General features: G+C 37.7%; 1 pseudogene; it reads right to left on the bottom strand.

The window, feature by feature from the left end:
- Window positions 1–30,808: 30,808 nt before the first annotated feature.
- On the bottom strand, window positions 30,809–119,327 carry LOC149200880 (iron-sulfur cluster assembly SufBD family protein ycf24-like; annotated as a pseudogene).
- Window positions 119,328–144,179: the final 24,852 nt, after the last annotated feature.

The following is a 144,179-nucleotide window of genomic DNA, read 5'->3' as shown; positions in this document are numbered from 1 at the left end:
CACTCGGCTCCACATCGACCGACCGTTACAAAATTTTCGTTGCCACTTCCTCTGGCTACCACTTCTTTCCGTTGCAAAGTAATTACTCCCCTAAACAACCATTTAATCTAACATTCCCGCTCAATTGCAAATTTATATATCCCTGCACTCCCCCTCGATAATTTTCTTTCCTAATTCTCACATTCCCTCAACAATATTAATTTGAGCTTTGTTTTCCCTCATCCATAATCCATTGCTGACAAAGTAATAACCTGTAAGTTGTTTTTCCCAGGAAATCAGCATTCTCATCCTTTGCAATTCTCAACCCTCTTATCACAATGGTTCCCAAAACCAAAACTGGTGCTACTGTGATAAACCCTATGCTTTCTCCCTCTATGGATTTATACCACATTCCCTTAGCTGACATAGACTACATAATTTCTGAAACACAGTGTGAATTAGACCTCTTTGAATTGCAGCGTTGGTTTTGAGATAACCATGTAGAGCAATTAGATGAAATTAGGCTTTGGCAATCTAGCTTAACCCTATTCATTTTTCCTCAATCCTATTATTTCCCAAATTTTTTCCTGAAATGCCAAGCCTCTTACCTTCTAAGTAAAACAACCATTCTATCCCCTAATGGTGAAATCCTTTTAAGACACTACAATAAAAATAAATGCTAAGATTGCTGGTTTTAAATGACAAATTGATGACCTTGTCAGATTATAAGCTGAAACTATCAGAGAAGGCTAAAGGCACTGCGAAATTTGCATCCATACATGGAAATCTTACAAGTAAAGTGTTGATGGAAGCATTAGGACATGATATGGAGATTCAACATGAGGTGAAACACCTTTTCCTCACCAAACCTACCTTTGCTAAGTATACCGAGGTAGATGAGGTTTACAAGAAAATGTTAGAAGTTTCTATCCCATGCAAAGAAAGATGGGATTAGTTATTCGATTTAGTAGTGTAACAAGGTGCTTCATTTTACATCTCAGCATCAACAACGCAATAGGATTCCAAGGGCTAGATGTTCAGAATTTCCACAAAGACAGTGCCAACACTTTAAGCAGTTTCAATTTTCCTAAATTATTGTAATAGTTAGATTCTGTTTAGTAATTCCTTAAATTTATCTTGGTCAGTTATGACATGATTTTTTGTAAATATTTTTATAAATACCCCTCATTTCGAATGAGAAGGGGTTAGTAGTTGTTGATTATTATTGCTTTGTATTCATACAAAAAGTGATTGTAGTTTCTGGAACATCGGTGGACCTATTCAATAATAAAGGAAGCTATTCACAAGATTCTTGCGTTCAGTTGATTGGTGAAGTACATCTATTGTTCTTTGCTTATTTTTTTTGTCTATCATGCTTGTGTTTTCTTTATTCTTAATTGTTAAACATAAAGTATAAGTACATAAAATTTCTCTGTGCACTATGTACTCAGTGTTAACAATTCTTAACGTATCTCAGCTGGTATTAAGTAAAGGAATTCTTCACTGCTCTTTTTCTTAATTGAATCTTTTCTTTTCTTCTTTCGATCTCATTCAGATTAAAGAATCCAACAGGTGGGATACCTTGCCCTGTGAAAACTTCCCTTAAAGGCTATCTAGATTCATGATCAAACAAATGATTCCATAGCCCAATGGTGATTTGATCAATTTATCAACCAAACCCTCATTTAAAACAACCAAGTTTGTAAATTAATAACTAGCCTAAAATCCTTAATCAAAACAAAGTTAAATTTGATAGAGAGAGCCCTATCTGAAGCTGGTAGGGATAGATCCCAGCTTCCAAAGTGGTTGGTAGTTACCTCTGTGGTTTTCTTTTGCAACCTTGGAAATTACAAAATGATAACATAGTGGCGAACATACTGGGGAACTATGAACATTTCTTGATTAAAAAAGTATCCTCCCTAGTAAAAGAAACATTATTTCAAAATTTAAAGACTTATATTCATGAAATGAATGTTTCAAGGTCGTAGGTTTGTAAATATTTCTTTGCGTTTTTGGTTTGTAATCATATTAGTTTGGTCTAAATATTTTCTTTAGCTTTGGATTGAAATTATATTAGTTTTGTGTGATATAAGAGCTAGCTCCTAAATGAGCTTTTACTAGAGCACACCCAAATCCTAATCCTACTGAGTTTATAGATAACCCAGAAAGGTTAGTGAGAAAGATAATTTTTGTAGAAAGTTAAGGTAGTAACAACCCCTTACTTAGGGCTAATTCACTCCCTGAGAGATTTATCACTATACAGGACATTGAATTTGATATACCTTTTGAACATAGTTTTTTCAGGACAAAATCTGAAAGTTTTACAGATGAAACTATAATTGACCACTCTATCTTACAACCATATATTCCTGAAACTCAGTGTGCTGAACCTGGCCTTGATCAACAAACTCTCCTAAATTTTGAAATATTACAAGGCTTAGTATCAGTACTTGATCAAGATATTAGTGAATCTTATGTTCAACCATTAGTAGAACTCTCTACTTTGACTATTGTCGCCTCATCAATATCTTCTCAATTTGTTCCTCTTGAATCTACCAACCCTACTATTTCTGTAGTTTCCACCACCTCTCCCATCACTTCGCAAACAATCATCCAACCTATTCAAGGATTCCTACATCCACATCTCTTATAACTTCTTCTATTATACAACCTCCCAAACAAATAATGGGAGGTCGATATTCTCCTTTGGTTTTACCAGGTTAGTTAAATGTTATGCCCCAAGACATCAAAATAAAATTCCTCAATTTGATGCCACTGGTGCAATTACTGCCCAGCATCATGTAGATAGAATGAATTGTATTTTTTATGTGCAAGAAGTAGATGACATCGATGTTAAAATGAGACTTTTTTCCCAAAGTTTAGGTGGTGAGGTTAAAAAATGGTTTAAATATTTAACTATATGAAGTATAGCTGATCTTGATGCCTTTCATCAAACTTTTATAAACAGATGGGAAATTCAAAAAAATCCCCTTCAACTTTTGAATGAATACAAAAGAATGAAAAGAAAACCTAATGAAACTGTTGAGGAATACTGTGAGAGGTTTAACAAGGTCTACAATGAAATTCCCAATGCTATTAGACCTTCACCTGGTCTAGCCCTTATCGATTTCCCTGAAGGATTTTATGTGGATATGGAATATCAATTGAGAGAGAGAGATCCAACCACCTTAGAAGAAATGCAAGCCATTGACATCAAGGTTGAAGCTAATTTATTAGCCAAAAAGGAAAAACTTAAATTTGAACGAAGACTCACTATCATAGAAGAACCTTCTTCCTCTTCATTTGACCATAAAATTGACAATTTAGTCATAACAATGGAAAGAATGATGGAAACGGTGAGCATATCTGACAAAACTCCTCCAAGAGATAATCAACCTGGTCCACAAATCAGAAATCCAAACTTTAGAAGATATAAACCTCAAATTAAAAAGAGAGAACAAAGGGGTACAGACCAAGAAATCAGACCTCCTTTTCAAGAAAATTACACAGATGGTGAAGGAGAAATACTTGGAGACCATGATGAAGCCTAGATTAATTTGATGGGAATAAATGATAATGATTCTTTGTTTTTCACTCAAGAGGAACAAGACTATTTTCAATTTCCTGAGCATGAAGTAGATCTAGATGAATCAGAAGAATACAAGTTAGGTTTTGAAAATCCAATCATGGAAATCCATAAGAAGTACAACTTGAGAAATATAAAATCCAATAATAGTACTGCTAAAAAGCCCACTGAAATTTTAAATAGAAAAGTAACTGATATTTCTGCTAGAGAAAAGTCTGGAATTCCTTGAAAAAGAATGTAGAAACCCAGACACAAAAAATACCACCCATTGTTTCTAGAGTAACTCAAACTGATACTCCTACTACTAGCCAATAAAGGGATCCTTTTCAAAGGGATACATCTGAAAAACAATATTTAAACAAAACTCCAACATCATTTAATCTTGAACATGAATTGAAAAAATTGAAGGTATCCATACATCTAACAAAATTAATGAATAAGGATTCATATAGATCATAAGTACTAAAGTTTTTTAATGTAGGAGACGGTTCAGACACAGTTAATGTTTTAGTCTTTAGATGATCAACCAAAAATATTGTTTGGGCCTGAATTTGATGGGAAACCTCAACAAGGAGTTGTTCCTCCCTTCTACGTTAGCATAAACATACTTGTTAAAGTTTTACACAATGTAATGCTTGACTCAGGGGCTTCCCACAATTTTATGCCTAGAGTTATTATGGAGAGACTAGGGTTGGACATCACTAGGGCATACAAAGATTTGTATTCTTTTGACTCCAACGTAGTAAGATGCTTAGGTCTCATCAAAGACTTGTGTGTCAATCTAGCACAAATACCAACCAAGAGTGTGGTAATGGATATAGTGGTTGTTGGCATACCTCCCAAATACAACATGTTACTTTCTCGTTCATGGGGATAAAAACTGCAAGGAACTCTTCAATTGGATATGACCTATGCTACCATCCCACTTTTTGGTCAACCAAGAAGATTATATAGGGAACCCCTCATAAAATACATGGTCAACAGTCAGGATAAACCACACATTTATCCTCTGTATACAACACATTCAGATCTAGTTTCTTCCATCTTGTATAATGATGGAGACATAAATGAAAAAACAACAGGTTCACAAACTAATTTATGAAAAATTGAGGAATCTAATTTAGAGAATATGGAAGATAAAAAATTACATGAGCCCTTATGGAACTTAGATTTTGATGGAGCTGTCAGTAAAGAAGGTTCTGGAGCAAGTGTCTAGATTTTAAACTTCAACACCAATCATTCAGAGGGTCATTCATATAAACTTAATTTTCAGTGCACAAACAACATAGCTGAATATGAAGCCCTCCTCCGAAGCTTGCAACTTTTGAAGAAGTTAGGTGCTCAAATAATTTTCATTCGTGGAGATGTAGAATTAATAATAAAACAGATTAAAGGGGAATACTAAGCTAAACACCCCAAATTAAGGGCTTACAAAAATGATGTCCTTGATTTCCTACAGTGTTTTCCTGAGTATGACTTGTATGTGATCTCTAAAGGGAAGAATATCCTAGTTGATGGTCTAGCTACTTCGGCCAACACCTGCAAAATGGCTTATCATCCTAGACATCAATACACTATGGAGAAAAAAAATAAGCCAGTTGTTCCAGATAATATTAGATACTGGCATGTTTTTGGAAACAATAAATAGATTGAAAAGTTTCTTCAATTAAAAGAGGAATTTGAGTGTGCAAACATAGAAGTAGATAATAATGTAGAGAAAAATGTAGATAAGCTTGTAAATAAGAGTGAATTAGATCATGAACTAGATGAACTAGAAATATTGCAATTAAAAGACAATGTTTTTCTTAGAAGAATTGTTTGATTTCAATGATGTAGCCAAAAAACCAAAAATAGGACCCACTGGAGCTGCGGTTGAAGATTGTAATATAGGAAATGAGAAAGAACCAAGAATTGTAAAACTGTCCAAATATTTTCCTCCCGCTGAAAAGTAGAAATATATAGACTTGTTCAGATAATTTAGTGATGTGTTTGCATGGAGTTGTGTTAGGGAGGAGGAAGTTTTTGACATTCTCCTGACCTGTCATGACGGGCCTTGTGGAGGCCATTTTGCAGCAAAGAGGGCTACCTTCAAAATTCTGCAAGCACATTACAATTGGCCCTCTCTTCATCAATATGTGAAGAGATATATCAGCCAATGTGATCGGTGCCAAAGGATGGGGAAACCTACACCAAAGGATGAGATTCCCCTACAACCTCAAGTGACTTTTGAGCCATTTGAGAAGTGGGGCATGGACTTTGTGGGTCCTATCAACCCTCCTTCAAACCAGAAACAATACATCATTGTGTGCACTGATTATCTGACAAAATGGGCAGAGACAAAGGCAATCAAGGCAGCAACAGAAGAAAAAGTCGTTTATTTTTTAAGAGAGAACTTATTTTATAAGTTCAGGTATCCAAGAGAACTGGTTACAGATCAAGGATGTCATTTCACCTCCAATTTGATTGAAGACCTGCTCGCACATCATAAAATCAAGCACAGGAATTCCACCCCTTACCATCCACAAGCCAATGGGCAGGTGGAAGTCACTAACAGATCTTTGTAAGGGATTCTGACCAAGGTAGTGAGTAGCAACAGAAAATATTGGGCAGATAGACTGGTCGAGGCCACCTGGGCCTACAACATTACATGGAAGACCACCACTAGGTTCACACCCTATGAACTAGTCCATGAGAAGAAGGCTTTACTGTCAATAGAATTTGAATACAATACACTAAGGATGGTAGCACAGCTGGACCTAGATATCAGCCATGCATAAAAGGAAGTGCTACTCTAGCTTAATGGATTGGATGAATAGAGATTGCAAGCCCTTCTCCACACAAAAGTAATCCAGCTTCAGAGGAAGATATGGCATGACAAAAACATCAAGGAGAAGCAATTCCAAGAAGGAGATTGGGCGTTGTTGTATGACTCAATGTATAAATATTTCAAGGGCAAGCTGAGGACAAGATGTTCGGGACCCTACATAGTAGAAAAATGCAATGACAATGGTTCAGTTTTGATCAGGACCATTGATGAGGAATCCATCCCCATGCTTTTCAATGGGCATAGGTTGAAAATCTACAAGAAGCCCCTCTCAAAGAAATAATTTCTTGAAGATCTAAGTAAAACAGTGTTGGTAGTGGAGCAAGTCTCTGCCTTCACTCCACCCACTCAACAAAAATTTAAAAATAAAAAAAAAAAGGACTCCAGTGAAAACCTCTATGAGGCGCTTGAGTCCCATCATTAAGCTAAAAACCTCTTTGGAGGCAGCCCAGTGATGACTAAAACAAAAACAAAAAAGGGAAATCAAATAAGATCCCTGGGTTAAAGCCTCCATTAGAGGTGCCCAGGGTAGGCAAGTAGGGTGAAAACCTCTTGGAGGCACCTTGGTTGTCTTTAAAAAAAAAAACAGAGAAAAAAGAAAGGAGAAAATTGACTTTTTCAAATGCATTGCAGGTTACAGATGGACCACAGGAAACAAGGGCACATGCCACAAACCCTATTACACATCCTCTATACTCTTCTCCATCATTTCTGATTCTTTTTTCCACCCCCAGTGTCTTTTTCTGAAGACTGTGCATCCTACAGGAAGCCTTGTGTTTTCTATAGGAGGCTCCTATATAAATCACAGAGAGCTTGAAATGAAGCTAAAAAAATGATTGAAGAGCTGGAAATTTTCACAGAGAGCCTGTAGACCATCCTACAGCCATCCACCATCCTAACCCTCCATCCCACACCTGCACCACCTCATTTCCAATTATTTCTTTCCTTCCTGCAAATAAAACACAGAACCCTATTTTTCAAAAAAAAACCCAAGGAAATCAAAAAACAGCACCCCTACAACTCACCTACAGCCTACCAAATACTTCTCCATTGCCATCAGATTCTTCAAGTAGCCTCCTCACAGCCCCTTCATAAACCTCAGCTAAAACTTTTAGAGGGATAAGCAGCTATAGGAGCTCCTATAGGACTCCAGTAGCAGCTGATCCCCTTAAAATCAAACTCCAGCAGCAGAATAGGTGCAACCACAGGTATGCAAAAGATGTCTGAAGCAAGATCCAGCTAGAGAGCACCTATAAAAAGCAACTGAGCCACATATCAAGAAGCCATAAGCATATGGAAACAAGAATATAGGTATGCAACACCAGAGTCTGAGCATGCAGCAGCAACAAAGCTTAGCGGCACTGTAGCACGAACATTTCGACTTGCAGGTAAGTGTCTAAACCTGTTCCTCTAATTGCATCTGTATAATTCGAAACTGCATAAACAAATGGAATGGTTGAAGATTAAACCTGAAAGGTGGCCAGTTAACTAGCCACCCTCATCCAGTTCAACCGCGCTCATCTGGAGATCACATTGCGCGTGTGTCCAGTCAACTCACGAAAAATCCAAAAAGACAGGTAGTGGCGGATGTTGAACTCCAATGCAAATGATAGGAAGTGATTGTGGGCAGAAAGCATAAAGTCTCATGATGATATTGTAGTGGGGACCAACAGTCTAAATAATGGTAATGTACCCTTTCTTCCACCTCACCTCGGCACCGGAAACCTCTCCAATAAGCATAAGTACGCTCTCTCGAGCTTATTCACCACCTTTGTATCCATTTTTATCGTCATTTCCTCGACTGCAGTGAGCTCCATACTACCTCCAGAGCCTCGAAACCATCACTCTCGATCGTTTTCAGAAATCTTCCTCTTATTGGGTTCTACAGGAGCATTAACGGGTTCTACAGGAGCAGTAACAGTTCTACAGGAGTAGTAACAGTTCTACAGGAGAACCTCCAGCCATTTCTACAACAGGGCCAATGAGTAGTCTTGCAGAAGAAAAATTGGATTTTCATTCAAATTCGGGCTCGAAGAGGTAGGCTCAGTGCAAACCCACTTTGCATTTTCATATATATAAGGGGGGATGTGGTTGTAAGAAAGAATTGAGCTTGAAAAGGAAGAGGAATTGCATTCAAAAGTTCTACCTGCTTCTTAAGAAAAAAACACAGTTTTTATCTGTTCTCTGTTTCTAAAGTATTGTCTCCTTCTCCACCATGGTTTTCACATATATGAGGAGTGATGCACTTTTAGGAAGAATTAAGCCTGAAAGAAAGAGAAATTGCATTAAAAAGTCTGCCTGTTTCTTAAACAAAAACACAATTTTTCCTCTGTTTCCTGGTTTTTGAAAATTGATGTCTCCTTCTCCACTTCAGGCATTCCAAAGATTCTAAACATCATGACAGGGGGATTTATGCGGAAGGAACCTCTAAACTCAGCCAGGCTACATGAAAACCACAAGGTAGAAGCCCTTTTTACCAGAGCCAATTGGATGCCATTCTTTGAAACACTTCGTGGGTATGATGAAGAAGTAAAGCAGGAGTTTGCCCTATCCTTGATACCTCACTCAAAAACCCATTCCATTGTTAGTTTCAGGGGTCTCACCATGGAAATCACCCCAGAGTTCATCAGTAGGGTTACTAGTCTCCCACTTGGACTACCCTTAAGAAGGAAAAACTATTGGGTCAAGTTGCCAAGAAAACCTTCTTCCAGCCAAATGAGCATCCTATAGAGGACAAAAATGGCATCAGGATAACAAGCATACCTTACCCTTGGGATGACGTCAATTATCAGATTATCAAATACATCTCCTGTGAAGGAAGGTACAACATAGTTTATGGGTACCATTTTAGACTTTTACATGAGTTAAGATATGGCATGGATCTTCTTGCACCCCAAAAACTCAGTATTCCCTATTTTCTCATCCAATCCCTAATAGATTCCAGCAGTAAATTGAAGGCAATAGTTCCAGGCCAATTGGCTCACCATGGGCTAATTAAACTGTTGGTGGAAGAGGCCCTCCACACCTTCACAATACCCATAGCCTGGGAGATTTTTAGAAATATGACAAGGGAAGATGATATAAAATCCCTCACATATGACCTCAGTCCATCTGAAAGTGAGGGAAAAGAACAAAAAGGGAAAGATGAGGAGGAAACCAAAAAAAAAGGAAGAGAAACCACAAATAGAGAAAGAGGAACCTGAAATAGGGAAGGAAGAAACCCAAACAGAGAAAGAAAAACATGAAACAAAGGAGGAAGAGACCAAAGTAGAGAAGAAGAAGGAACATAGAACAAAAGAGAAAAAGACTAAAACAGAAAGGAAAAAGACTAAATATGAGAAGAACAAGGCTAAAGCAGAGAGGGTAGAAACTAAACAAGATGAGGAGGAAATTAAAACAGGGGTAGAAGAAACAAATCTAGCAGAGGCAGAGAAGACAAAAGAAGAGGAAAAAGGGGAAAAGAAGATAGAAGTGTCTCCTAAGACACTAGAAAGGGAAGCAACATTTGTTCTTGCTATCCTCAACACCCCAGTTAAATCCAAACAAAAGAGGAAAAGGCCACCATCCATGTATTTTAGGGCTCGAAAAAGCACCAAGATAAAAATAGAGAAGCCACAGCCACCCTCAAAAGAGCCTATCACCATTGAAGATTCTCATACTGCCAAAAAGGAGGAATCTCCATCCAAAACTCCCATTACATATGAAAGAGGAAGCCCTAGATCTTCCAGTTGGAAGGAAAGGATAAAACTATAGGACTCTAAAATCGTCCTTCAGGAGGCGCAAACTGCTCTACAGGAGACCTTGACAAAGCTACAGGAGACTAAGAAACTTGAGAACAAGGCAAAAGAGCAGACCCATAAGAAGGATGAGGCAGCAGAGATACCAGAACTTGACCCCCAGCCTAGTTTAGGCTCTTATTACAACCCTCTTAACAGAGGAAAAATTATTCCACAGAAATTTGCAGTCCCACTTTTCTTTGAACTGGAAAAAGAAAGGATAAGGAGCCATTGATGGATGCAAATCGCCAATTCCAAAGGGGTGGAAGACATTGGCCACATGGAAAACAAGTTGAGAGAAATGGGTAAGGAGTTGAGCACTGTAAGACATGAAGAAGCAAGCAGAAGATATCACTTGGAGGTAGAAAATTAAATGTTAAACAAATAGCTGCAAGAGAAGGACAACAATTGGCATGCATGGGCAGCTGGTCTATGGAGGCACTACAGTGCGGGAAACCAGCCAAATCATATCGAGTATACCTCAAAGACCAGTGGCTACAGTTTCAAATCAAGACTCTAGCATAGAGAGGCAGCATGCCCTTTCAGGATTATAGACAGTTCATGGATCTATGTGATCACAGTTCAGTAGAGGACAAGGCAAAGTTGGCAAAGTTTTATTTGCATAACATGGCCCTTACTAATATGAACCTATGGGACCCCAATGCTAGGCTAGGGGAATTGCAGCTGATGGCCAAGGAATCTTGGATGAGTCATGAGGAGAAAAGGGCCACAAAAATCAAGAAGTTGATGGCAAAAGAAAAAAAAATGAGCCCCTGATGATTAGAGCAAAGCCATCAGACCCTATGGCTCTCATTAGCACACACCAACAACTTACATCTGATCCTGAAAGTGCCCCTAAATATGTTAATGATCAAGCTCAGGCAATTTCACACTTTGAGGACATGGAGAGATTGCTGGGAGATGACTGCATTCATGCCTGTATAAGAAGGTGGAACACACTGCCATGCAGCCTACAGATCAAGGAGTATCACTCCCCAAACAGGATGAAGGAAGCATTAAGGAGAGTGCCACTGTACAAGAAGTCTATTCAAAGTTTGAAGGCCCATTGGATTGGCCTCAAGTTGAGTCCCACACTATTGCTAGGACTCCTAGAGGGTACAAAGGAGGAAGAAGAAAGACAACAGTGGGAGGAGGTGGACAGAAAGGTTGGATTCCATGATAGGGAAGAGGATCTCACATCAGAGGCATGGGATGTTAGGGAGGCCATCAAGGCCATCAAAGATGAAGAGATGGACTAGTTGCTCAGAGGATGAGCAACACATTCAGTAGGGGGTGATGATGAGCCCCATAAATGGGTAATTATATGGGCTCATTTGGCCTCCTAACTCAGCTTAATCCACCATTATCATTAGTTTATTGCATGTTTTTTATTATATTTATGCTAATAGAGTGAATTGGGTTAGTCATTATGCCATGAAGTCTAATGTGTGCTTTATGCAGATTTTTGGCCAATTTTGAGACAAAGTCAAAGGTTTAATGAGAATTTGGCAGCCAATATTTGAGGAAAACAAGGGAGAGGGTTTGTAGGATGGTGTCCCCCTCATTTATGATCCCCTACCTCGAATCCTCCCTCAGAAAGCTTGGAGCACAAGTAGCCACATCAATGCATCAAAGGGATAACCGAGCATGTGAAGAAGAACTATTGTCTATCTCTAGTCTTGGGAGCCAAGCCTCCTTGATTTTAGGAGAGCTATTGGAGGCTCCAGTTGTATAAATAGAAGGGCTTAGGTGATCAGTAGTTTAGTTGGATGTTAGTCAAATTTTCACACTTTTTTTGCAGTTCTTGCTCAGCTCATTTCGAGCTTACTTCGGTGAACAGTTTTATGTAATGTGACTATTATTTTGATAATGGAGATGAAATATTTTCTGAGGCAGCACTAACTTATTTTAAAGGGCTGAAGCTCTTGGGTTAGGGCCCAACCCAAGCTACCCTACACCGCTTTCTTTGTACTCATATGTTTTTGCTTTAATTCATGAATTAATTTCTGTTAGATAGATTCATTTTCCCTTGGTTAGAATAGGTTGCTTTTGGTGGTCTACATAGTTGTTTCCATTGTAGTTGCTGAAGTAGGTTAAATAGTGGTAAGAGAAGATACAAAAAGGCCATTAATAGAGCCTGATCTCCCTTTCTCCCTTGGGGACCATGAATTGAGGTCAAGATCTACTTGCTACCATAAAAACATAGTTTTGCTTTCCCCATGCAATTTCTAGTGTTTTAGTTGGATTCAGAGGTTAATGCTTTGATTCAGATCTAGTTTGTCATACTCATTTATGTTTTTACAATAAATCTCTTTACATACTTTCCTTTCCATATAGCATTATTTAGCATTTTATGTTCCTAGGTCAGAATTTAGGTTAACTTGAGACAATTCTATTTTTTTGTTGCAGCTAGCTCTTTTCTTGCTTAGTTTTAGTGTTTTGACTTGCAACTCTATTACAGTACATCTTTGATCATAATAAATCAATACATCAGCCTTCACCATCTCTTTTTCTACATGTTTCACAGTTCATTGACATCCCTTCACAAATCTACCCTAATTTCTGCATTTTCCTCATAAGCTTTCCTCTTGCCTCTTGAACAAATCCAACCATCATCTTCTTTCCTAATCACCCTTGATGAGCTTCAGACACCTTAACACATCCCTCTAGGCCTCATCTCCCTTTTCCCATGGTTTTTCCACCTTTGAACCCTCTAAAACAGCTCTCGGCATCCTCCTATGTATCCTCCTGTAAATCCTGCTATAGATCCCCTGCAGCCTCCTATAGAATTTCTTGAAAGTGACTTTTTGAAGTCTGATTGCAGAGAAAGTCTCCAGAAGGCTACTAGAGGCTTCTTAGGACCCCTCCACACCTTCCTACACCTTTGAAAACCCCAAGGTCATCTTCCATCACCACCTAATCGCTACCACATCCACAAACAGTTAAATTACATGCATAGAAACTTCACATAAAATACAAAAAATCCAAAAAAATATGTTTTTTTCTTATTTCCTTCTAGAAACAGCTTGAATAGGTGTAGTTTACTATGGCACTCTTCTTCTAGATTTTCACCTCTCTTCTTGCAAAAGTAGGGTTAATCAGTAAATTAGGGTTTGCTAGGTTTATTACACATTCCAATCTTCTTTCTCTTTCTGCAAGTAGGATAGCCTCTATAGAGTTAGCTTTCTTCAATCACAGTAAAAAACTTCTTCTGGAAACTCATAGAAGTTGGCTTGAGCTCTTAGTGATCTTGCGTCAGCTGACCAAGTGACAACCTGCAGTAAGAACTAGTACTTGTGCATACAGCATCGTCGCTTCCAAGTTTGTTACGAACTACCAGGTTGATAAAAGTAAAGTAGGAAGCCCCAGAAGTTGCAGCATTGTTGCTGTAATACTGGTGCTCAACAAAAGGAGTAGAAACGCTTCAAGCAGTGATGATCCAAGTGGATATTGGTGGCCACCAGCCAATTCCACTTGGACCACCACTATTGTTTCTTCCAGTTTTTTAGTTTCCTTAATTGTAGCACAATTTACTATTTTTAGCATTATTTCAGGTCCTAAACTTCCAGAGCCATATTGTGGCCCTAAACGACTTTTTTTTGGCAATCTACCACCAACAATGTTTTGATAAAATTGTCTTTTCTGTCATAGTCCTCAGAGAGATCTTTCCAATGGGGTATCATGCGCGCCAAACAGAGATAATATGACCAAGTCACGACCCTGGGAAGTTGGATGTCCAACTAACCCCAATGGGGCCCATAAACTCTTGGTTTTACATCTCCTTAGGTTAGGGTTTTGGTTGTTTAGGTTTGCTCTTATTGTTCGATAATAAAATCCCTTGAGCCTCATTGTAATGCAGTTCAGACGCATGTAGACACCACATCTCTTCTCAGGCATAAAATAACATTGCCAAGCTAGTCTCATTTCCATATTATTTGTAAACATATTTCATTATTTGATATTAATCAAAGGAAGTGTTATTTTTGTTGCGCCTCTATATTTATGGTTATATCTGTAATTTGTTGTGTTCTTGTTTAAATTTGGATCAAGTGAATAGCATCCCCTCATGCAGTCCATGATTATTTCCTACATATTTATAGAGGACTACAAAGTTCATGGGAGGTGTGCAACCTCAAGGGGATTGTTTGGTATCTTGATGAGTTCGAGTTATTGCAGTAGCATATGATGAGTTCATTTGAGCCTGATGCACATTCAAGTCCACAATATCTACATGTTTTTTGGAGGTATATTGAGCTCAAGGGGAGCTATGCATGCTATGAGTTTTAAATGAGTTATTTGAAATTTCTCTCATAGTTGGTTGAAAAGATGTGCAGTCATGCATAGAATGTGATCATTGCTTCATCCATGTATAGAAATGAATTGAGACATAGACTTGTCATGTATGGGTTGTTGTATGCAGTTTATTATAGCCATGTATATACCATTGTTTCATCATTTCACTTTGGTATTAGGTCCAGCCAATAGTATGTTGAGTCATGTTGACGATAGGCATGTTTTCGAGGAATCCTATGGAGTCTTTTTGCATCCACATGTATGGGCTAATGATGATGTATCATGTTTTTTATTCATTGGTCCATATGCGATAATGATAGCAACAATGTAATTCATTGAAAATCCATGTATAATGCTCATGAAGCCATGTACTTTTATTTTATGTGTCTTTGGGTCATTTAATCATGAGTCATGAGGTCATGATAGTCATATGCGATTCATGAACGGGGTCTTATGTTGTTTCTATAGCCATGTAATTTTAATGTATATTTCATTAGTCATGGTCATCTGGAAACTTGGCCCACCTCATGCTTCTTTCCTATAGAAAGGAAGAAAATGTTGCAGTGAAAGCAGTCACTACAACTTGGAGATGGCATGTATTCATGGGAGAATTATTTTCTCTTGTTACTTCAGCCATACACCATTGGCATTTTGATCCACTTGGAGGTGTCATGATGTGCCTCATGTTATGTTTTGACTGTTGGGGTTTTTGGCCTCATGTTATGAGTAGAGAGTTTGGTAATGCATTCAGAGATGGTTTGTGGCTATTGATGTTGTTGATATCTAGTTGTGGTGGAGATTATGTGTGGTTGCCTCATGTGGATGTTGCTACATATTATATGATGTTTCTAATTGATGTGGACACTATTTTTTGGAGTAGAGAGCATGTTTGTGGTATTTTTAATTATTGATGAGAATTCCTTGTTGTTAGAGGTCGTATTGCAGATTTGAATCGAGTTGAGAAGAAAGTATTTGGATCCAATATGAAAATAGATGAAACTAGGTCCGCATAGAGTATAGGAGCAGTGACTTCATGGATGTGGAGCTGTGATTGTGAAGTTTCTATGAAAGGAATTGTTTCTCAATCCAATGGTAGTTGGATAGTCCAATCAGAATTGGGTCAGGATCGATTGATCATGGTGTCTTTGAGCAAATGGTAGTCCATAGATCCATGTGAGAATGTAGTCTTCTAAGCTAATCAGTAGAATCGAGTCTCTGAGATGATGGGAGTCAGCTGATTGTATATGAGGACGAGTCTCCTAGCTGATCGAAGTCATCAATCTATGTAAAAAGACTATATTTTCTTAATATAAGATTCAGAGTATTGCAGCAGTAGAAAGGGTTGTTTTTTACCTGGTGAATGGTTTTCCACTAGATATCTTGTGTCTCATGTGTTGATTCTTTCTTGTGTTCTTTTTCATGGTTATGTTGCTCATATGGTTTATTTGTTGCTTATGATTTATGTATAGATATGAAAATGTTTAATGGTTTGTTGCTACTTAGTGTGTATGATTCATTAAATTCAATAAAAGGAAAAATTTGGTAATAAGTCACACCACTGATTCACCCTCCCCCCTAGTAGTGCTCAAAGGTTTCCAATAGTTTTTGGGTTTTCTCCCTATGGAAGGGTTTTGCACTGGCCTAGAGCCTATTTCTAGTGTTCCTGTTTGCATTGTGATCTTAATTATTGGCATTGTCTTAATGATGAACACAAAATAATAATGATGATGACAAACTAACATTATATCACAATAATTGTTAATATAACAAGAGAAAACATTATAAAATAAACCCTAATTCTGTTTGCCCTAGTTTTTCTCAACATTTATCGTCTTGGAAGATTTGCAATGTAGAAATAAAAAAAATCCTTGAAATCGAATGAAACGAAAAACTAAATCACACACCTGGTAACCAAGCACTTCATGGGATAAAGTTGAGCAGTACCTAGATAAGTTTTTTTTGCGTATATGGCTCCAACCGCAATTAATCTTTCAAATCCAAATATGAAAATGGAAATACCAGCAAAACAAAGGAATGAGGAGAAGTTATATGCAATAAATAATTAATAAAATAGAAGAAACTTCTTATTAGTTCCTTATGCTCAATTAATAGAGTAAGATTTTCTCCTATTGCCCTACATGAAAAATGACAATTTATGATCTTTCACTCAAATAAAAACACAATTGTCAAAGAGACAAATACTACATGATTTTTTTCATAGAATTTTTTTTTTATTTCCTATAAAACTTTACGTAACTATCACTCAGCCAAGACATACAAGACAACTATGAAGAAAAAAAAAATTGTCTCACTTCAATCCTTGCCATTTTGAGCTCTTTGCTTAAGATAGTTATTCTACTTCTACATTCGAATTGAAACTAGTTGTCCTACACATATTCATGAGACCAATGAGGCTAACTTAGATTAAATTTGACCAAATATTAAAATTTATTTCTTGAATAAATAATAATTAAAAATACTTTTGTGCATGAATACCTGAATGAGCTCCTCTTGGTTTTGAGAATAAATTGTTGGAGTAGTTTAATATTGGAGCGAACCTCCCTCTGCTCTAGGAAGCAGAAACAAATTCAACATTGAATTTGTTGTTACTATGTTGGATTAGGGTGCTTTTCTCCAAGATTATCCAAATCCTCATTTATTCTCCACTAAACAGGGCCAACGATGTGAGATGGAAGCTCTCATGCCCCCACAAAACCCCCCCCCCCCCCCCCCTCCATCACTCTCAATTCCCCAGTACCCAATATATATATACTATATAGGAAATAGTTGAAAGAAATACATTAAGATACATAAAAAACAAATAGAAAGCATTCATCCATTCATTAATTCGTAAATCCAAAAAATATTTCATCTCAATAAATTTTATCATAAAAATATGTTTACATAATATGAAACATTGTCATGTACGTAAAGAGACATATAAGAATTATTCAATAACATATAACATTCACTCATTCATTCATTAATCATAGACACAAAATACTTCATCTCAAAAAATTTAACATCAAAAATATGTTTTCATAATATGGTATGTGATGTTTCTAATGATATAACTATTACAATCATTTCTCTTTATTTTTCTTTATTTTTGATGGTCTGGTTGTGTACTCATGACGTTGTCGAGGCTATCACAAGAGGGGTGGATCATCAGTTGTAACAAAAACGAAATGTTAATTTGATATTTTGTTTTGTTATTCATTAATAAAAATAGCATTAGAGTTTTCTTTACCTCATGCACTATTGGAAACTTTAATTTAAGAAAGGAAACAATTACCACAATACCAAAACATAAAAGTGTAATTTTGTAGATACTTCTCATAGAGAGTGTCGATACTAGCCAAGAAAACCAATATTTCCTCACATATTGTTTCAAGTGAAAGCACCCTAGGGATTTGGGTTAGAACCCCAATAGAGCAGAAGAAAACTAAATACTCATACAGCTCAGGCAAGATGCTTATATTATCAAACTATGTAAGAGTGACCGTACCCAAATTTCCTTCATTCGAGTAGGTCCCACAGGGTTCAGACCCTCTGCAACTCCCGATGTTTTTCAAACCTAAAAATAATTCAATACAAACATACATAACAGTATAGAAGTAAAGCATATTCATGAAATTGACTTTATATCATATAAACAAATGATTGATCATACATCAAAACGACATTCATATATGAATTAAGACATAATTTGATGCATAAACATAGTTAATTTCAGAAACAAGACAACATTTCTTTTATTGCAGTAAGCTATAAATAACATGGAGAGAATTCACCTGAGTCTTTCTCTGTCTCCAAGCAGAACCGTCCTCCAGATTCATCATATCCTAGCCTTCAACAATCTTCTTCCATCACCAACACCATGATATCTCAAACAAAAGGAAGGATATTTATAATCAAGGAAACAAGGGTTTCCTGAAGCTTGGGGAAGTGCATGAGGCACAAGGATTCATCAAACTCAGCCAGGGATAATCTTGGTATAATAACTTTATCTCTTCTCCTCCTTAAGGCCTTCCCATAGAGGTTTATTTATACCTCTCCCAATTAGTTTTTTAGTCGGGAAATAGTTGGGCTACAGGCAATAGGAAGTAATCAACAGGTAAAACCCGTGAACTCCACCCAAAATTAAGGAAAATTAATTTTTTTAAGTGTTTTAATACATATACATGGATTGGGTATTGACTGACTATTGGCTTATATGGGCCTGACCCAGGTTCGGAAGAATTATTTAGCCAAACAAATCTCGCAGCTACCAGCCCTTTTGGCAACAATCCGTGGAGCGCGGATTGAGGTCTCAGCCGAGGTAGCAGGGGAGGGTGCTGTAACCAGGTTTCCACACCCTTGGGATGTGTAGATGTGAGATGGAGGGTTCACGCACCATTTCGCAGCGTCGCGCTAGCCTGTTTCACACAGATCCAAACCCAGAACAATCTTTACTAGTTATTAGCGCGTTGTTTACAGATCTAATCTATGTGATGAAGTATTACTTAGAAAGGTATTTAAGCAAACATTTATTAGCTTTACTCAGTTCACATACTTAGATTAACCACAAATTCACATGTATTCAAAATGTAAGCATATGTGCATAGATCAAACATTGATATCAACCATACAAAAAGCTAGATCTGCAATACTTCAGATTAACACAGAATTATCAAACCAACTTATCTTTATTTACTTTCAATACATCCAGATATACCCTACAAACTCAGTTGCATGGGTCCGCACACACAGCTGTGGACTCTTCCAGGCCTCTGTGCACACAGCTGCAGAGCCTCTATCCACCACACTCTCGACTCGGACTTACAGACGCTTAAAGATCGTTCTCCTCAAAAGCCCATTACAGTAAGATCATATCCAAAACTTAGCTACCTCTACCCATAGAGCCTCGCTCTATTTATACTTTTCCATGGACCGTGATCCACGGGCGGGCCAACTCAACTTACATTTATTTACATTATTTTTGGGCAGACTACCCTTTGACTTTGACCTACTACAAATCGCGCTTCTCGTGGAATCTTTACCTTCGCCTTTCCCAAACTTGTAGGCTTCGCGCCCCATGACCATTATGCAGGGCTTCCACTACCCAATATTCCCCCAACACAATCATCGTGACTTGTCTTGAGTCACTCAGCTGGTGTTGCCCACTTTGCACAAAGATCGGTTAACAGCCTCTGTGCGTCACTGGTGCTAGCAGCAAATTCTTTCGTCATTCACTGCATTTGTTCCACATGTGTCACCGACACCTCGGTTTTTGTCTCTGTTGTCTCCATGGTGGCATAATCGGCCTGCATGTGGGATACCTTGTGCTCGATAATGGTTGAAATAGAAAATGCCTCATCCAACCAAGGCCGGAGACAGGCTTTAATCACTGCTTCCTTTTGTCTGGCGGCATCAGCTTTGATTTTCAGATCCTAAGCCTCTCGTATCTTAGCCAAGCACTGCATAATCGCAACGGTCTGTGTGGTTCCTCGAATCTGATCATAAGCTTGTTGAAGTTCTCGGGCCTTGGTTTCCAATCGACAAAGTGTTGGATCCTCCTGAAGGGATGTGAGCGTGATAATCGACTAAGTGAACAACTCAGTACATTCTTCCATTGAATGTGTAAGCATCACACGCCCCATAGTAATAATGTTCTTGCATTTCTCTAGGATCTCTGGTGGCGGTGTCGGTGGAACCTGTAGTTTTAAGTCCACAGTCTGCATATTGATTTCACACTGGATCCACGTGGCCTCCTCCTTTGCGTGTCAGAACCCCGTAGCAAATTTCTGGATTTGTGTCTCAATAGGTAATTCCACCGCAATCTCTAGTTCATGGGAACTTGAACAAGCTTCTGCTATGACCTTCTCCACCTGTTGCTTCTGTGTAACTGCTTCTTCTTGTTGGAGGTGCAGTTGTTCGATATTAGTTTTATGTTCATAGAGTACTTGTTCGGCACGGTCAGCCCTAGCGCGGAGCTCCATGGTGGCACTGTCCTGGAGCTGCTACAAACTTTCTCACAATAGATCGGCCACGTTTAATCCCATCCCTTTATGCCGTCCTAGCACAGCGCAGCCCTCCACATTTGTAGTGATTAGTGCTCCTGCCGAAATCGTGTTGGAATGAGCCATTTGTGCCTTCAACAATGGTTCAGCAACTATCATACTAGGAACCCCCTGCATAGCGCTGGTGCTCATTGCCGCAATCCTTGTTCCAAGTTCCTATAGCTGCGTATGGCACTCCCCCAACACAATCTATTGCTCGGACATGGCTTCGTCAACAACATCCTGAGCGATGTCCCGCATAGTGTTTTCTATATCATTTAGGTCCCCCTCAGTTAGGGTGGTCACTCTGTTGTCCGTCTTGGACGTCTTTACCTTTTCTCGTGGCTTCAACCTTTCTTGTTGTGTTGGCTACTTCAAAGGCGAAGTCATTCCAATTGTTGGTGGTGTGTCCACGGTCGTCTCAGTCGGTGGCTTCTGACTGATTTTGGTTGTTGTCAACATAGCCCCTCCTGGTGGTGTCTTGCCTGCTACCACCTACGCCGCTTCTCAAGTTGCTTGAACTTCCACAGCGAGCTGTTCATTCCATTTTTGTTGCATGGCACACTTAGCTTCCTCCTTTTGTCGGCGAATAGTGGCTTCATTGCGCTCTACTTCCTCTGGTCTGCGCCATGCCAGTGGCTAGGTACCCACAACCCCATCTACAATGTCATCAATGGCAATAAAGCGGAGTGAGGTGCATGCCTGTGCCGGGTCCTTGCGCGCCCTAATGTAAATACGATGCATGTCTGCTTCAAACTCAGAAATATGCTTCATGCTCTCATAGATCCCATCAGACAGCTGAGGTAGTGGATTAATCCATTGGTGCACATTCATTTCCATCAGTATCCAAAAGATATTGATATTTCAAATTTGTCCCACATCCCCTGTTGCCCAGAGGGAAGCATATCTAGCCACTTCCAGCCACTCCAATTCCAAGGTAGGAAATTGGCTATCTTCAGGTAAGTCAGTAGCAACTAGCATAATGGACAGCGGCAGCCACGCATAATGGAAAGTCTTGCCCTCCTCCTAAACCTCTTGAAAGTTGGTCAGAAACTCTTCATATAGAAACTGTGACCAATTGAACCGGACTCCAGCTGCACATGCGTCAGCGAGTGCAATGACTACCGTTGGAAACTCAGTGCCACGGCATTTCCTCATTACTTTTCTGGCCAGCAATTGAGTGGTAATGTAAACTGCGTTATCTGAAATGTTGTCAATAACGTACCCTCGCTGCCCCTTAGCTAGCTTATACTTATTTTTCAACTTCTCTATCATCACGACATCACCACTCTGATCAGCAATTTCGCAGGGGTCTCTCCCATCACAGGGAAGGTGTGAAACCCTATGAACCAGTTCAGCTATGATGCGAACAGGTTTGCCAACCCATAATATCTCCTCATGAACCAAACAGAGCAACTGCTTTATGACCAACATTGTGATAGGAGGCCAGTGGAAGTGAGGAATAGACAAGAGGCAAAGAAACTCGAATTTATCCACCTTTCGCAGCCACTCCTTTGGTTGTAGTGTTGTCACCGTTCCTTCGACACTCTGCTCCATCAATGCGTCAGTTTCTAGGTTGGGAAATTTTACGGTATTTGCAAGGTCCCAGTCTTTCAATTTCATTGTTGCGATTCGGCCAACCACCGAGCTTTCCACCAAGACTGCTTTTGGAAGAGTTGGGGTAATGAGTACAGTGTCGACTTCGTCCAGATTCGCAGGTACTTTCACCTTTCCCTTGCTTGGAGACACATACTTGGGTCGCTACACTGGTTGGATGGGATCCTCTTTAGGGTTTACATCTTCGACATATGTGGGAGAACCTTCCTCCTCCCCATCGCTATTAATTATGACAATTTCACCCTTTTCCTCCATTATAAACTTGCCAAAGTGCAGGTGTCACAGTGACCATCTTACTAGTTCTGGAACTTGAGGGTCCTTCCTGGTCTTCGGTGTCCAGGGTGATTTAGGGAGCTCGATTGCTTGCAGCGTGGCTTCCTGTGGGCTACCTGTCATAGGGTTTGTTGTTTTGAGGATTACTTCCCAGTAATGTTTTGACAATGTCTGAAACCACAAACTTGCTTTGAGTTGCTCGTCACTCATCTTGCGCTTGTCTCGGACCCAAGGCGGCTTTCTTGCAGGAGAGTAAATTGTGGGAGTGTGACCCTTACTGTGCTTATATAGGATTCTGAATTTGAATTCAACTATTTTCCCATGCGGCAGCTCATAAATGCGACTTTGGCGGTTATTCCTCTATCTTAATTGCTCGCCACCCGCTCCTTTATGTCTTAAATGGGCCATCATATCATGAACAGTACCAGTAACAATCGATTTCCATCTTTCCTTCGCGGCAGCAAATCCCCAAGGACACAAGTGCGGTTCTTGCATGTATGTTTTGGCCATGTTACGCAGCTCTATAGTAGCCTGTTTTATAGTCCCACGCCCTCTTCCAACTGCATTGGGCACTCGTACTGGGCCGCGTATGGATAGTCAGGTGGGCGAATCTCTCGCATAGGTCTTCCATTTCCCGGCTAGCCTAAGCTGCGAGCACCCATTGTGTTCCCTTGAGTCTACTATCAAATTGCGATGTGTGCATCCTTGTCCTCTTGGGTGCGGGCGCAACCATGCTAGTGGCGCCGCGGCTTGTAGCAGGGTAGGAGAGTTAGCCATGTCTGTTTTCTTCTCCATATAGGTGACTTCTAACTGCAGCTTATCAATTGCTTCATCTAACTTGACACTCTGTGCACAGATTCTGGCCTCTGATGCTTCTAACTTTCCAATTTGCATTTTACCATGCAAGATGGCTTCCCAGAGCTGCTGAATCCTTCCGTGATTGTTGTCCCTGGAAGGGTGGGCTGTATCTGTGTTGGGTTGCTTGGTCATAATGAGACTTCCTTGTTCGGCCGTGCGATCCTCCGATCCTGATTATCTTCTATATTCAAAGGTATCGCCACATTGGACCCCAGTTCGAAATGTCGGCCGTAAAATATTCGCTGCAAGGGGGGTCCAGGGGGGGGAGGCTGCAACCTTTGCGAGCCCCCCCCCGGCGGGGGGTTTCGGGGGCAGCGCCCCCGAAGCTAAAAACAGCTGTAAAATTGCCTTGTAAAAGTATAGTAATTTCTAGTCAATTTGGGCCGTTCATTAGGCAGATGATCTGATGGTAGAAATTATGTTTAGTTTAGGGTTTTTTGCCCTAGAAGGCAACCCCTCTCTTTGTATGAGGGCATTGTATTTGAGGCTGTGTGATAGATGTGTATTCTATAAGCGGGAAATAGAGGGGTGAGACTGTGAGAGAAAACAGAGGATATTACAGCGGATCTGTTGTAGGTTGTGTCTCTTCATTTTGCTGGATAATAGAAAGGAAGGACTGGCTGTTCGGGGTGGACGTAGCCCAAACTAGGTGAACCACGTATATCTATGTCTCTCTTGTTTTATGTGCTTTCTGTGTTTATATTTCTGCAATATTTTATGTGTTCCATTGCTCCATAATATATAATTTTCTAACAACTAGTATCAGAGCCGAAGGTCTATTTGGCTGATAAACTCGCAGGAAAGAAGGGTTCCTGGTTCGAGTGGGAGAAATGGCGGAAGATGGTAAGTTTGGGGTCGAGAAATTTAACGGCCAAAACTTCTCGCTGTGGAAGATGCAGATGGAAGATTATCTGTATCAGAAAGATCTATACCTACCATTGGGCGGAAAATCAAAGATGTCGACGGGCATGACAGGCGAAGAATGGAACCTTCTCGATAGAAAGGCACTCGGAACAATACGGTTGTGCCTTGCTGCGTCAGTCACCTTCAACATTTCGAAGGAAACCACGACAGAGGGTTTGATTCAGACGTTATCAAAACTATATGAAAAACCCTCGGCCTCAAACAAGGTATTTCTTATGAAACAGTTATTTAATATGAAGATGTCGAAAGGTGGATCTGTTGCAGACCATTTAAATGATTTTAATACAGTTACAAGTCAGTTAAGTTCTGTAGGGGTAAACTTTGATGATGAAGTTAGAGATCTGTTATTCTTGTGCTCATTACCGGAAAGTTGGAATGGTTTGGTAATGGCCATTAGTAACTCTGTTTCTGGATCTAGTACTTTAAAGTTTGATGATGTTGTCGGTGCTATCCTTAGCGAGGAAATGCGACGGAAAAGCTCCGATGAGACATCGGGAAATGCTTTGAGTGCAGAGTCTAGAGGAAGAAAAATGGAAAGAGGAAAGAGCTCAGGATATCGCAGTAAATCAAGGAAAGGCAGATCCAAGTCCAGATCGGGGATAGTGTGCTGGAAATGTGGAAAGAAAGGACACCTAAAGAAATACTATAGATCTCGGAAGGGAAAAGAAGGAGATGCACAGCAAGAAAACAATCATGAAGCAAATGTGACAGGTAGGTGTTACAAGATGCTCTGATTCTTTCTTTCGAAAATATTACTGATTCCTAGGTGGTAGATTCAGGGGCTTCATTCCATGCCACACCTGATAAGAAATACTTTCATGACTATGTTCAAGGAGATTTTGGACAAGTTCGTCTGGGTGATGATAAACCCTGTAAAATCATTGGAATGGGTAAGGTTCTTGTAAAACAGCAGAATGGAAACCAATGGCTATTAAAGGAGGTAAGGCATGTTCCAGATCTAAAGAAAAATCTGATTTCAACAGGGCAGTTAGGCGGTGAAGGTTGTGTGACAACTTTCACAGATAAAGCTTGGAAGGTCACCAAAGGAGCCTTGGTAATAGAAAAAGGTGAAAAGGTTGGTACATTGTATTTATGCAATGGTATTTCTAACTTTGTTAATGCTTTAACTTCCAAAGGAGCAGATGCAACATTATGGCATCATAGGCTCGGACACATGAGTGAAAAGGGGATGAAGATTCTTCACTCAAGGAATTTGTTGCTAGGTTTGAAGAATGTTGATTTGGACTTCTGTGAGAATTACATTTATGGAAAACAGAAGAGAGTCAAATTTCTCAGAGTTGGGAAAGAAAAGAAGAATGAAAAATTAGAGCTTGTGCGTACAGATGTATGGGGACCTGCTCAGGTATCATCTCTCGGTGGCTCTCGTTATTATGTTACTTTTATTGATGATGCAACTAGAAAAACTTGGATATATTGTATTAAGAATAAATCTGATGTATTTGATACTTTCAAGAAATGGAAAGCTTTGGTTGAGATTGAGACAGGAAAGAAATTGAAGTGTCTTAGATCAGAAAATGGAGGTGAATATTGCAGCAAAGAGTTTGATAGATACTGTTCAGAGCATGGAATTCGCAGAGAGAAGACAGTTCCAAGAACACCACAAGAAAATGGTGTGTCAGAAAGGATGAATAGAACAATCATGGAGCGTGCAAGGTGCATGAGATTGCATGCAGGATTGCCTTTATAGTTTTGGGCAGATGCTGTAAATACTGCTGTTTATCTAATAAACAGAGGGCCTTCAAGTTCCTTGGATGGTGGTGTTCTAGAGGAAGTATGGACAGGTAAAAAGGTAAACTACTCTATTTTAAAGCCTTTTGGTTGTGAGGCCATAAAGAAAATAGAACAAAGCTTGAGGCAAAGTCAAAGAAATGTACCTTTATTGGATATGGTGTTAATGATTTTGGTTATCGCTTATATGATTACGAAAATCACAAAATCATTAGGAGCAGAGATGTAATATTCAATGAAAAGGTCTTGTATAAGAATCAGTTGTAGGAAAAGAAACAGGAAAAAGAAAACAAGGAATATGCAGTTCTTGATGAAATCACTGAAAAAGTAAAGGTGCCTGAAAATAATAATAATCAACAACCACAACAACAGCAACCACCACAACAACAACAGGCACCCCAAACACCTGAAAGTGGTGTTGGAAGATCTACCAGGATAAGTAGACCCCTTGAACGATACTCTCCTTCATTATATTATCTATTGTTGACTGATTCCGGTGAACCCGAATGTTATGAAGAAGCAATGCAGGTTGAAAGCAAGAAGAAGTGGGAGGTAGCCATGGAAGAAGAGATGGACTCCTTAATGCATAACCAGACTTGGGATTTAGTCAAGTTTCCTGTAGGAAAAACTACCTTGAAGAATAAATGGGTTTACGGGCTGAAGGAAGAAGATGGAGGAAAACAGAGGTATAAAGCTAGACTTGTGGGGAAGGGGTTTGCACAGAAGAAAGGTATTGATTTTGATGAAATATTTTCTCCTGTTGTTAAAATGACTTCAATGAGAACTATTTTAAGTCTTGTAGCAGCTAAAGATTTGCATCTTGAGCAGTTAGATGTAAAGATAGCCTTTCTCCATGGGGATTTGGAGGAAGAGATATATATGCAGTAGCCACAAGGATATGAGGTGAAAGGGAAGGAGAAACTAGTGTGCAGGTTGAAGAAGAGCTTGTATGGCTTAAAATAGGCTCCAAGGCAGTGGTATCTAAAATTTGACAAGTTTATGTCTGAACAAGGTTATACTAGATGTCACTCTAATCATTGTGTTTATTTGAAAAATCAAAATGATGGCAGCTATATTATATTGTTATTGTATGTATATGACATGCTTGTTGCAGGATCTAACATGCAGGAAATAAATGTGCTCAAAATAAAATTGGCAAATTCATTTGCAATGAAGGATTTGGGAGCTGCAAAACAAATCCTTGGTATGAGAATAACTAGAGACAGGAAAAATCGTAAATTAACAATCTCTCATAATGAGTACATACAAAAGGTGTTGAAAAGATTTAACATGCATAATTCAAAACCAGTTAGTACACCTTTTGCTAGCCATTTCAAACTTAGCAAGGAAATGTGCCCAAAGACCCAAGAAGACATGGATTATATGTCTAAAGTTCCATATGCATCAACAGTTTGAAGCTTAATGTATGCAATGGTCTGCACAAGGCCCGCTATTTCACATGCAGTGGGAGTTGTAAGCAGGTACATGAACAATCCAGGAAAGGAACATTGGATGGCAGTGAAATGGATTCTCAGATAATTGAAAGGTACCACAAATCAAGCATTATGCTTTGGTGGTTCAAACATCTCCCTACAAGGATATGTTGATGCAGATATGGCAGGTGAAAGAGATAACAGGAGGAGCACCACAGGATATGTATTTACTGTTGGAGGAACAGTTGTCAGTTTGGTTTCAAAAATCCAAAGTGTTGTTGCACTTTCAACAACAGAAGCAGAGTATGTTGCTGCTTCCATATGCATCAGCAGTTTGAAGCTTAATGTATGCAATGGTCTGCACAAGGCCCGCTATTGCACATGCAGTGGGAGTTGTAAGCAGGTACATGAACAATCCAGGAAAGGAACATTGGATGGCTGTGAAATGGATTCTCAGATATTTGAAAGGTACCACAAATCAAGCATTATGCTTTGGTGGTTCAAACATCTCCCTACAAGGATATGTTGATGCAGATATGGCAGGTGAAAGAGATAACAGGAGGAGCACTATAGGATATGTATTTACTGTTGGAGGAACAGTTGTCAGTTTGGTTTCAAAAATCCAAAGTGTTGTTGCACTTTCAACAACAGAAGCAGAGTATGTTGCTGCTATAGAGGCTAGTAAAGAAATGATTTGGTTAAAAAGGTTTATGGGTGAATTGGGTAAGGAGCATGATATGGGCACGTTATACAGTGATAGCCAAAGTGTCATTCATCTTGCAAAGAACTCAGCATTTCATTCCAGGACTAAACACATACAGCTCAAGTACCATTTCATACGATCAATGTTGGAAGATGGAGAGTTGAAGCTGGAAAAGATACACACTAGCCAGAATCCTGCAGATATGCTAGTTCAAAAGTTGTAACCAGGGAGAAACTGAGAATATGCTCAGTGTCAATTGGTCTTCAAGGATGACGATGAAGATGAGAAATAGCCAGGTCCAAAGAGAAGTCATTTTCTAGCAAATGGAGCAGCGGCGGAGTTGCTACAATCAGTCTCCAAGTGGGAGATTGTCGGGTGTGGAGCCTAATTATCTTCTATATTCAAAGGTATCGCCACATTGGACCCCAGTTCGAAATAGGGGCGGCAACGCTGCCCGTAAAATATTCGTTGCAAGAGGGGTCCAAGGGGGCGGCTGTGACCTTTGGGAGCCCCCACCCCTGGCGGGGGGTTTCGGGGGCAGCGCCCCCGAAGCTAAAAACAACTGTAAAATTACCTTGTAAAAGTATAGTAATTTCTAGTCAATCTGGGCCGTTCATTAGGCAGATGATCTAACGGTAGAACTTATGTTTAGTTTAGGGTTTTTTGCCCTAGAAGGCAACCCCTCTCTTTGTATGAGGGCATTGTATTTGAGGTTGTGTGATAGATGTGTATTCTGTGAGTGGGAAATAGAGAGGTGAGACTGTGAGAGAAAACAGAGGATATTATAGCGGATCTGCTGTAGGTTGTGTCTCTTCATTTTGCTGGATAATAGAAAGGAAGGACTGACTATTCAGGGTGGACTTAGCCCAAACTGGGTGAACCACGTATATTTGTGTCTCTCTTGTTTTATGCGCTTTCTGTGTTTATACTTCTGCAATATTTTATGTGTTCCATTGCTCCATAATATATAAGTTTCTAACAAGATTCTGGCCTCTGATGCTTATAACTTGCCAATTTGCATTTTACCATGCAAGATGGCTTCCTAGAGCTGCTGAATCCTTCCGCGATTTTTGTCCCTGGAAGGGTGGGCTGTATCTGTGCTGCGTTGATTGGTCATAATGAGACTTCCTTGTTCGACCGTGTGATCCACCGATCCACACGGATCCGAGTGGGTTGATGGTTTCTTGATGAGCACCCGTACCCTTCTTCATTGAGGTATGCCCGTTCTATACCAACTTGGCTGCCACGCATGTCCTTCAGTCCATACCTAGAACTGCCTCCTCCATTTTAGCTTCCGCAGCCCCCCTCTAGGTGTGCGCAACACGTTTTCAGACCCACTATACTGCTCCCGTGCTATGCATAAAGTGCCAGGCTAGATGAGCTACCTTTATTCTATTGCGGAGCTTTCTTCTAGCCTTCATCGTTCCTTAGTGGTTACGCATTGCAATTACCGAGTCATCATATTGCAGTTCAATGTTGTAGCTTCCTGCAACCAGTTCTACCATCACTCAATCTCCTCATCGGAATCCACTATACAGGTGCTATCGTACTCCCATGCAACTCCTCGATCCTCTGCGGAATGCACCAGATCTTGGTCCTGTGTTGTTATCTGATAGATGCAATCTAGTTTGTCATCACTTTCCTCGTCGCGCACAGGTTCGTTGTAGCGTTCTGCTTCGGCTGGGTCCAGTGGAACTGTTACTCGCAGTGACTTCTTTTCGAACATCATTTTCTGCCTTTTTAAGCTAATGATCCCTTTCATGTTCGTTGCCCAATCAATCCTAAGCAGTGTAGGGTAAGGATTACTATCATCAACAATTGCTATGACTTCAAAATCGGTCTGTGTACTTACACCGTCGATATCCATGGTTACCCCTTGCAGTCGGCCCATTGGTAAGATCTTTTGTTGGTTAACCATTCGTAGCTGAATCGAGGACCATTGCAGTGCGAGCTTGCCCATGCATTACTAGGTTTGCTTAGGTAATACGTTCGCATCCGAGCCTAGGTCCAAGGTGACCTGATCCATTTCATATTCACTGATTTGCACTGCCAGTCTCATTTCCCATCCAGTGCGCAGAGCATGCCTTCCTATTTTCCGGACTACATGCGACTCACCTGATCTGGCGCACCTCATGATCAGCTCCTGTAGTCCTTGAACGACTTTACTATCTCGCAGTAGTTTCATGCATGTTTCGAGAAAGGTAGTAATCATGGAGGGGTCCACTCCTGGCCCCGTTTGATCCCTCCTACCTGGAGTAGAGGCTTCTGTGAAGCTCCTCTGAGCTTCTCTCGACATCTTCATCCCTGGTTCTGACTCAGAATCTGGTTCCTTTGAACGAGTGTCGTGCCTCTTTCCATTTTCTGCACACTCTTTTCACAGATTTCCTTCTGTAGGTGTGCTTCTCCTCAATACCATATTTATACTAGGGTCCTCTTTGCAAGGTTCTGCTCGCATCATCTGGACATTCTGGGTTGGCGGAGATTGTAGCACTCCCTTTTCACGCATTTGGGTAATTAGCGTTGGACAGTCCACCATCTCATGATCAAACTGTTCACTTTAGGGGCACAAGGTCCTCATCGGGTTAGTGCAGTCACGAGCGTAGTGTCCTAGCCGTCCACAATTATAGCAGATCAGCTATCCACGGCCCCGCCCGGGCCCCATTCCTCTTCCCCAGCGGCATCCTTGAAATCCTCCTCGCACTTCAGTCTGCATTTGATAAGCTAGGGTTATTTCCATCATTAAGTCATAACTTCAACATGTTTGCTCATCATGTCCTACACCCTGTAGTGCATTAACTAGGGTGGCCTTTTTTATGTTCTCATCTGTTATTCCTTGGGCATCCCATATAGACCGTATCACAAACCAGAACCACCCTAGTTCTTCATTTCCTGCACCCTTAAATGTGGGCAGCTTGATCGCACTCGCCATCTCGACTTTTGGTGGAGGTGGGATTGGGGGTGGGGTGGATGGGTTCGATGAAGGAAATGCGGGGGGTGGCATGGATGGAGGTGGTATCAGTGGGAATCGCTCTTTGATCAACTGGACCAAGCTCTCTTGTGAGAACCTCGCGAGCTCCTTCTCACTTTCCCAGGAAATAGAAGCTAAAGGACTGTTCTCTACTCCTCCCGTTCTGCGGTAGCCTCTTCTGCTCCGTGTTACTCCAGACATCAATAAATGTGCATAATCTGTTTTTCACAAAATAGCATCTTAATCCAGGTATTCAATGATTTAATATACCTACCCTGAGGTCCTTGAAGAAACCACCTTTCTGCTTCGCTATAGCTCACAGTTGTATCTATCGCGAACTGAGTAATAAATCCTCCTATCACCCGATTGAGCCAATGATCTACTGCGCATGAAATTTTATCGTCGGTGGCTTCTAGCCTGCGTACCAATTCTGGAGTCCACACAATAGGCTTGTCCAATCCGCACCTTCCCACACTGTCATCCAACCTTGCAATCCACTCGTATAGTTCTACCAGAAACGTTGCGAAGAATATTTCATGAATATCTGTATATATATATATAACGGTCCACCCAATCATCCTCTGTTATTCGCGGATTTCTATTTTCCTGCACTGAGAACTCGTGGACTTTTAGATCCCACCACTCTTCAATCTCTTTCTTTGTCGAGTTCCAATGTTCCAACATCAAACACCCCTTAGGCAGATCTCGGTCCCAGCAACGGAACCATTTGTTGGCTTATATGGGCCTGACCCAAGTTCGGAAGAATTATTTAGCCAAACAAATCTTGCAACTACCGGCCCTTTTGGCAACAGTCCATGAAGTGCGGACTAAGGCCTCACCCGAGGTTGCAGGGGAGGGTGTTGTAACCAGGTTTCCCCACCCTTGGGATGTCTATATGTGAGATGGAGGGTTCGTGCACCATTTCGCAATGTTGTGCTAGCCTGTTTTGCACAGATCCAAACCTGGAACAATCTTTACTAGTTCTTAGCGCGCTATTTATAGATCTGATCTATGTGGTGAAGTATTACTTAGAAAGGTCTTTAAGAAAAAAATTATTAACTTTACTCAGTTTTCATACTTAGATTAACCACAGATTCACATGTATTCAAAATGTAAGCATATGTGCATAGATCAAACAGTGATACCAACCATACAAAAAGCTAGATTTATGATACTTCAGATTAACACAAAATTATCAAACCAACATATCTTTATTTACTTTCAATACATCCAGATCTGCCCTGCGCACTCCGCTGCAGGGGTCCGCATACATAGTTGCGGACTCTTCCAGGCCTCTGTGCACATAGCTGCAGAGCCTGTATCCACCACACTCTCGACTCGGACCTACAGACGCTTACAGATCGTTCTCCTCAAAAACCCATTACAGTAAGATCATATCCAAAACTTAGCTACCTCTACCCATAGAGCCTCACTCTATTTATACTTTTCCATGGACCTATTAGAGTCGGTCCTTACAGCCCTCCGTCAGAGATCTTTTCACTTTTGCATATCATTTTTAGGTGTATCGCTTGTTCCACTTCGTTGCATTTCGCTAGGGGCATGCCATTGACTGACGAGGGGGTCTGGTTGTCTTGTGTTTCCTCATGCTTGTACCTGCAGGGTTAGTCCAAATTCCTAAAAAATTACCAAAGTTCATCGTCATAAATAATTGGTTTCGTTAAAGAAGAGTCTTTAGTCCTAGAGTCTAGGGTTTTCAGTCCTTTGCATATATGTAATAGAAGCCTGCGGGTCATGAGGTTGGTTTCAAAGATTTTCGTTTTATATTCTTTCTCAAAAAAGCATTTAAAGACATTTTTAGTCCAAAACTCTGTTTTGGAACTAAAAATTGTCAAACTTCATTTTTGTAATAATTGTATTTGTTTCATCACAAGAAGATCCAGAGCAAGCCTCTGATCTTTTCCGAAGCCAAATGCCGGATTCCTGCAAAAACAACAAAGTGTCATCAGTTCTCAGAAGTATAATAAAATCCAAAGAACAAAATGACAAAGTGCCAAACATTGAAAGATATTTAAAATCAAATGTAATTTTATGAGATATTTTTGCAACCTATATACAGCGTGGAGGCAAGTCATTTCCACCAAATTTCAAAGCAGAGGTCAAAGGTGCATTACAAGGACGAAATCGTGGTTTTCAAAACTGTGGAGCAGAGCTAGAAATGTGCGCTACGCACTGAGCTGAGCGCTACGCATTGGGCTCGCGCGGCCAGTGTTAAATAACACAGGCGCTACGCACACAGAGGTGCGCTACGCATTGGGTAGGCGCGCTACCCATACAGTGAAAACACTAAATAATTTTGTCTTTGCGTCCGATTTCGAGTCAAAATGCCACGATCAGCTTGCAAATAGGAATCTGAGGGTGTTTATGTTTTCAATGTTCCTGAAAGAGAAGAACTTGACCGTCCAACAGCACGATTGATAAAGGACTTCAGCCAGTGGTCGACTCACAATGCTGATAAGCGTATACTATTATTTACCAATAATGATGATCCTTTTGGAAATATTGATCGTGGTGCCAAAGCAGACATGAGGAGGACAACAGTTCAGCGAGCCAAAGATGCACAAGAGTTAAGTATATCAATTGAGCTTCTCCCTTTGAATAGGCCAGGCGAAAAATTCAATGTTGCCATTTTCTATGCTGATATGCTTGAATTGGAGAAGGAAGAAATATCTCAATTTATTCCTGTAGCAGTTGAAAAAGTTTGAAAATATGAAAAACCAATTAAGGAAAGGGATGTACAAGAAGTGTACTGTTCGAAAGATTGTTTTAATGGCAGCAGATGGGATGTCTATTGGATTGTATACATATGCTTTAGTTCGGCCTGCAATACAAGGATCGGTCACTTGGTTTGATTCTGTGATCAACATTCCTTTGAAGTCAGAAAATAAAGGAAAGTCAGCGCGCAGAGTATAAATATTCTTCCTCGAAAATGCAAAGCCAACAAGGATATCGACACAGACCCCTTTTTGTTATGGCTTGGAAAGGAGTTTCTCAAGGATTTCAAATTAGCACTATTGTTTTTACGGGAACAGCCAGGACAACTAAAATACATTGAGTGGTTATCCTTTCAGAGCACGTTAAAGACAGCGATTCTTACGCTATTGTTGTTGCACATATAGGATCTGGGTGTTAACTACAAGCAGTGAAACGGACATTTGACCTTTTCGATGAATTTCGAATTGATCATTTCCGAGGACTTTCTGGCTATTGGGTCGTTCCTGCAGAAATATGGACTTGCAAATAAATTTAAATTGAACATTGAGTGCAACCATGCAAACCTCTCTGAGTACAGTTGTCATCATGAGCTGGAATTGGCAGAATTTTAGTTTAAAGGCTATTTTTATTAAAATCGGTTTTATTCAAATGGCAAATGTAACTTGGCAATGAAAGGTGAAAAGTAAAAGACCGAATGCCACGAAGACATCAACCACAACAGAAAAATAGGAACCGATCTCCTACTAATGACTTCAGTTAATAATCCAAATGGATCTGCGCTCCAATATTTGTCTCTTAATTGGCCATCAGAGGAATTCAAGGGAAACGATGCTCTGTTTTTAGAAAAAATGGATGACTCTTTCTATTCTTGCAATTATAGTTGAAACAGCTCATTATTTTTCATCGACCTGTAGGGGAAAGGTTTTTAGTCTATTTATTGTATGTAAAAATATTTGGTGTTGGAGAGAGTTCTGAGAGCTGGTGGAGGAGAAATACAGAGTCTCATTGCACAGTTTTGACAGGGATTTTAATAAAAAATGCAGCTCTGACCCCTGAGATTCTTGTGGTATGAAATTTAACATTTGTCTCATCCTTTGTTTCATATGTAGCCTGTTGTGTTTCCATTTCATTTCATAATCGTTTCTAAATGAATACTTTTAAGTGAGAAAGGCAGAATTCAAATTATTTGCTCTGTCTTGAGGAAGTGTTCATATTAAATGTTTTCTTCTATTTGACAAGGATTCATCTTCTATGCCCTTGTCAACCTCTCAAACAGTTCACCCACTCCACATTATTTCAAACTTGATGTTTAATTTCTTGCCTATCTTGCCTCAAGAGATAATCTGTATTTTTGATTAATTTCTCTATTCAAGCTGTTCGTTGTCCCATGCAGCCCAGAAAACCCAAACATTTATTTAAAACCTCATTCCATATCTCTTTACTAGCCTAAGATCAGCATTCACTATTGGTCATCTCAGCCCCTTTGAAAACCTTTTGCTGAGATAGACCCGGAGAGAGCCCTCTCACGTCCTCGTAGGGCTAGCTACGAGGCTGAGCGTGGTTTGATGTGGCCTCGAGTTTTGCCTTTCTCAGCCTGAGGCAAATTTGAGCGCTAACAGGACCGTGATCCATGGGTGGGCCAACTCAACTTACATTTATTTTACATTATTTTTGGGCAGACTACCCTTTGACTTTGACCTACTATAAATCGTGCTTCTCACGGAATCTTTATCTTCGCCTTTCCCAAACTTGCAGGATTCATGCCCCATGACCATTGCATGGGGCTTTCGCTACCCAACACTAACCCGCGTGTACATGCTTCTAGCTCAGGGAAAAGTAGTGTATAGGGAATAAAACATTGTTTTTTATATATTTGGACCAAATCTGGAAGGAGGTGTTTCCCTAGGCCATAAACAAAGCATCACATATACCAAGAGTGGTAAATGGTGCTATAATAGATGCCCCCTAATATATGAGGTCAGAAGGGGTACATGATGACCGAAATGTATTAAATGTATGGAAAGAATCATGCCGAGACAAAGAAGGACTTCACTAGAATTCAACCTGCCAAGCCATCAAAAGAGATCAGAAAGAAATTGTTGTTTGAGGCGGGCATACCCATGCTCAGAGAAAAAAAAGCATGTCCGCATATTAAGTACAAGTAGATCCAATATGTATACTAGTATAAAGGAACTGAAAGTACATAATGGATCATCTGATCGTGATCGAAAGCGTACATGTCTGAATATCACATATAAGAAGACGATCAATGATGCTGAAGGATGAAGTTGATCACTAATGTCAAAAAATGATCCCAATAGTACCAAATTGACATGATGGAATAAAATAATACTACATTGCAACTTGGATGTCAGTATATAAGATGTCGATGTGAAAAAATGCAACATATAAGGTGGATGGTGTCAACTAGCAGCAACAAGAGCAACTGACAAGTGAACTAAAACATTCTGATGAAACCTGAGGTCTTCACCGACCACCTTGGCACATTTATAAACAATGGGAATGAATGATCTGAGGTCCACCATGTGAGAAATCATTTGATTACCAGTCAATGATGTATACCATTAACAAATGCGAGACTACTCACCGATAATGATAATGAGAGCCAAGGTACCCAGTACAATATAACAAGTGCTAATGAATGAGTTGAAGTCAAACACTTGAAAGAATGTATCAATCAAGATACAATGATGGTTTCCCACTGTCGATAGCGAAGGAATCTGCCACTGATGACTGCAAACCCCAAGGTACTACCAAATGGACTCTAGATATTTTTCCCAGAGAAAATGAGTTGTATTCGATAGGAAAGGATCTACTAGAAGGAAGGCATTAAGGCATCCTTCATCAATCTAGCACGAGTGTAACCCATAGGCCAATAATATGGAAGGAATCAAATGAAAAAGATATAGTAACCCAGCCGAAGCACGTTTCCGACGTACACAAGATGTAGCTAGCGCATGATAGAAAACCCTCTGAACCAACCAATAATGAAAGCTAACATAGAGGCAAGGAATCCACCAATAGGTCAAATGGAAACCAAAGCACTGCATGAATCCCAATGTGTGATAATGAAAGCTAATTTCAAACACAAGGGAAACTACTCAGTCAAAGACCCATGATACTCAGCAATGTTGAGCACAAGGTGACCTATGAATAATGAAAATAGGGCCAGGGTATGGCTCTAGATCTACCCTCAGAGCAAATTTTCATAATCGATAAGGACAAGACACGCTAGCAAGAAGTCAATGGAGACCTTCTCAAACCAGCACGAGCAAAGGACCAATATAACTAATGTGATGACAAATATGACACTGACAACCAAGGATGGCTGACTGAAAAATATGTCAAGAGACATTGTAGAGAGGCCAACTCAGGTTTACCTCCCTTGAGAAGAAGCACGACTCAATGATGACTATATGGTAGCATATGATAACTCTGTATAAGTTTGTCATGTAAGAGGCATAAGCAAACTCTCCATATGATTGGAAGAGGTGACCAATCAAAGGAGTACTGACTCAATAATAAGGTTAATGTCCTCCTAAGTCAAACTAAATCTCACCCCAATGGAGGAGAGACTTTCTTTTGAGTGATTTGTTCAAGGGAAACACAACTGGCTCTAGCTGCCAACAAAATATGGAAATGTCGTCCAGTTCTCGCTCTTTTTGGAATACATAATTTTTTTGTCTTTTTCTTTAAGCTGGAAAAAGAATAAAAGAATTCTATAGTACATTGGAAAGAATGAGTGTTAGAGAAACAGATTTTCTAGTTCCTGGGAGGGGAACATTCCTATGCTCAATGCAGGGAGGTGAAACTGGTCAAGGACACTCAAAGGGATGCTCTTTCCACAGGTAAAAGGATGCGTCAAGTTGCAGAAGCTAAGTGATTGCATGGTTGACTTTGCAGAAGACATGGCCAAATAAGTGTCTTAAACACGAGTCCAAGTGAAGCTGGCTCAAGGCCAAAAGGTGCAAATAGTCAAAAGGAAATGCAGTTGTACAACTCAACACAAAGGAGCCTCTAGGGTATAAGGAAAGAAATTAGCGCAGAAGAAAGGAGAATTTCTTCAACGCATCAGTCATGGCCAGACTAAAGAGGACTCCTGAGCCTACTCAGTATAGTATCATGGGCAACCAATATCAGCGAGGTTCTAATTAAGATGCCCATGTAAAGGATGGCTCTACCATCGCATCATGATTTCAAAATGGGCGAGTGAAAATCATTTGCTAACCAAGATACGATGGGGTCGAACCTACGGCTAATTATCGTTGAATAGAGGCTAGTATGCAAGATGTAGTGGAAAATGGTTTTCCCTAACCTAAATGCTAACGAGAAAACGATACCTACCATGACAGGTTAGTGGTCATCAGACCGAAACAACATCTCGAAGAAGTCTCCAAAATTTCCTGTAAAAACAACCCACTCTTGACAATCCAAGCCCACAGGTCAAAAAATCCATGAGACAAAAATCAATTTTTGAAAAAATATTTTGCAATTTCAAAGTTATATAATGACTTTTGGACTCATAGTTTTTTCATTTCTATTTGGAGCAAAGAGTTGTGGAGAAAAACTAAGCAAGCTTTCCTTTGAACAATTGGACCGTTCAAATCACCCCAAAGTCTCCAGGTAATCCTCAAATTCTATTTGTAATGCTTTATGATAGTTTTAAGAAGATTTTTAAAAGTTTTGACCATGGGAAACTATGCCCAAAAATTCAACTCTGCATACACGTGGGTTAGATGTGAGTAACCAGTGTATACAACGGCCCTACATGTGACTGTGTGTAAAGGGAACCCACATGTACACGATTTAAAGTTTTAACATATAAATTAACGATTCAAACTTCAGTTTTTTGCAGGATGACTATCACTTGGAGGGAAATAAAGCATACCACTATGGATAATGAGGTAATGAATGACCAAAATGCATTAGATGCTCTGAGAGGCTGTGGCTTACTCATATTCTTCAAAATTCCATATGAGAGCCAATGTGCACTTGATAGAACTTTTGATCCACTACTGGAGCGCAGAGGACGACGCTTTCATGATCGACCAGATGCATCTATGGATTGAGGTAGAATATATCTATTTCATTATCGGTCTCTCCCGAAGAGGGGAGGTCATGCATTTGACAGGCAGGACGAGAGGTAGTCTTTCGGTGGAAGACTATGTCCATATATATTGTCCTAGACATCCAGAGAAGTTGGAAGTCAAATTCCAATCAAACATGTGGAAAGTCTATCCTTGAGGATTTTTCTATTTACCATTGCAAGGGTATATGGGTCAGCTTCCCTTCATCAGGCGTCATGAGTATCTATGAGCCTGGTAGTGGAATGTCTTACCACAGTTTTTGACTGGTGCACACCTCTTCTGACTAACACGAAGAGTTAATTGACCTCTATACAGAAGGGTCAAACGAAGAATTTTGGATATGGAACCATCTTATGTTCATTATTCTTCGAGAAGGTACTTGGGCTAAGTCCCAAAGTATCAGTTTCCATCAGCAGCCCTAGAGATCCACGAATGGGTAGATGGGTGGACCTGATGAAGCTCCTTGGGGGCGGTGACTTGCCCAGAATGACCTTTGATGATAAGTTTTTCCACTTGGTAAAATCAATAGATCATCGACGTCGATGACTACCCATATGTTGGCATGGATTTCCGAGGAGATCCAAACTTAGTGTTACCACCAAATGCAGCATGGGGAGACATAGGTAACAATTTTTAAGTTTTTGTGAGTTTTTTAAAAAAAATTGGATTTTTTAATATGAAATAAACTTGGAAAAAATATTTTGATGAGAGAAAATATAATGACCATGTTCCAGATGTGGGTCCAGTGTGACCTGATGAATTTTTGAGGCACAGGCATCATGGAAGAGGGGCCGAAGAGGCAACAGCTGAGACAGTGAGACGTTCAGAGAAGCATGGTGTGGTAGGGGTGCCACGAGACTGGTTCTGGATACTTTGGCATGTAGCCAACGTTGTGGTTAACTTTTTAGCTGGCTCGATAGATAGATCTATGTATGATTAGACATGATTATGGGCATAAGCCAAAATTTTAAGGGCATCCTGTCCCAATTTTGTATATTATTTTTTGAACACTCCATCTATATACAGGCGATTTTATGATATATATACAAATTTGATTTTTTTATGTTATTTAATTTGATGAATGATTAATGTGCCAATCTAATGCTTGATTAGCAATAGAGTCTACTAATGAATTCTCAGATCGTGGAATGTGAACATATGTGATATAAATAAATGATCGTTTCAACACTCTCACTCTAAAAAATTGGATATAAATAAGGATCGCTAACCCGATAATTGTTATTTAATTGCGACACCACCAATTGTGAGTCTAGATAAACTACCAACGAATCAATCCCATAATATATTGCTTCAGATAGTAAATAAAGAAGGGAAGTATATTCGACAATGTTGTTCAAAGCAGGGCCAATACATACTCCCCTCGACACCGTCAACTGGCCAGATGGATAATAAATCACCCAAGCTGCGGAAGCAAGATTCCGAGTGTGCCTACTTGCACCATTAGCGAATCTGAAATATATCGAATCGTCCATCAATACCTGCCAAAGCAAATAAAAAAATACCGATATCACAAAAATGCAAGACAGATATGTACAAAGATACAATATATACAAACAAGAAATTGCTTGTCCGAAGCCTAAGCAAAATACTTCTTAAGGTAGAGCCCATTTTTGGGCTCCGCCAACTTGTTCCCTTCAAAATCAATTAATTCATAAGCCCCTTTCTCCAAACATTCTTGACTATAAAGGGACCATACCACATAGATTTGAACTTGCCTGCCCCCAGGGCGTGTTTGTCTTGGTCATAGACTAAGACATGGTTGCCTTCAAAAAAAACCCAAAGACGAATAGCTTTATCATGTTGAGTTTTAATCCTCTTCTTATGGGCTTCGTTTATTATGGCTGCATCTCGACGTTGTTCATCAAGATGTTCCAAATGAATGAGGCATTCTTCGAGACTAGATGTCTCCGGAAGAAGTTCTACAGCTAGCTTAAGGGATGGAATTTCACATTCGATAGGGAAGATAGACTCCAACCCATAAACTAATTGAAAAAGAGTAAAACCATTAGCAATCTTAACTGAGGTTTGATATGCCCAAAGCACCAAGTACAACATGACGTGCCAATTGGATCGAGTTTTATCAATTTTCCTTTGCAAGATGGTCTTAAGGGACTTATTCATGGCTTCAAGCTGCCCATTGGCCTGAGGATAATATAGAGATGAATGATCCTGCTGGAAGCCCAACTTGAGAGCTAATTCGGTCATCAGTTGATTTTGGAAGTGACTGCCATGGTCAGTGACAATCTCTCTTGGGATACCAAATCATGAAATAACCTAGTTGAAGAGAAACAAGGTTGATGTCTCACTATCATTTTTGAAAGTAGGCATGGCCTCAGCCCACTTGGTAAAGTAATCTACGGCCACAATGATGTGCTTGTGATTCCCTACCAAGGGTGAATTACAAGTAGGAAAATCAATTCCCCACTTTGTAAATGGACCGACAGTGATAACAAGAAAAAGTGGAGTTGGATGCGCGTGCATTTTCGAGTATAAACTTGACAAGGATGGTAATGCTTGACCACTTCAATACAGTCTTTGAAAATTGAAGCCCAAAAGTAGCCTGCTCACAAAATTTTATGGGTTGTTGCAAGCCCTGATAAATGACCGCCACAAGCTCCACTATGGCAATCATTAAGTACTGACTCAGACTCTTCCAAATTTAAGAAATGCCTAAGGATTGAGTCAACCCCTCTGCGATATAAAGTATCACCAATAATAACATAGTTTTTGGTAAGTTGAAGTAACTTTTGATGCTCATCTTTGGAGAAAGAAGGTGGAAACTTTGAAGTCTGGAGATATATAATTATATCTCTGTACTAGGGATCCTATGAAGAAATGAGGAATAAATGTTCGTTGGGAAAATTTTCATCATAAACAATAGCTTCCTCATAAGGCAGCTCCAAAATCAATTCCGCAAAAACTAATGACTTCTTATATTTAGCTGACAAGGATCCGATATCGAACTCTTGCAAAATAACAATCCATCGATTATACTTTCCCCCAATCACTCGCCTACTAAGGAAAAACTGAAAAGGATTGACAGTCACTAAGACGAATGTTTTGCGAAGCAGAATGTAATGACGAAGCCACTGGACAACATGGATAGCCACCAAGCCCAATTTCTCGATGGGAGAATAGCGTAGCTTAGGTCCTACTAAGCCTCGACTTAAGTAGTAGATTACATGCTCACTGAGAGCATCATCTTCCTAAACCAGAACCATACCGATGGTTGATTCTGCCACAGCGAGATACAAAATGAAATATATACCATAATTTGGTGGACTTAATAATGGAGCAGAGGTTAATGTTTTTTTCAAAGAATCAAAAGATCATTGCGTGAAATCGTCCGATAAAAATGGAACTCCTTTCTTAAGCAAACACATAAATCCTTTGGTAATCTCGGTGTAATTTACTATAAATCTCCTCAAGAAATTTGCCTTTCCTTGGAGACTTTGAAGTTGACGAATGGAAGACAGGGGAGGCAACTGAATTATTGCCTCAACCTTGAAAGGATCAACTCAAATCCCTTCAGTCAATACAATGAATCCTAATAGCCGACCGGATGTGACCGCAAAAACACACTTATTCGGATTCAACCAGATTTTATAAAAATGACATCTCTCAAAGACTAATCGAAGGTGGCTGGAATGATCAATTCTCTTGCGAGAATGAGCAGCTAAGTCATCCAAGTATGCTTCGATAACATGTTTGATGTTGTGGAAAGCATAAGACATGGCCCGTTGAAAAGTAGCTCCAGCATTTTTAAGGCCAAAAGGCATCTTCTTAAATGCAAACGTTACCCAAGGACAAATAAATGTTGTCTTGTGTTGATCCTCTGGACAGATAGTAATTTGATTGTAGCCAGAGAATCCATCCATGAATGAAAAAAATTCATTACCCGAACATTCATCAACAATTTGATCAATAAAAGGCGTGGGGTAATTGTCTTTTGGACAAGCTTTATTTAAATCCCTAAATTCGATACATACTCGGATCGTTCCTTGCTTCTTATCTACCGAGACTGGGTTGGAAACCCACTTAGTTAGAGGAATGGGGTATATGAAACCCACCTTAAGCAGCTTTTCAATTTCAGCTTTAATAGTTGCCACTTTTTTAGGATTGACCGGTCGAATTTTTTGACGAATAGGTTTGGAATTTTCGTATGTCTTGATATCATGCTGGACTATAGATGGATCAATTCCAGGCATTTCCTCATAAGACCAAGAGAACACATCTCGAAATTCTTTGAAGAGATTGGTGTAGATTTGAATTTCTTCAAGGGAACAATCAGCTTTGATGAAGACATTTTCGATTACATTAGGATTCCTAGAGATGGTCACAGGTACAGTTCATGAGATAACCAACATGTTACCTTCGGCAAAAAATTGTGTTGGAGCCAAACTGTTTGAAATTGTATAAACATCACGAGTAGATAGATTAGACAAACTATATTCAACTTCACACAATGGAGGGAGAAAATATGAATGATGATATAAATCCTCCCAAGGTCGATCCGCACCCATCATTGCTTCTTCAGATGGTAAGGTTGTATCCAAGCAATCCATAGCTAAAGTAGAATTGAGGATCCAAGCCGAAGCCACATCACCATCTAACTCTTCTTGTGAAAAAGGAGTGGGATGGTTGTCTACAGAGTTAATGATAGATTGATAAGTGAGTTCCGCTGCAGACATGGGAAATGCCATTCCACCTACCTGCCCTCCATATAATGTGGTGGTAGATGAAGGTAAGGGCCAAGGGTCTAAAAAATAATGAGTTCGAAAGAACTCTTTTTGAGAAGGTCCCTTACAGGATGAAATCACATTAATTATAGTTGTAGGAGCAGGTAGGTCAAATATACCCATTAAAGAAGAGTACATCCCAACTCCTAAATTCTCAATAGGTTGACAGGGATTGTCCACCAATGGAATAGTAGAATCTGAAGTTGTATGAGAGTCACTTGGAGAATAATCTAACTGATCAACTCTAACAATCCTCCCCTAATGAGGAAAATAAAGGATGCAGAATAATGGTGAAACTATGGCATCCATCTCATAAATCTAATTCCTGCCTAAGAGGAGGTTATAATCCAAGTTCACATCGACGATTTCTACCTCAATATTCACTACCTTTCCCCCAACACACATAGGAAAGGCTAGGATAATCCCATGCAGCCTATGAGAATGTTTATCAAATTTCGTCAAAAGATTCAGTGAAGGAACAGCTAAAGGTGATCCAATGGCCTTCCAACATGACATAGACATCACACATGTGGAAGCTCCCTCATCTATAACAGTCTGAAAAATATTGGTCTTTTGGTATGTGGACTTTATCTAGAAAGTCATATGGTGAGGAAGTCTCTTTTTGACATTCAACATATCAAAAGTTAGCACTAAAGAATTCTTTGCATCTATTGCATCAATTGTTGAAATCAAAGCACTTCTCTGAGTGGGGCATGACTGGAGTACCTCCAATGCTAACATAGCACAAGGACATTGAGCCAGATCTTCTACAATCGAGTAGTTCTGGGCTGCCCTAGAATTAGCGTTAATAGTCGAGCGCTTTGCGGAGCCTTCTGGTATCTGAGGTATAGACTGAATAGAGGGTTGCTCAATATGAAGTGGTTTTGTGGCTTCGGGAATAGATTTAGCCTTATATGTTTCTGATTCACCATAATCGTGTGCTTGCGTAGCAACATCGATATGAGAGCTCATCATATAAACATTTGACGAATTTTCCCCTTCCTAGTTGTCCCCAGTGGAGGTACCAACATTAGAATTCGTGCCAGCAAGTAATTGCTACCCTTGGGGAAAAGGGTTAGTCATAACACCTTGGGAGCTAGAGGACCCTTCCTGTACTAATAAGCACTGAGCGTCTTGCATCTGAGTGAGATGATCTCCATTGCGTGACTTCCATGGAAATTTTACCTTTTTCTTGGACTCTTTCCTACCTTCTCCGGCATCATTGTTGGGTTTGTTTGCATTGCCTTTCCCTTGCTAGTTCTTCTTCTTACCTCATCCCTTCCTCTTCTCATCGAATTGTTGACTTCTTTTGGGGTTAGTGGTCTGGACGGCATTTATAGAGGTAGGTTGGGAAGTTGTAGGTACAGATGGTGTTGTCTGGGTAGAAGAAGCAATTTGTAGAGACAATTGATGTAATTGATTCAATACGTTCACCGCTTTAATATCAATCGATCCAACTATACCATTGACATGGGGAACTAGTTTTGGTTTGGCTAAATCGACCTTAGATCTAGGAGTATTAGGTAGAATTTTCTGAAGAACCCCAGATTAAGAATATATCAATTCCAATTGTTGGGCTTTGAAAATGGCCTGCTCCTCCATATAAACACCGAAGAGAGACACATCCTTTAAGATCTCAGGTTGTAATGATTTTAGAAACCATTCGAGAAGGAACTCTGGTGGGATTTTAGCTTTGATAAGCCTTCTCCTCCTCCTCCATTCCTGGATGTGATCCGAAATGTGAGTTGCGGTGTCTTTTTGAAAGTTAGCTAGAAGTTCAGTTCCGGCTTCATATCGGACAAGCAACTGAAAATGGTTCAAAAAGACATTATCCAAATCACATAAAGAAGTATAGGTGCCCCCCGACAACTCTATATACCATTTGGCCACATTTCCAGTTAGGGTGCACTGAAATAACCTCAACCTGATTGAATCATCTATTAGGGAGTTGGATGAGCACCATAAGTGAAATGTGGTTACATGGTCTCCCGATCTTCACCACTCTTCCCTTCAAATTTTTGGATATCCGAGGGAAGTTTAGCTGGGACTAGAGGCCAAGCTGGATTGTACTGAATCGGATCATTTGTTAATTTAGTTAAGTCTAGAAAGTTCAGTGTGGCCAGAAAAGGGAGTCGTGGTGGACCTTGGGAATTCCATCTAGTGTGGGTGGGATTCCCAAAGTTCTGACAAGAATGACCTGGATTTTGAAAAAAACCAGGTTACTCGAAGTAACTCATAGATCCTATTGAACCAAAAGGTGCTCCTTATGGTCCAGCAAAATTCAGAGTTTGACCAACTCCTACCGAAAATCCTCTGTAACCAGTGAAGTTACCCCATAAAATGTGTTAAAAGGAGTTGATAGCCCCTAATAAGGATTCCATGCGTTAGAAAAGGGTGTAAAATTCTGAAACAAATTAACTGAATAATATGGAAAATTCCCTTGTTGGACGAAAAATTGATTCCCAACTCCTATCCCACTAACCGCAAGGTTTGTCCAACTCTTGAATGGGTTATTACCTTGACTTGTAAAAGAAAAAGGCATTGATCCTACTATTAGATTGGAGTGTGGTATATGACCACTTCCAAATGGGAAACCCTGAAAAGTAGTTGATCCACTCATCATGGATGTAAAGGCGATCGATGGTATGTTCAAAGGAACTGAAGGAATCCTGTGAAATAGAATTCCATAAGGGATAAATCCAAAACCAAATTTAGTAGCCTGAGAACTTCCACTCATTGACGGAATGGAAGTAGACCCAAATATAGTCGTACTGGGAGTAATAGAAGGGATGGAAATATTTCCTCCTCCATATACAGATATGGGAGTCTGCATGTTCTCAACACTCATTGTAGATGCCATGCTTCCAACAGTGGTCATCGAAGGAATAGGTGGATGTAAACGTGGGCTCGAAGGCCTATGAGTCGAGGTTCCGACATACAATAGAATGTTTGGATGATTAAGAGGAAGAGGAGAATTCGGAGCCACAACTGACTCTGAAAGCTCTTCAACTTCGATATTATCTTCCGACTGAAAAAGTACTCGAGAAAGAACTGGTGTGTTCCTCTTTAACTCTCTACTGGTGCCACGTCTATCTTTTGAATTAATGACCCCAAGCGGAGGATCAATCTCCGATGCGCCTGCTGCCACTAGTTGAAAACCACTGGAAGAATCACTCCTACGCCTTCTAGGGGAAGGCTCAGGACTCGTAGGTGATAGCCCATGAAGTCTCCTAGATCGTTGAGATGGTGGATCAGCCGCTTTGAATTATTTAAAAGATCTACTTAAAGTCTCAAAAAATTATAAAGCTAGGCCGACTAGGAGCAAAGAACACTCACTAAAAAGTCCCTAAAGATATCAGCAATCAAGCAACTCTCGAGTATTTACACTCCAGGTCATTAGGACTGGACACCAAAATACAAGAAACTTAATAACAAGGGCCTTCCAAAAATAGACTAGGGTAATTATGCCCCAGGCCTCCTAGCGAAGGTACCAGAGGCAGTGACGCTGACCTCCAGACAACATCCTTTGCTAGTGCAAGCACCCAGGCTTCGCAAGGGTACCCTCTAGAAGTATTTTTGAACGTGATACAACATCAGCCTTAGGTGCCACAGGATTCTCATCTGCAGCCGCCTGTTTGATCCCTAGGATAGCCAACTATGGTCACCAACTCATATCAGAAGCCGAGCAGAACAGCCATGAGGCAAGATCCAACAAGTAAGAGAGGGGGTATCTCTCATCCTTATCTTCACTCTCCCTTGTACTTTACTCCCAATTACAGAGCTTTCCTAGTCTCCCTAATGCTATTAGATTTTTCTCATTAATCAAACTTCTATGTTTTGTAATTTTGAGTGGCCTTGGAGAGTTAACTCTCCTCTCGCCTAATCCAAGGCCCTAATAAACCTAAATGTGTTGGTGTATTCTGATAACAACATAAAATTTCTAGTTTATTTTAATTAATCAGTTGATTTTAATGGTTGTTCTTTAAGTCAAGGGTAAAGATAGGATTGAAACCAATGATGTGTGTATGGTGCAATAGAAATCAATGAAAAAATAACTACATGAATGCAATCATTTTTTCTTCGATGAAAAGAGATCTCTATACGGGTTCTACGAAACTTCTACAAATCAAAGTACTTTTTCTCTTTTTTTTCTTGAAACACACTTCACACACCCAAGAACTAAAATACTATGAATTCTTTAACAATGCAAACTACCCTAATGCAAGATATAATGGAGATGCAAGATCCTAAATAACACTCAAAAAGCAAAAGAAATTATTTATAACTAGCAATGAGCCAACTTAAGTACTAAAGAGGATACAAATTTTGAACACAAAATTCTCTCCAAACAAGAAGGACAAATTGTAAAAGATCGCAATTCACTTTCACCAACAAAAAGAAACCATAAACCAAACTTGACAAAACAAAACAAAAACAAAGATTTTTGAGATCTTTTCTTTTTTAAAGAAGCAACCAAAACAATTTGTTGAAATCACCAAAATGCTACTAAAACTCAAAAGATCGAAAAAAGACACAAGGAGTCTTTGCAAGCTACAAACTAGAAAATGAACAAAAACTTGAGCAAAAAGACTTCAACTTGTACAAAACGATCCAAATAGAAGCAAACAGTTTGACAAACTGACCAAGAAGCCAGGAAAGAAATAGTTCTGAATTCATCAAAAACACTTTCAAAAAGTAAGAAGAGCTATGAGGCCCAAAAACAAAGGAGAGAAAAGCAAGTAGATTTGAAATACAGGCTTGACACTGAAATTGAAAAACAATCTTGTGTTCCAGAGAACCAGAACAATCAAGAACTTCAGAACGAAGCCTTGTGTGCCAAAACACAAATTATAAAATCGCTAAAGAAGAAAACCTAGGCCAAATCTATTCAATGAGGAAGAGACTTCGAAACAGTAAGCTTACAGAATAATTAAATTCTTCAGGCAGCAATTGACCACACAGAGACTAAATGGACCAGGCAACAAATCTATCTGGGCTGAAATATTTGAAAAAACAATGCAAAAATTTGCATATGCGACTATGTTCAAACACATAAGCATGCGCACGCACTTTTGACACAGGAAACTCGTGTATACACGATTTCACTTTACATAAACAAGCGTGTATATGCTACTGTAAACAAATTAAAGAGTGTATACAAAGATTTGCAAGAAAAAATAAAAAACAAAGTCTAATCCAAAAGATCAGACTTGAGGCCTGGGACTCTGGTAGACCAAATAAGATTGTAGCCACAAGAAAACCAAATACTTAGGCCTGATTGAGATTGAACAACCCAAACCAGGAGTAACAACATTGTTATCCCCAGCGAATTCACCAATTCTATTTCGGGTGAAAGCACCCTAGGGCTTTGGGTTAGAACCCAAATAGAGCAGAAGAAAACTACAACAAGAAATACTCATATAGCTCAGGAAAGATGCTTATATTATCAAACTACCTAAGAGTGATTGTAACCAGATTTCCTTCGTTCGAGTAGGTCCTACAGGGTTCAAACCCTCTACAACTCTTGATGTTCTTCAAACCTGAAAATCATTCAATTCAAACATACATAGTAGTATAGAAGTAAAGCATATTCACGAAATTGAATTTATATCATATCAACAAATGATTGATCATACATCCAAACAACATTCATATATGAATTAAAACATAATTTGATGCATAAACATAGTTAATTTCAGAAACAAGATAGCATTTCTTTTATTGCAGTAAGATATAAATAACATGGAGAGAATTCACCTTAGTCTTTCTCTGGCTCCAAGTGGAACCGTCCTCTAGATTCATCCTATCCCAACCTTCAACAATATTCTTCCATCACCAACACCATGATATCTCAAGGAAAAGGAAGGATATCTATAATCAAGGAAATAAGGGTTTGCTGAAGCTTGGGGAAGTGCATGAGGCACAGGGATTCATCAGACTCAATCATGGGTAATCTTAATATAATAACTCTATCTCTTCTCCTCCTTAAGGACTTCCCATAGAGGTCTATTTATACCTCTCCCAATTAGTTTTTTAGTTGGGAAACAGTTGGACCACGGGCGATAGGAGGTAATAAACAGGTAAAACCCTTGAACTCCGCCCAAAATTAAGGAAATTTAATTTTTTTAAGTGTTTTAATACATATACGCGGGTTGGGTATTGACTAACCCACGTGTACACGCTCTTAGCTTAGGGAAAAGTAGCGTACAAGGAATAAAACACTGTTTTTTAAATATTTGGACCAAGTCTAGAAGGAGGGGTTGCCCTAGGCCATAAGCAAAGCATAACATATACAAAGAGTGGTAAATGATGCTATAACACATATTCACCAATAGTGTGTATAGAATCTATGCAGGAGTATGTTTGGAATTCATATATGCCCCAAACACTACTAGTGAAGACGACATACAATATTGGCTCTCTTGATCAATATTGACACTTTTTTTTAGAAGTATCTATAGACTTGTACTTTTCCATTTTGATATTGTGGTAATTATTTTTTAAAGTTTTGAAGATCAATTCTAGGTTTTGTTAATTTCTGTCATTTTTTTTAACATGAATCACTAATGGATTTTGGAGATGCTACAATGGTTGATTGTTATATTTGCTGAGAAGAGGACAACAAAGGAAATATGGAGATTATAAATGGAAAATATGAAACAAAATTGTTCTACTATGGATAATATAATATAGCCAATATGAATACATGAATGAGCTCCTCTTGTTTTTGAGAATAAATTGTTGGAGTATTTTAATCTTGGTTGAGAAAACCTCCCTCCACTTGACGAAGTAGCAGTGAAGTCAACATTAACTTTATTGTTGCTTTGTTGGATTGAGGTTGTTTTTCTAAAAGGTTATCAAAATCTTGATTTATTCTTCACTAAACAGGGCCAACCATGTGAAGGTGTAAGCTCTCATGACCCCCCCACCCCCACATCACTCTCAATTCCCCATAAAAAACAAATATAAAACATTCATTCATTCATTTATTTGTAAATGCATAAAATATTTCATTTCAATAAATTTTATCATAAAAATTATGTTAACATAATGTTGGAAATGCAGCAAGAAAGTCTCAATTTTGATTTTTCCTTAATAAAATTGAGGGAATTCGAAATTCCACATCAAAAAACAACTTGGAGGAGTTAACTAAGGTGACATGTCTCTTGTCACTCAGTTAAGAACACTCAATTCGAGTTAATGAGTTGAATTTCAGTTTACTTGAGTTGATTCCTAAAAAATAGGAATCTAGCTCAAATAATTTGAGTTAGGTGCATGCAGTCCAAGAACAACTCAAGGAAGTAGGGGCTCAAGAAGAGGCAGAAATTGACGAAGTCTGAATCATAGGCCTTCGATGAGCAGTGAGATAGTTTGAGGACTTACAGGGTAAGCTCAGTTGAGTAAAGAAATTTTAATCCATCTATATTCTTCTGATCAATGCAAGAGGCATTGAGGTTTTTAGCAAATTTCTTTCCCCAAATAAAAATACTTGTTGCATGTGTGTGATTTCTTATTGCATGTCTTAAATTTGTGTTCTAGATCATGAAATAATATCCACAAAATAGTACAGTAGGTTTGTGTCTTCTTATTTTAGTTAAAACTTCATGAGAAGTTGCAAATATACCGCATAATTTATAGATGATATCAAAGTTAGATTTACGATAAAGAAGAAATTCGAAGTTGTTTCTCAAATTCTTGAATTTGGAGATCATTGTTGCAATTTTTCTTCCTAACTGAAAAGATGACTTTCAATGGACTAAGGCTAGAGTATGCCTTAGAAGGAACCTCTAATTTTTTTCACGGAAGGACCACATGGAAAAAATATTGGATGACAATATTTTTCTAGAATACATCAAGTCAGATGTTGCACAACCACCTACATTTGATGCCCAAAACCGTGCTCAGCGGAAGAAAGATGTAGCCAAATAAAGGAGAATCTTGTTGGAAGGTGTACGGGATCATACTGTCTTGAATCTTCATGGAAAGGAAACTTCATTCGTAATGTGGAAATAATTGTCAGAATTGTTCGAGAATAATAGCAACCATAGGAAGTTGGATCTCAAGGACAAATTTCAAAGTATCAAGATGCAAAAGAATGACACAATTACGTAGTATATGAGAAAGTTCACACAATGTCATGATGAAGTTGGCAGAGTCGGGGTCAATGTCCCTAAAGAATATTTAGTGAGCCTATCCCTTATAGGCCTTCCCAAGAGCTAGCATAGCTACCAAGATTTAGTGAACAGGATGGAGAAAATACCAAATTGGGAACGTGTGTGGTCTGATTTTGTATGAGAGGGAAATAAGGTGGAATACCAGAGATGGGACTTCATCCAAGGGTGAGGATGAGGAGAATTGTTCCTTGGCTGGAAAGGAAAAGAAAGGGAAAGGGAAGAAATCTTAATCCAAGATAGAATCTAGTCAAGAGGGAAAGAAGAAATACTTTTCCAAAATGAAGTGCTTTCACTGTCATGACTTTGGGCACTATGCCACAAAGTGTCCACACAAAAATGAAAGAAAGAAGTATCATGTAGTAGAAACATCAAGGTGCGCACAATAGTTTGTAGTGGTCCGGAGTTCAGCATCTGATGGTTGGAAGTCAATTACTGGATTGGACGTACTCTGTGCATACATGGAAGGTAGAAGTCGCTTTCTCAAGAAAAAAGGGAAAACAATGAACATTTTTTATTTTATGCACAAAGTCAATGATTTTTTGCGAGCGAATGAAAATGACAGTTGGTGGCAACTGATTGATGGGACACTTTGTCGTTTAGTGGAGGCAGTATACGGGAGTGGTAATGGTTTTCATTGCACTGCCTTTGGGAGGTTAGTGGTTTTGGCGGAGGGTCATGTGATGCCATAGATCGAGTGACACGTAGCACTGACGAAAATTCAAAACTGCTCATATCGCGTGGTTAATGTTCGGCCCAAAGGTCTATGCGATATGGGCGAGAGCCGTTGGATGTGGAAGTTGATCGGACAGTAGTCAGTGGCGAAAGGTGTTAGGGAGTTAATGGTGGGGACCCAACGGTTTATTTATCATAACTAAATGACATTAATTGTATCGGGGTGACATGATTGGCGAAGAGGCTATTAATTAGTCCAAATGATTAATTAATCCTTTTTTAATGCATCGGGGGTTTGGCTCTTAATTAACCACAGTTTGATTAATTAATCCAAATTAATTACATTTATTTATGGTTTATTTTTCAAACCTTCGAGATGGGGATATTTATTTTGTGGTTTTTGTTAATAATATATATGGGAAAGGGTAATTTCTTTGGGAGTTAAATAATAATAAAATTAAAAGTTAATATGATTTATGGAAAAATAAAATGCGCTAAGTAAATGTCTCCGAAAATACATTCATCATCAGACATTATAACTTAGGCAAAAATGTGTTTGGGGGGTTTTTATAAAGAACCTTTATTTTTCCTAAGTAAAATAGTGTTTTTACTTAGGAAAAGCATTTGAAAGGGATGAGTGATTTATGGAATGAGTGAATTTTGATGAAGGGAATTTAGCACTTAGGCCTTGCAAGTCATTGGGCCGAGGGTCCAATCCCTCCAAAAGTCAGAGAAATGCTCTGAGCCCCTTTAACTTTCAGGTTGTCGGTGTCTTTAGTATTTTATGGGAAAATAGTAAAATTTAGGGGAAAATGAGTGAGAAGGTTAATTAGTTTTACTTTTGTCTCTGATGTAAATGTCTTCATTGTCATCTATTTCTTTGCCAAATTAATGTAATGATGAAAGAAAATGATTTGAGCTTTTAACTTAACCGTTCATCATACATAATTATGCAACCATTCATCTACTTACCCTACCTACTTATCCTACCATTTTTACTTCTTTTTATTAGGGTGCACTTGAACTGGCAAACCCTTATCAAACTTTTCTTTTCTTTTACAATGGAAATCTATCTAAGTCTATCCTTATTACATCCAAGGGCTCAGATTAAATAGTTGAGCTCCTTTTATTCACTCTATCTAATCTAATTATCTGCCAAGATTACACTGTTTGGTCAGATTTTATCCTCTATATCTATAAACATGAAATTCAAAACATGGAGTAACCAAGATTAAACTATTTGGTTACCATGGATTGTGGCATAAATGACAAGTTCCACACAATCTTTATTATACAAAAAGTAAAATAGTAGTGGCGTTTGGACTTGCACACTTTCATGGTCTTTTATTTATTTTCTTTGGGGTTCATTTTCTTTCATTTTTTGACCTTTTCTTTATTATTTTTTCCCTTTGATTTTATTTTAAGGCATACCCTCTTTACATTTTTAAATTTTTTTATTTTTTACAAATATAGAAAACATTTGCAGAAAGCAAAGGTATGTACATATTTCAGAGCTAAACCAAGTCAATCATGATATATGACACCTATTGGTATAGGAACATAATAGTGTGGACGGTGTTGATGTAAGTGAAGTGGGTGGTGGTGTGGATGGAGGTGGTATCAGTGGGAGGCGCTCCTTGATCAACCGGACTGCACTTCTTGGTGAGAACCTCGCGAGCTCCTCCTCGCTTTCCTGTGAAATAGAAATTAGAGGGTTTTTTTCTGCCCCTCCCGTTCCACAGTAAAATCTTCCGCTCCGCGTTACTCCAGACATCAATAAACGTGCATGATCTGTTTTTCACACAACAACATCTTAATCCAAGTATTCAATGATTTGATATACTTACCCCATGGTCCTTGGAGGAATCCCCTTTCTGCTTCAATATAACTCACAGTTGTGTTTATCGCGAACTCATTGATAAATCCTTCTATTACCCGATCCAGCCAATGATCTACTACGCGTTCAACTTTATCCTCGGTGGCTTCTAGCCTATGCACTAGTTCTGGAGTCCACACAATAGGCTGATCTAATTTGCACCTTCCCACGCTGTCAGCGAGCCTCGCGATCCACTCATAAAGCTCTACCGGAAAGGTCGCGAAGAAGACCTCGTGGATATCTGTGTATATATATCAGTCCAACCAATCTTCCTCTGATATCCACGGATTTCTATTTTCCTGAACCATGAACTCGTGGAGCTTCAGATCCAACCACTCTTCAAGCTCTTTCTTTGTAGGGTTCCAGATTTCCAACATTAGACACCCCTTAGGCAGATCCTAGTCCTAGCAACAAAACCATTTGTTGGCTTATATGGGCCTGACCCAGGTTTGGAAGAATTACTTAGCCAAACAAATCCCACAACTACCGGCCCTTTCGGCAACAACCCACAGAGCGCAGACTAAGGTCTCACCCGAAGTAGCAGGGGAGGGTGCTGGAACCAGGTTTCCGCACCCTTGGGAGGTCTTGATGTGGACTGGAGGTTTCACGCACTGTTCCATGGCTCCGCGTCGCTCTACTTTGTGCAGATTTAATTCTTGAATACTCATTGATACTTATTAACGCGTTATTTATAGATGCAACCTACTTTTTATGATCTTTAAGCCAACATTTAACAAAATTAACCAGTTCGCGCACTTAGAACAGATAGATTTATAACATGAGCATACGCGCATAGACCAAACAGTTGGACATAAACCATGCATTAACCAGATTCGCAATAGTTTAGATTTAACACAGAATCTCAGAATCAACTTATCTTTATTCAAGTTCTCCACCAATACATCCAGATCCACCCTGTGCACTCAGCTGCAGGGGTCCGCGCACACAACTGCGGACTCTTCCAGGCCTTTGCACACACAGCTGTAGAGCCTCTATCTACTACCCAATACCCTCGACTCAGAATTACATACGCTTCAAGATTGTTCTTCTCAAAAGCCCATTACATAACAGATCCAAGATTACATACCAAAAAGCCACCTCCTATCCATAGAGCTTCGCTCTATTTATACATTTCCATGGACTGCGATCCATGGGCGAGCCAAATCAACTTACATTTCTTTACATTATTTTTGGGTGGACTACCCTTTGACTCAACTCATTATAAATCGTGCTCCGTGCATCCCGCGGAGTCTTTACCCAAAATTTTGGGCTTCGTGCCTCATGACTGTTGCGCGGGGCTTCCGCTACCCAACACCACTGTTGTTTGTTTGTGTTGAGAGTATGCTTCAGAATGCTTTTATTTCCACCTCTGCATGGCTTGGTGATAAGGAATCTTCAATGATTTCAAGTATTGAGTTGTGATCCTAAAATGGTGTCCCTTTGCTTTCCCTCAATTGATAAGCTTGCATACTCAACCAAAAATATTTCCTTCAGCATGTTTCTCTTCTTCATCATCTCAACATGTCATGATAATGTACCTACATCTACAGTTCACTCATGACGAGATGACATCAGTATGAAAAACCCCTAGTCTAAGATAGTGCATATTAACTGAGTTGGAACCATGTAACAAGATGATAGAGGGGCTCAGTGACTACACAGTTGTGCAGTTCAACCAGTCATGGGTGAACCTTGAGCCTTGATACTATGCAAATCTAGAGGTCAGTATAAAAGGATGAGGGGATGGGCACTAGATCAACATATTGTGCAGTTTTGGGAGACAAAAAATGTGTGGCCATTGCATAATTTCGCAGCTCATGGACCCAAGGGATGACTTGAGGCTATATATTGTGCAATTCGTAGTTGAGTTCAGGCTGGGAATATGGATTGTGCAATTTTGAGAGCCAAATTCAAGGCTTGAGCACTGGAACTACACAGTGAAGCAGTCCTAGAAGGAAGGAATTATGTATTAGGGAAAAATTTAAGAAACCCACCAAAGATATATATATAATAAATGGGAAAATCCCCATGGTATATAGAAAAATGTATAGGCTATTTTTTCATTATTATAATATACGTATATAATTTTTTGGCAAATATTTCACTAAATTATAAAATTTTGTTAAATCCGGGAAAATTTTTCACTAGGTTATAAAGTATTGCAAATTCTTGGCTAATTTCGTAAAAAAATAGAAAACGTTGTAAAATATTGGTGATTCCTTGATAATTTATAAAAACTTATATAAGAATAAGAAATGTTGAAGTGCAACAAGAAAATCCTAATTTAATTTTCCCTTGATTTTAGGAGAAATTCGAATTTCAATTTCAGCAGAATAATTTGAGGTAGTTAACTAAGGTGACATGCCTCTTGTCACTCAGTTAAATCAATAAATTTGAGTTGGAGACACTTGATTTTAGTTCTTCATGATTGATTTCTAATTTGTAGCAATCTATTTTAGTTAATTTGAGTTATTTTCAGTGTAACTAGTTCTCACTGTTAGTAGAACTAGTGGAGGTTCAGTCAAGGGTGTGTAAATGTTTTTCGCACTAAGTGACAAAGGTGTGTAAATTTTTTCACACTGAGTAATCATCTAGTTAATTAATCAATCAACCTAAATTAATTCATGCGTATAGAATTCAAGTTACCCGATTGAGATTGGAGTTCAAGGGTAGTGTACTATCATTTGTAAACTAGTCAAAGTTGTATAGGTCATGCATGTAGTCAAAGAAGGACCTATAGGAATTACGTAGTCAAAATTGAGGAATTTCCTGGTTAATAGGTGCCTTATTCCCAAGATAACGTCACAAGGAAATAGGGGCTTTGAGGCTCAAAATTTTGGCTAATTATTGGCCAAGGCCAGTCAGTCAAGTAGAGGATAAGAGATATAGGTGCAGGTTGAGCTCAAGATTCAGCAGAGCATATTGTATTCAGCCAGATTCTTTGATTAATGAAATATAGATAGTAATGGGTTTATTTATTTTCTTTCCCCTAGATAAAATTTTGTGTATGTGTGTTAAATATTGATGCATGTTAATGATTTGTGTTCTCGATCATGAATTTCCTTTCGCATATGAGTGTAGTAGCTTCTAGTCTTGTGACTTAGTAAATTTCATGAGTAGTTTAGAATCTACACATTAATTTCTACATCGTATCAAAGATAGATTCATAGTAGAGAAGAGAATTTGAAGTTTTCATCGTAGGAGGTTCGAATTTGAAGATCAGTGTTACCAAGTGTTACAGGTTTCCTCTAGGACTGAGAAGACAACTTTCAATGGACTCAGGATTGAGTATGATTTGGAAGGAACCACAAACTTTGTGGCATGGAAGATCTGAATGGAGTCAATATTAGCTGATAAGGTGTTGCTAGAATACATCAAGGCAGATGTAGAAAAACCCTAGCATATGATGCCCATGATCTTGCTTAGTGGAATAAAGATGTGGATAAAGCAAGGAGGATCATATTGGAGGGAGTTCAGGATCATATTATCTTGAATATCCATGTAAAATATACTTCATTCATGATGTGGAAAACACTAACTGGTTTTTTTGAGAAAAATAGTGACCACAAGAAGTTGGTACTTAAGGACAAGCTTCGAATTATTAATATGAAAAAGAATGAAACAATTCCACAGTACCTTAGCAGTTTTACATAGTTTCATGATGAACTTGGTGTCAGTGTTATTATCCCTAAATAATATCTGGTAGCTCTAGCCCTCTTGGGCCTTCCCAAGAGCTTGAATAGTTATCAAGATTTAGTAAATGGTAGACATAAACTACCAATATGGGAGTGGTTATGGTCTAATCTAGTGCAAGAAGAAATAAGGCAGATAAACAGAGATGGGACCTCATCCAAAGAAGAGGAAGATGACTTTACATTAGTTAGCAAGAGAAAGAAGGAAAAGGAGAAAAATTCCCAAGACGAGGCTCATTCCATCCAAGAGGGAAAGAAAAAAGACTTGTACAAAATCAAGTTCTTTCATTGTCATGAATTCGAGCACTATGCCACAAAGTGTCCACATAAAAAGGCAAGAAAGAAGGAGCCTATAGTAGTAGCAACAGGTGAATATTTGGCTTCACAATTCAAGCTTGAATTCACTCTCATCGCATGCATGGAAAGCATAGTGGTGGGGAACATGTGGTACCTGGATAGCGGTGCCTCATTCCACATGATGGGGAACAAAGAATTTTTTAGTGACTTGGAGGAGAAATATCTCGAGATGGATATTGATTTTGGAGATGACATAAGGTATTATGCAACCAATATCGGTACTGTCACCTTTCAAAGGGATTCAATCTCCCCTCTCAGTCTCATGGATGTGATATTTGTACCGGGTCTGAAGAAAAATCTAGTTTTTGTAGTTGTGTTGGAGAATCATGGCTTTGATGTGATATTCACCAAAAGGAAGGCCTTCTTGAGACACATTGCCACAGGAAATGTGAAGAATATCGGGGTTCGAGTCAAGAATATGTGTGCACTTGAGGTATAATATGCATGCAAAACCTTGAGGATCAAGGAAAATACTAGATATTTGGTGGTTGAGAGCGAGCATGTTAGACCTCTCAACATGCAGGCTCATAAGAAGCCTCGATATGTTGTGGAGAAAACGCAAATGGAGAAGTAGATAGGAGGAAGAGTGGATACATCTACTCAAGAAAAGGCCTCCAATAGGGGTAGATTTCAATCCAAGTGGGGAGTGGAGCACATGCAACTATACCTCCAGGAGTGAGGTAGAGCGATGTAGATCCGTAGTCCAAGATTTGAAGAAATTTTGGCAAGGTCCATTGAGGCATTTTTCTCATGGATAATTACCTTGCTACGGGAGTGCATAGTATTCAGTAGTAGAAGAATTAGTTTTAGTTAGATAATGAGGAGTGCATAGAAGTGTTGACATAAAAGTAGGAGGCTCAGTAGCAAAGTCAGCAGTAGCAAAATTTTCCTCCTAGAGAGTTGCAGACACAGTTGATTCAATTTTTCTTTTGGATGCTTCTTAGTTACAGATGTTATAGTTGCAGAAAAAATAGTGAGAGGTGTTGCATGCAGTACATTACAAAGGTGCTAGATTAAGGTAGATGTGAATTGATTTCTTGCTGAGAGGGTGTGTTGAAAATGCAGCAAGAAATTCCTAGTTTAATTTTCCCTTGATTAAATTAGGAGAAATTTCAATTTCAATTTCAACAAAATACTTGGAGGTAGTTAACTGAGGTGACATGGATCTTGTCACTCATTTAACTCAGTCAATTTGAGTTGGAGACACTTGTTTTCAGTTCTACATGATTGATTTCTAATTTGTAGAAATCCATTTTCAATAAATTTGAGTTATTGTCGGTGTAACTAGTTCTCACTGTTAGTAGAACTAGTGGAGGTTCAATCAAGGGTGTGTAAATTTTTTCACACTGTGTAATCATCCATTTAATTAATCAATCAGCCTAAATTAACTCATGCATGTAGATAATTTGAGTTACCCAGTTGAGATTGGAGTTCAAGGGCGGTGTATTATTAGTTGTAATCTAGTCAAAGTTGTATAGGAAATTCATGCAATCAGAGAAGGACCTATAGGAATTATGAAATCCAAATTGAGGAATTTCCTAATTAATAGGGGTCTAATTCCCAAGGGAACAATGCAAGGAAATAGGGGCTTAGAGGCTCAAAAATTTGGTTAAGTATTGGCCAAGGTTAGTCAGTCAAGTAGAGGATAGAAGATATAGGTGCAGGTTGAGCTCAAGCTTGAGCATAAAATATTGTACTCATTCAGATTCTTTGATTAATGCAATACATATAGTAAGTTGTTTTGAGTAGTTGGTTTCCCTGAGATAAATATTTGTGTATGTGTGTTAAATCTTGATGCATGTTAATGATTTGTGTTCTCGATCATGAATTTTCTTCTGCAGATGAATAGAGTAGCTTCTAGTCTTGTGATTTAGTAAATTTCATGAGAATTTTAGAATCTACACATTAATTTATACATTAACTAATGTTTTTATCATGTTTTACACCAAAGTTCTTATCACATCCGAAGGAGAAACTAGTTGGAAAGGCACCCCCAAAGGCGTGTGAGGTTGAACTAAAGAAATTCTTTTAATCAAACTAGGCCTTGATGCATCTAGATAACTCAGTCATATTCTATGTAATCCATATTCTATAGGCTTCACATGAAAATAAGGTCTATGAATCGCTATATAAAAATCATGAATATTTACATCAAATTCTTTTGTTTTCTCATACATCTATTTTCTAAAAGGTATATACTTCTCCAATTCCTCGAGTTCAAATAAACCAAAAACTTTAAAATATGGTGCTTCCTCGTCATATGTAGGTTTTTCACCTACTTTTTGGATCATAACTATTGTAGTAGTTGTTTCACTTTATTCTACAGTTGGCAACTCTCATAATGTTGAATTGGTAAACAATTGTTTGGAATCGAGCAAAATGAAAAATTAAAATGAATGGAAAATATATATGCATTGAAGCTTGATTTCCTACACGATGAAAAAATAAATAAGGTAATATCACAAACTCATTATAAAGCTAGAGTTGGTGAGTTAAAAATATAACAAAAATATAAATAATAGTCTCTACATGTTCATTACTTGGATAAATATGTCACAAAACAATCATCATGAACGAAATTTTCACTTCAAGAATGGTAGTGAACTAAACAATCTATCATTCTCAACTAATAACATGTGATGTTTTTTTTATATTGGTATCAAAGTATAATTACATTAGATGAATGTCAGTCTCATGATAATAGGACTCCTATGATGAACGCATAGGACCCTAGTGCATAGACCATTTTTCTCTTCACTTAACTAAGTAGAGCTCATTTTCCTTTCTTAACAAACAATAAGTATTTTCAAAGAAAATATAAAATAAACATAGTAGATTCTAAAAGGCGAAGATTCTTTTGTGACACCACAAAGTGAAAGGAAAAAAAAAAAAACTTTCCTTAAATAATCAAATATATAAAGAAAATAATAATTATTATGGAAAACACATTGAATGCCTAGATAATAATTGAAGACATATATTAATCCTAATACCATATCATTCTCAAATGAACATGACAAAAAAACAAACAAAAGACATTTTTACTCAAACTTTAACTGAAACCCTTAAATCAATAAAATAAGATTAAACAAATCATTCCTTAACAAAAGGTTCAATTAAACATCAAATAAAAACTAGAAGCATTTAAGAGATCATAATTTTTAACCAAAATAAACCCAAAATTTCAAACTTGGAAAAATGATCCAAATGCAACAAACAAACAAACCATTAAGAGTGACCAAGATGTTAGAGCTACAAAAAAATAAAACTCATCTAATTGAAATGAACCCATTCTTTCTTAGTAAAAGCCTTGTTAAAGTACTTTTTATCCTTTAATACGAGGACACTACCTATGTGAAAAGACAAATCCTCACCTCATCAAATTCTCACTTCATTTTCTATCACAAACAAGAAAGGGATAAAGTAATAGTTAACTATCAAGACATCAATCTTAAAATAATTTGCAACAAGGAAATGTGGCTTCAATGTTACAATAAATAATACAAAGTATAGAACATGTTCTTATCTCAAATTCAATGTCAAATTGGCATATAGTATTCGTAATGTTGTTGTGATAAATAATTTAGAACCTACACCAAAAATAGAGGAACAACAAATTTAATCAAATAAAAGGAATCACATCATTTGTACTATTCCATTCAATTTTTCTTACACTACCTATGGAACGTGTATACAAAAATAAGTGCCCCTTGGACCTTCATATATATTGGACTAGATAAAATCTTGTGGTATATCAATTTCCTAGTTCTCAATTTGGTCCTCATTTCTTCATTCTAAACACAATCTTTTCCAAATGAATTATAATTTTGATCCTCCAAAATATCATGTTCCATATCAATTTCATTAAAGAAGTTTGTTATATTGTTTTCACCCCTTCTATCACAATCCAATCACCAAAGAGCTAGTGCTCTTTCATATGGAAAATTGTTAATGTCATACTTTGTTACATATAATCTTAAACATATATCCATATGTTTATCAAGCTTGTTCCTCAATTTTGACTTCAAAAATGATAGTGCACTAAACATCCTCTCATCCTCCACTGATCCCAAAATCATGGTTTGACACAAATCTGCTAATTTGAAATATTCTAATATATTTTCTTGTAAGTATTGGCTAGCACCTAAAATTGTCCATAATCTTGTTATCACACCATATTCTAGAGGATTCTCCAAAACATGAAATTGTTTCCATATTGTTTTAGCAAAGCATGTGGCTTGTTGAAACAATTTTGATGAATCCAAAATACCTTGAATATGCTCCCCATGTATTGGACCTTATGGCAAAAATGGTGCACCAAAGTTTTTAATTTAGCCACGAAATGATTTTAAAGTGTTTTGACACTATTTATTATTCCAATATTGAGGATACACTACAAACATGGCCTCCAGTAATTCATCTCAAGGAAATCATTCTCTTATCTATGATGCTAGTGATTGTGTAATTTCTGTCAAGTTGTGTCTTATTGAAATGACAACATTATTGAATACGTCACTTGACACGAAGAACTCTTTGGTGAATTGTCTTGTATTATCAATATAATGAAAGGGAACCATATATCCACACACTGCCATACATAATTTCCCATTTTCATCAAACTTCAATTATGTTCTAGTATTTTCTATATTAATGATTGTATTCCAATTTGATAATTGTGGACCTGTAAAAGACTCTGGCATCGTATACAAATTATCCAATGACATACATGCTAATTTTATTGCAATTGTCTACTCTACAATATACATTATGCGACTTTGATACATTTTCACAATAACATTCCTTTCTTCTAGCATAGGAAGAATTCCACTCAATGTTAATAATGTCTCTATGTCTACACTAAAGCAATGTCTACATAAGAGAAAATATTGAGCTTTGTCTACACTAAATTGATGTTTATACGTCACCCCTACCAATGATTTGTACTCACTACATAGTCTTTGAGTTGGTCCATTCAATGAGATCCATTTGGTATCAACATACTTTAATAGTTTATTTCCATTTGTAACACCATCTGCAATTTTTTGAAACTTTGAAAATCATTCCAGACTATGACAAAAGTATGCATAAGCTTCTTGTACAATATCTTCCACTTTTGAAATCAATGAGAACTTACTTACTATTTTAAATACAATACTCATCCTATGATCCATGCAATGAATACTTATCATATATGTTGAATTTGATAGTTGTATTCTAAAACAAATTCCATTTCTTTGTCCTTGCATTACTGATGCTCCATCTGCTCCAACAAATACCAATCTTTTTTCAATTATCAAATTATCCATACCACCAATTTTCTCCAAACTATTAATAAGAAGTTCATAAATATTTTCAGTTTTTAGAATTCTCCCTCATTTTAGGAATCCCAAGTAGATGTGAATGCCTAATATGGTAGTTGACCCTATAGATAGTCATGCAGATCCACGAAGTATTATCAATAGATGTAACCTCAGCTAGTGACATTGACAAAAACATAGCACTTGAAATCTTCTGTTTTAAATCATCTTTTTCTAATTAAGCCAGATATCTTACCCAGATCCAACCGCTTGTTATAAACCAATGTGAGGTTGGAAATCTGATACTTTAAGAAAATACAGGTATTTCATGTAATGTGGATAATATGTCATTAGATGACCTTTAGATAAGATGTGAAATACAGTGCTTAATTGTGTCATCTTAGATAACAAATTTCTTTCCATTGTCTTTCCAAATAGAGATTTGATGGTTCCTACACTTGCCTCAAGCTTCCCTTACTTATTAAATATTTCGTATATTCATATTCAAATTTGACATGTTGATATTCCTTAGAAGGTTTCTATCTAATAATACATTTCTCATTATCATTTACAATTTTCTTCCGATACACCTTTCTTGTATGCTTCTCTATTGCATATAATTTATTTTGAAATTTCACTTCCTTTCCATTTTTCCAACTACATTCATTACATATAACTTCGCGTGAACTCTCATTCTCATTTTTTGGAGGTAATTTTTCAATATATGTAAATCTTGAGACCCAATCTTCTTGGATGTTTCTCCCTATATCCCATTGGCCTTTTTTTCTTTTCCACAAATGTGTTTTATCCATTCCCAATTAAAAACCTTTAACATATTCATTGTGAATTTATAGTGAAAATGCATTTATATCAGTTTCATCCCTAGGGGAACCTATAGTCTCATCTTGTATTTGGATATTAGACACATTCTCACAAGTGTTGACATCTCCTTCAGTGATAGGTTGTTCAAATGACTTTGAAGCATGAAGAGAATGTGTATCTTTTGATTGAGTCCTTTGAGAGTATGATAATACATCATTTTGTTCTATTTTTTTCTTCACAAAATTAATATTTGAAATCACATTGAATATTCCACTATTGATTTAGAAACCAAAATAAAACCTAAGAGAAAAATAATATAAACTTAATATGATTCTTACCAAATATAAAATATCTATATCCATTTATATTTATTACATTTTTCATGAAATCAAATTATATGAAAAAACATACATCAAAAAATAAAATACATAAAAAAATAAGTTTTCATAAAAAAAAAAAAAAATCATTAAAATAATGGGTTGATGGCAGATGAATAAAGGAATGAAAAATCAATTACAAACAATAAAAACATGCTTTAAATTACATATGGTTTCTTTCACCCTTGTTAAATGAAATGGTTGGTCCCTAGGTGATAGTGGAGAGGAAACTACCATGCAGGCCACCCATCATCACCTAGGGAGCCTTACCTCTCTCATTTAGGTCAAATGAAAGGTCTTAAACCTAAGGGGTGAATCCAGAAGTCTCAAGAATTCATCCACAGTTTGTTAAAGGGAAAACATTCAAAATATTTCAATTTCAAATCATGAATAGATAAAATTAAAAGATTCTAACTTCAAATCATGAATATTATTGTTTAATACAAATTTATTTCATTTATAATTAGTTAAATCCTAGTAATATTGTTTAGTATAATTGTTTAAATATTAGTAATATTGTTTTTGGTGCTATTTTTAAAGTTTTTGTTTTTTGTTTTTCTCTAAAAATAATTTTTTGGTATTAATTTCTCTTTCTAAAATATATGAATGGAGAGAAGTTTAATTTTTAGTTATAAAGTGGTTGGTAATATTTGGAAATTTGATTGAATTTGAACTTTTGATCTATGGTCTCTCCATTGGAAATATGCTCTTGATAGATGGTTTAATTGATTAACTCTTAAGATGATTTATTGTTGATATCTAATTAAATTACCCTAATTAGTAGACAATGATAGGTTATATAATCAACCCTAAAACCTTACCACATCTAAGGTTACTTTATTTTCCCCTAAAAATGTGTGATGACTACACTCTCTTCTTCCTCGTGATGGAAAAGTAGTGACTCACTCTAACTATCATGCTAAATTTCAAATATATATTTAATCTAATGATGACTTGAGTAGGTAACATACACACACCCCTCCATCATATCACTAAATTTGTCCACACCAATTTTGAGATATCCCATTCATAATAAAAAAATTCCTTCATCCTCAATGTGAGACAAGTGCTAATAATGGAGGTTACATTAAATAAAGGGTTAATGATCAAGTTGGGATGGAATAAATAAATCAAGGGAAATATTTAATTTGAGATTTATTTTATTTTATTTTCCTTTTATTTAAAGCTATATATATATATATATATATATATATATATATTTACATTATGGACAAAACAAGAAGTACAAACACTATGTTATTTGGTGACTTCCACAAGGAAAACTAGTCACCCTTTAGCACTAAGTTTTTCCAGAGTATCATTTAGACATTCAAAATAATAATAAAAAGAGCAAGGTCATAAAACATATCTAGACAAACAATTATAGGCATGTAGCTATGGTCATTTCCTGATAAACATATTAGAAAGGAAAAATATATCCAAACCAAACTATTCATGTGGATGGGGGTGAAATTGTTCTAATGTCATGATCTATTCAACATGTTCCCCATGTTCAAAATGCATTGTTTGTAGGCCAAGAGGTTGACCTTCCTCCCTCATGATGATAGGATTGTTTGGAGTGTCCCCATATTTCCCTCCTTGATGCTTCCATGTATCCTCATTTCTGATCGGTGCTACTGATAAGATAATCCTATAACTCCTTTGCACATTGCATCAAATCTCCCTTCAAAGATCCTCAAAGTGTGTAGGATATCTTCATGAATAGTCTTTTATTTTTCTTTTCTAATGCCTAGGTTACTATGGCCTTGGTCATCTAATACATTTCAATAATTCTATAAATTTGGTACCTCATGTTCTAGACTGGATTAGGTTTGATTTACAATCATAAATATCATCCAAAAGAGTGTTACAATTTTCCATGACCTTTTCTTTACATCTACAATTAGTTGTTGTGATTTCAAGGCCCACGTGTGATATCAATGCTCTATAACCTATGCTCTATATTTTCTCTAGTAAGGTGAGGTTGATGGGAATATGAGGAAGCTCATCTTTTCCATATTTTTTTATGCCTTTTATTTTCCCCCTTGTTCATACCCATTCCTCTAACCATTGTGCTCCAAATACACCATGTTGTTAATTGATAATTTTCCTATCCCATGTTAATATATAGACCTAGAGGAGTATCACCAAGTATTATGACTTCTAAGGCCCTCCATTGTAGAGGATTTCCTTGTCCCTACACTATTTTGAAACCCAAGACAAGACCAAGGATCCTTTAATCTCCTTGAGAGAGGATCATCCACTATAGAGCTTCCCGGTCCCTATCCCATAAAATTATACACATGGTGATGATAGCTCCACAAATAGAAGAAAAACACTAAAGTCCATAATAATAAATACATATACTTTGTAGTTTTTCTTTCTTTATCTTCTCCATCTCCCTTTTTTAAATTCCCTTAAGCTTTAGTGGTTGTCATTATTTTACTTTCTTTCACTCTCTTTAGGTGTTTTCAATATTCCCCCAACCCCACCCCACCAGCTCCCTTCACTTTTCTTTATTTTTATTTTTTGAATATCCCCATCATGATAATAACAAATTTATCTTATTTTATTTCAACAAACCATTACCTTGTAATATTTTTTTCAATTTTTTTTTCTTAATCTCTTTATAATTTATAGTTAATATTATTTTTCCTTATTTGAAGATATATATATATATATATATATATAGACATATACATATACATATTTTAATATTTTTTGAATCCTTTAATTAGTTTATAATTATTGGTCTTTGTTGGCTTCTTCATCTTTTATGGCTCAAATGTCTCTAATGTCTACATTATTCTTTATATGATTCAAATATATTTTCCATTCCTTCGAACCCATTTTCTTCTTTCATGGTTAACTCCTTTCCATTACCTTTATATTCTCTTTTCATTGCTAAACCCACTTCTTATTTTATTGCTTTATTTTTTCTTGATGATGGGTGGAGTGTCCACTCGAAATATTGGATATTTCAAATATTGACACAAAGTTTATTCCAAAAAAAATCTCAACAATGGTTGAAAATGTTGATGATGAAGTGGCCTATGATAGAAAACCTTCTGAAAAGGATAAAGATGATAGGATTATTGTCAAGAACTTGATTAAGGGATAATGTGATTTCCCACGAGACATCAACTACTCAAGTAACATAAAGAATGTTAAAGGAAACTATCCAAGTATGAAAATTAAGCATGCTAATACATATGCCTTGAAATTATTGGAGTAAGGATTCCTTTAGGCATACTTTATATATTCATTGATTTTTTATAATTGAATGAATGTATGATAATGATACCTAGGTGGGATATCATGAAGGAAGAAGCTTTTCGTATGGAAAGATTGTTATAATCATTTTGATTCAACCATGAATTAGTATCTCATGATTGATTCACTTGATAATGAGTGAATGGGTAACATAATAATGTTATGAACTTGTATAACACATTAAATTGAATGCCAGCAAAGATAATGTGTGACACCATATTGTTGATGGATATGGAAGAATATAATACTACACAAGTGTCCACTTATCTCCCTATTTATATTCGTGTTGTAGACTATAACCTTCTTGCAAATAGTGAGGAGCACATATAGAGGAAAGGGTTCCTAAGGTAATATAGAGTAGATAAGGGAATTTCCTTGTAGTATTCCTAATATACATTTGGTATATGACTAGTTGAGGTGTTGGCTAGACCTTCCAACTGATGATGGTGGAATACATGATATACAAATGTAGTATTTTGAAATAAAGCGACAAGGATGGATTGAGTAGATGTGATCATGAGTATTGGAACATAAGTTTATTGGAATAAATATTTAGTTTCATCTTGTAATGTTAAGTATGTTAAGTAACACATATATATTGAATCATAGTTCCATTTCATTGAGTATTAATAACAACTAAAAATGATTGAACTATTAGTTTGTTAATATTATTATGAGAACACCTCATGGATGGTAGTAAATATTGAAAGAAATGATTATATGTATAGATACTCACTTTTATTTGGTTGATTGAAATTTTAATTTGTAGGTAGAAGGGTCTCAAATATGAAAAATGAGTGTAATGCTATAAGAAATATTAGGTGATATAACACACAACAGCCAAACACTATGAGAAGGAATATCATACTTATGAAATATGATATTCTTTATGAATTAGACTTGGAATTTATAAGTTGTATTATTATGAATATATCTATGGTAATTGTATGTGTATGATACATGATAGATGATGGTTATTGAAGATGGAAATCCTCGAATAAAGGCCATTGTTAGAACAAAGGAACCCTGTGATTTTCATAAGTTATATACTACTAGTGGATGTCTAGTAGTAAGTTAGTGCTTTCCTTACATGAGAAATCCATGACAAAATGGATCACCTAAGGGATGGTTTAATAGATAAGGGGACATCTAAGCCTAAAGGGTGAGTGTATCAAGGAGGAGGAAAATTATAAGTTCATGTGGGATGGTGGATAGAAAATTGAGGGTGAGTTAGAAAGGATAATGAAATGAATTCTTTCCTATGGAAGGCATTATATGGGATAGATTCATATCCATAGAGATAAGTATTAAATAAAAAATTCATACATATCCTTGAATATATGCTTACATCATGGAATTGAGAAATATTGTGCATAAGACAAGTGTTTCTTGATGATTTCTATAATATGTATGCTTACTTGATTACTAACGTAGACATAGACGTATGTTGGAATGTTGAAGTCTGGTGGTATACCAAGATAGTGAATAGGATGGAACTGCAAATACATTTGAAGATTGAGGAAAAGAAGTGTTGTTAATGAGAAGAGAACATTGATGATTATGTTATTCGAAAGGGGATATGATAGAATGTCCTAGTATTGAATCCCTTTGATTAATTATACTTAATTATGATTAAATGTTTGATTTTGTTTACCATGGATATTTTAATTACCATGCTTTATTTACACCATGAGGAAGAAATTGCATGGTACATTGAATAATGTAAGTATTATATTTCTTGAATTTAATAAAATAATAGAGGTACCTGAGATAGGAGCGCATAAAAAAGGGATTATGGTAGCAAGAGATGGGAAAGGTGAGAGGGTACTTGGGGATTCTACGTGTTGAATAATCCTTATTTTTCCATTTTTCAAAACTTTACTTTGTTTCCTTCATCACCATGTTCCTTATTAAATATCTATAAACCTTAACTACCAATTGTTGAATGGATGTGGTGGTTGTGGAGATGTACACCTTCCAAAATTACAAAGTCAAGGCGATAAGTGCCTTCATCATGGGAATTGTGAGAGGAGTGGTAAAACCTATATTTTCTCACATTTTCTTCGAAAAAAAATCATGTCCCCATAATAGGGGGGCAAATGAGGTCTCATGGGGTGTTGGGAACAAGGTGAATTTTTCATTAATTCATTTGTCATTATACCCCCCCCCCCCCAACACATGTGATTGATGGGGATGGAAAAACTCATGATCGGATGTAGGAAATCGACTGTAGAAATGCAATTATTCATGTAGTCTTAGAGGCATGTATGTGAATAGTTTTTGGGAAGAAGGAATGATTCATATTTGGTTATTATTAGACCAAGGGGGCTTCACTAGGGAAACAATACCATACCATGTGCATTCATACTGGGGAATATATATTGAGGAAAAGATGAAATAATATATTGAGCATGTAATAAGGGGTAAAGGGTCTTTATATTGGCAGATAAAAAAAATGGAGCTCAAAGTTAATGAAAAAATATAAAGTGGTATAAAAAATTTAATGAAAAAATGATACCTACAATATCTAGTGAAAGTAGGGGATTTTTAATTTGGGAAGATGTATTGGGTTCATATTGCTAGGGGGTTAAATAATGTAATTTTTAGAGGCATTTTCCAACATGTTTTCGAATTAAGGGTATTGTTTAGTATGTCATGAATGCATGTGATATATCATAGGTTCATTGAGTGAAGTCCCTGTGTATTGGACTAAGATAAGAAACATAGTCCAATATAATGCTCACCCAGATGACATAATTAATTTTAGTTCTAAGGTGAATGGTGGAGGCCATTTCACATTCACATGAATGTGTTGAAAAGTGTGCAACAAGAAATGCTAAATTTAGAATGTGCTAAAAATAGAACTCCTAAAAATAGCTATTCTAAAAATAGCAGTTTAGCCAATGAGCATTTTGGCCACCTTGGGTGAGAGGTGAAACTGCTAAAAATAGAATCTTCTAAAAATAGGATTCTTGGGTCCCTTCCTATTTTTAGCAATCCCTGGTCTAACTATAGGAATTAAAACGAATTTGGTCTTAACAGCAGTTTAAAATATTAATTAATTAACCTCCATGAGTTAATTAATTATGGAAATTAAACTTGAAGTCTTGGTGAGAACATGCAATTAGTTGTCCCACGGATTGAGGAATTTATCCTTGATTTTCTCCACTGATTGAGGAATCAAGTATGAGTTCTATAATGAGAGGATCAGTTGACTTAGTTTTACTTAGTCAAGTCCAGTTAGATTAATTTAACAAGTTGTTAAATTAATGAGATATAGTTTGTTAATGCTTGCATGCATGTGACAACTATTATTTCAGATAACTGAGCATTCCCTCGTGGATAATTGATGCATTTCAATTCAGACAGAGACCCAGTTGAGTTCAAATGAGGGACAATGTACTATCAAATGCTTGGATATTTCTAGTAAGTATTCCTTGCATGGAGAAGGATTTATTTCCAAGAGAAATACGTAATATAGGAGATTGGAGGACTTGTGGCCTATATATTGAGGCCTAGGTAGTCTATGATCTTCATCTTTTGATTGCAGAGAGTACAGGATAGCTCTTGAGTTGATTCTTTTTGTAAACAAAAGAAGATTTCCACTTGATTGATAATACAGATAGGGGTTTTATGCTGGTGCTTTCCCCAGTGATATATCTTGTGTTATGGTTGATTATTTCTCTTGATCAATTATATGTGTTTATGCTTGATGTTGCTCATGAAATTGATTATGCTTCCGCTTAATGTTTTGTAGAACTAGATCAAGTATTATGCTTTAGTACATTGCATATATCAGTTTGATCTACAGGTGAAATTTCTACATGGTATTGGACCACAAGTGATCAAGGAAGAATAGTATACAGGCAAGAGAAATTCGAAGTTTATTATTCGAGATATAGATCTCAAGTTCTTATCACATATATTTCATCGATAGCTTTCTATGGTTTGAGGCTTGAGTATTCCCTTGATGGTAGCTCAAACTACATAGCTTAGAAGGATCGCATGGAGGCAGTATTAGAAGATAACAGCCTTAAGGATTTCATTAATCAAGAATTCCCTAAGCCTATTGATGCTACTCAACTGGCAGAATGGAAGAAGTGTGTGGCTAGAGCTAGGAGAATCATCCTAGAGGGAGTTCAAGATCACATAATTTCGAGCCTCCATGGGAAGGAGACTCTGCATGCAATGTGGAAAACATTGAAAGATTTATATCAAAATAGCAGTGATCAGAGGAAGTTGGCACTGAAGGAAAAACTTCGCAAGATCAAGTGCGAGAAGGGTGACATTATCTCTATGTTCCTGAACAAGCTCACCACTTGAAAGGATGAGCTTGCAAGTGTAGGGGTCATGACTGTTGATGATGATATGGTGAGTCTAGCACTCCTTGGCCTTCCTAAGAGCTGGCATAGCTACCAGGACTCAGTGAATGGAAGGGATAAACTGCCAAATTGGGAACGAATATGGTCGGATTTGATGCAGGAGGAGATCAGACAAAGCACCAGGGATGGAGCTTCTTCAACAAAACATGATGATGAAGAGAACTTGGCATTAGCATCTAAAGCTAAGAAAGGGAAAGGGAAGGCATACCAATCCAAGTCTTCTCAAGGAGGGAAGAAGTTTGACAAGTCAAAGGTGATATGCCTTCATTGTCATGAGGTGGGCCATTATGCTACTAATTGCCCAAAGAAGAAGTCCAAGAAAGGTTCCTCCAAGGAATCTGATGGTGATGCACTAGCTTCAGAGTTTGAGATGGATTTCTCACTTATTGCATGCATGGTTTCATCCATCATGGGATGTGTTTGGTACTTGGATAGTGGAGCCTCTTTCCACATGTCAGGTGATAAGAATATTTTCAGCACTTTGGAGGAGAAGGAACTCCAGATATGGATTGAGATGGACGATGACGGAAAGTACCATGCCTTAGGTGAAGGTACGGTTGTGTTTCAGAGGGAGCATGGTTCTCCCCTCACTCTTTCTAATGTTATGTATGTATCAGGGATGAAAAAGAATCTTGTGTCTACTTCTATGCTTGAGGATAAGGGCTATGATGTAGTCTTTAGTTTGGGAAAGGTTTTCCTAAGGCATATCGGCATTGGACAAACCAAATAGATAGGGATTCGAATTAAGAATCTCTATAAGTTATAGGTAGAAGATTTTGTTGCATTGAGTTCCAAAGTAGAGGTGGTGCATGGCCAAGATATTGGCTCATTATGGCATAGGAGTCTAGGCCACTTGCATCATGGGGCCTTGAAGATCATGCAGCAAATTCCTACTGGATTACCCAAGTGCAAGCTGGAGCAAACGAGCACATGCAAAGGTTGCACTTTGGGTAAGTATGTAAAAGCTTCCTTTCATGATCAAGATAGTAGAGTAGGAGCGATTCTGGAGCGAGTTCATTCAGATGTATGCGGGCCCTTCTCTATAGCCTCTATGGCAAAGCATAGGTACTATGTTATTTTTGTTGATGATTTTTCTCGTAGATGTTGGATCTACTTCATGCAAGAGAAGGATCAAACCTTCTTGAAGTTTTGTGAGTTCAAAGCTTTGGTAGAGAAAGAATTAGGGATGAAAATAAAGGCCTTGCAGACTAATAACGGTGGAGAGTATGTTTCCCAACAGTTTAAGGACTTCTATGCTTCAGAAGGAATTAAACTGGAACTCACGGCACCTCATAACCCACAATAGAATGGGGTGGCCGAACAGAAGAACAGGTCTATTATGGGAGCAGCTCGAGCAATGTTGCATGACCAAGGCCTACCACTTCACCTATGCGCTGAGGCATGCAATACAGCAGTATATCTTTAGAACATAAGTCCTCATCGCATGTTGGGGATGAAGACACCTATAGAGGCTTTTTTGGGGAAGCGACCAGATGTGAGTCACTTCCACATCTTTGGATCACCAGTCTTCTGTCATGTGACCAAAGATGCTTGGAAGAAGCTAGACCCAACAGCTGAGTTGGGAATACTTGTGCGGTACACGAATACACCTCACAACTATCATGTGTTTTGGCCTGCCAGTCAGAGGACCGTAGTGCGCAGGGATCTAAGATGAGCTGCGAGCCATGCGAGTGTCACTTAAGAGGGAGCTCAAGTTGCATGGTGATGATGAGGAAATATTAGTTCCTAAGGAGGAGGAGCCTCCTGATGATGTGGATCAGCCACATGCAGAGATTCCAATAGTGGAGATCACCACTGCTGGAGAGTCTTCCAGAGATGGGCAGAAATGCATATGGGAAGCTGACAGATTGATGCAGGATGCGAGAGAGAATGTAGGGCAGCCATCCTCTCAGTGCAAATAGAGGAGATCTCATGATAGATACAATGGCTGCATGGCCCTGGTTGGGGAGTGTGTAGTGACCGAGCCTTCTTCTTTTGAGGAGGCAGTGTAGTAGCCAGTTTGGGTGGATGCAATGGTAGAGGAGTATGATTTTATCATGCGGAATAGTGTGTGGGATGTTGTCCCTAGACTGGGGGACAAATTAGTGGTTGCTTCCTGATGGCTTTACAAGGTAAAGCATACAGCTAATGGTAGTATTGAGAAACACAAGGCAAGGTTTGTTGCACGTGGTTTCTCATAGGTGGAGGGGATTGACTATGATGAGACCTTTTCTCCTGTTGCAAGGTACTCATCGATCAGATCGATTTTGACACTATCAACATAGATGGGTTGGAAGATCCATCAGATGGATGTGAAGACAACTTTCCTCAATGGGGAGATTGAGGAAGAGGTATACATAGAGCAGCCTGAGGGATTTGAGACCTTCGATTGTGAGTCGCATGTGTACGGGCTCAAGTGAGCATTGTATGGGCTAAAGCAAGCACCTCGTGCTTGGTATACCAGGATCGACATCTATTTCACTAGGTTGGGCTTCACCAAGAGTGAAGCGGATGCGAACCTCTACCACATCATGGTAGAAGGTAAGCTATTGATTATTGTACTTTATGTAGATGATCTGATTTTGACAAATGATGATCAGTTGATCAAGTCATGCAAGGAGGACCTTGCAAGAGAGTTTGAGATGAAGGACATGGGCCTCATGCACTACTTTCTAGGCATGGAGGTGTGGCAAAGAGATGGGGAAGTATTTGTGTCTCAAGGTAAGTATGCCAATGAGATACTCAGGCACTTCCACATGGAGATGTGCAAGCCCATGGAGATTCCTCTAGTAGGGAAATGGAGGAAGGAAGATGCTACTTCAGGTGAGGTAGTAGCTGCTACTGTTTATCGGCATCTTGTGGGTTCACTTATGTATCTAGTGAACACACGACCAAATTTGTGCTTTGCAGTGAACCAACTAAGTCAAGCTATGATTCAGCCAACCAAGCTATTTTGGAAGGCGGCAAAGCATGTGCTGAGATATCTCAGAGGCACTACACAATATGGATTATGGTACAGGTGGATAGAGGGAGTGAAGCTCCAAGGCTTCACGGATGCAGATTGGGCAGGTAGTCCATTAGACAGGAATATCACTTCTGGAGGAATCTTCAACCTTGGGTCAGCTGCGGTTTCTTGGTATAGTAGGAAACAGAGATCAGCTACACTTAGCTCAGCAGAGGCTGAATACATGGCTGCTAGTCAGGGTGCACGTGAGACCATCTAGATGTGGAAGATTCTAGTGGGATTATTTAGTCAGATGATGGATCCCACCGTGATATATTGTGATAATCAGAGTTGCATTAAACTCTCTGAGAATCCAGTGTTTCATGACAGGTCCAAGCATATAGATATCCGCTATCATCATCTACGGGATTGTGTGGTCAAGAGGATCATGATGTTGCTATAGATTTTGACTGAGGAATAGGATGCAAATATTTTGACAAAGGCATTGGCAAAGGGCAAGTTTGAGTTCCATAGATACAGGATCGAGGTTGCTGATAATCCCTTTCTTGTTGAGAAGGAGTTTTGAAAAGTGTGCAACAAGAAATGCTAAATTTAGAATGTGCTAAAAATAGAACTCCTAAAAATAGCACTTCTAAAAATAGCAGTTTTGCCAATGAGCAATTTGGCCACCTTGGGTCAGAGGTGAAACTACTAAAAATAGAATCTTGTAAAAATAGCATTTCTGGGTACCTTCCTATTTTTAGCAGTACCTGGTCTAACTATAGGAAGTAAAAACTAATTTGGTCTTAGCAGCAGTTTAAAATATTAATTAATTAATCTCCATGAGTTAATTAATTATGGAAAATTAAACTTGAAGTCTTTGTGAGAACATGCCATTAGTTGTCCCACTGATTAAGGAATTTATCCTTGATTTTCTCCACGGGTTGAGGAATCAAGTATGAGTTCTATAATGAGGGGATCAGTTGACTTAGTTTTACTTAGTCAAGTCCAGTTAGATTAATTTAACAAGTTGTTAAATTAATGAGATACAGTTTGTTAATGCTTGCATGCATGTGACAACTATTATTTCAAATAACTAAGTTTTACCTCATGGATAACTGATGCATGTCAGTTCAGACAGAGACCCAATTTAGTTCAAATGAGGGACAGTGTACTATCAGATGCTTGGATATTTCTAGTAAGTATTCCTTGCATGGAGAAGGATTTATTTCCAAGAGAAATACGTAATATAGGAGACTAGAGGACTTGTGGCCTATATATTGAGGCCTAGGTAGTTTATGATCTTCATCTTTTGATTGCAGAGAGTACAGGATAGCTCTTGAGCTGATTCTTTTTGTATACAGAAGAGGATTTCCACTTGATTGATAATATAGATAGGGGTTTTATGTTGTTGCTTTCCTCAGTGATATATCTTGTGTTATGGTTGATTATTTCTCTTCATCAGTTATATGTGTTTATGCTTGATGTTGCTCATGAAATCAATTATGCTTCCACTTAATGTTTTGTAGAACTAGATCAAGTATTATGCTTTAGTACATTGCATATATCAGTTTGATCTATAGGTGAAATTTCTACAGAATGGTGTGTGACCATTATGAACTCGGGAAAAGAACATTGAAGAGATATGCATGGGGCTAGAGACAATAAAGAAGGAAAATCAAATAGAAGAGAAGTAGGTTATAAGAGAGAAAGAAATAGAGGGAGAGGTAAATTCATTCTCTCTTGGCTGATGCTAGCATCCATGAAATTAGTTTTAGAGGTATTGACTCCTACTAGGAGGGTGATCAATGAATAATAGGGACCATTTTGAATTCATGTGATGAGAACTACATAAATGTGTATAGATTATGAAAATATATAAGGAAGAGATTCAAATGGTTAGAAGCTAATTTCTTGGAAAATAAGTGAATTCTAGATAGGTGGAACATAGATATATTCACAAATTGGGTTGGAAAGGGATCCAGGAAAGATATCAAGCTATGTGATGGAGAATCCATGGATAGAAGTTAAGGAGGAAAGCATAGTGTGGGTTGAACGACCAAGCAAGGAAGCCTTTAAAACTTGAAAAAGATCAAGAACTAATAAAATGTTGTTGGAGTTAATGGATAGTATGTTGACCCGCTATGCACACATAGAGGGAGAGCTCAAATACTTTTGAGGGAATATTTAGTATATAGGAAAATTATCCTTCTTGTGCTACGTAATGAGATAAATATGTCACCAAAATAGTTGTGTTGTTCCAAGAAAAAAAATAGTGGTGAGAAAATTACATAGGTAATTTTTGTCCTATGATAGAATTATTTCCATTAAAATGTTCTAATTTTCCTTAGTGGTATCATATCCTCAACTGGGGTGGCATATTATAAAAATAATAAGTGCAATAGAGTGTATGGTTGGGTTGAACATATCTCTACCTAAGTTAATGTTGGCCTTCAACTTTCAAATAGATAAGTTTTTCCTTTAGTGTCTTTATACATTTGATTAATACAATGCACTTTGTTGGAGTATTTTACTATTTGAATGTTGAATATTGCTACAAGTTTACTATTTCTCCATAATGGGAAACCAATGTAATTCTTGTAAATAAAATTTTTATGATGCTACAACATTTTTATTAAGTATCATTATCTCTACTTATTTTTGGATGTGAGTGTGCAAGTAAACATACATAGTGTTATAGCTTGCGATGAACATGCTATGTGAATGGATATTATGATTATAGGATAACATTAGGGAATAACAAACTGTGGATGGAATATATGCTTTATTTTCTAGTGTTATGCGCGAAACTATCGGTATATATTTTGCTTCATCTACTTAATTATACTCATTTACCTTGTAATATTTTTTTATTAAAATACAAACTCACTTGTTATGCACCAAACTAGAGGTAAAACAAATATAGACCGTTTCCAATAACAAAATTTATTAAAATTAATTACAAAATTTTAGATATAAAATATAATTGTGTAAAGGAAAATTCCAAAAGACACAGTTATTCTATACCCCAGGGTTTTGAAAACTGGGCTATCCATGAAGATTTTGCCTTCTCGGAGTGCTTCTTGAGAATTTTAGATAAAAATCCATATGTACAATGCCTCAAATTCTTATTGACAGTGATCACGTTGCTCTTTTTTTTTACAAGTATGTTTTCATCTTTGGGATATGAGGATCAACTCTTTAATTAGAAACTTAACTGCAATACTTGGCACTAACAGCGAATTTGTGCACACATGATCAAATCAATGTATAGGTACATGTTTGTATGGGTTTAAATTTGATTTTAATGTGGTAGAGAGAGTATATAAGACTTTTTTAGGGGAGAAAGACAATATTGTAGCTCTAAGATTTTTAGCTCCAAGAGAAACCTCTTTTAAAGTGAAATTTTTTACTAAAACGTCTGCACACAACAGATTTAATCCCTCTAGAGACCTAATAGATTTACAATTAATATATATATAAGCACACACACTGCTTGTACTTTTTCATTATTTAAATTATAATTTTGAATGTAAAAAAATGGGTTCAATGTTTTCAAAAATGACTTGAGAACTTGCGCTATGTAAACTACATAGCTTAAAATTGCAATTCTAACACATCTTTGTTTGATTTCAAACAAAATTGACCAAAAAATATTCTTAAAAAAAGGCCACAATGAGACTACTTAAAATGTTTTAGCCATAAAACTTATTTTTTTCAATTGCTTTATATAATGTATATATAGTTTTTTTAAAGCATGTATAATATATACACATTTAAATACTTTTCTTGAATTTTTTATATATGGAACATATTGTCCACATTAAAATGATTTTTGTATTTTTAATATATTTTTGAATACATTTCAATATTAATTAACCCTCCATATTAAAATATTTTATTTATGAGTCACATTGAATATCTTATTATTAATTATATATTTTTAAATGTTTCATTTTAATATGATATTAAGAATTAAATAAATTACATATTTCCTTGAACATTTTTTACTTTTAATTATGTCTCTTACAACATTAAAATATTTTATTATGATCAACATTAAAATAATTAGTCATTTATGCTCTCTCCATATATATTATATGCATGAAGTTGAGATTGAAATAAATTATTAGACATGCATATTTAAAAACATTATTTGAGTCATGTACTGAAATACAGTTCAAAAAGTTCTTTAAGTCAGATACTAAAATATTTTTAGAAATTATAAGAATTATACAATTTGTTGTACTCAAAAGTATAACATTTTTTAATTACTTTTAGTTACTTTATTTCTCTATAAATTTGGTATAATATTATGATAGTTCATATAGACAATGAAATAATTTATTTATGGTTGAGAGTAAGAGTATAAAATGTATATTATTTTTTTATATAGCCCACATTTTTTATTTACACTGAAAATTTTGACTAAAAATTTTGCACACAACAAATTTAATCCCTCTAGAAACCATATATATATATATATATATATATATATATATATATATATATATATATATATATATATATATATAATTACAAATCTATTAGGTTTCCAGAGGGATTAAATATGTTTTGTGCAAATATTTTAGTCATTTTTTTCATTATAAATTACACCACCTATAATTTTACATTGTTTAAATTATATTTTTTAATATATAAAATGGACTCAATGTCTTCAAAATTTATAGTGAAAAAAAAATGACTAAAAATTTTTCACAAAACATATTTAATCCCTCTAGAAACCTAATCGATTTATAATTAAAATACACACACACCACGTGTAATTTTTTAATGTCTTGAATTTTTTTTAATCTCTTCAAAATGTTAAATCTCTCTCCTCTTCATGGCTACCATATAAGTGAATAGAATGTCAATGAGCATTGATGTCTATGGGCACCCAGTATATAAAAATTGTGATGTATCTATGCATGTAAAATCACTCAAAATATATCCTCCATCTTCATCTTCCTGATGAAATTTATTTGAAGTAAATAGTTTCAAATTTATTATTCATTTTCTTAAATTCTCGTTTTAATATAACCTTTTTCATCTCAAACTTGAAAACTTGGATGGCGGTCCTTGTTTTGATAATACATCAATTTTAAATATAGTTGGTTGTTTTTTTAATAACATGTCTTTAGGCATCCATTCAACTGTGTTCTAGATGATTTTTTCAAACAACCAACACCTTACTATTCCAAGAATAACAACAACTACTTTATCAATTCCTGGTAGATAAATAATCGATAAAATTTAAACAATTTTAGCGAAATTTATTTTTTAATAGGGTGTCTTCCAACAAACGGTCTTCTAGTAGAGTTTTTCAAACTATCAACACCTTAGTATTCAAATAGCAACAACTAGTTTATCATTTCTTCCTAGAAATGTAATTTGCATAGAGTGTACATTGAAGATAAAGTGTAAGTAACAAAATGAACGATGGAATTTAGGTTGCATTTATTTTGGAACATAAGGGATTACCTTTCTAGAATGGAGATTTTTAAATTTTTCATAAATGTTAACTTAGAGATGGGTGAAAGCTGAAAATAAAGAACCAAACATCAATTATTTTAACGGAATTGAATATTCAAAAAATCTATTATCTAAATAATATTTGAAAATGAAGAGCATCTATCATAAAATTAATAATTATATATACCGAAAATCCATTATCGAAATGAAAAGAGGAGGTTTTGAGGTTTTGTAATGGGAAGAGATAATCAATGATACGTATTTTATTACGAAAACAAAAAATGTGATGGTTCCCAAAAATGTAAAAAACAAATAATAGGAAAAGGGTGAGCATGCAAGAGGAAATGCAATGTACAAAAAATACATAGACTTACATGTACTACTGTACATTGATTCTTGACTTCTTAGTTCAAATTTCACTACTCTGCAAACAAACTTGTACCATTGTGCTCAATCTTGACTTCTTAATTCCAATTCGACAACTTTGCGAACAAACCTCGTGCATTAGATATGATTATGACTAAACATAAGCAAACTTGGAAGATGGAAAAAACATGATTCAATATTCTAATAAGCATGAAAATAAGAATCTTAAATTTTTAAATAAAGATGAATTATTATTTTTGTAACCATTTGTTCCAAAAAAATGAGGGTCATTTTCTCTAAATTAATCCCAAAACCATGAAATACGGGCGAATTAAAGAAAGAAACTTATTTACACCGAACGGGGAGGGCGAAATAACTATCATAAATACCTATTCTTGTAAATTAGGGTGAATGGGAGGTTGTATCTCCTAATTTCAAGGGATAAATTTACTTTTTTTACCCTCTCTTAAAATAAGGTGGGCTAACCTCCATACCTAATTTTTTTTATAAAATAAATTTGAGGCGATTTGTAACAATGTATTATGATACAAAACATTCACCCAATAAAAATTTAAAACCCCTTAATTTCACCCAAGGGTGAAAATTCACCCATATATTTTTCCATGTCGCGCATTGTACAGTGTCAAGAGGCAAGGTCATAGCTAGAGGAATCACATTGTGCAATGTGCAGTTCAGGGTGGTCGAGTGAAGCTATATTGTTTGGTCGGGAAGCTTTTCATAAATTTGCTAAGTGTGGGATCACTGAGTCTGATGTGAATATTAATAAGACTTCAATTGTGATCACACACTTATAATAATTGACAACACAACAACAGATATCATCTAGGACACATGAACAATGCATTTCCCTTAGTGTGACAATTTACGACAAGTTTTTGAACATGTTTTTCAATGATAATCACATCATAATTCATTTGTGGATGTGTTTCGAACCAGCAAGTGTTGTTCATTGTCAAGACAAGATGAAGAACCAGATCATGGCAACAAGTTGAATAGAGAGACCGGTCATTCAAACAGCTGGAAAGAAATTGCTACTTTTGACCAAATGAAATGGCTACAATGGACTAGACCTCAGCTACAACCAGACAGTTGTAGTTGAGGTCTAGTCCATTGTAGTTGTTTTATTTGGTCAAAAGTAGCCGTTTCTTTCTAGCCGTTTGAATGACCGATCTCTCTATTTAACTTGTTGCCATGATCTGGTTCTTCATCTTGTCCTGATGATGAACCACACTTTCTAGTTCGAAACGCATCGACAAATGAATTCTAATGTGATTATCATCAAAAAACATGTTAAAAAACTTGATATGGATCACATAAGCCTTAATTCAATAACTTACAACAAGTGTGACACTAAAGATACACTTTTTGACAACCATAATAGAACTTGTGTGATTGTGCTTGAAACTTTGTAAATGAGTGCAACAGATGTTTACATGGTTTGAACAACTCATTTACATAAATATGACCTCTTTAAACCACTAGAATAGGCTTATGCACATTGTGCGACAGTTATCATGTGAAAATACAACATTTTATATATATTGCAAAAGGAACCGAAACACCTCAAGAAAACACATGGAATGAGTTTCAATGTGTGCGAAGACAATGTACAAGACTAAGGAAGGCTCTAAAATTGAATGTAGGGAAAAATTGAGGAGGGTGTTGTAGCAGCGACAACAATTGGTGACACACTGGTAGAACCACTAGTATATAATGACTAATTAATTACTAAAAAAGCAACTAAAATTTGCATATGAATGACCATTTTGCAGTCAGTGATCAATAATAGGTAATTTACAGTATTTTATAATGCAACCAACTTTTAGTCATTTTTAGCTTAGTCATTAATTGGCTTCCTCAATTTTACCATCTATTAGTATATTTAGTCATTAATTTGGTCATTAATTTTTCGTTGGTATAGTCATTAATTATTGCAACTAAAGACCAAATATACAATATATTACTATATGAATCCTTGAGAAACCCAATTAATGACCAAAATGTTGGTCATGTTATAAGATATTGTAAATTAGCTACTAATAGTCATATATATGCAAATTTTAGTCATCATTTGAAACCAATTAATGACCAAAGAAATATGACTAAATTTTAGCCGTGTTATACGATACTGTAAAGTAGCTACTAATAGTCGTATATGTGTAAAATTTAGTCATCATTTTAATCAAAAATTTATAATTTGCAGTAGGCATTTATCTTTTTTTGGTATTTTCATATTCATTATATAAACGACTGATTTAGTAGTTTTTATTCATTAATTTAATTTCATTCATAATCATTAATAACGACACATTTATTCATATATTCATTTTATTCGTGTTCATAATTAATTAATATAAACTACTAATTTAGTATTGATTTTATGTGTTTATTATTAATCAACATAAATTAATTAGTATGATTTAGCGACTAAATTTAAAAAAAAATGTCATACAATGTGCATGTTTATCTAATATGATAACGCAAAGTTACATATGTTAATTACAAGACTAAATAATATCAAGTTAAAATAAAAATAATTTCAGCCATATAAATTTTATTATACAAAATATCAAGTATTACAATATTAGTTTCCAACTTAATATCAGTTGGACTACAATTTACACATGAAATATTGTTTTATAATTTCAAAACATTGTCACTGTGTTGCCAAATCATCGCAAGTGAATTCACCAACTCTGAAGGCTTGACCATTAGTCTCTATGAGTGTGTATTATGAAAGATATTGGCCCTAAGGGTATCACTAGACAGATTCTGTTCTCTCTCTCATTTTGCATTTGTCATTCCAGTGTTATTGTTCTCCTCTTTCTTCAATTGCTACTTCTTACCATCAATATTGAGTTCCTCTCCTGAAAATGAAAGAAGATACAATGCAGAGTATAAGACATGAAAGGCGATGAATACTTGAATATAAAATAAAGTAGACTATAAAATATTTATATGACATCTACCTCAACATTCAATAGTGGCCACTATGTGGCTAGATGACCTATATAAACAAAGCAACTAAAACATCACCATAGAAAATAACACCTTAGGATTTTAATATTCAACCTTCAACAAAACCTTTGGCACAATCATACCAACTAAGTTACATGTTAAAAATATCAGACATTAGATAACTTGTGAAAACAATTGGAAAAAAAAAAAAAAGGATTAGTGTAAAAAATATCCTTATTTCTTGTTCTAAAAGAGTCATGTTCCTTAAATTTGGATATTCTTTTTCCCACAGTAAAAATTCCTCACTATTATGACCTATGTTTTTAGGATCATGAGATTGATCCAACATCATATTGGATCGTGGAGACAAAATGATTCAACTTTCCAAGATGATACCTCACTTGGTTGAATGAAGGTGCTAGCTATGATTAGTGTCAAAACCTTAGGGAAGCATAACACTAAAGCATAAGAAAATATATCACCACTTGTCCACTAAAAGAAAAAATTTCAATCCCACAATGGCCTCTCGGAGTACATTTCGTTGGATGGATATCACACTCTGAGAGATGATTGTCTAATACAATGAGAAGTGTACCACTAGTACAAAATGACTAATTAGTTACTAAAAAAACAACTAAAATTTGCATAAAAACAACCAATTTTCAGTCGGTGACCAATAGTAGCTAATTTACAGTATCTTATAATGCAACCAAATTTTAGTCATTTTTAGCTTAGTCATTAATTGGTTTCCTCAATTTTACCATCTAGTAGTATATTTAGTCATTAATTTGGTCATTAATTTTTCATTGGTTTAGTCATTAATTGTCACAATTAATGACCAAATATACAACAAAACATATTACTATATGAATCCTCGAGAAAACAAATTAATGACCAAAGAAATATGACCAAAATGTTAGTCATGTTATAAGATACTGTAAATTAGCTACTAATAGTCATATATATACAAATTTTCGTCATCATTTGAAACCAATTAATGACCAAAGAAATATGACTAGATTTTAATCGTGTTATAAGATACTGTAAATTAGCTACTAATAGTCGTATATATGCAAAATTAAGTCATCATTTTAATAAAAAAAATTATCATTTGTAGTAGTCATTTATCATTTTTTGGTATTTTTATATTCATTATATAAATGACTAATTTAATAGTTTCTATTCATTTCATTTAATTTCATTCATAACCATTATAAACGACTAATTTAGTCATATATTCATTTTATTTGTATTCATCATTAATTAATATAATCTACTAATATAGCAGTTTCAGATTGATTTTATGTGTTCATTATTAATCAACATAAATTAATTAGTATGATTTTGCGACTAAATTTTAAAAAAATGCCATACAATGTGCATGTTTATCTAATATGATAATGCAAAGTTACATATGTTAATTACAAGACTAAATAATATCAAGTGCAAATAAAAATAATTTCAACCATATAAATTTTATTATATAAAATATCAAGTATTACAATATGAGTTTCTAACTTAATATTGGTTGGACTACAATTTACACATGAAATATTTTTTCATCATTTCAAAACATTATCACTGTGTTGCCAAAGCATTGAAAGTGAATTCATCAACTCTAAAGGCTTGACCATTAATCTCTATGAGTGTGTATTATGCTAAGATATTGGCCCTAAGGGTATCACTAGACAGATTCTCTTCTCTCTCTCATTTTGCATTTGTTGCTCCAGTGTTATTGTTCTCCTCTTTCTTTAATTGCTACTTCTTACCATCAATATTGAGTTCCTCTGCTGAAAATTAAAGAAGATACAGTGCAAAGTATAAGACATGAAAGATGATGAATACTTGAAAATAAAATAAAGTGCAGTATAAAATATTTATATGACATATACCTCAACATTTGATAGTGGCCACTATGCGGCTAGATGACCTGTATAAAAAAAGCAAATAAAACCTCACCATAGAAAAGAACACCTTAGGAAATTAGTATTCAACCTTCAACAAAACCTTAGGCACAATCATACCAAGTAAGTTACATGTTAAAAATATCAAGTGATAGATAACTTGTGAAAACAAATGGAAAAAAAATATCAATGTAAAAAATATCCTTATTGCTTGTTCTAAAAGAGTCATGTTCCTTAAATTTGGATATTCTTTTGCCCACAGTGAAAGTTCTTCATTATTATGACCTGTGTTTTTAGGATCATGAGATTGATCCAATATCATATTGGATTGTGGAGACAAAATGATTCAACTGTCCAAGATGATACCTCACTTGGTTGAATGAAGGTGCTAGCTGTGAGTAATGTCAAAACCTTAGGGAAGCATAACACTAAGGCCTAAGAAAATATATCACCACTTGTCCACTGAAAGAAAAAATTTCAATCCCACAATGGCCTCTAGGGATACATTTCGTTGGATGAATATCACACTCTGAGAGATGATTGTCTAATACAATGAGAAGTGTACGTCATATATATTGTCACAATGACCCTCACAGTCAAACCCTATAGTTGTGTCCTATAATATTAATCATATTATACTATTTAATTATATATTATGACTATCAGATAATTATTAGTTTGAATAATTAGTCTAAAATTGCATTTTTAGTATTTATGTACACATTAAAATATTCAGAAAAAATAAATAAATAAATAAAATTGAAAATTAAAAAATTAAATAAATAAATAATGTACTTTTTGTGACTAGTTAATTTCGAGTGAATCTAAATACATAAGAAATTATGGTGCCTTGATGTTTCTCTAGTGGTTATCAACTCATTGTACCAATTTCTCCCATGTCCTCTACTGCTTTTGGTGAATTCCTCTTTGATGATGTCCAATGCCAATGTAATTCACATTTATCCTTGATGTTTTTCTTAGCCAAAGGGAAGCTCCACAAGTAACAACCAAAAAGTAGCCTCAAATATATTATTGGGGGCCAAAATTTAGTAATTTTATGACAAACCAAGAAACACTGCATGTTAATCATATTCCCTTTATTATTGATTAATAATTTCTTTGCATGATCATGTAATACTAAAGTGTCAAGTAGGGACATTTAAAGTCAGTCATCCATCAATATCACCTTTGAGAGTGCTTACTAGTTAATACTTCCTATTACACACAAAGTAAGTCACCAACTTCAAGGATAGCAATATAAACACAATTGAAAGAAATGTCAGGAAGTTAAATGCGACTAATCTTGAGTCAAAAAATACCAATCCCTTCACATTAGCAAGTCATTCTTAGGCACTAAAATAGAAAATCCTTCCATTGCATCATTTTCACCTTTTCTTTGATTTCTTTAATTGAAAACATAACTTTTATAAGAAAAAAAAATCATTGAAAAAGGTCTCAAAATCCTAACAAATTCTCGAGTGATTGTCATATCAATTAAACAAAAAGGAAATCATTCGATATGCTTTTAACTTACGGAATGTATTGAAGAATATGAATCTTTCTCATCCCTTGCTCCTAATTAAATTGTAATCCATGGGTTCCAATCAAGTAATCAATTTCCCTCCAAGATATTTAAGAGACCACTTTGGAGAAGTAATTCTAGAAGCATTGGGATAGTAGAAATGGAATTAACTAGGATGAAATTGAAGCACTTTAGTGGGTGCTCCAAAATATTTGAACGCAACTGAAAATGATATTATACTCTCTCCACACATTTTAAAACAAAAACCATTCAACTGCATCTCATTTATTTTCCACCTTTCTGTAATATGTAATTCTTTGATCAAGAGTAGAGCATTCATAAATATTTTCATGAAAGAGGACTCTTCATAATCCTAATAAGTTGGGTTCTAACAAATAAACAATTTCATGTAGTGAATAAATCTTACATGGTAGATTTCAGTGATTAAATTAACAACTTTATCCTTAATCTGATTACAACAAAAATAAATTCAATCCTAACTACTTGGGATTTAACAAATCAAGAATTCCATGTAGTAAACTAAACTTACATGATAGATCCCAATTATTTGCAATGACAACTTTATTCCTGATCTTATTACAACATAGATAAATTCAAGAGTACATACATATTTCCTTATCTGAGACAATCTTTGAACACATTCCAAGATTTCATAGAAATATAATGATATGATTTAGTTGTAGGACATGAGAAAGCTATCTACATCTAGCACCTGTCACTGGACAATAGTGTTATTGAGACACCATCTCATGGCATTAGAATCATGTAGATAGATAGTGTTATAGAGATACCTTGCAACACATATTCAACACTACCTTCAAGCTTCAAATTCATCAATTGATTTACTTTAGTAGAAAATTCTAGTGGGATTTCATTAAATACAACCCGACAAAATCCATTTATGATAGTTGTCGTTGCCTTCTTTGGATCTATCCCCCTCTGGAAATAGAATAACTGATATTCCCCAATTTTTGAGGTACTTTCTTCATGTTCAACATGGGTTATTGGGTTCTTCACGTGGAAAAGGTTGCAAATATTAGATGTATAATGGAAACAAGCATGCAATTCAAGGTTTCTCCTAAAGTCTCTTGGGTGAATTATAAAACACCATCTACTTAAAACATGATATATGGTAGTAATAAAAACCTACCCAAGATCCCACTTAAGAATTAGAAATGTTGGAAATAAGAGATGTCTTAAACAATATCAACTATTTAATTGCATAATCACACTAAAATAGACAAATCTTTAAAATGTTCAAAAGTGTGAAAAAATGAAGTTGGAATATTATAGTTATGTCAAGGTATATATAGCTATGTAAAATGTAACTTCTATATAAAACACGTAAATGTAACTCCTATAGCTACATGAAATATAACTTCTATATAAAAAAAATGGAGTTGGAATATTATAATTACGTCATGGTAGATGTAGCTACATGAACTGTAACTTCTATATAACATTCTAAATATCATTTTCCAGTCATTTAAGAGACTAACATTTTTTATCTTCGGTTAATAACTTAATACTCCACCAAAAATAGCATTTAATTGGTTCTTCACCAACCAAGGGGAAATTTTAAAACAATGTGAAAATTCTTACTCATTCCTCTGCCATATTTCTGATATTTTATTTGTGTGCGGATTTAAGCTAGTGTAGCGTAACTTCTACATATTTGACAATTTAAATGTAAAAATTTACCTAGATTGAAGTTATACAATTAACATGTGCACAATAAGATACAATATGCATGAGTTATAAGTAATATGATGTTTACATGTTATATCAAGACAAAAAATTTCTCATCTCATTAACTCTTATCTTATAGTTGGTGATGGATATAGCCTTTAAAATTATGAGCCATCCTTGTCATATCTTATATTTAATGATGGATATAGATTTTAAAAGCATCAACCTTGTTTGTTATTTTATGTACGGTCAATTTAAATGGAAGTGCTCATAATTTTATTCAATATTATCTTGTACAACTGGAAATAAAATGATGTGGAGGTGGTGTTTCTAGTGATTTTCAAACTTGTTTTAGTTACCTAAATTAAGCCTATTTAAAATAAACAGGGGTGGTGTTTCTAGTGATTTTCAAAATTGTTTTAATTACCTAAATTTAGCCTATTTAAATTAAATAGTTGCACTAACCATCTTATCTTCAAGTCAGTAACTTTTCTTGAGGGCATCTTCATGACATCCACCATCTCTGAAAATTATGAAATATTAGTAGTATCTTGCACTAAATAGACAACGTTGGCATAGAATACTTTATTGTGTTTTTTACTTTGTGTCACAAATTTATTGATATTTTATGATTTTTGGTTTTGATTCCCATGCTAAGATTGGATTCATCATGCCTGCTAGGATTTTTAGTTGTGCATGCATCATGTTGCTCACTTCTAATTGTATAAAAAACGAAGAGTATTCACAATGACATGTAGTGACATGTGGGTGTCTATTTTACTCAATGATATGCTTGATTTTTTAACCCATTCCAATCCTACCACAATGAAATTAAGAGAGACAAGGACACAAGAAGGACTATGAATAAATTAAATTAGAGAATTTAGAATGCAACTCAATTGTACATGAATGTAACGATAAGTATTTTATGTTGTCTTCTCACCGATGAGCATCGAATAACACTGTGAAAATTTCCTTGCATTATAAGAATTTGGCTGCACCTGCACTAATCCTCTGTAGTAGTTCCTTGACTTGCCTATAGATATAATTTTAGAAACAATCCTGCTCCTTATTCCCTATATGAATCATCTTTCCCCCCTATTGATAGTTATTTTTCAAGGCAACATAATAGAACTCTCCAATTGCATCATCGCCTTTCAAATTAACAATGCTTGAGTATTTCCAAGTGATTGTTGAACTAGTCTCTACTCAGGTCCACGAAATCCTTGATTTGTCTCCATCGCACAAACCTCTTTTTGTAATAAAATCATAAATCCCATGTCTGCATTCCTCCTCCCCGTAATACCAATTATTTATAGTGGAATACTTTATCATTGCTCCCTTGATGCAATAGATATCCACTATTATGGCATGGAGATTATTGGTGTCATAAAATGGTACAGTGCATCCTTCAATATATGTCACAAAACTCCTCTCATCTACAACAATAAGAGTCCTCTCAAGCTGCCTAGTATCCATCTCATTCATCCTGAAATAAGTGGATATTTCCATGGGTGACAAAGTGTGCTTGGGGATTTAATAGAAGGAACTATTACTATAAAAAAAATACAATGCAACATAATAGTTATTAGTAGGAGGAACAACCATTCCAAACTACTTCTTAACTAGATAAAGATACTCTTGAATTACCTCTTATAATGAACAAAAGATAACGTCAACTGACGATAGAGTCTACCTATGCATGGTAGCAATGAAAACACTTTCAAAAACAACATCTACAACAACGTTGGTCAATCTCTTCTCCTAGTCAAGTTCATGCCCAGCTTTTGAAAAGTATCAAGAAGTTCAGGGTCCACCTCATCCGAGCTCCTCTTCTGCTTCTACTCTCTATGTTTAGGTTCAAAATAATAGCAAAGGTCTTGGAAATTGATGTGTGGGTAAAATTTATCAAACCATTTTGGTTCTTCCATTTTTAATCATTGTCTATAAGCATTGAATCTAAATTGCAAAAGCCATTCAGGTTCCTTCTTATTAGTTAAAATTAACCTAAGCTTTAGAGAGTTGTAAGGTTTAATGGATCTAAGTATATTCTACTTAAAATATAGTAACATCGTTTAAAATTGTAGGCATTGAGATCAGAATCTAAGGATGAAATAGAAAATATTTTATGTTCATGATTACAAGAAATTTTAATTTCATGTAATAAAGTTTGAGGAAGGTCTAGCATTTGCATCCTACCATAAAATTTTCTTGCATCACTCGATTCCTTTGAATTTTGGCTTGGTAGAGTCCATTGCACAAACAATCAACCACTGAAAAAAGGTGAAAAGAAAAAATAAAATTTCATGCATTAGAAAAGTTAGGGAGGAGCAAACCGATATGTACAATAAGGACATTCAAAATGCTTACTTGTCCACTGTATTATGATGAATTAACATTATCACAATCATTAAACCCTTTGTACAATAAGGACATGAAAAATGACTACTTGTGCATTGTCTTTTGATGAATTGTTGGCCGCAATCAAGATCTGCATTATCATACATTAAACCCTCAACTCTAGGTAAAATTTATGCTTTGATCATTTAAACCCTCAAAATTATTTACCCATAGAAACAAAAATCATCTTTAGTAAAAAAGGATGAACTCTCCAGAGTCCAAATTCATACCCATGTACAAATTACCAAAATATCCATGTCCAATGACCTTGCCCTTTCTCCATCTGATCGTTGATGCTCTCCTAAGGTGTTTCCCATGCAAAATCCATCTGGGGTTCGAATCCCATGAAATACATAGATCACATTGATGATCTTCCTTCTTCTGGAATTTCCATGCAGAGAGAAAAATACAGTGCTACAATGTGATGTTGTAATCTGTGAATATTTTAACTGGAAATGAAAAAGAAAAGAATATTTATAATGGAAAAAATAAAAGAAATATTTATAATATAAAATAAAATATATAAATTGCAATTGGGTTAAATGATTTATTTTTAATTTGAATTTGTTATTTTTTCCTAAGGCGCTAAATTTAAAAGAAAAAGAAGAAGTTAAAAATGATATTGGGATGAGTGTAAACATTTAAATATGACCTCAATTAATAATAAAAAGTTAAATTAATAAAAATAATAAATTCAATTTGTTATATTTTTATTTTGTTATTAACTTGTGAATAGGCTTTGTTGCAATACCATGGGCCAATACCATGGCTTATCAATACTACAAGTTGTAAAACCATAACTTATTTCACAACCAAAATATTTTATAACAATATGACAAGATTCTTCATAGTGGATATTCACCCCCACATTAGGGTAGATATTATTAACCTCTAAAAAATAGTATTTGTTACAATACCATGTGTTGATACCATGGATTATCTATACCACATGCCCAAAAAACATAAATTATTTCACAATCAAAATATTTTATAACAATATGACAAGATTGTTAACCATGGATATTCACCCTCACTTTACCACGGATATTAACTTGTAAATTGGCTTTGTTACAATACCATGGCTTATCAATACCACATGAAAAAAAACCATAACTTATTTTATACTAAAATCATTTTATTATAATTTATTCTTACCTTTTTTTAATTGAATCTAAAAGGGAAAATGTTACAATATGAGATATATCTAAACCCTCTATCCTCACAACTACTAAAAATATTCCCATAGAAATTCAATTAAGGTTTTAATAAAATTAATCTAACATGGATCTATGTTCCGGCATAGATCCATCTTAGCTAAGGATACAAGGGATGAGAGAAAGAAAATTGACTAATTATAATAGATTAAATATAATGCATGATTTTTTAAACTTTTTAATTATTTTATATTCTTTGACATGATTGATCCAAAATATCGGTTTAATATTTTACAACCAATTGATTTTTTTTAATTTAGATAATTTCTTAAACACAATAAAATGTGATCAAATTTAAGAGAGAGTTTGGGAAGGGACAGAGAGAGGGAGGAAGATAGTGAAAAAGTTGGAGCACAGAGAGAGGGAGAGAAAGAGAGAGTGATGGGGAGAAGAGAGTGAGGTGGGAGAGAGGGAGTGAGAGGAAGGAAGAGAGAGGGGAGAGAGAGAGAGATAGAGTTGGAGTGGGAGAGAGAGGGAGGAAATAAAAAATACATAGAGAGATAGAGGTGGAGAGAGAGAGGAGTGAGAAGGGAGACATGGAGAGAGAGTGAGGGAGAGAGGAGAGGAGGGAAGAGAAAGAAGGGAAGAGGATAGAGATAGGGAGAGAAGGGGAAGGGAGAGAGATTGAGAAGGACAGGGAGGGGGGATATAGTGATAGAGTTGGATGAAAGAGATAGAGATAGAGAGAGGGAGAGTGATTTGGGGGGTAGAGATAGAGGGAGGTGGGAGATAAGGGATAGAGAGGAAGGAAGATAGAGATGAGGAGAGAGAGATGGAATTGGAGGGGGTAGGAGAGGGAGGGAACAAGAAAAACATAGAGGGAGAAAGGTGGAGAGAGAGAGGGGGTGATAAGGGATTCATGGAGAGAGAGAGTGTGTATGTTTGGGGGGTGATATAGATAGAGGTAATAACAAATAGACACAATTACAAATACAGATATTATCGTAGTATATATTATATTATATAGTATTATATAACCAACAGAGTGACTGGGGATGAGTCACGACATTGTGTTGGGGGCCTGTTGGGACAGATTCCCCTGGGGTTAAATTTTGTAAAGTTTTGTTAGTATTGTAAAGTCTCCACATTTTTAAGAGTAGAGCGCGCAGGTCGATAGGACTCAAAGGGGCTTTAGGAAGGTCAAATCCCCTTAATTTGTTAAGAGTTAAGTTGTTTTGTGACCCGCCCATGGTTCATGGACCATCGTATTGTAATAGAGAATGATATACAAAAGATTCATAAGAGATATCTATCGATGAATGATCTAAGTAAGAGATAGAAATATGTTTTCTATATTCAGCTAAAGGGGAAGGCTCGTGCAGGTGTGTGCACAGAGACCTTGGTAACTCTGCAACTGAGTGTGTGGGTCCCTACAGTTGTGTGAATAGGGTTGGAAGAGTTTGTAATTGAATATCTAAGCATAATAAAGGTTTTTTTGAAGAGTTATTTGCATATCTGTGTACTATTGTGTATCTATGAATTTACTATATTATTGATCTGTTTTATGAAATTTATCATGAAAAGTACTTAAAAGATGCACGAAAGGAGTAGATCTGTTTATTTTCATGATGTTATGAATGTTTAACGCAATTAGAAAAGGGTTTGAATCTCTTAGTTGTTAGTTACTGTAATTTTTGGGTTTCAAGGGTTAGAGTTCATGAAGGTCGGGATAAAGCCCTAACAGTAACAGAAACACATCACATATTGCTTTGGATGCAGAAATCTAGTTCTAGCATCACCCAATACTGCCTTGGGTAAGACTGCAGCTTGGGCTACACGGGTTGTTGCCGAAAGGGCCAGCAATGTAAGGTTTTGTTAGTTAACGTAGCTAATTCTGATCCTAGGCCCAAGCCCCCTCAATCCAACATAGCTTCATCAATATCATAATAATTACAATTTAAATTAATTGAATAATGTGATCAAAAGCAGAGCCATTATATTTACCATTAAATTTTGTTTTCAACAAGGGTTTTACTACCTTTAATAGAGTGGTGGTAGGTGGAAGTCCAGTGAAGCAACTCCAAATAGAAAATTTAGAAGGAGCCATTGCAAAGAGATAAAAAAATTATAACACAAAAACTTTAAAAAGAAAAAAATGATGATCGCCAAAAATGACCTCATCAACATTTAGGGAGACCATCCGATCAGAGTCCCAAATTAGGCTCTTTTTTGTTTGGTATGGTGGTTCTAACTAGTTCTATTGGGTCTAGTTACCCCCCTCACTCTTCCTACTGACTTGGGATGTCTCTAATTACTTATCAATAGAAAAAGAAATATCATATTTACTCTCTTGTTGTTATCTTGCAAGAAACAAACCCTTAAGTTGAAATAAGGGCTTGGCCAAGCAGCAAATGCAATTTCTCCTATGTAAGGTGGCTTTATGAAATGAACTAAATTGATTTAAATGAAAATATACACTAGGATGAAAGCAATAAAATAAAACTAATATATCATATCTTGATTAGGACAAGATATATATCTTTCCCAAATCAAGAGAAAAGTGATTAAAATAATGGGGATTTAACATGTTCTTAATGATGAATAACATATTGTAGAAAAAGTTCTAATAGCTGATATTTTAGATGCAATAGTACATGCTTTGTTTAGGGATTTAAAACAATGAAGGATAAGTCATTGAAATGAAAAAATATTTCATACAATTCAATGATACTTAAATTGATTTAATATGGAAAATTTCTAAGTAAATAGCTACTTAGAAATTTGATTAAAGCACATGAGAAAAATGGAAATCAATAACAAATCTATAAGACCAATAGAACATAATCATTCTCATATCCAATAGAAGTGTAAAATATGACATAATTGGTACAAATTTACCATTAAATTAATGAAATTTTCATTAAAAAATAAAATTATTTGCATACAAATTGATAACCTTGTTTTTCCTGCTCAATTTTACAATAGATCTTTAAAAATCCTTCCAAAATGATCAGTTCTACTAGCAAAAAGAAGAGCTACAAAATTGAAAATTTTGCCTCTCTAACAAATGTTGAATTTTGAAAGTAAAACCCCCAATGCACTCAGATCTAAGTATTCCCCTTAACCTACAGCTAAAATTGTCTTTACAAAAGTGCTCTGAGTATCAAAATTCCCATTACTCATTCTCCAAACCCATATTTAATATTTACAAAAACAATCCTGAAAAATGGAGAGTTGTTGAAAGAATGGTTGAAATTTTGGTTTGATGGGGCTTAACCCAAGTTCAGAGTGTGCTACACACAAACAAAACCCTCAACTACTGGCTCTTTCGGCAACAACCTGCAAGTAGATCACAGTCTCACCCGAAGTAGTTATGGGAGCCTGGAGAACCAAGGTTCTACAACCGAAGGGATATCCATGCAATGGCGTTGTGTATTTACTTCTACTCTATATTGATCATATAACTTCACGTTCATAAGAACTTCATAGAGATGATTAATTTAATAGAATCACATTAACCCCATGAATTATAACTAGTAACAGTATATCTTACAGTTCTTTGCATAATTCAATGAAAAGCATACATGACGATACTAACAGCAAAGGCTAAACACAAAAAGATATTCAATTCTTCGCCAAAAATTCTTCTTTATTAATATAAATCTGCATTACATGTATGTCTTCAAAATGCGCACCCAATTGCAGGTGGTCTGCGCACTCAGCTGCAGACTATTCCAGGCCTCCATGCACTCAGTTGCGAAGCCTTCCCCAAAACTACAGGCGTGAATACGGAGGTTCAATTCACTTATGATATCATTGATTGATTAATTTATTTCCTTTCACTAAGGTATTACACATCCTTAAATATATTTCATCTTTACAAAAACCATGGTCCACATACCATGGATCCATAAAACAAGGACTAATACCTAATACCCATTACAAAATAAGGGCTTTATCTGACCTGAAATGGAGCAGATTAGTAATGTTGTGCTAATTCCTCATTCAAAATAAAACCCAATATGCTTATCATTTTCTTATCGAGTGCTTAAGGATTCAGCATTTTTTCTTAATTAACTGATTCCCATGAGAGTTTCTTATGTAAATGTTATAAACAATTTAACATAAAACATATGTTGAATAGCAGCAAATTAACAGCAAAGAACATCAAAATACAACACACAACACAGAGATTTGATGAGGAGTTCACCCCTCCTGGGCTACGTCTCCTTGATCCAACTTCCAATGCTTGGGCCTCTCTATTATGCTCAAAATTACAACAAAAGTGTGTTTATAATGCTCAAATTCCTCTGAAACTTGTCTCAATGAGTTCTGAATAGCCAAAATTACTAGAATTCACTCTTTTTTTTGCACCTAATTTGGATAAGAACTGAATAAGTTATGACCTCTCCCATTTCTCCCACAATTTTCTCAACAAATTCCCCTTTTTTGGCTACTAACCATCAAATTCGGCTTGAAATCCACCAAAATTGCCACATTTCGGCCATCGAAGCCATACTTCCCAGGGGATTCGAAAATCGAAATCGCAATCGGTGTTGGTGGAGAGATGGACAGAATAACTCCTTTCAAAAACTGTGATCATCAATCTGTGATGGCAGACTTAACGATTTATGCACCACAGTTCATAACAATTTCACATCTGGTATACATCGGCTTGTCGCAATCGGCACGGGACCAGGGGATTCCTTAGCAACTTGTTGTTTACCGCTGTGAAGTGTAAACTACGATAAATTGTCAAAATCGAGCATTCCATACATTGCAACCTGTTCTCTTTTCGCATCCTGTTCCATCGGTGTTTTGCTATCGGCACAGGCAGGGTGATTCTTAACAAGACTTCCTGCTACGATGCAATTTTGCGATGTGATTCATGCAATATCGCATCTCAGTGGGAACAGAGGCCAATTTTTAACAGAAAACTTATGTCGATGTGATTCGATGGTATGATTTTTGGTACCAGTGACAGAGTGACACTTGGCGCCTCCCGATTGGCTGAAGAGACTTGAACTTGCTCACTGTGCACTTATTTTGCCTATTTAGCAAACTAATAAGAACTCATTTCTCGGAGAATCTGAACTCTGTTTTCAATGAAACGAGTTGCATTGGATTCATATCACCAAGACTATCCAACCATATAGTTTCCATTCCATTATATGAACTTTTATTTTTTAGCATAAACTTGAGCACCTAATCACTCCTCCCCACTGGAAGCTTTTTTACCACAAAATATTATATTCAGTTATTAAATATATGAGGGTATTGTTCCCTCACCTTTCCCTCTTCAATCCATTTGGTATTGGATGGATTTGTACCTTTGAGACCCACTTGAAGACAATCAACATTTCCCCTCTTTGATGACCTCATTCTTCTGTCAAGTGTGGTGTCTTACTAAATCTCATCAAGAAATTCTAGAGAAAATATTCAATTGATGGAATCTGTACACTTTCTCCTTGATCTTCAATCAAAGGAGACTCATACAATCTCAAATTTTCAACATTAACAGCAGAATAAATTTGCATATATGAAGGCAAATCAAACTTGAAAGCATTATTACCAATCTTTTCCATAATTTTAAATGGACCATAATGGATTGGTTTCATATTTTTACCTTCACCTTGAAGCCTTTCCTTGCTAATGTAAATCCAAACTTCATCACCTACTTGAAACTGATGATCCACACGATGCTTATCATGCCTTGAATCTTTTCTCGTTGTTCTTGAACTGTTTGGTGAATCAACTGAATTTTCTCAATGAATTTCTTTGCTCTGTCTATGTCGCTATGTCCATCTATAGCTACATATTTCTCAAAGATGAAATCCAAAGGTGATTTACACAAATAGCCAAGACATGCCTCAAAAGGCGAAGTTAGAGTAGAAGAGTGTTTTTCTCGATTGTAATCATGTTGAGTATAATGCAACTCTTCATCCCACAACTTAAGATGTCTGCTGCAATAACATCTTAGCAAATGAATAACTCTCATGTTAATCACTTTAGTTTGACCATATGTTTGCAGATGGAAGGTTGTACTTTTCTTCAACTTGGTGTCCATCAAGTTCCATAAATTTGACAAAAAATTCCCAACAAATCGGGAATCGTGATCACTTACAATAGAAGTAGGTAATCCAAAATGAACCCATACATTTTGAAATAAAATTTGAGTTTTTTGTTCAATTGTAATTTATTTTTTACAAGGCATTAATATGCACATCTTGTTGAACCTATCCACAACTACGTACAAATAATCATGACCTTTTCTTGATAAATGAATACCTCCTACAAAATCCATAGAAACACTCTCCCATGGACGTGAAGGCACTGGAAGTGGTGTGTATAATCCTAGTTTCCTATTACTAGGCTTACTGACTGCACACAATGAACAACCTTTGATAAAATGTGACACATTTTTAAGCATACGAGGCCAATAAAAATACCTCTGAAGATTTGCCATTGTTTTACTTACACCAAAATGTCCAAAAATAAGAGAAATGTGTGCTTCCCTTGTGACATTTACTCTCTCTCCCTGTGGAACACAAAGTTTTCCCAAATGATACAACAGATTATCATGTACATGGTAGTCTAATTCCTCAACTTGGTGGCCTTGACTCAAGTTTGAATATACCTCTTGAAAGTTAGCATCATGTGCGTATTGTTCAACATAACTTTCAGGAAAAATAGAATGATCCTTGAGTAAAATGGCTACATTAAAAACCGGTCTAGAAATCATATTAGCAACTTTGTTGTAAATACATTTCTTGTAACCGATTACCAAGTGGAATTTCTGTAAGAATCCCATCCAACGAAAGCACCTTGATTGCTGCAATTTTGTTTGAGATTGAAGATATTGCAAAGGTTGATGATCTGTGTGAATAATGGTTTCTTTTCCCATTAAGTAAGGCTTCCATTTCTTCAAACTTTACACCAATGCGTAAATCTCTTTATCATATGTAGGATAGTTAATAACAACACCATTAAAAATCTCATAATGAAATGAAATGGGCTTACCATGATGTAAAAGAACTGTACCCATGGCGTAGTCACTTGCATCTATTTGTATTTCAAATGGTTGTTTCAAATCCGGCAATGCTAAAACTAGGGCTGAATTGATCTTTTGTTTTAAATCGTCGAATGTCTTTTGTTGTTTGCTGCCCCACTAGAAGACAACCTTCACACCGATCAAAGCATGTAGTGGAGTTGCTATGGAAGATAAATTGGCAATGAACTTCCTCCGATATTGTGCTTCTCCCAGAAAACTCCTTACTTTTGTGACTGCTTTGGGTATTGGCCAATTCACAATGACCAAAACTTTAGAGGGGTCAATCTTCAGCTCACCTCCTCCAACTATGTGGCCCAAATACACTAAGGAAGTTTTCCCAAATTCACATTTAGACCTCTTCATAAATAATTGTTCTTTTTTCAAGACATCAAACACTTTCTTGACATGCTTGACATGCTCTTCTCGTGATTTGTTGAATATCAAAATATCATCTAAATAGACAATTACAAACTCATCAAGAAAGGATCTTAAAACCTCATTCATAACTCTCATGAATGTAGTTGGAGCATTGCAAAGACCAAAAAATATAACCGGCCACTCAAACAATCCCTATTTGGTTTTAAAATCAGTGTTCCAAATATCCTCTTTAGTTATTCTAACTTGATGATATCCACTTCTCAAGTCTAATTTAGTGAAATATTTTGCATTCCTCAATTGATCTAGCAAATCATCTATTCTGGGTAGTGGGTATCGATTCTTTATGGTAATTTTATTCAAATCTCGATAATCTACACACATGCGCCAGGTTCCATATTTCTATTGATTTGGGGTAGCATCAGATGTGCTATAGCCATGAAATTTCTTTGGGGAGATTGGGGCACATGAGATCTTCAATATCGAGAAAGGGTTTGGGCAGATTCTAAACAGATCAGGAGATATTAAAATAATTAATATTTTTAATGGAGTCCCTAAGTCTAAACTTAAGGAAAATAAATATTAATGTATATTAATATGAATCTGTGTTAGAGTGGTCCAAAAGACATGGATCAAGCCAGATCTAATCTTAGCCGTTGATTAGGGACTTAATCTTGGTCATTGATATATCAACAGGAAAAGTATAAGAGGAGGCTTGAGGGTCACTTGGAGAACACACCAGAGTGATCAGTCATTCTATTCTCTAGAGCGGGGTTTTCTAAGAGAGACAGAATCAATGATCGGGAGAGTAGCTGAGGGGAATTGAGTATAGAGAGACAAAGAGGAAGATATAGTGTTGGGATAGCAACAGAGCAGCCAGAGAGAGAGATGCAGGAGCATCCAATTCTCACACAGGGCCATGTAGAAGCAGCTAAGTGTTGTGCAAAGCACTAGAGGGGCCAGCCTAGTTGACGCAGAGGCTCAAAGAGCTGACGCAGAGCCTCCTAGGGCTGACACAGGCCAAGATTGGCTAACGCAGTGCCAGCCTTGGACTAGGAGAGGCTGACGCAATCCAGATTGGGCAGAGGTTGGGGTTTCTAGGGAAGATTGGTGTTGAGTAGTTGCTGAAAGGATTATCTAGGGTTTCAACCAGTAGATTTGTCAGAAATCGAGAGATATTACTACTAAGGAAATTCTCTATTGGGTAGGCCAGTTACAGCACCCAGATTGTACTATTGCTTAATGAGAAAACCTCAGATAGCTGCACTGGTTTTCCCACATTGGGTTTTTCCAGGGACATTAGTCCAAAAATAATGGTGTCGTGTGGTGTGTTTGTTCTTGTTTCTTTTAGTTGTTGATTTGTAATATGTTGAGCATGTATTGGTGTTTATTTTCAGTATTTACTTTGTAAATAACTTGTTAAGGAAAAATAACAAGTAGGTAGGAATAAATCAGAAAAAGTGCATGAAGGGTTTCTAACTAAGTAAATGTAGAAACTTCAACATGGTATTAGAGGGTGGTTACAGATCACAGGAGGACTAAAATACATTAGCCGAGCAGAACAATAGCAGCAGAAATAGTTGTCTCGCAATGACATAAGTTGTTTCTAGCAACGGAGAAGCCAAGGAGTGTGACGCAAAGCTAGTCAAGGCCACATAGAGGAAGCCGAGAGTTGCGCAGAGCCCTAGAAAGGCTAGTGTTGTTGACGCAAAGGGCCAGAGGGTTGACGCAGGGCATCCCGAGGCTGACGCAAACCCATCCAAGGTGACGTAGGGCTAGTGTGAGGCAGAGAGGGGCTGACGCAGTTCACAGAGAGGCAGTTGTTGGGGTCTAGAAGGCTGCATGAATATTGCAGAGTGGATCTGGTGAGGTACTGTAGTCATAACAGTACCTGACAGAGCAGGGCCATAGGAGTTGTTACCGAGGGTTTCTAGCCGTGGAACTCAGATCATAAGTGCAACTGCATAAGTCGATCAAAGTAGGGGACATCTCGACAAGTGGCAGAAGGATTTCTAGGAGGGAAATCAGGACTCATAAGGAGTCCAAAAGATAACTTCCAGACGGGAAGTAAAGACTCATAGGAGTCGAATAGAGAACTTCCAAGAGGGAAGTAGAGGAGCATCATGGCACTACATGGGGTAAGAGACCAAGATAGACTGGACGGAGCATCGAACTTTGCAGTCTAGAAGGCCATAATATTATCAGTGCTTGACAGGAATCGTGTCAAGAACTTCGCCTTGAAGGTAATAGTTGTCCCAGTTGACCCCAATGATAATGACAGGTACCAAGAGGCGATGGTTAGGGCCAAGCGCATTATCTTAGATGGGTCAAGGATCATATGGTACCACATATAGCCGAGAAGGAAACGGCATTTGAGATGTGGTAGGCTCTCAAGAAGATGTACCAACATACTTATGTGCAAAGAATAATGTTGCTCGAGAACTAGATGAGGTCGTATCATATGAAGAAGGGTCAATCGATTGACACCTTCCTCGGAGGACTGAAAGAGATCTGAGACCATTTGACTGCTATAGGAGCGACATCGGATCAGGAGCTTATGGTGAGGACAACCTTGAATGTTGTCTCAGAAGATTGGGAAGTATTTGTCTAGAGTATTCTGGGCAGAAGGACTCTCCCACCTTAGGACGAGATGTTGGTATTTATTCACCAGGAAGAGATCAGATGATAGTTGAAGATAAGTAGCAGCAGCAACGTTATGTACCTAGGGGGGATAATATGGGGTACCAAGGGAGGTACCCAAGGTAATAATGTAATAATGGGATGGGCCATAGTAATAAATAAGATGGTTAACCCATGTCATGTAAGGGACCACAAGTAGTTAATAATAATGTAATGGGCCCATGGTATTAGTTGATGGTATGAGGAGACCATGGTAATGATGCATGGTATTGTATGTATGAGGCCTATATAGAGGCTAGAGACTCCACATGGAGAGATATGAAGATGAAGAGAAGTATTATTTTATGAACAGGCATATGGCTTGTGGAGTGTTCTCCTTCCTTAAGGAGTGAATGTATGGTGTTGCCCTACCATAAGGGTTTTGATAATAAAGAGAATCATTTCTATCTATTTCAATCTTCTTGTTCTTGGGTTATTTCTGTTCTCGTATATTTTTGGATCAAAGCTACAACAAGTGGTATCAGAGCTCTTTCTTGGGCAAACCGTGGAGAAATTTTTTTTTCATTTTTGCAGGGTTTCTCGGGTGGCGAATTTGCAGATCAGCTATGTACCTTTTGGTGCAAGATATGTAGAATATAATTGCAGATTTTTATTCCTTGTGAAAAAATAGCCGATTTCAAAAAAAAAATCGGTTGAATCGGAGTCCGGATGAAGGAGATATCGCTGATCTAAAAATCAGTGGGATTGCAAAGAATTTTTAGGGCCAGCGAATTTGCGGCGCAGATCTGGACGTCCTGGTGCCAGATTTGTAAGATCTAATTGTAGATCTGTAATCCTTGTGACAAAACACCTGATTTCAAAAAAACAATCAGGCGAATCGGAGTCCGGATGAGGAAGATATCGCTGATTTAAAATCAGCTCTTTTTTCAGAAATTTTGGGTGACGGCGGGAAAGTTGCAGCGCATATTTGGAATTCTAGTGCCTAGATCAAAATTTCTATCACATGGGCAGATGCAGAATGATGGTTCCATTTCTAAAAATAGGTGATAATAAGGATTCTGAGTAATATTGACGAAACTGTGACAATTTCAATTTTTCGCCAATATTTTTGTGATGGCGGGCCTAGATCGCTTTGAACAGGAAGAATCTTTTTTGCATCGTCTCATTAGGCTCCGACAGACTGGTGCAATGGAGGAATATATTACCGCTTTTGAAGCCTTAGCCTTCCGCACTAGGGGTCTCACAGATGCATTCTTCAAGGAATGTTTTATCAACGGTCTTAAAGAAGCCATCAAAGCTCAAGTTCTACTTCACCACCCTCCCACATGGAAGGAGGCTTGCCAGTTAGCTCGTCAGGTCACACAGCCTAGCAAAGTTTTTGTAGAAAAGAAGGAAACCAAGGGACCTAAAGGGTTATCTTCTTCTGGTATATCTTTATTGCAGGTTCATGGATTGATTCAGAAGGAGAAAATCGTTGTGTTTATAAATCCTAGTTGCAAGAAAAATCTTATAAGTATTAATTTGGCAAAAAGATTGCAAGTTCCAGCAAAACACATTGAAACTGCATGAGGATGTTCAAGGTATAAGGATTTGAAGATTTCTATGGATAAATATGTGTTGCATGGTGATTTTTATGCTTCAGAGATGGATAACATGGATGTGGTTTTGGGATACCCTTGGATGGAATCCGTGGGTACTATCAATATTAATGTGCAGAAGAAATTCCTAAAGCTATGGTATAAAAAGAAGAAAATTACATTACAGGATATTTCCATCCATAAACAGGTAGAGCACATGGAGGCTGAAGCAGAAGATGTTCAAGGGACTGACATATCAGATGATGAGCCTTTGATGATCGACAATCAAACACAAACAGAGGATGCAGAAGAAAAGGTTACAGGTGATGATACATCAGAGAAGGGCTCAGTGGTTGAAGTCATATTGACAAAGAAGACACCACAACAGGCACCACAGCAGGGTGAAGTCAAGCAAAAGTCATCGTGGGTTAAAACTTCAACATATCATCACCCACATCACCTAGCGAGACAACCATCAAGATGGAACCCAAGTCGTCACATGATGGATCGCGAGGAGAGAAGATCCACCCACTACACATCAACACAGAAGCGCTGCCACGGTCAACTTCCATCTCAAACGAGCGAGGCACCAGCGAGATCGAGGGTTCACCTTTCTCTTGGATGGCTAGATGCACGTGCATGGTATCAGTGGACTACTCTTTTGAGTAGATCTTATTATTTATGTTCTTCCCATGTTTCGGGGACGAAACATGTTTAGGGGGGTGGAATGTTATGTACCTAGGGGGGATAATATGGGGTACCAAGGGAGGTACCCAAGGTAATAATGTACTAATGGGATGGGCCATAGTAATAAATAAGGTGGTTAACCCATGTCATGTAAGGGACCACAAGTAGTTAATAATAATGTAATGGGCCCATGGTATTAGCTGATGGTATGAGGAAACCATGGTAATGATGCATGGTATTGTATGTATGAGGCCTATATAGAGGCTAGAGACTCCACATGGAGAGATATGAAGATGAAGAGAAATATTATTGTATGAACAGGCATATGACTTGTGGAGTGTTCTCCTTCCTTAAGGAGTGAATGTATGGTGTTGCCCTACCATAAGGGTTTTGATAATAAAGAGAATCATTTCTATCTATTTCAATCTTCTTGTTCTTGGGTTATTTCTGTTCTCATATATTTTTGGATCAGAGCTACAACAAGCAAAGGGGTCAAGGTCAAGCAGGAGGAGGAGGATGTGGCCCTAGCATCTAAGGGAAAATAGGGAAAAGCGGAAGAAGAAATATCTCTCCAAGATCAAGTGCTTCCACTGTGGGGAGCTAGGTCATTATGCGACCTGGTGTCCAAGGAAGAAGAGTAAGGGAGAGTCTTCTGAGCCTAAGGCAGCGCCAGCACGGGTAGAGAAGGAAGTTTTGACAAATGATGATTGTGCCATGAGTGCACACATGCCACTTAAGAGGAAGTGGGGAGACATCAAGTTGTAGTCAGATGGACTACAGGTGATGAGGGTAAGGATTCTTGAGGTACCCAGCCTCTTGGATTAGACATTGTTACAGGAGCCTCGATGAGGAGTAGCGGGACTAGCTGAGTGGGTAAAGACAAATGTGAATAGAGCGGCAGAGGGAGCTACAGTGTAGGAGTCCTTAGACAGCGCAAGGCTAGTAGGCTGCAGTAGTGCGAGAGGCACATGAGTGTTGCACCAGTGCAGGATGGCGCAAAGAGGTGTGCAACGATGTGAGATGAAGGGAGTTGTTGCAATAGCGTAGAGGTTAGAGAGGAAGCACTTTTCAATGTCAAAGGGAGCTTCAACATTAGTGGGTGTCTCTAGCCCAATAAGGAGGTCAGTTGGGAGATAATTTACTTACTTCTCAGTAGCTTAGTTGCAGTGCAGCAATGGGCATCACAATGCAACATGATGAGAGGAGGTGCAGTGCAGATGCAGTACTGGGAGAAAGGACCAGCAATAGCACATATGCAGAGGGATTCATCGTACAGATGCAACAGTGGAAGTGGTATAACCATGGGTAGCAGTACAAGATGCAGCAATGCAGAGGATGTTGGTCAGGAAGGCCTAGCATTAGCACAAGTACCGATGTTGAATGATCAGAGTAATACTCAGTGAGGAGTATTGCTAGAGCACAGTACTCGCTAAGAGGGAATGTTGATTTGGGGTAGCATCACATGTGCTCTAGCCATGAAATTTCTTTGGAGAGCTTGGGGCACATGAGATCTTCAATACCAAGAAAGGGTTTGGGCAGATTCTAAACAGATCAGGAGATATTAAAATAATTAATATTTTTAATGGAGTCCCTAAGTCTAAACTTAGGGAAAATAAAATATTAAAGTGTATTAATATGAATCTGTGTTAGAGTGGTCCAAAAGACATGGAACAAGCTAGATCTAATCTTAGCCATTGATTAGGGACTTAATCTCAGTCGTTGATATGTCAACAAGAAAAGTATAAGAGGAGGCTTGAGGGTCACTTGGAGAACACACCAGAGTGATCAGTCATTCTATTCTCTAGAGCGGGGTTTGCTAAGAGAGATAGAATTAGTGATCAAGAGAGAAGTTGAGGGGCATTGAGTATAGAGAGACAGAGAGGCAGAGATAGTGTCGAGATAGCAGCCAGAGAGAGAGACGCAGGAGTAGCCAGTGCTCACGCAGGGCCACGCAGAAGCAGTTAAGTGTTGTGCATAGCACTTGAGGGGCCAGCATAGCTGACGCAGGGCCTCCTGGGGCTAATGCAGGCCAAGATAGGCTGATGCAGTGCCAGCCCTGGGCTAGGAGAGGCTGACACAGTCCAAATTGGGTAGATGTTGGGGTTTCTGGGGCAAATTGGTGCTTAGTAGTTGCCAAAAGGAGTATCCGAGGTTTTAGCCAGTAGATTTGTCAGAAACTGAGAGGTATTACTGCTAAGGAAATTCTCTGTTGGGTAGGCCAATTACAGCACCGATATTGTACTCTAATATTGCTTAATAAGAAAACCCTCAGATAGCTGCACTAATTTTCCCACGTTGGGTTTTTCCAGGGACATTAGTCCAAAAATAATGGTGTCATGTGGTGTGTTTGTTCTTGTTTCTTTTAGTTGCTGATCTGTAATATGTTGAGCATGCACTGGTGTTTATTTTTAGCATTTATTTTGTAAATAACTTTTTAAGGAAAAATAACAAGTAGGTAGGAATAAATCAGAAAAAGTGCATGAAGGATTTCTAACTAAGTACACTTAGAAGCTTCAACAATTTCCTGGGTACCAAAACAATTGGTGAACCACATGGTGAATTAGAGGAATGAATTACACCTTTATCTAACAAATCTTGGACTTGTTTCTTAATTTCTAAACTTTCCAGAATTGACATTCGATACATACCGATATTTGGGAGTGGACAATCTTGCTATAGTTTAATTTCATGTTGAATTCCCCTTTTTGGTGGTAATCCTTTTGGTTCTTGAAAAAAATATCCATATTGATTGACCACATCAATCAATTTGTCTTTTAGCTTCACATCACATTCTGTAAAGGATTCACGCTCTGTCTCATTCTTCATCTTGATCATAAGGAGCGCAAGATTCTTGTTGGAATTGACCAGTCGCTTTATTTTCCCTGCGCTTGCTAAATATAAATTAATGATTTCTACTATGGGATCTCACAATATACTCCACTACATCTTTGAACAAATGATATTTGTTATCAAATCTATGGAAAACGGCTTTCCATTCATACAGATACAGGCTTCCCAACACAATTCCAGAAATATCTAGCGGCACTACATCTAATTTGACTTCATCAACGAAATTGGAAATAATAGAAAACCTAAAAATTCATTTCCTTGTGACCTGAAGATTTACATCCTTGGTTATCCAACCCAACAGATACGGTGAGGCATGGTTTCCAGATTCAACTTCTTGACCAAGTCTATAGAAATTAAATTTTCCTAGGATCCACTGTCAAACAATGTATCAATCTTGGTGTGTTTGGAAATAATTCTGATATGGAACAGCTCAATTCTACTTTCTTCATTTGAAGCATTGTTGGAGTTAATTTTTGTGCTGGTGCTTGCCACGGATTCCTCTTTGCTTGTTTTTGCCACAACTTTTCCTTTAGTGACTATGGCTGCAATCTTTGTTTCATCACCTGAGTCGGAATCCAAGTCTTGTTGTACAGCAAGGTTTGTCTTATGTTCCCCTTTAATGTTAAATTTCTTCAGTCTTAATTCAGGAAGAAGCTTCCAGCAATACGCTTAATCATGGCCCTCTTTGGAACAATTATTGCACATGGTTTCTCCCCTTCTTTCTTAATAGAAACATTTTTCTTCTGCTTTCCTTTAGATTTCATTCCTTTTTCACCACTCTGGAATGGCTTCTTCTTACCTTCTTCTTGTACATTTTTCCCTCTTGCTTCGAGGTGTGTAGCTTGAACACAGACCTCATCAAGATTTGTGGGATTAAACATAAGAATGGTGTGTCGAAGATAGCTATGCAAACCTCCTATGTATTTTAGCAAAGTATCATGTGACTACAAGTCTACTCCTAGCATAAGACCTCTTCTCCTGAACTCCTGAGTATTATTTCACATTTTGACCTTTTAATGTCTAAAATTTTTCCAATTCATGAAAGCTTTTTCCATATGAGCTAAAGGGTAGAATTTTCTTTTTATAGCAGCAATGAAATCGGACCAAGTAATAGAGATCTTACCATGTTTTTTGATCTCGTCATGATTCCTTTCTTCCCACCAAATGAGTGTTGCACATCCATTCTCAATGAAGGCAACTGAATTTTGAAATCATCCTCTTAAAGGTTCTAAATTATACAATACACCTCCAACTAACAAATCCAATTATCAAGCTTCGCTGCATTCACCTCACCATTAAACATGGGCAACTCGAATTTAACATCTAGTTTAACTAGAGGTGATTTTCCAGCTCCTTTTCAAGAATGATGATTAGTATGAGTAATGGTTGTATTAGTGGAAGAGTGTGAAGTTATTGGTGAAGAAGAAGATGAAGAAGATGGTGGAGAAGGTGGAGGTTTGTCTCCATTCCCATTATCTCCTCTTGAAGAGCCTTCTCCTTTGGGATGTTTGGAACTTTCTCCTTGTAACCTGCTATTCATCTCTTCATAGAGGACCTTCACCATCTTTGTCATTTCAAAGAAAGGCTTTCTAAATGTCTTCTCGTCTTTTGTCATGGTCGTAGGTTCTCCTTCATGAGACATGATCTCTAGAGTCTCAACTGCAACTTGACACTGAACTAGTGTTGGGGATTGTGGCAACCTTACTCTTCTTCCCCTTGACCTAACTTTAGGGCTTCCAACGAACTTTCCTTCAGCTCTTTTGAGTTTAAACCTTTTTAGCATGACACAAAACTAGAAAACAATACTCCTTATTTGCACAAGCAATCTAGTAAGCAAAAAACAAGTGCTTTGATACCAACTTGATCTGAAATGGAGTAGATTAGTAATGTTGTGCTAATTTCCCATTCATAATAAAACCCAAGATGCTTATCATTTGCTTATCAAGTGCTTAAGGATTCACCATTTTTTCTTAACTAACTAGTTCCCATGAGAGTTTCTTACGTAAATGTTATAAACAATTTAACATAAAACATATGCTGAACAGCAGCAAAATAATAGCAAAGAACATCAAAATACAACACATAACATAGATATTTGATGAGGATTTCACCCCTCCTAGGCTATGTCTCCTTGGTCCAGCTTCCAATGCTTGGGCCTCTCTATTATGCTCAAAATTACAACAAAAGTGTGTGTACAATGCTCAAATGCTTTTGAAACGTGTCTCAATGAGTTCAGAATAGCCAAAACTGCCAGAGTTCACTCTTATTTTGCACCTAATTTGGATAAGAACTCAAGAATTTGTGATCTCTCCCAATTTCCCACAATTTTCTCAACAAATTCCCCTTTTCCAGCCATTAACCATCAAACTCGGCCTAAAATCCACCAAAATTTCCACATTTCAGCCACAGGAGCCATACTTCCAGGCGAGTTTAGAAATCGTAATCACAATCGGCATTGGTAGAGAGATGGACGGAATAACTCCTTTCAAAAACTATAATCTCTGATCTACGATGGCATACTTAACTATTTATGCACCACGGTTCATAACAATTTCACGTCTGGTATATATCGGCTTGTCACAATCGACGTTGAACTGGGGGATTCCTTAACAACTTGTCATTTTCCGCTGCGAACTGCGATGAATTTTCAGACCCAAACATTCCATACATTGCAACCTGTTCTCTTTTCACATCTGGTTCCATCAGCGTTTTTCTTTCAGCACGGGCAGGGTGATTCTTAACAAGACTTCCTGTTGTGATGTGATTCATGCAATAACGCATATCACATCTCGGCGGGACTGGGAGCTATTTTTTTTTTTTTAAATATGCCAATGTGATGCAATGGGCCAATTTGCAGGACCAGCAACAGAGTGACACTTGGCACCTCCTGATTGGCTGAAGAGACTTGAACTTACTGATTGTGCACTTATTTTGCATGTTTAGCAAACTGATCAGAACTCATGTTTGGGAGCATATGAACTTCATTTTCGACGAAATGAGTTGCGTTGGATTCAGATCATCGATATTTATCCAACCATATAGTTTCAATTCCATTCTATCAACTTTTATTTTTGAGCATAAACTTCACCGAATCATTGTCCCATCCCCAAAGCCCTAAAAGTTTGTGCGACGAATATATCTTCGCCAACACCGCGAGTTTCGCTCCTTCTTTCATGGGGTCTTTTACCCAAAACTTGGACCAAGTTGTGCCATGCCCAACGCCTCCCAATACTCACCCATGACTCATCCTGAGTCACTCAGATTCGGCGCCCTTGATCTTTGTTGCAATCCTGTTTTACACTCCATTGTATTACTGGAGTGTTTCTGCAATCAATTTTTATTTCTTTCATGCCTCCTTTAGCAAAGCTTGTGTAGTAGGGCTTGCAGTCTTTTGCAGTCTCTCTACTTCCCTTCTCTTCAATTCCTTCAGCGTCTCATCCACTGCCTGTGAAAGTTCCAAGGCTTCCTCCTACCACAACTGAGTCCTCTCCTCCAAGATCTATGCTTTCCTTCAAAGATCATCTATTTTTGTCTGAAGGTTCTTTGCTTCAGAAATGTTGGCAAGCCTCTGCAAGACTGGCAAGTTCTTCACAGCTTCCAGGATCTCATTGTGTCGCTTCTTCTTGGCCTGCAATTTCTCCTCAATCTTCAGAACATTTGGATCGTCCTGCAGTGAGGTCGAAATCTGCATCGTATCATGGAGCAGTTTTCCACAATCTGCCACCATATCAGATATGCCTTTCAATGTTGTGTTGAGGTCCCTTTGTCTCTACTCCTGAACCTATGGTGGCATACTTGGTTGTAGCCCTAGTTGCAGCTCCGATATCTACATTTTTGTTGACATGACGGATGTACACAATTCCAACAAAGGGAACTAACCCGATTGTAAGCCCCAATTAGACCTACTTTCGTTTCGATTGGCTAGCTCCGACGGGTTTTAAGGGACCCCGTAAACCACTTGAACATGTCGAAAGATTGCTTCCGGGAGGAAGACTTCAATTAACTCAATAGATGAAACAACTAACCTCTATTTATTAAATCCTATCTATACTACTTCTAACTACTCTATTCTATCCTACAAGAGCATGATACAGAGGTTTAAACATCATATATATGTTCAGCAGGAGTGTGATAAAGAAGGTTAAACATCATGCATAGATTCAAGTCCAAGAGAATCAATCACTGAATTCACAGCTAGACAAGACTGTATTAAGGCTAAATTGCAATCCAATCACTCATATAGGAATCCACATTGATGTTTAATTTAGTTCCAAATTAGATACCATTCACAAGTTAACCATGAAACTGAATCACATTCAATTTAACAAGACTAATAGTGAATTGTAAGTCATCAATATACATAATCACATTTACATTCATGCCAATAACAACACTCTGATCCAAAACAATACAACGAGTTTGAGACTAAAGGCTCCTTCTTCCCTCAAAAACAGTCCTCCTCATTCACAATAAAGCAACACTGTTCTTCTCAAAAATCAAAAGCCCTTTCTCCTCTTCAGAGGTAATACTTATGTGGCCCTTGAACGACCCTTTGCCTTCCATGCTCTTTCCATTCCCTCTTGTCATTACATAGACCAGTATGTACAGATGTGATATGTTGATGAAACTGTCGACCAGCCGAGGTCACCCTGCCTCTTCATCTTCCCACTGTTTTAGATATGCCCATCGAGTACACAGTGATAGGATCATTAGTGTGACTGTTGGCACGTAGAAGGCATAACAGCCGGGTCGATTCCTTTCCTGAGGAGGAGAACAGATGCTGGTGAAAAGGGCGACTGTATGTTGCCTTCCCACAATGGAGACCGGGACAGCTTTGCTTGCGGACTATACAGGCAACACGTGGGGTTGCGGCCAGATTCTTTAAACACAGCGCTTCTGCATACATGGCCCTTCGAATCCCCTCCTGCATCCTTTGCTTCTCACCTCCAAGGATAGCCATCATTAGCTTGATGATTGTGAACAATAGAACAAAAATTGCATCAATCAAACGTAACGCTGCCTTCATTCATTTTATAAAACTACGGAGCAAGTATGAAAAATATTTATGCCTGATACACAGTCAATCACACGGTTTCCCACTCAACCCATAGGCTCGACACAGTTTTCGAAGGCTTCCTTTCATTGCAATCGGGTATCGGCCCTCTCTCAGGTCACAGGACCCATGACTTCCACCGCCTCGATGTGCAATTGCACTATCGGGACTCCACAAGCCTGCTTTTTTTCATTGAAAACCTGATCCTTTGTAGTTTCGCAAAATTTGGAAAATATACTAAAACACAGGAAATCCTGCCCCAATCGCCCAGGTCGAACCTCAAATGATATATATCAACGCTTATAAATATCGTAGGGTTCGGCATATCACATATCGCAATATGCATAAGCCTGGGGCTCCGCTAATATGCGATACGGCCCTGGACCCGAAAACATATATATATATATATATACGTTAATATTGTTGGCGGGTACGTAATATAGGCTAGCCTTTGAAAACTGAGATTTCAATGTTTTTTGAGAACAAAGGAATATGTGGGGAAAACCATGTCCAGCCATAACGCTGGACTTGAAATGTTATACGCTCGAGTTCATAGAAATCTGTGGTTCTGCCACATCGCCACGCACACTGTGTATAAGGCCCATGCTCCGCCGATATGCGATATGCGATGGGGCCCTAGACCCGACCATGTATACAATGTTGTTAATGATGTCGTCGAGTCTGGAGGCTAGTGGTGCGCCATATATATTCATAAACCTTGGACTCAAGCCGATTGCAATATGCGACGGGCTTTCGGACCCGACATATATATATATATTGTGGTTTATAATGTCATCGGGTCCGGCCCTTATGGCATGTGTTATGCGCCCAGATTGAGTGCGATAAGCAAAAGAGGGAAGGTTTAATGTGTTTTGCGAAGGGTTTCCTTTATAAAGGGATTATAACGTGACAATGATGCGATGAAGGGTTTTTGCGAATTAAACCAACAAACGATTATGATGGGGGTAGGGGTGATGGTTTGTGCGGGCACCAATGTGCCATGCATGTTTGTGAGGACCGAAAGATCTTGATTAAGGGAGAGGATAAAGGGACAGTCTGTGTCATGAATGATCCATGCAGCAGAGGTATATTTAATGGCTGAGCCATCAGGCCTTGAAAATTTGACTCGGCAAGAAATTGACATCCATGTGATAAAACAAGTCATTCCAAAAGATGAAAAATCAAACTTCTAGGGGAACCATTGGAAATTTGTTGTAAGAACATGTTTCAATAGGGTGGTAGTTGTGGCCACAACAAGTTCGTATTCAAATTTCAACTTAGCCATAATATTCTTGGAGTCCCTGACCATGAGGGAGAGCTTCGCGACCTTTTGTATTGTTGCTTCATCCTCATGGACCTGCACGTCTGAAACTGTGATGCAAGTCTCAGCCTTCCTACCTATCCTTGGCCAATTGCTTTAGTTCCTTCTACATCAATGCTTTTTCTGACTCCACCTTTTCTTTTAACATTGACATACATTGCTCTAATTTCTGCAATTTTTTGGTGATACCTTGGTGAAATTGATGCAGCACCTGGAGGGGTAGTGCAGCGGCATTCATCTGGACACTGCGCCATGCTTTGGCTTGCTCTTTGTCTATTTCTGATTCAAACTTCAGTGCCCCAAATGGAACGTGTAACATCATAACTCCGTAGGTTGTTTCCAGTCTTCGTTATAGCTACAATGGTTGGGTTACCTGCTGTGGTTGCCTCACTACCTGAGGCAATGCCTTCATCTCTACGATGCCCTATTGTACCTCAACCAAGATCATTTTGCAACGATCATTAATCTTGTCTCAGGTTTCCATGTTGATCTCCTCGATCTTTTTTTTTGTCTCGTTGATGTCCCCATCAGTGGGGATGAGCGACACTACTTCCTTACTCTTATCCGCCTTCTACTTCTTTCTTGGCCACAATTTCACCACAAAGGGTGAATCTTCTAATACCTCTGCATCGTTGAGGTGTTCTTCGTGTTCCTGTCCTCACTTTGTTTCTTATGTCTCTTCATCGACATCTTTTCTACTCTTACCTGCACCATGCAAAGTACCCTTCTTTGTTCCAACTGCTCCAGTTGTTCCACTAAGTGGAGTCACCCATTCCTCTAGTCAATCTTGCACTACTACGAGGAGATCATCTTCTTTTACCCAGTATGGCAATGGATGCCATGTCTCTATTGGGTCCTTCATCGCTTTCACATACACCCTGTGAAATTCTACCTTGAACTCCGTAATATGATAGTATTGTTTGTACAAGCTCGATAACAGTCTGGGATACTGATTCACCAACATATTCAAATCCATTTCCATGACTACAAATAAGATCTTGTTCTTTTCTATGCAAGTCAACTCCTTTGTAAACCATAGCGAAGCATACCTTGCTAATTCGCATACATCTACCTTAACAGTTGAAAATTGAGAATCTTCTAGCTCCTTCCATGCAATAAGTACAATAAGAATTAGAGGTCGTGCATAGTGGAAGGTATTTCCTTCTTCCTGTGCTTCCCTGTAATCCAACAAAAACTCTTTGAATAGATAGGTAGCCAAGTTGAACTAGACCCCTGCACTGCACTACTCCGTTAATGACACTATTGCTGCAGGTATCTCATTAGCCCTGCACTTCCTCATGATCTTCCCCACTAATATATGTGTGACAAAGTGCACGCCCTAATCCTCGATAGAGTTTATCTCATAACCGGGGGATTTCTTCACTAATCCAAACTTTTCTTTGTTCCAACTGCTCCAACCATTCCACTAGGTGGAGTCATCCATTCCTCTGGTCAATCTTGCACTACTGCGAGGAGACCATCTTCTTTTACCTAGTATAGAAATGGATGCCATGTCTCTGTTGCATCCTTCCTCGCTTTCACATACGCCCTGTGAAATTCTACCTTGAACTCCGCATTATGATAGTATTGTTTGTAAAAGCTCGATAATAGTCTGGGATACTTATTCACCACCATATGCAGATACATTTCCATGACTACAAATAAGATCTTATTCTCTCCTACGTGAGTCAGCTCCTTTGTAAACCATAGTGAAGCATACCTTGCTAATCCGCATACATCTACCTCAACAGTCAAAAATTGAGAATCTTATGGCTCCTTCCATGCAACAAGTACAATAAGAATTAGAGGCCATGCATAGTGGAAGGTATTTCCTTCTTCCTATGCTTCCCTGTAATCCATCGAAAACTCTTTGCATAGATAGGCAGCCAAGTTGAACTAGACCCCTGCACTGCACTGCTCTATTAAAGACACTACTGCTACAGGTACCTCATTGGCCCTGCACTTTCTCATGATCTTCCCCACTAATATATCTGTGGCAAAGCACACAACATAATCCTCGATAGATTTTATCTCATAACAGAGGGATTTCTTCACTAATCCAAACTTTTCTTTTATAACCTGGGTCATCTCCTTGTCTTTTTTTTACCCATGAATTCATCTACGAGGTCCTTTTCTTGATATGGCAGCGTTGTTATTCTTCTGATGAGCATATCATCAATTGGGATCCTTGTCCCTAGCCAAATGCAATCATCATGTACCAGTGCGAGGAGCTTCTACACATAGATTGTACTGAACGGGCTTTAGCCAAAGTGTGGCACATTTAGCATGCTCAAAATCCCTGCTCTTTGCACTCCCGCAACCCATTGTTGTGGTTCCAATATTTTAACTCCATTGTCTGGGTAGTATACTTTCTTTAGGTACCTACTGGGCTCAAATTGAGGGTATTTTCTTCTATCATTGAAATCACACTCTTCCATTTTGAGCTGGGGGATCTTCCCCAACACTTCTCCTTCAAAAGGCACCTCCTCTAGTAAAAGTGGTATATAGGTAGCAAATTTCCCTTCCTTTGGCTCCCTAACCAGCTTTGCACCCATATTTCTCGGTGGCATGTGTGTTGGGAGCACAAAGGGAATCTCCACATCCTCTATCTCCTTCCGTTGAAATTTGGCTTCTTCCTCACTATTGTGGACCTACTGAGGTTCCCCCTACTACATCGGTTTCTTTCCTTTCTACATGGGATTTTTTCCTTTATCCTCTGTGTTCTTTTCCTGTACCTCCTTCTGCATCTTCTTCCATGGTGATGTTCTTAATTCTGTTGCAGAGACCTCAACTGGTCTCTTCTCCTTCATCTTCTACGGTTGTGATTGTGATTCTTCATGCACTTGTGGTTGTGCTTGCAGTTGAACAACCACATTTCTTGGCAACCTTAAGTGTGTCGAGGACAAGTTTACATTCACTTATGCAGTCTTTCCTTCTTGTGACTCCATGATACCAACTAGCCCTTTATTTGTAAATATCCTAACCAATTCTTCCAGCTCCTCTCAAACATGCAATAGCTCTTCTTCACTTAAGCATAGTTTCTGATCTCTCTATGAAGAAAAGTGTAAAATGTGGCACGGGATTTGGTTTTATAATAATTTTGAATTCCCATGCTCATGATTGGCTTAGATTTGGCTCATTTAATGTAGGTATGGGCTAGAAATAGACAGTTGTGCTTCATAAATTATTTTCTCCTATGCCTCTCAACGGTAATTTCCTTTTAACGTTTCCCTTTTTCCTTCCAACAGTCATATTTCTGGCTAACTTCGTCATATTTCCCCTTTAGCAGAGTCACCTCTTCCTTGTCACAACTCCTTTGAACTTCGTCATACTCCTAAGTATCACATAGCAATCTTCCTTTGGTGAAGTCCCTTCCTGCAGAGTTTCTTATAGTCTCATGCCCACTTTCAACAAGAGGTGGCACTAAGATTTCCTATCCTTTATTTTTCAGTTCGAAGCTCTAGAGACATAGTCATCCCTATATATCTTCTATCTACTACCATTCACTCGTCCTGGCATCATCCGACCATTCAACTTCACGTGCTGAATAGAACCACCATCTGAAATGTTATTTATGATATATGACCCCAACCAATGTGTCTTGAATTTTCCTGGGAACTTCGCGAACTTACTATGATATAATAATACAATATCCCCTTCGCAAAATATCTTCTTATTGATATGCCTGTCATGCCAAGATTTCTCCCTTGCTTTCTACACTTGCTAATGGAATCCTGTTATGAATATGTCTTCTTCTAAAGCTAGTATTTGTGACATTCTTTCGTTCATCATGTTAGGGTTTTCCATATTTGTGATAGTTTCAATTCTCAGACTCAACACAATGTATTCCATTAGCATAACTTCTTCTTATCCATATATCAACCTGAAAGGTGTCTGCCCAGTCAATTTCTTGCATGTCATTCTGTATGTCCACAACACCGTTGGGATCCTCAAATCCCAGTCATCTTTGTTTACGTTGCACACCTTGTTCGATGCATTCTCAAGAATATTATTGAAAGCTTCCACTGTCCTATTCACTTAAGGATAATAGGGATTTCTCTTTTGATGATAAACTTGAAATTCCGCAGTTAATTCTTCATTTGTATTATTTAAAAAAAGTGTCCCTTGGTCATTAAGATCTTCGAACAGCCAAATATGGACAATATATATTTGAAAATGAACTTCGTTGTGGTTTTTGTGTTGCAATCCCTTACCGGTTTTGCCTTGGCCTGCCTTGTCAAATAATTAGTCACATTGATGATATATCTTGCACCAGTCCTTTCCCCCGTGGACTGATAGGTCCAACAAAGTAAATTGCCCCAAAATCCTGCAAAGTCACCTATGGTAACTACTGGCATTTCATTTCTTATGGATGGCTTTCATGTCCTTCTACATACATCACATGCTAGACAAAAGTCTTTTGTTTCCTTATGTATTGTAGGCCACCATAACCCGACTCTCCAAATCTTCTGCGCAGTTTCTTTTCTTGGATAATTCCCACCTGCAACTCCTCCATGAGCTTCTGTCAGAATGCTCTGTCTTTCATTTTCAGGGACATATCTGCGCAATACTTCATCCAATCCCATTTTATACAAGTGTCCCACAATCAGCAAGAAATCAGTGGTTCGAACAACCAATTCCTTCTTTTTCTTTGTAGTGTACTCCATGGGCGCCATTCCTGTGGACAAAAACTGAATAATATCTGCGAAGTGATCATTTTCGACTTTAATTGCGAGAATTTGTGCATCAGGAAAGTTATCTTCAATGTTCATAGGTTCTTCTCCTATCTTAATTATGGCGAGGGGGATGGGGTGTGAGGGGGGTGGATGGATGGGGAATCCCAAAGACGCCCTGACTCTTCTCATCTCCTGACTTTGACGCACCTTTAGAATGGATGGGGGAATATATCAGGGTTGTAGGGTTACTTCTTTCTTCTTCTATCTCATATCCTAATAGAGGGATATAGTCAATCTCAATAAAATTCTTTGGATCTGTTTTATATCATTTTCCATTTTGCGTATCTCCTGGTTCCGACTTATTTCTTCTTTACCCAAACGTTAATCGGACTGGATCCGTAGAATCCCCTTTTTACACAATAACATCTTAATCCAGAGCTTCATGGAATTTAAGAACTTACCTTGTGGTCCTTTGAAGAATCTTAGTTTAGCTTCACTAAAGGACATGATTTCGTTGATCATGAAATCAGTGATAAATCCTCCCAAAATTCTATCGATCCAAAAATCAAAAACCCTTGAGATACTGTTATCAATTCTCTTGATCCGTTGTTCCAAATCAGGGTTCCACTCCTTAGTTTCATCACCTTTGAAACAGGCCTTATGCTTAGTTAACTTAGATATCCACTCAAGCAATTCAATGTGGAACGAACCAAAGAAACTCTCGTATTGATCTTCGAAGATATATCTGGGGAACCAAGCTTCAGTTGATAAATGCATGTTTTTGTTCTCTTTCTCTGCAAATTCTTTTTCTTCTTGTTCGACCCACTCCTAGAGTTCTTTCTTCAATAGACGCCAAATCATATCCCTTTAAGAAGGTCCAGACAATAGAACCATTTTTTTTTCGAGGGGGATTAACTGAGGTTCAAAGTGTGTTGTGCACCAACAAAACCATCAACTACTAGCCCTTTCAGCAATGGCCTTCAAGTAGATCCCAGTTTTACCCGAAGCAGTTATGGGAGGCTACAAAAACAGACTTTTGCAACCGAAGGGATATCCACACAGTGGCGTCATGTATTTACTTCTACTCTATATTGATCATATAAATTTGCATGCATAAGAAATTTGTGCAGATGATTAATTTAAAAAAAAATCACATTAACCCCATGAATTCTAACTAATAACTATATATCTTACAGTTCTTTGCATAATTCAGTGAAAAGCATACGTGACGATACTAATAGCAAAGACTGAACACTTAAAGATATACAATTCTTCGCCAAAACTTCTTCCTTATTAATATAAATCTTCAGTACATATATGCCTTCGACCTGTGCACCTAGTTGCAAGTGGTCTGTGCACTTAGCTGCAGACTCTTCTAGGCCTCCACGCACTCAGCTGCAAAGCCTTCCCCAAAACTACAGACCAAAGACGTGAATACTTCAATTCAATTATGATATCATTAATTGATTAATTAATTACCTTTTGCTAAGGTATTACACATCCTTAAATACATTTCATATTTACAAAAAACATGATCCACATACCATGGATCCACAAAACAAGGACTAATACCCAATACCCGTTACAAAATAAGGGCTTTATCCCATCCCCAAAGCCCTAAAATTTTGTGTGATGAATATATCTTGGTTGGCTCTGTGTAGTCCGCTCCTTCTTTTGCGAGGTATTTTACCTAAAACTTGGACCAAGTTGAGCCATGCCCAACATGAAATCTCTAATTTTAGTTGGGAAGAATCCCTTTCTCTTCTTTGTTTGTGCAATATTATTGCTTCCAAATCTCTTTGCCTCATCCTCATTAACAAATCTCCTACAATAACTAATCAAAATTAAAAGTGTACATGAAAACCACAATATCAAAATTCGGAAAACAAACTCTCAAACAAAAATTTAATTAAATAAATAAAACAAAAATAAATTTATGCTTCCCATTGATTTATATCAAAGCTTCTCTATCCCAAGATGTAGTCTTTGAATGAATTTGCAACAGCAAGACTTTTAGCCAATGAAATTCCAAAACATAAAACTCAGAAAATGGTTTCTTGTTGCAAATTTGGAGCTCCAACTTATGCTAAATTTTAGGCATATTAAATGACCATATTTGTTTGATTTAATATCTTCAAATTTATCTCCATGATTTGAACTTTCCAAAGAGTCATTTTGGACCTCATTTGGTTGATTCAAACTCAAGATAGAACCTTCTAAAGTCTGTGTGAAAATTGTCAAAACGCTGAAACATTTATTATTGGGAAAAAAATCTGGGCAACTTATTAAAATTTTGTTTTGATATATATATATATATTAAATTAATATATATAAGAATAAAAATTAAAATATATATATATATATATATATATATATATATATATATATATAATGTGAAGAGATTTAAATAAGGATGAGTTATATTTACACTAGGTGAATGCATGTGGAAAGAGGTGAAGGAGAGTGAGGGGACACGTGGAGAGTAGACCCCTATCCACCTTAATTAAAAGAAAGCTGGATACATTTATTTTAACAAAATCCGACTCCTTTTAGTATAAAGGCACTTAATTCACTTCCACCCACGGCTTTTGACTCCTCTTATGTCATTTCGGGGATGAGATTATGGTTGAACATCTGAGGTGGCCTGAAGTGAAAAATATGTTTTTGTTATTATATATATATATAGAAGTTCACAATTACGGTTACAATGGTTTTGTAGATTAGTTAAATAAAAATTGAATAATGAATAAACAATAAAAGATTAATATTTACAAATTAATTATAATTAATTTAATTAATGAAATAATTATATTTATATAATTAAATTAAGTTAATTTAGAAAATAAATAAAATATAATTTTTGTAGGTTTTAATCTCGTACAGAAATTACCTACATACGAATTCTAAAATACAAAAAATAAACAATGCGAAAGCATAACACATATACATAGATATTTTACCCTAGATCCCAAAATCGGGACTACCAGCTTTATTTTTCATTATTTTCATTTCAATGTTACAATACATATTTGTACATGTCGAAGCATCCAATACCATGGACCGAAAACCATTGCATCCAAAACCATGGACCGAAAAACATCGCGTCTAAAAACATGTGCGAAAATCATGCACAAAACCATAGGTGGATCCGCCCAACCTAACATAGGGTCCAAAACCAAAATTTTCCGAGGCACTGCCCCAGACCCCATAAAGTGGGGTTACAGGTGATCCTAAAACCCCTTGTGACCTCCCCCCTTCTAACCCCCAGTTAACTACGGGGGCTAGTCATGGAAAAAATATAACACAACCCAACATTCTCCCACTTCTTGTTTTCTTTCCACAGGGGGCCACAAGAGAGATTAGTCATTTATCCAGCCTTGCAATGCCCATTGTTTCTCTACACCAAGAGAACTTCTCAAAGCTCTTAGATTTTTTCAATGCATCTACGGTATTCTTCAAAGTGTCTTCCTTTACTAGCAACACCTTTTTGTCTTCTATCATATCCCTCACAAAGTGATACTAAATATCAATGTGCTTTGTCTTTGAATGATATGTAGGGTTCTTTGCAAAGAAAATTGCACTTTGGTTGTCACAGTCTATCCTTATAGCTTCTTGTACTAACCCCATACTTGAACACAATCTCTGCAACCAACCTACTTCCTTGCTTGCATGAGTGGCTGCCATGTATTTTGCCTCTGTAGTTGATAGTGCCACTACATATTGTTTCTTACTCATCTAACTGACTGCACCTCCAAATAGGTTAAACACATACCCACTTGTAAATCTTCTCTGATCCAGATCTCCAGCCCAATCTGCATCAACAAAGCCACGAATATCTAACACTCTGTCCAATTGTGGTCTTCCTTGGTAGCACAAACCATAATCACTAGTGCCATGAAAATACCTGAAAACCCGCTTCACTGCTCTCCAATGCTCCTTTCTTGGTTTTGACATAAACTTGCTCAATACTCCCACTACATGTGCAATGTCTAGTCTAGTATAGACCATTTCATACATCAGGCTACCGACAGCACTTGCATTTGGAACACGGGACATGTCCTCTTCCTTTTCTTGTGTCTTGGGACACTGTTCAGCAGATAACCTCACACCTACAGGAATAGGAACCTTCATCGGTTTACTATCCCGCATATTAAACCTCTGCAATATTGTCTCGACATACTTCCTCTGGATTAACCAGAGCTTCCTCTCTGCCCGATCTTTTTTAATTTCCATGCCCAAAATATAGTTTTAAACACTAAGATCTTTCATGTCAAATTTGGAGGACAATTGGGTCTTCAAATCCTAGATAACTTCTTTGTCATTTCCAACCAGCAACATATCATCCACATACAAGACCAGATAAATAGCAAGGTCACCAATTAATTTAAAATACACACAGTGATCTGCTTTGCTTCTGGTGAAGCCAAGTCCCCGTATAAATGTATCAAATTTCTGATACCACATCCTTGGTGACTGTTTTAACCCATACAGAGACTTCTTTAACTTGCATACTAGTTCTTTCTTACCCTTTACCGCAAAGCCTTCAGGTTGCTTCATGTAGATCTCCTCTTTCAGATCCCCATGAAGAAATAATGTCTTCACATCCATCTGTTCTAACTCAAAATCAAAAGCAGCAGCAACAGATAAAAGTAATCTAATAGAAGTTACCTTCGCAACGGGAGAAAAAATATCACCAAAATCAATTCCCGGCACCTAGGAATAACATTTTACTACCAACCGAGCTTTGTATTTCTCCACTTTTCCTTCTACGTTGTCTTCTTTTTGAACACCCATTTGCTACCAATGGGTTTCCTTCCATCCGACAACTCCACCAGATCCCAAGCCTCATTTTTGTGCAAAGATGCCATTTCGTCAACCATGGCCTCTTTCTAGAATTTTCCATCCTCTGAATCCACTACTTCCTTCACAGTTCCGAGATCATCATCAGTAACAGACAAGGCATAATTTGAACAGAAAGCAGATGGACTATACATTTCTAGTTGTCTTCTTTCTCGAACTGATATTCTCATAGCCAGAGTTTGTGGCTCTTCATCTTCTGATTTCTCCTCTGTTGTAGAGTCTTATTCTTCCTCCTTTAGCTCAAACTCTATCTTCTCAGGTTCCTTTGGTTGAACTTCATGTTTAATAACATCTTTCACCTCTATGAACACCACATCTCGGATATACACAACCTTCCTTGTTATTGAGTTCCAAATCTTATAACCCTTTAAATCATCTGTATACCCAATAAAGATGCATTTTTCAGATTTACTATCCAAATTGGTTCGTTTCTCCTTTGGAACATGTACATATGCATCACATCCAAATACCCTCAGATGTGAAAAAGAGGGTTTCTTACCAGTCCATATCTCTTGTGGAGTCATATCCTCCAACGCTGATGAAGGTGACCTGTTGACTAGGTAACATGCAGTATCCACCGCCTCTGTTCAGAATTCATGTCCTAACCTAGCACCACTGAGCATGCTTCTTGCCCTTTCCATCAACGTCTTGTTCATTCTTTCAAATTCCTTGATGCAAAACTCTCCACCATTATCTGTCCTCAGCACCTTTATCTTCTTCTCTGTGTGATTTTCCACGAGAGCCTTAAATTCTTTAAACCTATCAAAGACTTCAGATTTCTTATTAAGGAAATATATCCATGTATTCCTTGAAAAGTCATCTATAAATGATACATAGTACACGGACTTACCCAATGATGGAACCTTCACAGGTCCAAACATATCACTGTGCACAAGCTCTAATATCTGTTTCGCCCTCTTACCACCAGAGGGGAAACTCACCCGATTCTACTTCCCATATACACAATTTTCACAGAAATCAAAATCCAGAGAGATATTACTCATACCTTCTACCATACCTTTACCATGAAGTATTCGAAGGCCCTTCTCTCCAATATGTCCAAACCTTGGATGCCACAACATAGTCTTCTTTCTAGAGACCACTATATTTTCTGCTCCACTTTCAGGAACCACAGAATTGTTGCACCCATCAATAACAGTGCTACCTTGCAGCTTGTACAGAGTTCCAATCCGAACTCCCCGCATCAATACCAGTGCTCCCCGAACCATTTTGCAAGTATCCTTCTCGAACACTATTTTTACACCTGCATCATCCAACTTGCTTACAGAAATCAGATTTCTGATCAATGCAGGAATATGCAGAACACTCAGAAGTGTTCTAACCCTTCCACCTTGTAGCTTCAACTTTACTTTTCCACGACCAATGATTTTAGCCTTCCTTTCATCCCCCAAGAAGACATCACCACCATCATATTTCTCATACTCGCAGAACCACTCTCTAGGGGAGTGAAGTGAAAGGATGCACCTGAGTCAATCAACCATGCCTCATGATCTACATGTGTACTTGAAAAAGACAAGTACACATCCCCACCTTCATCTGAGGTGGTTTTCGCCTCTACAGAAAGAGAATCATTAGATCCCTTTCCTTTATCAGGAGCTTTAGATTTACAGTCCCTTTTGAAGTTCCCTTCCTTTTCGCATTTCCAGCACACCACCTTTACAGGTTGTTCTGGAGATCCAGATCTCCCACTCGATGACTTACTTTTGTTTCTATTTTGGGATCGTCCTCGTACAGATAAGGTGTCACCATTCTGGCTCTCCATATTTTTCCATCTCATCTCCTCTGTCAGCAAGGCTGAGACTATTTCATCAAACTGCAAGGCAGTTGCATTGCTACCTATTGCAATAACTAGACTATCCCACAAATCTGGTAGAGAACACAACAAACTGATGCACTTATCTTCATTTGAAATTTTAATATCAACAGATGCTAACTGACTTACCATAGTATTAAATGCGTTCAGATGCTCTATCACCGAGTCTGCATCTTTCATCCTCAGGTTATACAGCTTTTTGCGCAGGAACAGTTTATTCACCAGAGACTTATATTGGTACAAAGTCCCTAACTTGTCCCACAAAAGCTTCGTCGTAGCTTCCCCTAATACATTCAGAAATACTGAATCTGAGACACACAATTGTATTTTTCTCTTTGCCTTCCGATCCAACTTCTTCCATTCTTCATCGGACACTCCCGTTGGTTTAGTACCCGGATCTACCGTGATTCACTGATCTTTATCCTCCATCTTGAGTTTCCACAACTCAAAACTTTAACCATTAAATTTCTCGATTTCTATCTTTCCACTGCTCACCATATTCTTTCACCAATAGAATCGAGCTCACAAATCTCCCATTGAACAGGGTCTACCACAGGCCTGAGAGAAACCCCTCAGCAACAAAAGCGTCCCCTTGAAACCAAAACAGCTCTGATACCAAATGTAGGTTTTAACCCTATACAGAAATTACCTGCATACGAATTCTAAAACACAGAAAATAAACAATGTGAGAGCATAACACATAAAACACATATACACAAAGATTTCCTCCTGGATCCCAAAACCCGGACTACCAGCTTGATTTTTCATTATTTTCCTTTCAATGTTACAATACATATTTATACATGTCGAAGCATCTAATACCATGGACCGAAAACCATCACGTCCAAAACCATGGACCGAAAACCATCGCGTCCAAAAACATGTACAAAAATCATGCACAAAACCATAGGTGGGTCTGCCCAACCTAACATAGGGTCCAAAACCAAAAATTTTCGGGGTGCTACCCCAGACCCCATAAATTGGGGTTACAGATGCTCTTCAAACCCCCTGTGACCTCCCCCCCTCTAACCCCCGGTTAACTATGTGGGCTAATCATGGAAAGAATATAACACAACCCAACAATTTTGTTGTAGAGGCTACAACCACGCTTCAAATATTTTCCTATGTTTCGTTTTGGAGCTTCCCTCCTAAATCACAGTAGTTAATTTCACACTAACCCAGGTACTTGTGCTTTGATTGAGCTTCATCTTTTACATTTTGGTTTGTGTTTTTCTACTTGCTTTACTCTCTAACCCACAAATCGATCTCTTGACTTGGTTTCAGCCCGGTTCCAGGCTTGCCTTAGTGAACTGTGCAATCCTTGAGGGCAACCAGCCTTGCTCTCGAGAATTGCGTAGTCCAAGCTAACAGTGAGCCTTCAACTCCATAATTGCGCAGAACCAATTGACAGCTTTCCTTTAGCTGGGAAACTATGCAAAGCATGATAGGTAGCCCAGAGCCACTCAGCCCAGAAATTGTGCAGAAGCTTCTCCCTCATAAGCCTACTTAGTGCATGAGCCAATGAGTTGCCCAGTCCTTCCTGGAACTACGCAATCTCTCTAGGAAATGCATAGAAGCTTTTCCAAAAAAAAAGTTAAAAAGTGAAAAAGTATCCCTAGAAAATAAGGACCTAATTTTAGCAGCCCAGAGGAGACACTTGAGTTATTTTTGGAAACTGTTGCCAAGTGTCGCTTTTTCCTTGATAATTTGCCTTTGCGTCATAAACCCTAAATCAACCAAATCTATTTAATTCGATCTAGGAGCTCTGGAATTCTTGAGGAGATCAAGGAACCTCCGGTGCGATGGTCATTTCCTTTCTACGTAAGTCTTGCTTTTCTAGTCTATTGCCGCTTTTTCTGTCGCTTTTGTTTGTTTAGCTTGTGAGAGTGTTGTTTTACTCGTTTTGTTGAATGACCACTAGCGTTTCAACTTGTTTTAGCTTGTAGAAGTGTTGTTTTAATTTTTTCATTGTCTTTCCCAACTGTTGCATTCATTGCCCAATTTTTGCACTACTGGTCGTCGTTGCGGCGAATCTCTACACATGCTTTGTTTTACTTCAGTTTGATTGATTCCTGTACTCGTTTCACTCCCATGCATTATCATTCACTTAGATCTGCACTCAGCATCATTCAATCCTTTAGATATTTTCGATTTCTCACTTCCCTTGCGCAGATCTGGGCTTCCTTGGCTCGAATCTCGTATTCCCGAGCATGCACTACACATTCCTAGAGATCAAAGCCTTTGCCCTGGCTTCTGGAATTGTGTAGACGTTACCTAGGCCTATCTCCAATTGTGCGCTATGCAGTTCCAGGAGCCAGCCCAAGACTTGGCCACTGAGACTATGCAATGTGCAGTCTCTCCTCGCCTGTGCCTAGACTGAACTATGCATTGCGCAATTCCAGTCAGCAAGACCTCCCCACTGACTGGTGGGATTACGCAATCCACAGTTCTTGCTGGTAGTCAGTCACCTCTAAGAGCCAAGATTGTGAAATCCTTCCCAGCAGTTTCCCAGTTTGTTGTTGGAAGATAATTCTTCCATGTATAATTTAGAATTAGTTGCAGATTTGTAGGTGGATGTTGAGAGAATATATCTACCTCCCTATTTATATTTGGAATCGGTTGGATCTCACAAGCACCATAAATATGTGTTGTATCTGTGTACTTATGTAATATAATAAAAGCGTTCCTTTGTGTGTGTACCTCTGCTTTTAACATGGTATTAGAGCCTGTTTGGGCTTGACTTCCTTAAGGAAGAGCCCAGAAAGATGTGAGAGCAGTAATAGTTGATTCCTGTAAATATGTAGGTGTTTGAGATCAGATTTGTTTTTCAATAAGTTTTTTTTTCTTTGAATTTTATTGTAATACCCACCCGAGATCCCTGTAGTGATATTTGTTTGATTCAGTTTGGAGTATGTTGTTGTGAATATATAGCTGTGGGGATCCAATTATTCGAGCAGGGAATCTCAGTAATTTGAAAAATGGAGAAGTCTCACATCAGTTTAATTCTTAGTTCTCCATCAACTAACGGAGATAATTCATTTTATTTCTCTAGCAACCACAGCGTTGGACTTGGAAGGTGAAAATTATTCTTCGTTGCAAACGAGTATGATCTGATGTCGTTGAAGTGAGTCATCTCCTCCTTCATCGATCTATGAAGTGACAATAGTGCAAGAGAAATTGTATCTCTTTGGTGGAAACCACAATGGATGCTACCTAAATGATATTCAGGTGCTCAATTTGAAATCTTTGACATGGTCCAAAGTGGATACAAAGATGACATCTAACTCTTCTCAAGAAATTTTATCTCCGTGTGTTGTTCATTGCCTGATTCAATGGGGCAACAAGACTCTAGTTGTTCTTGCACATACGAAGGATCTTTTTGACGTTGTGAAAGTTTGATCCTTTGTCACATAATCCTTTACATGGTGTGTACTAATGTCATATGGAAAAGCTCTGATTGCACGCAGATGTGAATTTGTCACTCTCGTAGGGTTCAGTTTAATTATGTTTGGTGGTGAGGACTCAATGAGGAGTCCTATGAATGATCTAAATATACTCGACTTGGAAACGATGACTTGGGATGTTGTAAACGTTGTGGGTATGACTCCATCACCACGGTCTAATCACACTGCTACAGTACACACAAATCAGTATCTTTTAATTTTTGGTGGTGATTCTCATTCCACATGTTCAAATGATCTTCATGTCCTTGACTTGCAGAGTATGGAATGGTCACGGCCAAAAATGCAAGTCACTTTTCCCACCCCTCGAGCTGGGCATGCATGTGTCACAATTGTAGTCTCTACATAACAAGGGATATGTTTTGCCTCATGCGAAGATTGTCAATTCAAATCCGGAAAGGACCATAAATTCTGATGAAACCCATTAACACAGAAACTAAGCGGAAGTCATGGCCCGCTAAAGATCTGGGCTATTTGTTTTAATTAATCTTCACCAACAACCTAGTTTTGAAGAGATTTGTTCGCATTGTGCAAGGTGGAATATAGGGGATTAATTATGGAATGTAATTGGTTTTTTTGTCTTCTTTGTTAAGCATTTTATTTGTAAGTTATATTTAATGTAGAACCAATTAATGAAAAAAAATTCATAATTGAAATTAGTGATTCTTGGCACTCGGAAACCTTTGAACACGTCACTAGTTAGATTGTGTTTATACAGTTATGGTTTGTTTTTCTTGGCACTCGGAAACCCTTGAACAATAGCTACAGGTTACATAATGAGATCCATGTGTGCGAAGAAGGTCAATTTGTTAGATCAACTTTTGAACGCATTTAGTATTCATACCATTTTCCTAACAACTGATGGATAGTTGAAAGCAAAATATCTGACAAATGGTGATTGATCCATAGGATGGTTCATTACTTTTCATATCTTATCATGGATGCCTCAATGAGTCGATTTATCAACATTGTTGATCTTGCAAAGTTCATCTTTGATGGTCAGAAGCAGGTGTACTTTAAATGAGTCAAAAGGTAAGCTCAAACATGTGGAGAAAGAAAGAGCGAAGTCCAGAAGATTGCAAAGTGGGTAGAGTTACTGATGAAGACCATTCAGATAGAGATTATTTTTATTGTTATAATATGTGTTGTAATTCTGCATGTAAGAATTAAGGGAGAGTGTTGGAAGATAATTATTCCATGTAGAATTTAGAATTAGTTGCAAATTTGTAGGTGGATGTTGAGATAATATCTCAACCTCCCTATTTATATTTGGAATTGGTTGGAACTCAAAAGAACCATAAATATGTGTTGTATCGACGTGATATATGTAATATAATAAAATTGTTCCTTTGTGTGTGTACCTATGCTTTTAACATTTGTTGCTTGGTCTATTCTTGAAGTACTTTTGGTTTCAAGCTAACATTTACATGCCATGAGTGTCCTCTATGTCTCCAGGTACAGCAGTTGTTGAGAAACTCTCCAGCGGTTATAGGTAACATGGATTCAAAGAGAGTTGTATCAAAGGATTTTTTCGAGAGTAGCACTAGGGAAGCATGTTATGAAACCAGCTCACAAAAAGATAGAAAAGAAAGATCAATGCCTTAGAAATCAGCCTCTTCGACGGGGCAACTTTCTTTACATTACACAAATGAACAATTATTGGATTATACAAATGAAAAGACATCCTTTGTATATATAGGATTCTAAGGGGTCATAATATAATCAGAGTCGACATAACAATAATAATGTAAGGGCACAATAATAACAATAGTGGGCTTCTATGGGGCACAATAATAACAATATGGGGGCTACATGGGCACAACAATATAATAAGGGGGTTGCACTAATAACAAAAATGGGTTACACTAGTAGCATAGGGACCTATTGATGGTGCTAGACCCACAAACATGTTAAGGGGATCTCCCTAGTAAGAAGTCCCAATTAGACCTCAGACTATTTGGTGTAGGAGTCCCAGCAGTGGGTCGTATGGTAATGTCTTGACCTTGATTTCGCACAGAGACAAGTAAGATAACTCTGTCAATAGCAAGGGTGTGACTGCTGCAGTGGGTCAAGGAAGGTGCATGAGAGGTTCTAACACAGGTGGGTTGAGATGACCCTTGGCAGCCTGTAACAGTACTCAGCTGGGGAGGGAACACACGAGCGAAAATGCATCACAAGTTGGAAAGCAAGTCAGCTAGAAATCCAAAGTGATGGTTAAACCAACAACACATTTGTAGCAATATTCATATAATTTCATACAAAATAGTTCATACACAACTACGTAAGTTAAACAACATACATTGCTACAGCAACCGGAACAGTCCAACTATAATAACAACATATGCATGAAAATGTGTTGGCTCTTATTATATAAAGAAGTGTAAGTTCCAGTCATACAATAAACCCATGTAAACTCGCTAGCCCCAATAGTGGAATGTTACAGCTACATCCGCTTGCTCCTCCGAAGATATGTACTAGCTCCGTGCACTGGAGAAGTCAAGGAATGTTACAATATTGTCCAAGCTCTCTCCAAGATAGTCTTATCGGAAGCTTGGTTGACCAAAAGCCTAGACAATGAGTTATGAGGTTCTATTTATAGCAAAGGGTGGGGTGACCCTTGACATTCCCCTTTGTGACATTTCATCTACCCTCATGACTCTTCATTTACTCTATGACTATTACATCCAACTATTGACACTTGAACTTCCACTTGACATGGTGTTACTTATAATGCACATGTGCTCATGTGAGACGAAATGGCTTGAGCAAGCCATGCAAGACATCACTGACACTTAGTCCATTGAGGTGAGACCAACTCTTTGACACACTTGTGATGGTGAAGGTGGTGAGTTGATGCCAAGCTTGGCCATCCGTGATGGTGTGCATGCACCCCATGGTGACATCTTGTTGAAGCAAACTCATTCCTTCGTTGCAACTAGCGCATTGGTTCGGCTCCTTCATCCAACCCGTCTGCTAACATGCGCATGGTCTTCTTGGGTGCGGTTGAACCGACAACACACTAATTCATAGTGTTTGTGTTGATCTTCAAGTGTGTGTTGTTGGTCATGCACGTCAACTTGCTGAAGTACATGTTTAGATCCAGATGGACTTGCTTCTTGTGTTTGCCTTGGTGAGTGTGTTGAATGGGATGGATCGCATGTGTTGCACAATGACATGCATGCTGCTAAATCCTTTGCATGCAATAAACAACATTTCTCACCATTTCTACTCCGTGCCAGCTGCTAGGATAAATCTATAACTTGTACGGGCGCAGGTTCATCCGTTAGTGTTCATGTGCCTGTTGCACTCATTCATCTGTCCGTGCAGCTTCATGTTCTTCTTTGAGTTGTTGCTTCAGCACATGCAACTCCTTCTTTGTTCCATTCTCTGTCTTGGCACGATCTTCATGTTACGTCGTCACCTCTAGCCTAAGTATCCAAAGTTGCTTTCATCATCAGTGGATCTGCTTGATCTTGCAACTTTGTTCCGCCTCTGTGTTATCAACAACCTTCCTCTCGCATTCATTGCATTCACTACATTCGCTACACTACCTTCAATTATTGTTCATGGTGTTGCTCGTTGTGATATCTTGATGTTCTTATCTACGAAAAACTTGATATCTTTGTGAGTAGGCAAGCTCATATACATTTGATCAATTGCATCTCCATGTGTGCTCTAAATGGTGTCTTCGACGCGGCCCCCTTGGAAACCATTGTACCTACACTTCTGAGAGGTCGATGAACACCTGCAATACTTGGAGACATGGAAACACTCATGGCAAGCAATCTCTTAGTCAAAAACCAAAATGAACTTGAGAATTGACTTGCAACGTACCTATGTGATTGATCATGAAGGTTATGCAATTTCGGTCGGGAGGTCGAGATACTGACTGCCAAGACTACACAATGCATAGTTTGTACTACTGGGAGACTGACTAACTGCTAGAACTGTGCAATGCATAGTCCAGTCTGGTTGTTGACTGCTGGAATTGCGCAATCTCAGCTGGCAATAGTTGCAGGCTCAGTGACTGCATTACACAATTTTCTTGTCCATCAATCACTATCCCTCAAGATTGCACAAAGTTGGGGAATAGCTGCTAGGAAGAAATGTGCATTTTTTGAGAGGAAGGTAGAGCCTTCCCTCTTAGGATGGCGCAATGTTGTCTGGTGAGGCAGAGTCCAGGCCAAGGTTGGCCAAACTTGCCGATGGACAACTAAACGTGAATGTGAATGTGAATGCATGGTGATACCGAGTGTAAGCATAATTGAATGGTAATGCATGAAAATGGTGAATGACAGATTCAGAAAACGAAACAGCATGCATGTGGGTGAGGCAAGTCGTTGAATTGGCGACCGTTCATGAAAAACAATTTCATGCATGCGACAGTAGTGAGATAGCAACTAAAACTGAAACAGTTCTAGGACAAGTTAATATACATGTAAACAACGACAAGAATTCAAAGAAAACAAGCAAACAGTACTCATACAATCGAAAATACAAAAAGAGACAGAAATACAACACAAGTCATGGAAAGCAGGCTTACCCCAAAACAGCTGAGTTGAATGTGCCGAAAACTCCTAGATGTGATGTGGGATGTCAGGCCTGCAAGGTTGATGTGATGAATGAGCTCTATAGCATCTGGTTGATGAGTTTTGATAACATCGAGGTTGTGACGCGCATGCCACAAATCTAGGGAAAGCGACACTTGGTGGGAGGTTTCTGAAATGATCCTTGCATGTAACATCCAACTGCCAAAAATAGATCCTTGAAACAAGGGATGCCTTTGCATGCTACCTCGGGAGAAGCAGCACATGCATGCAAGTCAGTTTTGCTCGGTCCCGGATGGAACCGATCAACTCAGCTGCACATGCAAGAGGTTGTTTGACTGGTTTAAGAAAATGTGCATTTATGGCTGGGAGTTGGGCTAGCTACCCAAGAAATTTGTGTAATTTCTGGGTAGAGCAGCTGACGGTTGCCCATATTTGCGCAAATTCTGGGCTAAGTAGCCCTACTAGGGAAAATTGCATCAATTTTCACTATGAGTGTTGATTGCCAAAATTGTGCAATTCTGAAGCCAAACAATGCCAGTCAGGATTGTGCAGTTTCTGGAGGGAAGGTTGGTTGCCCTCCAAGAATTGCGCAATTTCTTGGGGGAGCTGCTCAGCCTGCAACTGGACCAAGTCTAGGTGATCAGCATGTGAGGGGAATGTATCGAGATGTGATCGAAAAGCTATGTTTGTGTGAGCAAAACACTGAAGCTTGTGAACTTGACGAAGCAAGGCAAGATGTTGTGAAAAGTTGGTAGGGAGGCTCTAAAACAAAGCTAAGGAAAAATTTTGGAGGGTGGTTGTAGCTGCTACAACACTTGGCGACACACTGGTAGAACTCCAGCTCTCTGAATGGACCTTGTTCATGAAAAGAAAGTCTAACACCTCCAGAAGTATTGTTCAGTTCTAAGCTCATCTTGGTTTCACACTAGCTTGATTGTAAGATGTCGCATCCGCCAAGCTCTTGGTCGATTAACACACATTCCAAGCCAAGGAAACACATTTGTTTCGATTGGGGTTGAGGGATATATAGGTGCACAAGAAGTATATTCATCAGAGTCTTAGTTTCATCTCTAGTGTTGCTCTGCTGCCAGCAGGCCTGGATAGTACCCCGAAGGAGTCACATAGGAACAAAAGCATGGTTCCACTACCAGCGAACTTGGTTAGTACCCAGGAAGAGTTACTTGCATCACCTTCCTATGAAAGAAGCCTTTCTCTTCTTTCGCCTTATTCATTTTCATTTTTTCAAACTTTTTTCACTTTTTTTTTCATTTTCGCAACTGTGCATAGCACTTATTCATTTCAGAGGCGGAAGAGGGATCCTGAAATATTGAGATAAAAATAGGTTGCTCCAGCAGAGAATTAGTTTATTGTATCTCTGGCATGCTTGTTAAGGTTTTCCCCCTCATCTTATTCTGCTTAACTGAGCTAACAAGGGTTAACCCAAAAACAACCAACTAGATAAGGTGACACTAGTTAGCGTGCAAGCGTTGTGTTTTCACCAAGGTTCATTTTGAACGGTACGTATTTTCCTTTGACATATCTTGGACTAAAAGTAAAAAGCTCTTCATATAGAGCCAAGATGACAGATAACCAAGTAGTGATATTTGTACAAGCCCTCTTGTACTTCACCCAGCTCGTTTCAAGAGTCATACATGGTTTCATGCAAAACTAACCTACGAACAAAACAAGCAAACTGTATGAACAAAACAAGCAAACTAACAAACAACAAAGCAAATCAAAGAAGAAGTGAACGAAAGAAAATCATGTAAACAAACAAGCATGAAAGAAAATTACCGAAATCAAACACTACTCCTACTCCTACACTAACGGTGCATGGCCTTGATCACGTGAAGTGATATTTCCAAAGTAGCCACTGACGCATTGGTTGACCCATGTTGGTGAAGGCTTGGTCCGCAAGAAACCCAGTTGTGCGAACCAGCAAGAAAGAAATTTATAACAATGAAGACAACCACACTTTGTGTTTCAAAATGCCCACAAGACACAAGTGAGTACAAGTGCATGAGGAACAGTTTGTGGACTCATCATAGTGTTGTGTGACACTGCGTCCAACTTTGAAGCATAAGCACACCCTTGAATTTGACATGCGAGAAAACAAAAGAAGCAATGATAACTTGCATCGTGCACGAGTGCTTGCAATGTAAGATTCCTACAATGCATGAGTGATGGGATCGTGTAGTTCGAGTGGAGGAAGTATGATCCGTGTGTGAGATTGATCTTCAATGCATACAAATGAGTGATGAGGAGCCTGAGGTGATTGAACAATTTCATGATCGAAACTGAGATTGACCCCAAGAGAGCAAGGACTTGACATAACCATCAACTTGGGCTGAAGTGCCTCGACAGTCTTGCGTGCTTCAACTTCATCATCAGATAGATCATCATAGACCGGTGGCTTCGAAAGATCAACTATGATAGAGTCATGATCGTGATCAAATATGAAAAAAAATGGATCATGACCGCACGATCAGAAAAATCAATGATTTCATCGACATCCTCATGATCAGATGAATCAAACAGAGGGGTATATGAAAAGCGAACAAACTCATCCTCTGTGTTTCTGGAAAATACGGATGAAGGATCAAGTGGATTTTCAATGAATAACTTATCCTCTCCATTGTTGAATTATGGACCAACAACCGACGAGTTCTGCGAGTGATCAACAATGGGTGCATCCATGGATGAAGACACACATGTGAAATCATGGATGGAAGGTTCACCAAAGATGTTAGGAAATAATGGAGGAGGCTCGAACAGAAGGGGGTCCTCCTTCAGTCAGTGCTAATTCTCAAGCTCCCACTCATACTCTTCATGAATGACAATGCATGTTGGTTGTGCAACACCAAATTCGTCAATGGGTTGTTCCTCATTCACAACAGGTGAAGAATCTAGAATGGACAAACACGAGACAATATCATCTAGAAGAACACCCAAGTGCAAAGACGGAGGTCGTACAACAGAATGCATATGAGAACTCAAAGGAATCACAACCAAATCTGCGCAAAAATTGAGTGCAGTGATGTTGGGAGGATGTGAAATCTAAACAATTGTGTGAGGATGATCCTCAACATCACTCGACAGTGGTGGAGCTATTGAATTAAGGGAAGGCGAATAGTCAGTTGAGACAGTGACTGCATCCACATGAGGTTGTGCAGCTCCATCAGTGAAGAATGTTGAGTGAGGCTTGATCTCAAGCTTCTTCTTGGGATGGGTATATTTCTTAAGGCAATACTTGAACTGGTCCCAAAGATAGGAAAATTTCATCTGGCTCCTCAAAGCTTGAAACTGCAAGTCACAGCAGAACTGCTAAAAATTAATAACTGATTCATGTGGATCCTTCCGTTGCTGTAACAATTTCCGGTCAAGATGGTCCGCATCAAAATGATAGAAAGTGTCTAAAATAAGATCACAGAAGTGCTCAAGTGAGTGCATGATGTTAGCCGATAGGCTGAACTGCCAACGACATGGAGATTCGTGAAGTGTGTGTGCAAGAAGCAAGTTGGCTTGTTCGTCAGAACACCCATCTTTCTCATGAAGCATGGAAATAAATTCATGCAAGTACTCAGGCTAGGCCACTTTGCCTTCACCATCATATGTGTAAGTGGACAAGAGATCAAAAAACTCCCCCGTGATGGAGACATATTCATGATTGAAAAAACATCACGGGGGCAGAATCGTGCAAGAATCCATGAAAGGTATGCAAAGGTTCAAAACTGGATGAGAGGAAACAGCTTTTCATCACGCCCTCCTAGCGCCCTCTTGCATTGCAACCGGTGCATTTGTTCGGCTCCTTCATCCAACTCATCTGCTAACATGTGCATGGTCTTCTTGGGTGCAGCTGAACCGCCAACACATTGATGCATAGTGTCTGTGTTGATCTTCAAGTGTGTGCCGATGGTCATGCACATCAACTTGCCGAAGTACATGTTCAGTGCCAGTTGGACTTGCTTCTTGTCTTTGCCTTGGTGAGTGTGTTGAATGGGTTGGATCACATCCGTGCACACAATGAAATGCATGTTGTTGAATCCCTTGCATGTGATTAGCAGCACTGCTCACCATTTTTTCCCCGTGCTAGCTGTTGGGATAGATCTATAACTTGTACGGACGTAGTTTCATCCATGAGTGCATGTTGTGCTCGTTGTTGTTCCTGTTCCTGTTGCAACTCATTCATTTTTCCGTGCAGCTTCATGTTCTTCCTTGAGTTGCTGCTTCAGCACATGCAACTCCTTCTTTGTTCCATTCTCTGTCTTCGCGCGATCTTCATGTCACACCATCACCTCATATCCAGAATCTCCAAAGTTTCTTTCACCATCAGTAGATCTGCTTGATCTTGCAACTTTGTTACTCCTTTGTGTTGACAACAACCTTCCACTCGCATTCATTTCATTCATTATGTTCACTGCATTCGCTATGCTACCTTCAGCGGTTGTTCATGGTGCTCCTCGTTGTGATATCTTGATGTTCTTGTCTACAAACAACTTGATATCTTCATGAGTACGCAAGCTCATAGAAATTTGATCGACTGCATCTCCAGGTGTGCTCTGAACGGTGTCTTCGACTCTACCCTCTTGGAAACCATTGTACCTGCACTACTAAGAGGCCAATGAACACCTACAATACCTGAATACATGGCAACACTCATGGCAAGCAATCTGTCAGTCAAAAACCAAAATGAAGTTGAGAAATGACTTGCAACATACCTGTGTGGCTGATCATGAAGGTTCTGCAATTTCAGTCGGGAGGTTAGGAGACTAACTGCCAAGACTACACAATGGACAGTCTAGGCTACTGGGAGACTGCCTGACTGCTGGAACTGTGCAATGCACAATCTAGTCTGGCTACTGGCTGCTGGAATTGTGCAATGCACAATCTCAGCTGGAAATGGTTGCAAGCTCAATGACTGCATTACACAATTTTCTTGTCCATCAGTCACTACCCTCAAGAGTGTGAAAAGTAGGCCTGGGGAACAACTGCTAGGAAGAAATGCGCATTTCTGGAGAGGAAGGTAGAGCCTTCCCTCTTAGGATGGCACAATGTTGTCTAGTAAGGCAGAGTCTAGGACAAGATTGGCCAAAATCATTGACGGACAACTGAACACGAATGTGAATGTGAATGCATGGTGATACTGATTGTAAGCATAAGTGAATGATCATGCATGAAAACAGTGAATGACAGATTCAGAAAACAGAACAACATGCATGTTGGTGAGTCAAGTCGCTGAATTGACGACCGTTCAAAAAAAAAGTTTCATGTATGCGACAGCAGTGAGATAGGAACTAAAACTAAAACAGTGCTAGGTCAAGCTAATATATATGTAAATAACAACAAACGTTCAAAGAAAACAAGCAAACAATACTCATACAAGTGAAAACACAAAAAGTGACAGAAATGCAACAAAAGTCATGGAAAGCAAGCTTACCCCAAAACATTTGAGTTGAATGTGCCGACATCTTCTAGATGTGATGTGGGATGTAAAAGCTGCAAGTTTGATGTGAGGAATGAGCTCTACAGCATCCGGTTGATGAGTTTTGATAACATCGAGGTTGTGACGCGCATGCCACAAATCTATGGAAAGCGACACTTGGTGGGAGGTTTTTGAAATGATGCTTGCATGTAACCTCCAACTGCCAAAAATAGATCCCTGAAACAAGGGATGCCTTTGCATGCTACCTTGGAAGAAGTAGCCCATGCATGCAAGTCAGTTTTTCTCGGTTCCGGAGGGAACCAGTCAACTCAGCTACACATGCAAGAGGTTGTTTGACTGCTTGAAGGAAATGCGCATTTCTGGCTAGTAGCTGGATCCATCAGACATGTCATTGGGAAGAGGAGGGCCCTTGGAGGCACCCATTACAGCTACTCCAGCTCAATGAAATGGTCAATATAGCCATAGCATGGAAAGCTTCTCTGCAGGCAGCAACACCGTAGGAAGCAACAAAAACAACAATAAGCAGAAAATCGACGCATGACAAGGGTAAGAGGAAGATTGTCGAAAGCCAACAGGTTGAGCAAAGCCACAAGTTCAAAGAAGATCATATCATTGAGAAAGCAGCTTTGGCAGCAGAGGAAAAGGGGAAACAACACGTAAAGAGGGTAAAGCAAAGGAAGAAAGAAAAGCAAAGGCTAGAGGAAGCAAAAAGGAAGTTGTAGGAAACAAAGAAGAAGTTGAAGGAAGAGTAGTAGCTAAGAAGGAGAGAGGGAAGAGAAGCAAAAACAGGAAGAATAATAAAGGTTGGGTGCTATGACAGAGCAAACAGTGCCTATACAGGTTGAAGAATTGGAACAGCCCACAGCGAAGGAAGAGGGTGAGAAAATGCAGGATCGGGAGCTTGCTCGGCAGCTTGAGCAATTGATTGAAGTAACGGACATGGAGTTTGGGTAGGAGCCATAGGACCAAGACACTGATCTCATTTTGAGAGCACCCGAGGTCACCTCTCAGTCTCCTTGTTGATAATCTGGTGATGGATGTGTATAATCTATCATTCAAAGAGTTGCAAAGGAAGATTTTACAGACGCGGAGAAATCATTTTTCGAATGATCATGTGTCACCTGCATTTGTGAAGGAAAGGGTGATAGTGTTAGATGTCAGAAAGCATCCAGTTGTCATGGTCGATGCCACCTTGTCTTATGCAGGAGCCACAGGCTCAAATGTCAAGTTCCTGTGAGTAGAGAATGAATAGATGGAAAATAACTTGCAAGCGCCAGGCAGAAGGTAGAAAAATCCGCAGGTTCCGCAATGGTAGAGATGAGCAAAGCGATACTTGCTGAAGTATCAACGCTTGAGGCCACCATGCAGAAACTCTATGACGGATTTGTCGTTGTGCATAAGGCGCTTGTCCACCTAGATGGCTTTCAGAAACGAAGCAGAAGGGTTTTCCAAACTCTCAAGGACATACATGCCACCATCACCCATGTGCAAGAATGGACAATGAGGTACAAAGGATCCCTGCTTCACTTTCCAAAGATGATGAAGTCGCATGCAGAGCTAGAAAAAGAAAGTATCCAAATGTTGATCCAAAACTATGAGCAGCGTGCCCCATTCGTCAGCAGCATACAAGCTTCATATGCACAGTTGTATAAGAGTTCGGATTTCATGGTAAGAATGCATAGGATCTCATCAATCAGTTCCCTCACCAAAGATAAGCACAAGAACCAAGTCCAGCTAGAGATCGACAAGTACATGGAGAAGCTAAGGCGAGAAGCCACCAATGATGACTTGGAGATGAGCACACAAAACATGCAGAAGTACAATAGTGGTCTTATCATGGTCAATACATTGTTGCACATGCTTCAGGATGAGATGGACAAAGGTTCCAAGACCATATAACCAAAATCTATGGAGGCAAGAGTCTGCTATCAGAAAGACATGATCAAGCAGTTTGGGGACATCATCACACAGTACCAATCTTGGTATCAGTACGTGACTGAGAAACATCGTGGAAGTTGCTAAGTTGGTCTTTCCCCAAACTTCCGAGTCATAGTTTTTTGTCTTGTTAGGTTATCTGTAGCCTATTTTTTCTCACATGGGTACATGTGGAAAATGTATATTATTTGTAAATATGTTGTAAGTGAAATTCCAAGTGTCATTAATGGAATGTGAACAGTCACTATGTAATGTAATGAGTTATTTATAAAGAAGTTGAAGATTCATGAGGGTAGTCAATGAGTCACAAAGGGGAATTCCAAGGGTCACCCCACCCTTTGTTATAAATAGAACCTCATAACTCATAGAACAGGCTTTTGGGAGCCAAGCTTTTGGCTAGGCTTAGACTTAAAAAAGGCTTGGGAGTATTGTGACGATCCTTGGCTTCTCCACAATGTAGAGAGAGTATACTTATTTAGAGGAGAAAGTGTTCTTGACTGTAATGTTCCACTATTGGGGCTAGTGGTTTTCAATGGTGTATGTATGGATGGAACTTTCACTTATAATAATAATAACAGAGCCAGCATGATTTCATGCATATGTTGTTATTGTAGTTGGCTTATTATGGTTGTTTTAGAAATATATGTTGTTTAAATTACACATTTTCTTATGAACTACTTTGTATGCAATTGTATGAATCTTGTTGAATGCATGTTGTTGGATTAACCAATCACTTTGGTTTGTGGACTATTATGCATTTCATCTTGTGATGTCATTCCGCTCGTGTGTCCCTTTCAGTCTATGTACTATTACAGTCTTCTAAGGGGAGCACTTTATTTTCCCCTCTGTGTCTTAGAACCCCCATGCATCTCACTTGACCCATTGCAAGGTCACACACTTGCTTCTGACCAAATTCATCATACTTATCTTTGTGCACTACCATGGTCAAGGAATTACACTACCACCCACTGTTGGGACTCCTACTCCAAAAGGTATGAGGTCTAGTTAAGACTTATTACCAGGGAGATCCCCTGAATGTTGGTGGGTTTAGTACCATCAACATTTTTACATATCTAAGCCTAAGTGGTGGAAATCAATCAAAATTTGAACAAGAGTCATTTTCAAACTGTAAGTCCAAATTCAGAGAAATTTGAGTCCTTGGGAAGCTAGTGAAAAATCGCACACAATGAAGTGATCAAATTTAAAAAGTGAGAAAATTGAAAATCCCACAAAATTAACAAATTCAAGGCATAAAAGAGGTCATTTGACCAAAATTTACATGGAGGGTCCCCATTATTATTATGAAGATAATATTGTAAAAATAGGGGTTGTTATTTTGCCACAACAGACTCCAACCTAAAAAAACACTTCCAATATACTTTAAAACTTTACCAAGATGTCACCAAGATAACTTCTAGATCTAATCCAAAGTCCACTTGAAGATGTATACAAAAACTTGCTCAAGGATGCTTCCAAGACTGCTTCAAGAATTGCTTCAATAATGCTCCAATTTTGCTCTAGGTTTTTCACCAAATCATTCAAATATCTTGATCCAAAGTCTACTAGAGTGTTTGCAAGTCTACTATAGAAAAGTCTTCAAGTTTGCTTCAATAAGTGTCTTGAAGTATGCTACAAAAAATTCTTCAAGTCTATTCAAGGAGTGTCTTCAAGTATGCAATAGAAAATTCTTCAATTCAAATCAAGGAGTGCCTTCAATTCTACTATAGAAAAATCTCCAAGTTTATTATAGAAAATTCTTCAAGTTTGCTCAACAAGTGTCTTCAAGAAAAGTCTTCAAGTCTGCTACAGAAAATATACCAAGAATGTGCACAAAATGTCTCCAAACTAAGGTCAACGTGTGCACCAGGTTTGTCCAAAAAAATGCCTTTAACAATGTGTTCAAAGCTTCTTTAAAATCTCACCAAGGTTTGTCAAAATGAGGCCAAAATACAGACCCTTAAACAATCCAAAAAAGGTCGAGTTATGGGCTTCAATCCTGATTATTTTCACATAGTTGGGGTCAAGGTTACAAGTCTGAAATATTAGAGTTGAGGTCTGCAATTTAGGCCAAATTGTAGATCCTATTACAGATCAATTTATGGATTCCTTCACAGGCCAAATTTAGTTCTTTTCTTAGGCCGAGATTTGTTTAAATAAGCCTAAACTTTTGTGAAAAGAAGAGAGGACAAGATATTGCTAAAAGATGGACGAGTTATGCTCTAATGATAGTCAGCGTTATGCTCCAATGTATGATCAAAGAATCACCAAAAGACCATAACCCAAGAATCACAATAACCAAAAACCAAATCCCAAATGCTTCTACATTTTGCAACAAGTTTCATGAGATATGAACCTTTTATCTTCTTTTTCATAGGTCTGAGTACTTCTTCTCTTGTCTTCACTGAGTCTCTAACTAAAATTGTGGAGGCATGGCTCTTATTTATACTCATTCAATCATACATTGAACTGACAAGTCTGTTTGGGAGAGGGTTGACTTGTTCTTAAGTAGTCCAACTTGACAAAGGTCAAAGAAAGTGGTTTTTAACTTGAAATTTTAATTTCTCCTCAAGGGAGACGAGTTAGGAGGCATGTAAATACTTGTTGGAAAGGGCTTAAAGTCCTCTTTAATTTTAAGCAATTTTATTCTTCAAATGGAAATCTCTTTGACATCAATAAGAATTTCCAATAGTGTGACCTTCTTAAAATGTCTTTGCATTGACTACCTCTTCAATTGCTTCATAGAAATAAACTTTTGTAGATACTTTCACATATTTTGTAGTCATTATCTTCCATGGTAACAAACCTCTATAACATAAAATTTCCAAAGATGTTAGACACCTAATCCATTAGGGTTAGTATGAAGGA

Source organism: Pinus tabuliformis, chromosome 2_1 (genome assembly GCF_031772625.1).
Source record: "Pinus tabuliformis cultivar Carrire ecotype Pingquan chromosome 2_1, CPIR1, whole genome shotgun sequence".
NCBI classification, from domain to species: Eukaryota; Viridiplantae; Streptophyta; class Pinopsida; order Pinales; family Pinaceae; genus Pinus; species Pinus tabuliformis.
The sequence above is the reverse complement of the archived record's forward strand: the minus strand, read 5'-3'. Positions and strand labels throughout refer to the sequence as shown.